Source organism: Muscardinus avellanarius (genome assembly GCF_963383645.1).
Source record: "Muscardinus avellanarius genome assembly, chromosome: 2".
Taxonomy (NCBI): domain Eukaryota; kingdom Metazoa; phylum Chordata; class Mammalia; order Rodentia; family Gliridae; genus Muscardinus; species Muscardinus avellanarius.
In genome coordinates this window covers 66,120,650-66,231,953 of record NC_137787.1, presented here as the reverse complement: position 1 = coordinate 66,231,953, position 111,304 = coordinate 66,120,650, and the positions used below count along the sequence as shown (strand labels likewise).

At 41.0% G+C, this 111,304-nt stretch overlaps 3 protein-coding genes across 8 annotated transcripts; 2 read left to right on the top strand and 1 right to left on the bottom strand.

The window, feature by feature from the left end:
- Positions 1–21,208: 21,208 nt before the first annotated feature.
- On the top strand, positions 21,209–59,497 carry PPIG (peptidylprolyl isomerase G; the record flags this gene model as incomplete). Of its 6 annotated transcripts, none has more annotated exons than XM_080719996.1 (12): positions 21,209–21,269; positions 21,360–21,434; positions 21,710–21,817; positions 24,171–24,215; positions 27,754–27,841; positions 32,518–32,547; positions 32,639–32,778; positions 49,697–49,910; positions 52,177–52,341; positions 54,338–54,425; positions 58,067–58,203; positions 58,387–59,497. In XM_080719996.1, 12 exons carry the CDS (start codon positions 21,209–21,211, stop codon positions 59,495–59,497), a joined length of 2,262 nt encoding a protein of 753 aa, XP_080576122.1. The 6 variants fall into 6 exon arrangements, with proteins under 6 accessions (XP_080576122.1, XP_080576123.1, XP_080576121.1 ...); XM_080719997.1 differs by having other exon boundaries at positions 52,177–52,344; positions 58,390–59,497; XM_080719995.1 differs by having other exon boundaries at positions 52,177–52,344.
- Positions 59,498–65,294: 5,797 nt separating this feature from the next.
- CFAP210 (cilia and flagella associated protein 210) lies at positions 65,295–93,232 on the bottom strand (the record flags this gene model as incomplete). Its single annotated transcript, XM_080689680.1, has 9 exons — positions 65,295–65,639; positions 70,359–70,523; positions 72,665–72,857; positions 77,418–77,557; positions 80,349–80,505; positions 86,440–86,633; positions 86,731–86,904; positions 88,977–89,203; positions 93,184–93,232. 9 exons carry the CDS (start codon positions 93,230–93,232, stop codon positions 65,295–65,297), a joined length of 1,644 nt encoding a protein of 547 aa, XP_080545806.1.
- A 9,833-nt stretch (positions 93,233–103,065) lies between these two features.
- Positions 103,066–103,791, top strand: PHOSPHO2 (phosphatase, orphan 2; the record flags this gene model as incomplete). The annotated part of the gene is made up of 1 exon (XM_080688943.1): positions 103,066–103,791. One exon carries the CDS (start codon positions 103,066–103,068, stop codon positions 103,789–103,791), a length of 726 nt encoding a protein of 241 aa, XP_080545069.1.
- Positions 103,792–111,304: the final 7,513 nt, after the last annotated feature.

Sequence of the window (111,304 nt, the reverse complement as noted above, 5' to 3'; positions counted from 1 at the left end):
TATCAAATTAACTCCAAAATTTAAATTAGAAGTGACAAGCCTCATGTGGTGGCACATGCTTGTAATCCTAGAATTTGGGAGGCTGAGACAGGAGGATCGCAGTTCGCAGGCAACTTCAGCTACTATTTAGTGAGGCCCTTTGCAACTCAGTGAGACCCTATTTCAAAATAAAGAATAAGCCTGGCATGGTGGCGCACGCTTATAATCCCAGCATTTGGGAGGCTGAGACAGGAGGATCACGGTTCCCAGCCAGCCTCAACTACTTAGTGAGGCCCTTTGCAACTCAGTGAGGCTCTGTTTCAAAATAAAGAATAAAAATTAGGGTTGGGATATAGCTTGGAGGTGGAATGCCCCTGGGTTCTATCCCCAGTGCCGCAAAAAAAAAAAAAAAAAAAAAAAAAAATCTGTTTGAAACAAATATGTGACCTTTAAAAATTCTAAAAAGAATTAGTCATTAATTCAAACCCATAATTTTTGTTGTTGTTGTTGTTGTTTTTTAGAAGGATTTTTTTTTTTTGGTATGCTGGCATCCAAGATTTGTTTTTACAGCCAGGCATGTCCCATGCTTAAATTCCCAGTATTTGGGAGGTTGAGACAGAAGATCACAGGTTCAAGGACAGCCTCAACAAGTTGTGAGACCCTCATTCATCTAACAAGACCCTGTTTCAAAAAAAAAAAAAAAATAGACCTGGGGTGTAGTTCAGAGGTAGAATGCCCCTGGGTTCAATCCCAGTACCAGGAAAAAAAAAAAAAAAAAAAAAAATATATATATATATATATATATATATATATGAAAAATAATTTGAATCAGGCATGATAATGTACATCTGTAATCCTAGTACTTGGGAAGCTGAGACAGGAGGACCACAGGTTTATGGCCAGTCCCAACAACTTAGGAAGGCCCTCAACAACTTACCAAGACCCTCTTTCATATAAAAAATAAAATAGGGCTGGGGGTGTAGCTAAGAGGAAGAATGCCTCTTTTTTATACCCAGTATAAAAAATTTTTGTTTTAAATATATATTATAAATGCAGTGATATTTACATGTTTAGCTTGAGAAGCAATGATTGGAAAGGCTGAGACTAAAATCATATCATCAAACACATCTACATGTACAAAACTTTTATAATACATTCTCATTAAATTCTCCCAAATAGCCAGGTGGGTGGCCTGTGCTTGTAATCCCAGCATTCGCATTTCCGGAGGTGGAGACAGGATGATTACAGTTCCCGGACAACCTCAGCTACTTGGTGAGGCCCTCTGCAACTCAGTGAGACCCTGTTCCAAAATAAAACATAAAAAATTAGGGCTGGGGGTGTCTCTCAGAGGTAGAATGCCCTTGGGTTCCATCTCCAGTACCAAAAATAAAAAATAAAATAAAATAAAAAAAATAAAAAAGGTTATGGAAGAGATAATCTTATCACCCTTAGTCTTATAATGTTTGCTGTCCTAGCCACGTGATGGCGCACGCTTGTAATCCCCATGCTTGGGAGGCTGAGACAGGAGGATCGCACGGGTTCGAAGCCAGCCTCAGCTACTTAGTGAGGCTTTCAACAACTTAGTGAGACCCTGTTTCCAAATAAAAAAAATATTAAAAAGGTCTGGGAGTATAGCCCGGAGGTAGAAAGCCTCTGGGTTCCACCCCTAGGACCACCACCAAAAAAAAAAAAGTTTGCTGTCCTAAAGTCTGCATATATGTTACATGAGGGCCCAGGCGTGGTGGTGTTTGCCTGTAATCCCAGTACTAGTTAGGCTGAGACAGGAGAATCTCAGGTTAAAGACCAGCTTCAAGCCATTTGGGAAGCTGAGACAGGAAGATCGTGGTTTGCGGACAGCCTCAGCTACTTAGTGAGGCCCTTTGCAACTCAGTGAGACCCTGTTTCAAAATAAAGAATAAAAAATTGGGCAGGGGTTGTAGCTCGGAGGTCAAATGCCTCTGGATTTCATCCCAGGCCCCCCCCCCCAAAAAAAAACAAACAGCTTCAGCTATTTGGTGAGACCCTGTTTTAAAACAACTACAAGTGTTGTGGGTGTAGCTCAGAGGCAGAATGCCCCTAGGTTCAATCAGCAGCACTCCCACGGGGAAAAAAAAAAAACAAAAACAGCGGAGGGGACGGTGATGCACGCCTATAATCCCAATACTTTGGAAGGCTGAGACATGAAGATCACATTTTTGTCGCCAGCCTCAGTAATTTGGGTTGGCCCTGAGCAACTTATGTGAGAGAGACTCTGTTTGAAAATAGTGTAGTTCAGAGGTAGAATGTCCTTAGGTTCAATCGTCAGTATAAATAAATAAGTGGCTGGAGATGCGATTTGGAGGTAGAATACATCTTAGCTCAACCCCAGCACAAATAAATAGACAGGTGTCAGCCAGGCTTGGTGGTGCAAGCCTGTTGTCCCAGTACTTGGGAGACAGAACTGGAGATCATAGGTTGGAGGCCAGCCTCAGCAACTTGGTAAAACCCTCACCAACTTACAACAAGTAATACAGCTGGGGATGTAGCTCAGAGGTGGCACATCACTGGGTTCAATCTCCAGTACCTTAACAATTAAAAGGTGTCGCGACCCCAGCAGTGATCTGAGTGACCTTGGGAAGTCACTTAAGTAAAGAGGGGCCTTGGGACTGTATATGAGAGGCAGGTACGAGTTGTGGGCAGGCAAGGTGCAGGGTACACAGTGGGACCGTGTGCATGGTCGCAGAGCTGAACCCGCGGGAATCCGGTTTCCACGATCCGGGTTAAAAATGGGCTCAGCCCTACCCCGATCCTCCGCGCTTCAGAGAACCCAATACTTGCAAGGAGGCCTCAGTTTCTCAGCTGAACCCTGAGTCCCCGGGCCGAATCCCCTGTGGGGTGGGAAATGAAAAACCGCCGCTGCTACCCGGCCCTGACTTGCCAGCAGCTTCTTCCCTGCACTCCCGCCAACTTTCCAGAGGGTCGCGCAGCCGGCTGATCCGGGTGGCTTCGTGTCAGGGTCATCCCGGGGTCCCCAGCAGGAGACGCGACAGGTTGGTCCTCTCGCTCACCACTCCTGTCCCAGGGTTTCAAGCCTTTCTTTCAAAGACACCACTTTGATCAAATTCGTCCTCTTGCCATATAAACCAACTCCGGGCGAGGGAGCATGCACCGCGGAGCCGCACTACTCCTCCCAGAGGGCCTAGCGGCGGGGCGGGGCGTGGGCGGGGAGGGGAGGGGAGGGGCGTCAGCGGGGCGAGGGCGGGGCGTCGGCGGGGAGGGGAGGGACGTCGGCAGGGTGGGAGGGGCGGAAGCGGGAAGGGGCGGGGCCTCGGCAGGAAGAGGCGGGGCGTCGGCGCGCTCCCGGGATTCTGGCCTTTGTAGTTTCGCGCGGAGAGAGGTTGAGGGGGCGCGTCTCAAACTGATGGAGAGTGTGAAGGTCCTTTAGGTCAGTGCTCTGTATTACGCAGGTGTTCGGCCGTTCCGCGGATTGATATTTTTATACTATACACTAAAAAGTAATGTTAAAGAGAATTGAGCCGGGCGTGGTGGCGCACGCATGTATTCCCAATACTTGGGAGGCAGAGACAGGAGGGTCTCAACTTCTAGGCCAGCCTCAGCAACTTTGTGAAAAGGGCTGGAGAGGTAGCCCAATTGCAGAGCACGCCTGGTTCAATTCCCAGTTCCACATGGGGGTGGGAGGTTGTTTAATGAGGTGAAATTTTGCAGAATGAAAAGGTATGGATATTTGTTGTATAATATGAGTATACTCCACCCTACGGAGCCATTTCCTTAAAAATGGCTAACAGCTGGGTGTGGTTGCACAGACCTATAATCCCACTACTTGGGAGGCTGAGACAGATTACCAAATTACAGGTTAAAGGGCAGACTCAGCAAGTAGCAATACTCTCAGCAACCTACCATAATTGTTTCAATATAAAAAGTAAAAAGGGCAGGAGGTGTAAACTTGGAGGTAGAAGGCCCCTGGGTTCAATCCCGTCCATTAATTTTTTTTTTTTTTTTTTTTTGTACTGGGGTTCCTGGAAGCCTTTCTACCTTTGGGCTACACTCCCAGACCTATTTTTTTATACATTTTGGAAACAGGGTCTCTTAAACCAGTGCTACTGGCTTCGAACCTGTGCGATCCTCCTGTCTCCGCCTCCCAAGCGTGAGGATTACAAGCGTGCGCCACCACGCCCGGCAACTTTGATAATTTTTGTCCTGCAGTGTTAGGGATTGAACCCAAGGGTCGTCTTCATGCGCTACTGAGTCACACCCCCAAACCATGTTGATTTTTTTTTTTTTTTTTTTTTTTTTTTTTTGCGGTTCTGGGATTGGAACCCAGGGGCATTCTCTCCTGTTTCAGCCTCCCAAGTACTAGAATTACATACAAGTGTGCACCAACATGCCACTGGGCTCCATGGCTCTTTTTTTTTTTTTTTTTTTTTTTTTTTTTTGCGGGTCTGGGGATGGAACCCAGGGGCATTTGACCTCCGAGCTACACCCCCTGCCCTATTTTTTATTCTTTATTTTGAGACCGGGTCTCACTGAGTTGCAGAGGGCTTCAGTAAGTAGCTAAGGCTGTCCCTGAACCACGATTCTCCAGGTCTCAGGCTCCCGAATACTGGGATTACAAGTGTGCGCCACCACATCCGGCTCCATGGCTCTTCTTATATAAGAAACTTGGTGAGAGGTTGGTATGTGAAGACATCAGTCCAGTAATCACAAGATGATTTAGGGTGTTTTAAACATCTCCAGGTCCTGATAGATGTTCAACATTCAATCAATAGTTATTTCTCTCTTTCTCTCTCTCTCCCTTTGTGTGTGTGTGCGCATTAAACCCAGTGCCATTATACTTCCAAGCTATACTTTTTTTTATTTTTTGTTTTTGAAACAGGGTCTCACTAAGTTGCTGAGGCTGGTCTTGAATCTTTGATCCTCTTGTCTCAGTCTCCCAGTTACTGGAATTACAGGCCTGCACCACTACATCCATCTTGGGTATCTCTTTGTTTAAACTACTCATAGATGGGATAGCTAAAAATGCTAAGATAATTATGATATAAGTGAATGAATTTTCTGTTTGGTGGACTATCACCTTTCTGGATCTTTTTTGCAATCCTTTTTGTTTTCCCATCTGGGAATTGAACCCAGGGGAATTCTATCTCCAAGCTACAGCCCAGTCCTATTTTCTTTTTTATTTGGAAATGGAGTCGTGATAAGTTCCTGAGGCTGGCCTCAAACCTGTGATCCTACTGTCACAGTCTCCCAAGCACTAGAATTATAGGCACATGCCACCATGCTTGCCTCTATTTCCTGTTCAGTAGATATCTCTCAAGACAGTTGTGTTTGCAAATGCCAGTAATCCCAGTACTTGGGAGACTGAGAGAGAAGGATTGCAGGGTTGAGACCAGCCTTGGCAGCTTAGTGAAACCCTCAGCAACTTAGTGAGATCCTGCCTTAAATTTAAAAAATATTAAAAAGGGCCAGGCATGGTGGTGCATGCTTGTAATCTCAGCATTTGGGAGGCTGAGACAGGAGAATCGCCATTTGCAGACAGCCTCAGCTACTTAGTGAGGCCCTTTGCGACTCAGTGAGATGCTGTTTAAAAAAAAATAAAGAATAAAAAATAGGGCTGGAGATGTAGCTCAGAGGTAAAATGCCCCTGGGTTCCATCTCCAATACTACCAAAAAATATATATATTAAAAAGGACTGGAGGTGTAGCTGGAGGTAGAATGCCCCTACCTTCAACCCCCGCTACCATCACACACACACACACACACACACACACACACACACACACACACACACACATACACAGAGGTATCTTCTGCTAAACTATTCATAGGTGGAAAAATTAACAGTTCACAGCTGGGTGTGGTGGTAGCCTATACCTGTAATCCCAGTACAAGGTTCAAGTTCAATCTCAGCAATTTAATTAAAACTCTCAGGAACTTAGACACTGTTTCCAAAAATAAATAAAATGGGGGTGGGAGTTGTAAGTTGGAAGTACAATTCTCCTGAGTTCAATCCACCACACCACATATACAAAAAACAATAGCAGCAACAAAAATACCACCACAACAACAAAAACAAAATCCCAAATAGAAAATTAAAAAGGCTGGCTGGCCATGGTGGCTCACACTTGTAATTCCAATACTTGGGAGACAGAAGGATCTCAAGTTTACAGTCAGCCTCAGCTACTTACTGAGGCACTCCACAACCTAGTGAGACCCTGTTTCAAAATAAAGAATAAAAAATATAGCTGGCGGTATAGGTATAACTCAAAGGTAGAATGCTGATTCAATCCCCAGAACCACACAAAAAAAAATTTAAAAGGGCTGGAGGTATAATTCATATAATTCAGTGATAGAAAGCCCCTGGGTTCAATACCCAATAACACACACACACACACACACACACGAGTTCTCAAAGTATTTTACAAGTGAGTGAATTTTCAGTATGATGTCTAGTCACCCCGTCCTTTCTGGATCTGTTGAATGGCCCAGAGGGGAGTATGGTTGCTGAGGATTGATTCCAGGGACACTCTACCTCCAAGCTACACACTTAGACCTATTTTTTGGGGGGGGGTACTGGGGTTCCTGGAAACCCTTCTACCTCCAGGATATACTCCCAGACCTATTTTATATTTTTATTTGGAAACAGGGTCTCTTAAACCAAAGAGGCTGGCTTCGAACCTGTGTGGTCCTCCTGTCTCTGCCTCCCAAGCGCGGGGATTACAAGCGTGCCACTCCCGGCCGTATTTTATTTTTTATTCATAAACAGGTCTCTCTAGGTTGCTGAGAGCCTCACCAAGTTGTTGAGGCTGGCTTTGAACCTGGGATCTTCCTGTCTTAGCCTTCAAAGTACTGGGATTATAGACATGCACCCCAACATGTTTTATTACATACAATCTTTATCATGAGTATCTCTGAAAATTAAAAACAAAATACATAATCTTTTGTCATTTCTTCTCTCTCATATATATATATATATATATATTTTTTTTTTTCATGTGGCACTAGGGATGGAACCCAGGGGCATTTGACCTCCGAGCTACACCCCCAGCCCTATTTCTTTATACTTTATTTTGAAACAGGGTCTCACTGAGTTGCAAAGGGCCTCACTAAATAGTAGCTGAGGCTGTCCGCGAACCCTTCATCCTGTTTCAGCCTCCTGGATGCTGACATTACAAGCATGCGTCACCATGCACAGCTCTCCTCTCTTTTAAAATAATACTTTTAAGCCGGGCATGGTGGCGCACGCTTGTAATCCCCGCGCTTGGGAGGCTGAGACAGGAGGATCTCACGAGTTCGAAGCCAGCCTCAGCTACTTAGTGAGACCCTGTTTCCAAATAAACTATAAAAAATAAAAGGTCTTGGAGTATAGCCCAGAGGTAGAAAGCCTCTAGATTCCACCCCTAGTACCACCAAAATAAATAAATAAATAAAATAAAATAATACTTTTTTTTTTTCCAAGTAGGGTGTGGTAGCACACACTTGTAATCCCAGCGCTTGGGAGGCTGAGACAGGAGGATCACACAGGCTTGAAGCCAGCCTCAGTTACTTAGTGAGGCTCTCAGAACTTAGTCCTGTTTCCAAATAAAATATCAAAAATAGGGCTGGGAGTATAGCCTGGAGGTAGAAAGCCCCTAGGTTCCACCCCCAGTACCACCAAAAAAATAAAAATAAAGAATAAACCGGGCGTGGTGGCACACGCTTGTAATCCCCGCACTTGGGAAGCTGAGACAGGAGGATCGCACAGTTTCGAAGCCAGCCTCAGCTACTTAGTGAGGCTTTCAGCAACTTAGTGAGGCCCTGTTTCCAAGTAAAATATAAAAAAGGTCTGGGAGTATAGCCCGGAGGTAGAAAGCCTCTGGGTTCCACCCCCAGTACCATCAAAAAAAAAAAAAAAAAAAAAGAATAAAAATAGAGCAGGCTGTGTACCTTGGAGGTCGAATGACCCTGGGTTCCATCCCCGGACCACAAAAATAAATAAAATAATACTTTTTTCATTACTGGATTTTTGGCACTTGTATCCTAATGTTTACATTTCATTTATTTATTGTGGTACTGGAGCTATAACTCCAAGCTATATTACTTCATATGTAATAACCATATATATGTTGTTACTGAGGATTGAACTCAGAGTTATTCTACCTTCCAGCCAGATATAATTTATTATAGAATATAATTATCGGATATATATTTATATAATTATCAGGTATAATTATAGGATATATTTATAGGATATAATTATCCTAGTGGACACAGGGTCTCACTAGGTTGATGAGAGAGTCTCACTACTTGCTGAGGTTGTCCTCCAACCTTTGATCCTCCTATCTCAGCCTCCTAAGAATAAGAATTACAGATGTGTGATAGCACACTGGGAATCTATTGTGTGTGTGTGTGTGTGTATATGTGTGTGTGTGTGTGTGTATTTTGGTGGTACTGGGGGTGGAATCCAGAGGCTTTTTACCTCCGGGGTATACTCCCAGACCTCTTATTTTTATTTTTATATTTTATTTGGAAACAGGGTCTCACTAAGTTGCTGAGAGCCTAAGTAGCTGAGGCTGGCTTCGAACCCGTGCGATCCTCCTGTTTCAGCCTCCCAAGAGCGGGGATTACAAGCGTGCGCCACCACGCTTGGCTTCTATTTTATATTTTTTATATAAAATAAACTTTTTTATATAAAATGAACTTTTGAAACAGGGTCTAAATTCTGAGGGTCTTGCTAAATTGCTGAGGCTGGCCTGGGACCTTAGATCCTCCTGTCTCAGCTTTCCAAGTACTGGGATTACAGGTGTATGCAACCATGGCAGGTTTCTAGAGTTAACGCTAAGCTCAAACTTGAAGTTTCTTGAAGGTAGACCGCCCCTTTTACCCAGGCAATGCATCAATACATGTTTTTTTTTATTGTTACTGTTAAAGAAAATATTTCATGAAAGTTATGGCATTCTGACAGCTACTAACACACCCAGACAAGTCACATAAGCTTTAAGCTACCTATAAACTAGACATTTAAAAGGAACTAATGCCGAGCGAGATGGCACACACCTGTAATACCAGTACTTGGAAGGGAGACATGAGGGCTGTAGGTTCGAGGACAACCTCAGCAGATGACTCATCAACCTAGAGACCTTGTTTCTAAAGAAAAACTAAAATAGGGCTGTGGGTGTAGTAAACTACCAAACACACACACATACCAAATATATAAAAATAAAAGGAACTAAAATCCTAGAATATACAAACACACCCAAATTTATCAAAATAAAAGGAGCAGGCATGGTGGCGCACGCTAGTAACCCCAGTATTAGGGAGGCGGAGATCGGATGGATGCGGTTCCCAGGTGGCCTCAACTACTTAACGGTGCTCTTCGCAACTCAGTGAGACCCTGTCCCAAAATTAAAAGACTAAAAAATAGGGCTGTGGGGTGTAGCTGGGAGGTAAAATGCCCCTGGGTTCCATCCCCAGTACCGAAAAAAAACACTAAAAAATTAAAAATAAAAGGCACTAAAATCCTAGAATACACACCCTATATCCACATGTAAATAAACATATAAAAGGAACTTATACATATATAAACATAAGTAGCTATACATATATACACATAAAAGGCACTGAGACCCTCGTCTGCGGGGTGAGGAAGCCAGGGGGCGCGGGAGCTGCCGTCACCGGCGCCTGACGCACTTCCGGCGCGACGCTCCGCTCCACGCCGGGACTGGGCTGTGGGGGAGGGAGGCGGTTAGTGGGCTTTAGCGCCTTTTCCGACGGCGGTAGATTTGAAGCGCTTCGTAGGACCTGGCCCAGGGCAGGGGGCTGCAGCGGTGCAGGTAGGTGGGAGAGGCCCGAGTCGCTCTGGTGGCGTCATTTGCCGCGGTCCGGGTGCGAGGGCGGGAAGGCCGGGAGGGGCGGAGCCGGCGGCGGCGGAGCCGTCTGCCCCCAGCGGCGTGCGGGCGGCGGGCCCAGGGCGGGCCTGCCCTCGCGGGGCTGGCTTCGCAGCTGCGGGCGGCTTCCGGCCGAGCCTCGGGCCGAGAGCGGCTCTTCCTCTGCCGGCCTCCGCCCTCCCTCGCGGGCGCACACCTCGTTCCCTGACGCATTTTGCCGCACAAGCCGTAATATGGCGGCGGCGGCGGCGGCCTGAACTCTTGGGAACGAGGTTGATTTTTGATTCTTCAAAATCCTAAGACGGAGAGCGCTGGCGGGTAGGTAGGATGGCTGGTGGGGAAGAGGGAGGCGCAGGCCGATGTCTTGGCAGGTCGGGGTGAGAAAGGACGGGCGACGAGCCGGAATCACAGGAATTCAGCTTGAATACAAGCTTTCCTCCTGCTCCGACCTTTTCCTCTCGTAGAACGCTGACTGCCGTGCATACTTCAGTGGCACAGGCCACTTTGTTAAGTGTTGTCCTAAAACTAAAGTACAGGGCCTTACCCTTATCTCCATTGCATTGAAGTTTACCCAGGTTTCCGAGGAGCTCTGAGGCGCAGGCCTTCTAGGAGGACGATACTCTCTAAGGGGAAGGTGATGGTTTCAGAGCTCCATATGCCTTACAGAGAAATGTACTAGTTTGGCCCATATTTAGTCCTTTCTGGGGCAAAGATGACAAGAATGCCTTGTCGTCTTGGAAATGTTACTTAAAGCACCATTTTGTACATTAGTTTAATTTTTTCCGTAAGAGTACATTCTGTGCAGTACCAAATTTTTGCAATAGACAGCACAACTACGTTCAAGGAAGAATCAGATATTTTGAAATTTTGGAGGTCAGATACTAACTTTCAGAAGCGAAAACTAGAAAGGGGGAAAATGTGTGTGTGATTTCCATTTTGTAGAGGATGATAGCAATCGCTAGTTCCTAACAATGATTGGGCGGTGGGAGTGAATATTTTATAAGTTGTGTTATTGCACTGTAAAAACCAGAAACGATACAGATACCTAGAATGGCTCTTTCCGTCTTTCATAATTTTATAGACCTGAGAACGTAGTGTTTAGCCACCCCCTCCCCGTTTTACTTTAACTATTTGGTGAGAGTTTCACTACTTGCTGAGGCTGTCCTCTACCCTGCAGCTATTTGGGATGAAATTATTTCTACACCAGTTTGCATTGCTCTCTCTTAAAAGATGTCACTGTACATTGCTTCACAGTTTCTTTACCGTTCAGGATCATTGATGTCTTGAGATCTTATAGGAGCTTACCTTGTAGGATTCTGTACTTTTGAATGGTTGCATTTGCTTCCTGAGGCTTTTTCATCTTATCTGCAGGGTTGCCTTCCCCTGCTGTCAGGAGCGTACATGTATACTAACTTCCTACGTTAGAAAATTTGGATTTTCTGGCCCAGTTGTCTGAGTTTTTTCATCGCTGAAGTGATACTGTTCAGATTTTCATCTAAGCTCTGGCTTAAAAAATACTCGGGTTTGTTAAATTGTGTGTAAACTGGGTGTGGTGGAGCATACCTATAATCCCAGTACTTGGGAGGCAGAGACAGAGGATCACAAGTTCAAAGCCAGCCTCAGCAGTTTCACAAAGCTCTCAGCAACTTAGCAAGACTGTTTCGAAATAAAAAACAGGGCCTGGGTTCAATCCCCAGCACATAATACATGCAAAAAAATATATTTGTGTGTAAAGTAACTTTAAATTATAATTTAGCATGTCTCTTCTTAAGTGAAGAGAACTTATTTTGATTTCTTAAAAGCCTTTTGAGGGTAATGCTTGTTATTATGACCTTGCAGTTTAGGTGACCTCGACATATATATCATTAAATTTTCTGCCAGGCACCATTTATCTTTCTTTTTTTGTACTAGGTATTGAACCCAGGGGCATTCTGTGCTATACTCCTATCCCTGTTTTATTTTATTTATTAATTTATTTGGTGCTGGAGGTTGAGCACAGGGGCACTCTGCCTCCAAGCCACACACACCCTGGCCTTTATTTTTATTTTGAAACAGTCTCACTAGGTAGGTGAGAGTCTCACTACTTGCAGAGGCTGTCCTCGAACTTGTAATTCTCCTCTCTCAGCCTCTCAGGTACTGGGGTTACAGGCATGTGCCACCATACCTGACTCAAATAATGTATTTTAACAAAATCATAACATTGTCCTTTTTGTGTGTGTGTGGGTTTGGGGATGGAACCCAGGGGCATTCAACCTACAAGCTACAGCCCTTGTCCTGTTTTTTAATCTTTAGTTTGAAACAGGGTCTCACTAAGTTGCAGAGGGCTTCACTAAGTAGCTGAGGCTGTCCACGAACAGTGATCCTCTGGTCTCAGCCTCCCAAATGCTGGGATTACAAGCATGCACCACCACACTTGGCTAACATTGTCTAGTTTTAGACAATGTCTACTTCATTGTATTGAAGTATGTTATCATTTATTGTAGGAATCCACAGATAATTCAAGTGGTTTGAAGAGATTGTTGCAGATACTCTGTGTTGTATACATTTTCTTTACTTTTAACATTAGCATTAAACCTTCAGTTTTCATTTTATTTATTTATTTATTTTTGGTACTGGGGATGGAACCCAGGGTCATTCTACCTCCTAGCGACACCCCCAGCCCTATTTTTTATTCTTTATTTTTTGAAACAGGGTCTCACTGAGTTGTAAAGGGCCTCACTAAGTAGCTGAGGCTGGTTTCGAACCTGTGCGATCCTCCTGTCTCAGCCTCCCAAATGCTGGGATTATAAGTGTGCGCCACCACGCCCGGCTTCTCAGTTTTCATTTTAAGTGTTGATGATTTTCCCTAGTTTAAGGTACATATAGTTGCCATAAGAACTCAGTGTATTTATTTCTGTAGGGTACACATCTTGAAATTTATTATAGGTGGTATTATAAATATTCAGAGAAACTACTATAACCGAGACACTTCATTTTTACTGACAGGGAAACTTGCACTTTGTTTTAGAGTAGTGACTCAAAATGATGACAAACCTCTTTGAAATTTAAGTATATAATACTTGTAAACATCAATCCTATGTGTTGGAGTGGGTTTCTGGGGATTGAACCCTGGACCTCTGCATACTGGGCAAGCACTCTACTGAGCAACATTCCTAGCCCTTATTTTATTTTTGAGACAGGATCTCACTAAATTGCCTGTTCTGGCCTTGAACTTGCTATCTTCCTGCCTTAAATACCCCAGTAGCTGGGATTACTTGTATGCTGTCATACCACCTAAATATCAATCTTTGATATAAAGATAATTAAAGGGAATAAAGCATTTATATAATAAAACTATTCATAATTAAACCATTGCATATGGTCATGTGGTAGAAATTAAATTGTTATCTGTAATATTGTGACCAAGCTAGTGTCTACAGTGAATTTATAGAGCATACTAAACCAGAATGCTTTTTTTCCTCGTGTGATCTTCAGCCATATGTTTCAGCTATCTAGCTCTCTGTTCTTAATCTGTAGAACTAGAATGTTGGGCCAGATTATCTCTTCTTTTTTGTGGTAAGGATGGAACCAAGGGGCATTCTACCTCTGGACTATGCCTGTAATCCTAATACTTGGGAGGCTCAGACAGGAGGATCCCAGGTTTAAGGATAGCCTAAGCAACTTAGTGAGATCTCTCAGCAACTTAGCAAGGCCCTGTTTCAAAATATAAAACAATATAGGACTAGAAGTATAATTTAAATGTAAATGCTTCTGGATTTAAACTCCAGTGCCACCCTCCAAAAAAAATTATTGAGATTTCCCAGTTAATATTTGCATTTCTGATTTAGTACTAACATTGTTTGTTTGTTTGTTTGTTTGTTTGTTTGCAGTCCTGGGAATGGAACCCAGGGGAATTCTACTTCCAAGCTACATTCCCAGCCCTATTTTTTATTCTTTATTTGAAACAGGATCTCACTGAATTGCAAAGGACCTCACTAAGTAGCTGATGTTGGCTGCGAACTGCAATCCTTCTGTATCAACCTCCCAAATCCTGGGATTACAAGCGTGTGACACCATGCCCAGCTATTCATTCATTCATTTCATTCATTTATTTATTTGTGGTACTGGGGATGGAACCCAGGGGCATTCTACCTCTGAACTACAGCCCCAGTCCTATTTTTTAGTCCTTTTATTTTTTGAAACAGGGTCTCACTGAGTTGCGAGGGGCCTCACTAAGTAGCTGAGGCTGTCCCTGAACTGGGGTCCTCCTGTCTCCGCCTCCTGAATGCTGGGATTACAAGTGTGCACCACCAAGCCCGAGTTATATAATATTTTTAATGTCCCTAAAATTAGGTGTAAACTAATTTAACACTGAATTTTCTCTTGTAAAGCCTTTTTTTTTTTTTTTTTTTGTGGTACTGGGGTTCCTGGAAGCCCTTCTTCCTCCGGGCTACACTCCCAGACCTATTTTATATTTTTGAAACAGGGTCTCTTACGCCAGCACGGCTGGCTTCGAACCTGCGCGATCCTCCTGTCTCCGCCTCCCAAGCGCGGGGATTACAAGCGTGCGCCACCACGCCCGGCTTGTAAAGCTTTTAATAGAACTTAATTTCAGAATTGATAGGCACTTGATCGTGTTGTTACCAGATCAGTGGTTTGTGTCTGTCAGAAGCACTAAAGGAAAGGGCAGTATATGGTACCTCAGAATATTCCTGTTTTTATTTCACTTATATATTTGTTCAAGTTTTTGGGGTTTTTTTTGTTTTTTTGTTTTTTCAGTACTGGAGATGGAACCCAGGGGCATTTTACCTCTGAGCTATACCCCCAGTCCGATTTTTTATTCTTTATTTTAAAACAAGGTCTCACTGAGTTGTGGAAGGCCTCAGTAAGTAGCTGAGGCTGGCCATGAACCCATGATCCTCCTGTATGAGTCTCCTAAATACTAGGATTACAAGCATGCGCCACCAGGATTACAAGCATGCGCCACCACGCCCGGCTGTGTTAAAATATTTTTGAAGCAGTTCATTTTTATCTTTCATTTGATCTTTGTGAATTACATTGGGAGTGAGCTAAAAGGCTGATGTAGATGCTAAAATGCTTTCCTTGAAAGTAATCTTAAAGATGGTTTTGGTTTTGGTTTTTTTTTGGGGGGGGGGGCAGTATTAGGGATTGAGCCCTAGTAGCTACCTTGTAGCTACACTTCCAGCCTTACTGGAAGTTTTGTACTTATTTGTTTGTTTGTTTATTTTAAGGTACTGAGGATTGAACCCAGGGGCAAGTTCTCTGTTTCATTAAACTTGGCTGATGGGAGTGTTCTTTGTATTTTGGTCCTGAAAAAGTGGATTCTGTGAAGAAAAAAAGCCACTTTTCTTTGGGTACTGGGGGTTGACCCAAAGGCATTCTACCTATATCCCCAGCCCTACCCCTTTTTTATGGTGCTGGCGATTAAACCCAGGAGAAAATGCTATCTTCAGGCTATACTCCCAGCTCTACTTTTTTTTTGTGTGTGTGTGTGTGGTCTGGGGGTGGAACCCAGGGGCATTCTACCTCCAAGCTACAACCCCTGCCCTATTTTTTATTCTTTATTTTGAAACAGGGTCTCACTGAGTTGTAGAGGGCCTCACTAAGTAGCTGAGGCTGGCTTCGAACCAGTATGATTCTCCTGTCTAAGCCTCCCAAGCGCTGGGATTACAAGCATGCGCCACCACACCCAGCTTTTATTTTTTATTTGAAAATAGGTTCTCACCAAGTTGCTGAGAGCCTCACTGAGTTGGTGATCATGGCCTCTAACCTGTGATCCTCTAATCTCAGTCTCCCAAGTATTGGCATTATAGGAGTCTATTTCCATGCCCAGCTAAGTCCACTTTTTTTTTTTTTTTTCCCAGAGCTGGGGATTGAACCAAAGGGCATTCCCTATTTTTTATTCTTTATTTAGAAACAGGGTCCCACTAAATTGCAGAGGGTCTCATTAAGTAACTGAGGCTGGCCACAAACCCTGATCCTCTGGTCACAGCCTCCCAAGTACTGGGATTACAAGTGGGCTCCACCATGCCTGACTTAAATCCACTTTCTTAATGTCATGCATCTCAGTGGGAAGATCTAGAGAATGAATTTAGTTTCACTAGTAGAGCATACTGAGAGGGTGATTAATGGTAGACTCTGGGAGAACTTACTAAATGTTAGCAATAACTCATTTAAGAAGCACTTCATATAGTGTGTTGTACTGAAGATTGAATTGAGCCCAGGGCATTCTACCTCCGAGCTACACTCCCCACCCTATTTTTATTTTGAAACAGGGTCTTGCTAAGTTGTTGAGGGTCTCACTACTTTCTGAGGGTGTCCTCCAACCTGTCATCTTCTTATATTAGCCTCCCAAGTACTGGAATTACAGATGTTTACCACCAGGCTCAAACCACTAGGCTCGGCTTATTTTTTATTTTAAAACAGGGTCTCTTAGCCAAGCGTGGTGGCGCACGCTTGTAAATCCCAGCACTTGGGAGGCGGAGACAGGAGGATCGCGCAGGTTCAAAGCCAGCCTCACTGGCTTAAAAGACCCTGTTTCCAAATAAAAAATATTAAAAAATAAAATAGGTGTCTGGGAGTGTAGCCCAGAGGTAGAAGGGTTTCCAGGAACCCTAGTATCACCAAAAAGGAAAAAGAAACAGGGCCTCACCAGTTAACTGTTGCTGGCCTTGAACCTATGATCCTTATAAGTGTATGCCACCTGTATGCCACCATGCCTAGTTAAAACTGGATGTGTTGAAGTCAGGCGTGGTGGCACACGCTTGTAATCTCCGCGCTTGGGAGGCTGAGACAGGAGGATCACACAGGTTCAAAGCTAGCCTCTGCTACTTAGTGAGGCTCTCAGCAACTTAGTGAGACCCTGTTTCTAAATAAAATATAAAATAGGTCTGGGAGTATAGCCCAGAGCTAAAAAGCCCCTGGGTTCCACTCCCAGTACCACCAAAAAAAAAAAAAAAAAAAACTGGATGTGTTGAAAAGTATGTCTGTGGCACACACCTGTGATCCCAGTAACTCTGGAAATTGAGGCAGGAGATCACAAGTTCCAGGCCACCCAGGTAACTTAGAGAGACCATGTCTCAAAATAAAAAGGGTTTGTAGTGTACCTTAATGGTAATTAATGTTTAATGTTTGATTTCATCCTCAGAAGGGCCCAAACAAAAGAGAATATCACTTCCTCTTTATAGAGGCCATCTCTGAAGAGTCCATTCAGAAGAGGAGCCCTTATTCTACTGTGTATTTTTTTGGTTGGGAGAGCTTTTCAACTAGCAGTAATAGGTTTTTTGGATTGTGTAGATACTACGTTTTAGAGGGGGTGTTGGGCATCAAACCAGGGCTTCTTGCATGCTGTGCAAACACTGTCATTAAGCTACATTCCCAGCCCCGAATTATGTAATACTACTTTTTAAAATGCTAACTAGTATTAAATAGCATGTATGTATTATAATCAGCTATTCTCCCATTATGAGATATTTAGAGAAGTTTCATTTTGTGTTATTTTAATGTTATATATATAAATATATATACTTTTTTTTTTTTCCGGTACTGGGGATGGAACCCAGGGGCATTCTACCTCTGAGCTATACCCCCCAGCCCTATTTTTATTCTTTATTTTGAAATAGCATCTCACTGAGTTGCAAAGGGTCTCACTAAGTAGATGAGACTGTCCACAAACTGCAGTCCTCCTGTCTCAGCCTCCCAAATGCTAGGGTTGCAAGTGTGCGCCACCATGCCCAGCTCAATGTTAGATTCCTTTTTTTTTTTTTTCCCCAGGTCTTGGGATGGAACCCAGGGGCATTCAACCTCTGAGCTACACCCCCGCCTTATTTATTATCATTATTATTATTATTATTACTATTATTATTATTGTGTATGTGTGGTGTGGGGGGGTATTGGGGTTCCTGGAAGCCCTTCTACCTCCGGGCTACACTCCCAGACCTATTTTATACTTTTTTTTTTAATATTTGGAAACAGGGTCTCTTAAGCCAGTGCAACTGGCTTCGAACCTTGAACCTGTTATGATCCTCCTGTCTCTGCCTCCCAAGCTGGGTGTGGTTTAATCTCCAAAACTGAAGGGAAAAAAAAAGAAGATACATTGTTCAAGATAGAGAATTTAAATCTTTTAGAACTCTCCTGGACTTAAAATATAGTATGCTGAGCCACCAGCTTAGTATAGATAAGGTAATTTTTTTTTTTTTTTTTTTTTTTTTTTTGGTGGTACTGGGGGTAGAACCCTGAGGCTTTCTACCTCCGGGCTATACTCCCAGACCTATTTTATATTTTACTTGGAAACAGAGTCTCACTAAGTAGCTGAGGCTGGCTTTGAACCTATGTGATCCTCCTGTCTCAGCCTCCCAAGCACAGGGATTACAAGTGAGTGCCACCACGCCTGGCTCACAATTCAGCATTTTTAATTCCTTAAAATAAATGCCTTTCCTGGAGCTGGGCGTGGTGGCACATGCTTGTAATTCCAGCTTTGGGGAGGCTGAGACTGGAGGATTGAGGTTCACAGACAGCCTCAGCTAAGCCCTTCGCAACTCAGACTCTGTTTCAAAAAATAAAAAGCAGGGCGTGGTGGCGCACGCTTGTAATCCCTGTGCTGGGGAGGCTGAGACAGGAGGATCGTACAGGTTCGAAGTCAGCCTCAGCTGGCTTAAGAGACCCTGTTTCCAAATAAAATATAAAATAGGTCTGGGAGTGTAGCCCAGAGGTAGAAGTCCCCTGGGTCCTCAGTACCACCAAAAAAATAAAAAAATAAATTAAAAAATAGGGCTGGGTGGTATAGCTCAGAGGTACAATGCCCTTGGGGTTCCATTCCCAGCACCGCTAAATAAATAAACAAATAAATAAATGCCTTTCCCAAAAAAGTCAATAGGTATCTGCTATGTAGATAAACCTGTTATAAGGTATCTCATCATTGTCATGCCGTGTAGCATTTCAGTAAAAGCTATTGTTGCTCATAAAGTAGTTTGTACATGATCATAAAGTAGTTGCTCATGATCACAGAGTAGTTTCTCCAGAAGTGATAGCATATCCTTATAATCCCACTACTTGAGAGGCTGAGACAGGAAGATCGCAGGTTCTCAGCCAGCCTCGGCTCCATAACTTAGTGAAACCCTGTGTCAAAATAAGAATAAAAAAAAGGTTTCGGACATGGTAGCGCATGCTTGTAATCCCAGCTTTTGGGAGGCTGAGACAGGAGGATTGCTGTTTGCAGACAGCCTTGGCTACTTAGTGAGACCCTTTGCAACTCAGACCCTGTTTCAAAATAAAGAATTAAAAATAGGGCTGGGGGTGTAGCTCAGAGGTAGAATATCCTCTGGGTTGCATCCATAGTACCCCATACACAAAGAAAAAGTAGTCTCAGTTAAACTTAATATGCTTTTGTTCATAATTCATATCTGCCTTATGTTGCTATCATTGAAATGTGCTGTCTTTATAGATAATTTATTTTCATGTTATTTAGAAATTTGAAATATTTTTTAGGTACTAAGGATGGAACCCAGGGGTACTCTATCACTGAGCTACATCCACATGCCTTTTTATTATTTATTTTTGTTTTTTGTTTGTTTGTTTTACTGGTGGTTGAACACACAAGCTTTCTACTCCCATGCTACACTCTATCCCATTTTATTTTGTATTTTGAAATAGGGTTTTGCTAAGTTGCTGAGCCTGTCCTTGAACTGCTATCCTCCTTTCTCAGCCTCTCAAATATTGGTATTACAGGCATGTGCCACAACATCCAACCCCATATATGTATGTATGTATATATGTATATATTCAGTATGGTACTGATAGTTGAACCTAGGGGCATTCTACCTCCAAGCTAAATCCCCAGCCCTTTTTATTTTTTGTTTTAAAACAGTCTTGCGCTGGGCATGGTGGCACACACTTGTAATCCCCGCGCTTGGGAGGCTGAGACAGGAGGATCGCACAGGTCCAAAGCCAGCCTCAGCTACTTAGTGAGGCTCTCAGCAACTTAGTGAGACCCTGTTTCCAAATAAAATATAAAATAGGTCTGGGAATATAGCCTGGAGGTTGAAAGTCCCTGGGTTCCACCCTCAGTACCACAAAAATAAAACAGTCTTGCTAGGTTTCTGGGAGTCTCAATAATTTCTGAGAATCTCAGTGAATTGCTACAGCTGTCCTCTAGCCTGAGATCCTCCTGTCTTGGAGATCTCTTGAAGATACCTCCCAAGATGTGCAGATGAGATGCAGATGTGCACCACCATACCCGGTTCCCTTTTTATTTTATTTTTTATTTTTGTTTATTTGTTTATTTTTGTGGTACTGGGGGTGGAACCCAGGGGCTTTATACTTCTGAGCTATACCCCCAGTCCTATTTTTTATTCTTTATTTTGAAACAGGATCTCACTGAGTTCTAGAGATCCTCACTAAGTAGCTGAGGCTGTCTGCGAACCACAGTCCTTCTGTCTCAGCCTCCCAAATGCTGGGATTGCAAGCGAGCAGTAGCACACCCTGGCTCCTTTTTTATTTTCTTAAGACAGGGTCTTCCTTAGTTGCCCAGTCTGGCTTTGAATTTGTAGTCCTCCTATCTCAACCTCCTAAAACCCTGGGATTACAGGTGTGCAACACTGTGCTAAGTGAATTTTTTTCTTTTTAAAAGTCTCATATTGCCGGGCGTGGTGGTGCACGCTTGTAATCTCAGCTCTTGGGAGGCTGAGACAGGAGGATCACACAGGCTCGAAGCCAGCCTCAGCTATTTAGTGAGGCTCTCAGCAACTTAGTGAGACCCTGTTTCTAATAAAGTATAAAGATAGGTTTGGGAGTGTAGCCCGGAGGTAGAAAGCCCCTGGGTTCCTCCCCAGTATCACCAAAAAAAAAAAAAAAAAAAAAAAAGTCTTGTATTTTTAGCTTTGCACATGCCTTGAAAGACTAAGACAGAAGGATCTCAGGTTTGAGGCCAGTTTCAGCAACTGAGAACCTCTTTCTAAAAGGGGGGGGTTTAAAGGTGGTGGGGGGAACCCAGGGGTAGAATACTCCAAAAAATAACTTTTAAAGCCTCATATTTTAATCAGAACTCCTCATTTTTGTTTCCTAGGAGCAAAAGGATTGGATCAACTGCCCTTGATGTTTTTCTTTTTGTCAGTTTAAAGGCAAAATCTGCCTAATTTACAGGTAAAATCTGCCTAGTTCACTAACCATACAGACTTAATATACTCTGTTTGGGTTGACCATCTATATTTGGTTGATAATGGTTTTATTATATGATAGAATTGATTCAAACTACATTTATAGTTTATGCTCCACAGAATTGTTTTTTTCAGATATTTATGAGAAATATTTGCTGCTGTTTTAGTTCAGTTGCCTGAAACAGTATATTACTCATAAATTGAAGTATTGGAACCATGGGAATAAAGGTTCAGCGACCTCGATGTTTTTTTGACATCGCAATTAACAATCAACCTGGTAAGAATATTAGTTTCTTGTTAACATTTATAAATTAGTATTTAATACTTTAATAAAGAAGTTTAAACCAAATTAAACCTTCTTTTTCAGCTGGCAGAGTTGTTTTTGAATTATTTTCCGATGTGTGCCCCAAAACATGCGAGAACTTTCGTTGTCTTTGTACAGGTTTGTTCCTATTTTCAGTTGACTAAATAATTCTTAGAAATATTAATTATAATGAATTTTACTTGAGATTGATTTCTGTATTCTCCAGAAAAATATTGATAACTTTTAAATGAAATTTTAAAAGTTCTAGAAGTGAAAATTCTGTAGTTTAAAGAAGTATAAAAAGTTAAAAAGGAGATCTCTTTTATAGGACAAAAGCTTTTATAGTTAATTTTGCTTTAATATTACCTCCTTGATTATCTATTAAATGTCCTACTCATTTTTCTACTCTACAGGTGAAAAGGGGACAGGAAAATCAACTCAGAAGCCATTACATTATAAGAGTTGTCTCTTTCACAGAGTTGTCAAGGATTTTATGGTTCAGGGTGGAGACTTCAGTGAAGGTGAGACTTTCAGTCCCACAAAAGAAAATGGTATATTTATATTCTTTGTTAAATACCATAGATCTCACCGGGCACGATAGTGCTACTTGTAATCTCAGTATTTGGGAGGATCCAGGTTTGCGGCCACCCTCAGCTATTTAGTGAGGCCTTCTGCAACTTAGTGAGACCCTGTTTTAAAATAAATAATAAGTTGCATAAAAAATCAGGCTAGGGTGTAGCTCAGAGGTTGGATGCCCTAGAGTTCAATCCCCAGCACCACATTAAAACAAAACAAGACAAAAAAAACCATAGATCTTAAAGGGATTACAAATGTAAACCACTGCGCCTGGGTCCCTTTATTTTATTTTATTTTTGCGGGTCTGGGGATGGAACCCAGAGGCATTTGACCTCCAAGCTACACCCCTTACCCAATTTTTTTTTCTTTATTTTGAAACGGTCTCACTGAGTTGCAGAGGGCCGCACTAAATAGCTGAGGTTGTCTGCGAACCGCAATTCTCCAGTGTCAGCCTCGCAAATGCTGTGATTACAAGTGTGCGTCACCACTCCTGGCTTATTTTATTTTATTTTATTTTATTTTATTTTTGTACTGGAGATTGAACCCAGAGGTTTTCTACCTCCGAGCTACACCTCTGCCTTTTATTTTGTATTTTGAAACAGGGTCTTGCTGAATTGCTGAGGCTGACCTTGAACCTGTTATCCTATTGTCTTAGCCTCCAAATAACTGTGATTTGTGTTATTTTTGAGATAAGGTCTTGCTAAGTTGCCCAAGCTGGCCCTAAACTTGGAATCATCAGCCTCAGACTTTTTTTTTTTTTTTTGTGTGTGGGTCTGGGGATGAAACCCAGGGGCATTTGACCTCCAAGCTACACTTCCTGCCTTATTTTTTAATTCTTTTTTTTGAAACAGGGTCTCACTAAATTATGGAAGGCATTACTATGTAGCTGAGGCTGTCTATGAACCGCAATCCTCCGGTCTCAGCCTCCCTAATGCTGGGATTACAAGTGTGTGCCACCATACCCGGCTTGGCCTCAGACTTATTGATACAGACCTATACTGTTGGACCCAGCTTTAGTTTCATTTTTGATATATGAATTAATCTCAGAAATTTGTTTCTAGATTCAAAACAGGACACTTTATTCATTTCTTTTGTTTCTTTTTTCTTCTTGTACTTGTGTTAAATCCAGGGGCATTCTACCTCTAAGCCTCTCCCCTAGCCCTATTTTATTTTTTATTTTGAGATCGGTTCTGCTAAGTTGCTGAGGTGACCTTGAACCTGTCATCTTGTCTCAGCCTCCCAAGTACTAGGATTACAGGCATGTACAAACATACCTGCCTGTATTCAGCTTTACTCAGCTGGTGTATGTGTTTGATTTTGTCACAAATGAGAATCCTCAGTACAGTGTATTTCACTACCCCCATACTAAGGGTTGGACCCAAACATGCTTTATTTTCAGCCCTTTTTATATTTTATTTTGAAGTAGGGTCTTGCTAAGTTAACCAGGCTGGCCTTGAGTTTGAGATCCTCCTGTCTCAGCTTCCTAAGTAGCTAAGTATAGATGCGTGCCACTATTTCTTTGTATAGCTTTTACCTATAATTTTCTTTCTTTCTTTATTTTTTTTAGTGGTACTGGGGGTGGAGACCAGGGGCATTTTACCTCTGAGCTATACCCCTAGCCCTATATTTTTGAAACAGGGTCTCACTGAATTGTAAAGGGTCTCACTAAGTAGCTAAGGCTGGCCGCAAATGGCGATCCTCCTGTCCCAGCCTCCCAAATGCTGGGATTACAAGCGTGTACCACCATGCCTGGGCTCCTATACTTCTTATAAAATGCTGGAACTATATTTTTAGACACTTGGGTAAAAATGTCATTAATTACTATTCAAACACCTGCTAATCATCATTAGATTCTGAAAACTTTTTCCGTGATTTTTTTTTAAGGTACCGAGGATGGAACCCAGGGGCATTCTATCTCTCAGCTGTACCCCCAACCCTATTTTAATTATTTATTTTGAAACAGGGTCTCACGGAGGCTTCACTAATTAGATGGGGATGTCCTTAAGCCATGATCCTTCTGTCTCAGCTTCCCAAATGCTGGGGTTACAAGTATGTACCACAATGCCCAGCTTTTCATGATTCTTAATAGGCTTTGTCATATTATTAATACACTATCATAAGGGTTATTAGGTTTTATCAGTGTTAAAATTACTATCTTACAATTTGTGGTGATTCTTTGAGAATTATTGGTTCAAAATCATTCAGACACCTACTTTGTAGGGAGTATTTTGATTAAGGCAGCAGCATTCAAGGAGTTTGCTATCTTGAGAGTCCTGAGTCTGTGTTTTTCATTCCTAGGAAATGGACGAGGAGGGGAATCTATTTATGGAGGATTTTTTGAAGGTAAAATTGTTTAATTATGTTTTTAATATTTTATAATCATTCAAGTACTTTAAATAGTATACTAGTATCCAAATAACCTTCAACTAATGTGAAAGTTTCTTGTTAATAACAAGTATTATGTGATACACTTTTTTTTTGTTTTTGGTATTGGAGATTGAACCCAGGTACATTCTATCTCTGAGCAAAATCTTTTTTTTTTTTTTAATTTTATATTTTTGTGGTACTGAGGGTGGAACCCAGGGGCTTTTTTACCTCCAAGCTATACTTCCACTAAGTTGCTGAGAGCCTCACTAAGTAGCTGAGGCTGGCTTTGAACTTGTGTGATTCTCCTGTCTCAACCTCCCCAGTGCCCCAGTGTGGATTACAATTGTGCGCCACCATGCTTGGTGAGCTATATCTTTTTTTTTTTTTTTTTTGGTGGTACTGGGGGTGGAACCCAGGGGCATTCTACCTCCGGGCTACACTCCCAGACCTATTTATTTATTTATTTTTGTGGTGCTGGCGGTGGAACCCAGAGGCATTTTACCTTCGGGCTACACTCCCAGACCTATTTTATATTTTATTTGGAAACAGGGTCTCACTAAGTTGCTGAGAGCCTCACTAAGTAGCTGAGGCTGGCTTCGAACCTGTGCAATCCTCCTGTCTCAGCCTCCCAAGAGCTGGGATTACAAGCGTGTGCCACCACGCCCGGCTATGAGCTATATCTTTTAAAACAAGAGTCTCATTAAGTTGCTGAGGAGCCAGTTGTGGTGGCACACGCTTGTAATCCCCGCACTTGGGAGGCTGAGACAGGAGGATTGCACAGATTCAAAGCGGGCTCTCAGCAACTTAGTGAGATCCTGTTTCCAAATAAAGTATAAAAATAGGTCTGGGAGTATAGCCTGGAGGTAGAAATTCTAGCCTCTGGGTTTTACCACAGTACCAAAAAAAATAAAAAATAAGTTGCTGAGGGCCTTGGTAAGTTGCTGAGGCTGGCCTTGAACCTGTAATCCTTCTGTTTTGGCCTCCCAAGTACTAGAATTATAGGTATTTGCCAATAGTCCTAGTTTCGATATATTTTCTATAGAGATAAAGATTTATTTTGTTTTGAGGGTATTAGTACATCATATTTGAATGGTTTTGATACTCTATATAGAACTCTGGGTTTTTTTCTTTTTTTCTTTTTTTTTTTTTTTTGGTACTGGGGATGAAACGCAGGGGCATTCTGTCTCTGGGCTTTTATTTTTTTATTTTAAACAGGGACTCACTATGTTGCTGAAGGCCTCAGCTAGGATTTTGAGGCTGCTCTTGAACTTGAGATGCTTTTGTCTCAGCCTCCCAGGTACTGGGATTATGGGTATAGGCCACCATACCATGCTTATTTTTTATTTTGAGGCAGGGTCTTGCTGTGTTTCTGAGGCTGACCTTGAACTTGAAATCTTCCTGTCTCAACCTTCAAACCATTTTGCCAGGCTTTCTTTCTTTCTTTTTCTTTTTTTGCAGTACTCGGGATGGAACCCAGGGGCATTCTACCCCAGAGTTACTCGCCAGCCCTATTTTTTATTCTTTATTTTGAAACAGGGTCTCACTGAGTTGCAGAAGGCCTCACTAAGTAGCTGAGGGTGTCTCTAAACCACGATCCTCCTGTCTTGGCCTCCTAAATGCTGGAATTAAAAGTGTGTACCACAATGCCTGGCCTTTTTTTTTTTTTTTTTTTTTTTTTTTTTTGGTGGTACTGGGGGGTGGAACCCAAAGGCTTTCTACCTCCGGGCTATACTCCCAGACCCATTTTTATATATTTTTTGGAAACAGGGTCTCACTAAGTTGTTGAGGGCCTCACTAAGTAGCTGAGGCTGGCTTTGAACCTGCGCGATCCTACTGTCTCAGCCTCCCAAGCGCGGGGATTACAAGCATGCGCCACCACTCCCAGCTGCCTGGCCTTTCTTAATTTAAAAAAAAAAATCCTTTTTATACTTTGAAAGTGTGGGGGGGGGGCACTTGGGATTGAGCCCAGGGGTGTTCTACCTCTAACCAACACCCTACCCCCTGTCTTTTTATTTTTTATTTTCTTAGCTGAAGCTGTCCGCAAACCTCTGTCCTCCTGTCTCAGCCTCCCAAATGCTGGGATTACAAGCGTGCACCACCATGCCCAGCTATTTTTTAATTTTGAAACAGTTTTTCACTAAGTTGCTGAGTCTGGCTGTGAATCTGTGATCCTTCTGTTTTGGCCTCCCAAGTACTGAGATTACAGGCATAAACCATAATTTCTGGCTTAATTATTTATCTTTTTTTTTTTTTTTTGGATCTGGAGATTGAACCCAGGGGTATTCGACCTCCAAGCTATGCCCCCTGCCGTAGTTTTTTTTTGTTTTTTTTTTTTAATAGGGTCTCACTGAGTTGCAAAAGGCTTCACTAAGTAACTGAGGCTGTCTGCGAACCACAATCCTCTGGTCTCTGCGAACCACAATCCTCTGGTCTCAGCCTCCTAAATGCTGGGATTACTAGTGTGCACCACCACACCTGGCTTCTTTGATGTTTTGAATTTTGGCCAGTTTTCCCAAAACTTATTGTTTTCCATATAATCTTCACATTAATAAAATTCCAGAAAGAAAATATAAGTATGTAAATGTGGAAATAACCTAATGGCTTTTATCTTTCACTTTAGGTATTATTGAATTTATTTTTTTACTGAGATTGAACACAGAGGTATTCTACCTTCAACGTACACCCCCCAGCCCAGTTTTGTTTCTTATTTTGAAACAGGGTCTCACTAGTTTGCTGAGAGCCTCACTAAGTTGCCATGGCTGTCTTGAAACTGCAATCCTCCTGTCTCATCCTTCCAAGTTCCGGGATTACAAGCATGGACCACCACACCCAGCTGAAATTTTTATTTCAAATTTCACATGCTTTGATCTCATATTCTAACTCAAGACTGGAAGACAAGTTGTTTTTACAAGTGCCTATGACAGAGGTTAAGTAAAAAAGTCCAGACTGTACTTACAGCTGATGAAACAGTTGAAATATAAAAGAATCCTATCTAGACACTTGCTTTTCTTTTTTTTTTTTTTCTTTTGGTGGTACTGAGGATAGAACCCAGGGGTATTCTACCTCTGAGGTACTCCGCCAGCATCATCATCATCATCATCATCATCATTATTATTATTATTATTTATTTTGAAACAGGGTCTCACTGAGTTGCAAAGAGCCTCACTAAGTAGCTGAGGCTAGCCGCGAACTGTGATCCTCTTGTCTCAGCCTCCTGAATGTTGGGATTACAAGCGTATGCCACCATGCCCAGTTCTTTCATTTTTAATGTGTGGTGCTGGGGAACAATCCCAGGGCCTCATGGCATGAAGCAAGAGATTAAAATTTTTTTTAATATTTTAATCTAGAGAGAAAAGTGGTTTTTATTTTTTTTTCTTTCTTCCTTCAAATCTAATTTTGTTATTTGTCTACATTCTGCCTGGCACTAAAGAATACATCTGTTAAAAAGAGTAATGACAGTGAAATCTTTTAAGGTTATACTTAAAATGTAATGAAAACTATACTTTTTTTATAGATGAAAGTTTTGCTGTTAAACACAACAAAGAATTTCTTTTGTCAATGGCCAACAGAGGAAAGGATACAAATGGCTCACAGTTCTTCATGTAAGTACTTATAACCTGATGGTTTAAAATATTTCATTTTTTTCTGTTTGTTTGCTTTTCATCAGTCACTAAGAAATATGAGAGAAATCCATACAAAGGGGGAATGTTGAATGAAGAGTGTTTTGGCCAACTTTTTGTCATGGTGATAAAGTACCTGATAAGAAAAACTTAGAGGAAAAAGGATTTATTTTGACTCTGTTTCAGAGAATTCAGTCCATGGTCAGCTGGTTTCAAGGCAGAAACATCATGGTGGAATGGAATGGCAAAGAAAGCTTCTTAGCTTGTGCCAGCAGGGAAGCCAAGAGAGAAAAGGACAGGACTGGGAAGGCGATAATTTCCTCCAGGGCATGCCTCTGTGATTTACTTTCTCCACTAGATCCTGTCTCCCAGTAGTCTGTTCAGCCATCAGTGGATTAATTCACTGATGAGGTTAGTCCTCATAATCCAGTCATTTCCCAGAAGTCTCATTTCTGAACCTGCTGTGTTGAGGCCCAGACCTTCAACATGAGACTCTAGGAGACATTTCACATCTATACCATGACAGGACAGACAAAGTGAGAGATTAACAGTGCTGGTAAAGTCTTCAGATATGGAAAATTGTCAAGGAGACATGATAGCTGAATGGCATTTCTCTTGGCCAACTTAGGATAGTTTGAGCATCAACATTAATAATAATAATAGAGCATTTGGGAGGCTGAGACAGGAGGATCGCAGTTCGAGGACAGCCTCAGCTACTACTTTAGTGAGGTCCTTTGCAACTCAGTGAGACCCTGATTCAAAATAAAGAATAAAAAATAGAGCTGAAGGTGTAACTTGGGAGTAGAATGCCCCTGGGTTCCATCCTCAGTAACAAAAAATAATAACATTAGACTATAATTAAAAAACAGGAAACCCAGAGTCCATAATGACAGAGTAGTCCTGCCTTCTATGCAATTCACTTTCCATAGTTGTAGTTTTCCACAGTCAACCATGGTCTGCAAATATTAAGTAGGAATATCCAGAAATAAGCAATTCATACTATTTAAAATTGACTGGCTTGGATGGGCGTAGTGGTACATGCTTGTAATCCCAGCATTCGGGAGGCTGAAGTTCACAGACAGCCTCAGCTACTTAGTGAGGCCCTTTGCAACTCAGTTAGACCCTGTCTCAAAATAAAGAATAAAAAATGGGGTTAGGGGTGTAGCTCAAAGGTAGAATGCCCCTGGGTTCCATCCCCAGTACTGCAAATAAAATAAAATGACTGGATTGTTGAAATCTTCTCTGTTCTCTTGGTTGCATACATCATTAATTAGATCATCTGTCAAGTCTTCAAAGTACTGTAATCCTTTCATGGTAGACTAACCCTGTATCACAGTGCCTATGAAGTTTATTTTACTTCATCTCATCATGTAGGCCTTGGCATAGTCTCATGTGGTCGTAAGAAGAAGGGTGAGTGCAATACAGTTATTTTAAGCCAGGTGTGGTGGTACATGCCTGTAATCCCAGTACATGGAAGACTGAGACAAGATGATTGCAGGCCAGCCTCAATAACTTAGTGAGGCCCTCAGTTACTTAGAAAGATCCTGTTTCATAATAAAATAAGGTTGGGAGTGTTGCTCAGGTAGAATTCCCAATAACCCCCAAAAAAACACTATTTTTGAGAGATAACCACATTCTCAGTATATTTTTATAATTGTTCTATTTTTTGTTAATCTCTTATTAAATGTTTAGATATAAGACTGTACTCTTGCGAGGTGTGGTGCACATGCTTGTAATCCCAGCATTCAGGAGGCTGAGACTGGAGGATCGTGGTTCGTGGACAGCCTCGGCTACTTAATGAGGCCCTCTGCAATTCAGTGAGACCCTGTTTCAAAATAAAAAATAGGGGTGTAGCTCAGAGGTCAAATGCCCCTGGGTTCCATCCCCAGACCCACAAAAACAAACAAAAAAAAGACTGTGCTCTCTGCAGCTTCAGGAATCCACTGGGAATCTTGGAACATATCTTCTGTAGATTAGAGAGGATTATTGTAAATAAATGAGTAAGTAGCAAAGTAGGAAGAAAAAAGGGAAAGCACTTCCGTAGAATGTCAACCTTAAGTATAAAAGAAATGATGAGGATAAGAAAACTCATCATTTGTAATTGTTTAGGCAAGAAAATCTCTGGATACTGAACTTAGATGTGCAGTATTAACCAGTTTACATAGATTATCTCTCTGTAAAGTAATTGTAAAAAGGAAAACAATAAAGAAATAAAAGTTGATCCTCATTATTTAGATTCTGTATTTGAGAATTTACCCATGCATTGGGTGGAGCCCATGACCTCATGCATACTAGGCAAGTAGTTGTCCACTAAGCTATGTCCCAGCCTTAGTTTAAATTTATTTTTTAGTACAGCATGTATAATATAGAATTTGCTTTTTTTTTTTTTTTTTTTTTTGCGGGTCTGGGGACGAAACCCAGAGGCATTCGACCTCCGAGCTACACCCCCCTGCCCTATTTTTTATTCGTTATTTTGAAACCGGGTCTCACTGAGTTGCAGAAGGCCTCATTAAGTAGCTGAGGCTGTCCGCGAACTGCGATCTACATTAAGTAGCTGAGGCTGTCCGCGAACTGCGATCTACCGGTCTCAGCCTCCTGAATGCTGGGATTACAATCGTGTGCCACCACGCCCGGTTTAGAATTTACCTTTTTAAATTAAATTTTTGGATATCATCTTTAACTATGTTGTTCAGTTGCATATATTACATTCACAAAATTAAACAATTATTACCACAATCTATTTCTAGAACTGTTTTATTGTCCCACATTCTGTGTTACCGTTTTTCTTTCCCTAATGCCCCTGGTAATCACTAATCTACATTGTGACTATGAATTAGCCTATCCTAGATATTTTATTTGGGTAGAGTCATATTAACAATCATATTTGTCTTTTGTGGCTGGCTTGTCTTTCAAGATTCTTTCATATTGTAGCATATATCAGAACATTGTTCGATCATTTTTATCCCTGAGTAATTATTCTTCTGGCCATCTTTTGATGAATATTTGGGTTATTTCTACCTTTTTAGCTAATTGAAATAATACTGTAATGAATGAATATTTGCTTGAGTCTATTTTCAGGTTTTTGTTTGTTTTTTGGTATTAGGAATTGAACATGAACATTCTTCCTCCAAGCTACACCCTAGCCATCCCCCTTTTATTCCTGCGGTACTGGGTATGGAACTCAGGGGCTTTCTACCTCCAGGCTACACTCCCAGACCTATTTTTATATTTTATTTGGAGACAAGGTCTCACTAAGTTCCTGAGAGCCTCACTAAGTAGCTGAGGATGGCTTTGAACCTGCACAATCCTCCTGTCTCAGCCTTTCATGTACTGGGATTATAAGCATGTGCCATCATCATCGTGCCTGACTCCTTTTTTTAAATATTTTTTTAACTTTGAAACAGTCTCCATACATTGCTGAGGCTGGCCTTAAACCTACAATCCTCCTGTCTCAGCCCAAGTACTGGAATTACAGGTATATATCACCATGCCCAGCTTTTTTTTTTTTTTTTTTTTTTTTTTTTTGTGGGTCCAGGTATGGAACCCAGGGCATTCGACTTCCGAGATACACCCCCTGCCCTATTTTTTATTATTTATTTTGAAACCGGGTCTCACTGAGTTGCAGAGGGCCTCACTAAGTAGCTGAGGCTGTCCGCGAACTGCTATCCTCCTGTCTCAGCCTCCCAGATGCTGGAATTACAAGTGTGCACCACCACGCCTGGCTTTCAACTCAAGTTTTAATTCAAGTTTCTTTTTTCAACTTGAAGTTGATATCTTATGTCAGCGGTAACAAACTAAAACCCTAATCACAATAAATAAGATAAGTAAACCTATTGGTACAAGAAACTTGAGCTATTAAGCTCTGTGTTAGAGAAGACAGGAATACTTTGCTCTGGTTGCTTATTGCCACATGCCAGATACCACAGCTTCCAAATATTCCAGACAGTTGGATTTTCATGTGAAATTTATAAAATTTAAAAGTAAGAAAAATGTCCCCTCAGATGGGGTTCTTAGTGTGTTGCTTAGGCTGTCCTCAAACTTGGGATCCTTTCTGCCTCTTCCTCCCAAGTGTTATGGTACTTGGTGAAAGTATTCAAAAGTTTTAAACATTGGTAGCCATTTAAAAACTTGAAAATACCAAGTGGGCCATTTCTGTTTAGGTTCAATAAAATATGTCTGAGGGTCCCAGGTCTTAGGAAGCTGAAACAGGAGGATGGAAAGTTGAAGCCAGCACATGGTAATTTAGCAAGGCCCCGTTTCAAAAAATAGAGTGGAAGAGCCCTGGTGGTGTAACTCAGGAGGAATACCTCTGGGTTCAATCCCACCTGCTTAGCTATTCAGGAGGGTAACAAGTTTGTGGTCAGCCAGGGCAGTTTAGCAAGACCCTGTCAAATATTAAAAAGGGCTGGGGATATGGCTCAGTGGTATGGAGACCCTGGGTTCAATCTCCAGTACTTTGAGGGGGGGAATACATTGTATAAAAAATATTTTGCATTTTGTCCAACTTAAGGTTAAAGTGATATAGTTCTGTTAAGGTAGCACATGATTTGTTTTCAGCTTTGTTTCCAATGCAGTTATTTTCTTTTTCCTTTTTAGAGATGCTAACTTTGTTTTTCTCTGACTTTGTTTTTATTCTTCTATCTGATGACTTCCAAAAGAACCACGAAACCAACTCCTCACTTAGATGGGTAAACTTTATTTTAATTTTTTTATAAAATAAGCTAATATTAATATTAAAGTAGGAGTCTCTTATTTAATCTTCTTTACTTGACTCTTTAGGCATCATGTTGTTTTTGGGCAAGTGATCTCTGGTCAAGAAGTTGTGAGAGAAATAGAAAATCAGAAAACAGACGCAGCTAGTAAACCATTTGCTGAGGTACGGATTCTCAGTTGTGGAGAGCTAATCCCTAAATCTAAAGGTAAGGACAAATACATATTTCAGAGAATTCTTATACATAAAGTAAGCCGGGGTAACTCTTAAATAGTTGGTGTGAAATTTATCCAAAGGTTGATATAAGTATAAAGATTTTATGTGCTTTTATTTTTCTAATTTATTTTTTACTTGACAGATATATGTATTTTTATGGGCAACATGATGTTTTGATATATGTATAAATTGTAGATTTAGTTGAGCTAAGTACCACACACGTTACCTCACAGTCTTTTTGTGGTGAGAAGGCTTAAAATCTATTTTTAGTGATTCTTAACAATACAATCATTGTTTCCTCCACCCCTATATCGGAGTTTGAATCCAGGGCCTCCCATATGCTAAGCAAGCCCTCTACCACTGAGCTATACATCATCAGTCCTTTTTAAATTTTATTTTGAGGCAAGTTTTCTGAGTCACCCTGTCTGGCTTTGAATTTGTGCAGTCTTTCCTCAGCCTTTGAGTAGGGTGGGTTTGTTTGCTTGTTTGTGCCTGGTTTGCGCTAATGTGGTGGCACATGCCTGTAATTCCAGTACTTAGGAGGCTGAACAGAAGGATTACAGGTTTGAGTACAGGCACAGCAACCTAAACCCTTTTTCAAAACAATAAATAAAACAGATTAAGTGTGGCCAGGCGTGATGGTGCACGCTTATAATCCCCACGCTTGGGAGGCAGAGACAGGAGGATCATGCTGGTTTGAAGCCAGCCGCGCTGGCTTAAGAGACCCTGTTTCCAAATAAAAAATATAAAATAGGTCTGGGAGTGTAGCCCGGAGGTAGAAGGGCTTCCAGGAACCCCAGTACCACCAAAAAAAAAGTTAAGTGTACGGTTCAGAGGTAGGATGCCCTAGGTTTAATCCTTAGTACAATAAACATTTTAAAAAGACGGTTTGCTCAGGCAGGCCTCAAATTTGAGATTCTTCTACCTTAATCAGCCTCCTGAGTAGCTGGCTTTGAACCTGTAATCCTGTTTTCGCCTCTTGAGTACTGGGATTACAGGCATGCACTACCACAGCCAGCTCTACATGGTTGGTTTTTGTTTTTGTTTTGTGGCACTAGAGATAGAACCCAGGGGCATTCCATCCCCAAGGTACCCTCCCAGTCCTATTTTATTTTTATTTTGAAACAGGGTCTCTCTAGGTTAATGAGGGTCTCACTATTTTGTTGAGGCTGTCCTCAAACCTACAATAATCCTCCTGTTTCAGCCTCAAGCATTAGGATTACAAGAACACACCACCATGCCCAGCTTCTACATGGTTTTAATAACCTCTTTTACTTAAACCAGACTGTTTGAAGGTAATATGATTAATTTGATATGATATATCTGAATGGTTAAGAAGTTTGAGTAACTATTTTAAGTCTTTGTAATTTTTGTACTGCTACATTAATTACAAATACTTTGATGTTCTAAAAGTAATGGAATAGTTTACCTTAAAACCTGCAGAGAGCAGTAAAACATTAAACACTATTCTTGCTAATCAGGAGAGTATTGATATCAATAGTTGCTTATGGTTAGCAAATGTGAGGGTCATCTGTAATCTTCTGATCCTCAATATAACCCTTTATTAATTTCTTCATTTTATGGATGAAGATGGAGAGGGAGATTGTTAGTACATCAGGGAACTAGGCCTTGAACCCAGGTTTGACCTTGTAATATTATGTCACTAGTTTATTAAAGCTTAAATATCTTTTTTTGTGGTACTGTGGGTGGAACCCAGAGGCTTTTCTACCTCTGGGCTATACTCCCAGACCTATTTTATACTTTATTTGGAAGCAGGATCTCACTAAGTTCCTAAGAACCTCTCTAAGTAGCTGAGGCTGGTTTTGAACCTGTGTGATCCTCCTGTCTCAGCCTCCCAAACGCTGGCATTACAAGCGTGTGCCACCACACCCGGCAAAGCTTAAATATCTTTTTTTTTTTTTTTGGTGGCACTGGGGTTCCTGGAAGCCCTTCTACCTCTGGGCTACACTCCCAGACCAATTTTTTTTATATATTTATTTGGAAACAAGGTCTCTGAAGCCAGCACGGCTAGCTTCAAACCTGCATGATCCTCCTGTCTCTGCCTCCCAAGTGCGGAGATTACAAGCGTGCGCCACCACGCCCGGCTCAAAGCTTAAATATCTTTAACATGCCTTTCAGAATGTCTTTAAGTCAAACATACTGTTCATACCTTTTAGGTCTACTGATGTGCTCTATAATATGAAATATATATGAACTTTTTAGGGTTTACTCTTGGGGGGGGAGGGGGGTGGGGGTGGGTGGGTATGTGGTGGGTAATGGGGATGGAACTCACGGACATTCTACCTCAGAGCTGTATCCCCCAGCCCTATTTTTTATTCTATCTTTTGAAACAGAATCTCATTAAGTTGTAAAAGGCCTCACTATGTAGCTGAAGCAGGCTGCAAGCCTGTGGTCCTATCTCACTCCCCGCCCCCACATTACTGGGATTATAAGCATGTGCCACCACAGCTGGCTAGCAAAATTTTTATTTTATTTCAGTACTGGTGATTGAACCCAAGCACATTCTGCCTCTAGAGCTTCACCTCCAGCCTTTTTTTTTCTTTTTCTTTTTCTACTTGGGATTTAACCCAGGGGCCATTTAGCATACTACCTTCAAGTTAAGACTCCCTCAGCCCTATTTATTTTGTTTATTTTTTATTTATTTTGAGGTACTGGGAGTGAAACCCAGGGACATTAACCTCTGAGCTATATCCCCAGCCCTATTTTTTTTATTCTTTATTTTGAAATAAGGTCTCACTGAGTTGCGAAGGGCCTAAGTAGCTGAGGCTGTCTTCAAACCGTGATCTTCCTATCCCAGCCTCCCCCATGCTGGGATTACAAGCGTACGCCACTGTGCCCGTCCATATTTTTTATTTTGAATCAAAATCTTGCTAAATTTCTTTCTTTCTTTCTTTGTGGTACTGGGGTTCCTGGAAGCCCTTCTACCTCGGGGCTACACTCCCAGACCTATTTTGTATTTTTTTATTTGAAAAAGGGGTCTCTTAAGCCAGCAAAGCTGGCTTCGAACCAGCGCGATCCTCCTGTCTCCACCTCCCAAGTCCGGGGATTACAAGCATGCGCCACCACGCCCGGCTTGCTAAATTTCTGATACTGGACTTGAACCTGCTATCCTCCTGTCTCAGTCTCCCAAATACTGAGATTATAGGTCTGTACCATCATGCTCAGTTAAAAATGTTTTAAGTTTTCTGTGTCTATATTCTGTTTTGATTCTGGTGCTTTTATTTGTATCCATTGCATATTAAATTCTTATTAAAGCATTGACTAGGGATATGCTGCCAGTCATAATGGGACTGTTTAACCAATTTCTTACAGCTGGGTGTGGTGGCACATGCTTGTAATCCCAGCATTTGGGAGGCTAAGACAGAGGATCATGGTTTGCAGACAGCATCAGCTACTTAGTGATGCCCTTCGCAACTCAGTGAGACCCTGTTTGAAAATAAAGAATACTGGGTGTGGTGGTGCACGCTTGTAATCCCTGTGCTTGGGAGGCTAAGACAGGAGGATCGCACAGGTTCGAAGCCAGCCTCAGCAATTTAGTGAGACCCTGTTTCCAAATAAAGTATAAAATAGGTCTGGGAGTGTACCCCGGAGGTAGAAAGTCGCTGGGTTCCACTCCTAGTGCCACCAAAAAAAAAAAAAGAAAGAATAAAAAATCAGGCAGGGGGTGTAACTCGCAGGTTGAATGCCCCTGGGTTCCATTTCCAGACTGCAAAAAATAAAAATAAATAAGCAAACTTTTTTTTTTTTTTTTGCAGGTCTGGGGGTGGAATCCAGGGGCATTTGACCTCCGAGCCACACCCCCTGCCCTATTTTTATTCTTTATTTTGAAACAGGGTCTCACTAAGTTGCAGAGGGCTTCACTAAGTAGCTGAGGCTGTCCATGAACCGCGATCCTCCAGTTTCAGCCTCCCAAAATGCTGGGATTACAAGCGTGCGCCACCACGCCCGGCTTAAACAATTTCTTACTATACATAAAACTTACTCTCTATTCAGAATAACAAACAATGGGTACCATATATCCTTTTTTTTCTTGAAGATTTCAGTAAAGAATGAGGTATCGTTGAGAACTGAGTGGTGCTCCACAAATAGAGTCATTAACAAAAACAAAAATCACCAAAATGCAATTTGTACTGTTAGCAAATTTTAGACCCTGGACCTGCTGGTATTTAATTTTTCAGATTATTCAATTGAAATGTTTTGGTTTAAGATGTTTCTTTTCTTTCCATTAGAAAGTCTTCTCTTGTTCTCTACTTGACAACTGATTGTTTTTTCTTGTATTAAAATCTTTAAGTAAGTCTCTTTTATTAGGATCTATTCCGTGTTTATAAAAGTTAAGGATCTGTGAGACATACATTCATGAGAGTAAAGTGATAAAAGCTCACATTTGAAACTATGAACAGTGATCATAGACTGATAAATTTGCAGTAAAGATTGTTTTGGTATTTAAAGGACAGTGTTTGGATGTTTGCCTGAAGGAAGAGGAAGTATATATAGATCTTACTATATTAGTACTTACAACTTTATAGTACATCCTCACCTGAAGAAAGAAATGCCAGTTTTACCCATGCCTTTGGAGCTAGGAGGTTGTTCTGAAAGTTGATAACAGTGTTCTCCTATGTGTCCCTCACACTTGTGCTAAGTTGACATACCTTTCCTCTTTCACTTCTGCCTAGGAAAGGTTTGACCCCTTATCAGTATCTGTTTACTCAAGAGCTCTTTGAAAGTTTCATTTGTTTGGAGTTGGACCTCCAGTGCCAGTGTGTTCTGAATCACATTGGAAAGAAGTAAAGATCATTATATTTGAGATCACAGTTAATTCAACTACCATTCAGAATATTTTCTAGAATAGATTTTGTTATACATCGGTTTATTCTTTTTAAGACAGAACTTTGTCTTATATCTAGTTAATAAGTTTGGCCTTTCTGGGTGTGGTGGTGCACACTCATAATCCCCGTACTTGGGAGGCTGAGACTGGAGGATTGCACAAATTTGGAGGCAATCTGAACTGCTCAGTGAGGCTCTCAGCAACTTAGTGAGACCCTGTTTCCAAATAAAAAATATAAAAAATAGGTCTGGGAGTATAGCCTGAAGGTAGAAGACCCCTGGGTTCCATCCCCCGTTACACACACACACACACACAAAAATAGAAGTTTGGCCTCCTTAAATAATTTTAAATTGAAAACAATTACCAGACATGGTGATGAGCATGTCTAATCCCAGTACTTGATGGACTGAGACAGGAGGATCACAGGTTTGAGGACAGGCTCAGCAAGTAGTGAGACTCTAAACCTAGCGAGACCTGTTTCCAAATAAGAAATAAAATAAAGCTGGAGTGTAGCTTGAAGGTAGAATGCCTCTGGGTTCAATCTACAGTGCCAATAAACAAATAACAATCAAAAAACTTTATGCAACACTGTGGTGTTAATCATCATTATATTTTAAAACCTTGAGTTATGGCCAGGCTTGGTGGTGCATGCTTGTAATCCCAGTACTTGAAAGGCTGAGACAGGAGGATCCTGCAGGTTCTCAGCTACTTACTGAGGCTCTCGACAACTTAGTGAGACCCTGTTGCCAAATATTATATTTTAAAAAAATAAAAAATAAAACCTTCAGTTTAAACCTTGAGTGTGAGAGGTTTTCGCCCTAATTTAAAAATAAATATAGAATCTTTTTTTTCTTTTTTTAATTTCCTGAAAGAAAACAAAAAGACTTCTGAAGAATTCTGACTGTTTGGGCCCACCTGTATATGGTCTTGGTGAGTCTGGGCAATCTTGGGCCTTTTTTCCCTTTGCTATTGCAAAATTAGAGGTTCTGCTTTTGTGGCTATTTCAATGTACTGGAGAAGGTTCAGGGTCCAAGAGAGGAACCTTTCAGTAGATGCAGGAATGGAACACTGAAGGTTTGAAAAAAAAAATGTGTATACCCTGTAGAGTCTCAATCAAGGCCTATAAGAATGGAGGCTAGAACACGGACCACCAGAAAAGGAAACTAATACCTTGATTAAGGTTTTTTCTGTTTATTTTTAGTAATTGACATGACCTTGGGTCATACTGTTCTCTTTAGAGTTCACTGCAGTTGTTAAAAGACGAGTCTGGAGCCGGGCGTGGTGGCGCACACTTGTAATCCCAGCACTTGGGAGGCTGAGACAGGAGGATCGTGCAGGTTCAAAGCCAGCCTCAGCTACTTAGTGAGGTTCTCAGCTACTTAGTGCGGCCCTGTTTCCAAATAAAATAAAAAATAGGTCTGGGAGTGTAGCCTAGAGGTAGAAAGACCCTGGGTTCCATCCCCAGTACCACACATACACCAAAAAAGGAGTCTGTCCATCTTGGACCTGTAACAAGTGTGAGGGTATTACTACATTATAAAGTACACAGAAACACAAGAACTATGATGTAGCAACATGGTCATTAATAGTTTTATGAGAAGAAAAAGTAAGAATCTTATTGGCAGTACAGAAAAAACAGCCAAGAAGGAAGTAGTTTGTGAATTTTGTACATAGTCCCAAATTACGGTTTATTTTAGGATTTTTTTACTTTATGATGGTGCAAAAGTTATGCTCATTCAGTGGAAACTTTCAGTTTTGAATATTGATCTTTTCCAGGGCTAATGAATATATGTTTATAATGTGTGACAATATCATGAAAAAACTCAAATTCTGTTTGTTCTATATTCTTAAAACACATCACTTCCGATATTAGTTGTATCAGTTCCCTCACACACATCAAGCAAGCACTTGTTTTGATGCTATATACCTGGAGATGGCAGTAGATCTCACAAGTTGAGGGCTCAGTCCCCGAGACTGTCCCTCCACCCCATTTAGATGCCAGTTGCAAGCCCCAACTTACTTTACCTAACCAGTTATAAACCAGGGTTTCCACATCCTCTTCTTGGATTCAACTGATTGGCTGAAGTAAGCTCATAGAATGCAGGGAAACATGCATCAGTTTATTATAAAGGGTACAGATGAAGACATACGTAAGGCAAGGTGCAGAGAAAGGGTGCAAAACTTACACATCCACATCCTCTGGTACGTTACTCTCCTTCATCCTCTATGTTCAGCTATCCAGAAACACTCTGAACCTTCTGCTTTAGGTTTTTTTGTTTTTTTAGTGGAGACATACATTTTTTCGTTTGGCGGTACTGAGTATGGAACCCAGGGATATTCTACCTCCAAGTGACACCCTCAGTCCTTTTTTTTTTTTTTTCCTTTATTTTGAAACAGGATCTCACTGAGTTGTAAAGGGCTTCACTAAGTAGCTGAGGCTGGCTTCAAACTTGCACAATCCTCCTGTCTCAGCCTCCCAAATGCTGGAATTACAAGCGTGTGCCACCATACTCTATTTTGAAACAGGATCTCACTAAGTTGCAGAGGGCCTCACTATGCAGCTGAGGCTGGCTGTGAACCTCTGATCCTCCTGTCTCAGCCTCCCAAGTACTGAGATTACATGTTTGCCCTGCTGCGCCCAGCTGACACTTTACTTTTTTATGGTTCAGTGTTTTTTGTTGTTGTTTTTGTTTGTTTTTGTTTGTTTGTTTTTAGTACTGGGGCTGGAACCCAGGGGCATTCTACCTCCGAGCTACATCCCAGCCCTATTTTCTTTTCCTTATTTTGAAACAGTGTCTCACTGAGTTGCAGAGGTCCTCACTAAGTAGCTGAGGCTGGCCAAGAACCATGATCCTCCTGTCTCAGCCTCCCAAATGCTGGGATTACAAGCATGAACTACCACGCCCAGCTAGTGTATTTTTTTGGTAATACTCAGATTAGGCAATTTGTTTGATCGCTCATCAGGCTCATAATTCTTAACTCTCACCTCTACTCTGTTGTTCAACATGTCTAGTGAGTTTATTTCAGTTATGTTTTAATTCTTATTTTTTTATTTGGTATTTTGTATTTTGTATTTTTTTTTCCTCTTTGTAGTACTAGGGATGATACCCAGGGGTATTCTACCTCCAAGCTACATCCCCAGCTCTATTTTATTCTTTATTTTGAAACAGGATCTCACTGAGTTGCAAAGGGTCTAAGTGGCTGAGGCTGTCTTAAGAATCATGATCCTCCCTGACTCACCCTTTCAAATGCTAGGATTATAGCCGGGCGTGGTGGCGGAAGCTTGTGCACTGCGCTTTGCCTACTGAGACGGGAGGATCACACAGGTTCGAAGCCAGCCTCAACTACTTAGTGAGGCTCTCAACAACTTAGTGAGACCCTGTTTCCAAATAAAATATAAAATAGGTCTGGGAGTATAGCCTGGAGGTAGAAAGCCTCTGGGTTAAACCCCCAGTACCACCAAAAACAAAATAAAAAACAAATGCTAGGATTATAAGCATGCGCCACCACACTCAGCTCTCCCTGAGATTTTTCACTCTGTTTATTTGAAGAGTTTGTAATTGCTCATTGAATTTTTTGTTTTTTTTGTTTTTTTTGTTTTGTTTTGAGACTTTTCTCCCTATGTTGCCTAATCTGGTTTTGGATTCCTGGAACTATGTGGTTCAGAGTTGTTTTTCTTCTTTTCCTTCTCCCTTCCCCTCCCCTCCCTCTTCCTCCCTCTTCCCCTCCTCCTCCTTAGAGTTACTGGGGACTGAACCCAGAGCAATTCTACCTCCAAGCTATATCCCCTAGCCCTGTTTTTTATTCTTCATTTTGAAACGGTATCATTTTGAAACGGTATCTCACGAAGTTGCAGAGGGCCCCACTAAGTAGCTGAGGCTGGCCTCAAACCTGGGATCCGAAACTGGGATACTTAGACCAGGTGTAGTGACACACCTCTAATCCCAGCTACTTAGAAGGCAGAGGCAAGAGGATTACAAGTTTGAGGCTGGCCTGCTCAACTTAACCCTACCCTATCTCCAAATAAAAAGGACTGGGAATGTAGCTCAGTGGTAGACACTTCCCTAGCCATAGGTAAAACCCTGGATTCAATTCCTACCACTAGAAAAACAAAACAAAAAATGATCCTTCTTCTCAGGTAATTCCAACCCCTGAGTCTTTTTTTTTTCTTTTCTTTTCTTTTTTTTTCCCAGTACTGGTGATGGAACCCAGGGGCATTCTACTCCTGCAGTGTTAGGGATTGAACCCAGGGCTTCTCTCATGTTCTGCTGAGTCACACACCCAGATCAGGTTGATTATGTGTGTGTATCACTCCAGGTGGAACCCAGGGGCATTCTACTTCTGAGCTATATACCCCCAGCCCTATTTTTTATTTTTTATTTTGAAACAGGGTCTCACTGGGGTGCAGAGGGCTTAAGTAGCTGAGGCTATCTTCGAACCATGATCTCCTGTCTCAGCCTCCCAAATGTTGGAATTACAAGCATGCACCACTACACCTGGCTACTATATATTTATATATATATATATATATATATATATTTTATTTTTTGTACTGGGTGTGGAAACCAGAGGCTTTCTACCTCCGGGCTATACTCCCAGACCCATTTATATTTTATTTTGGAAACAGGGTCTCACTAAGTTGCTGAGAGCCTCACTAAGTAGCTGAGGCTGGCTTCGAACCTGCGCGATCCTCCTGTCTCCGCCTCCCAAGCGCGGGGATTACAATTGTGCGCCACCACACCCGGCTGTATATTTTTTTATATTGAAACAGGGTCTAAGTATCTGAGGCTTGCTTTGAATGTCTTATCCTCCTATCTCAGCCTCCCAAATACTGAGATTCTAGGTGTGTGCCACCACTCTCAGCCTGGCCTACTGTTATGGACTGTGGTTTCAATTAATAAATCTTCCTGAAGATTGCAGTTTGATTCATTTTGGTATCATTTGTTTTCTACTCAGAGGCCAGTTGGGAATCAGCACCATAGTTATGAAACCTTTTGCCATGTTAATTCTGGTCTATGGGGGTCAGTTCTGCCCAGGACTTTATGTACAGTTTTAAAGCATTCTTTTTGCCCACAGCTTTCTCTGAAATATGTGCTATTTGTCAGCATAGGAGGAAAGGTTGGGGTAGTTGAAGTTCAGACTTTCCTGTCTTGTCTCCAGTGAAAATCACTCTGGCAAGGAAAGAGGAATCTATTCAAAATTACCAAAGGCAGGATGATTTGAAATACAAGTTCTCTATATGCCTTTACAGATGTTGCTGAGGGGAAGGAATACACAGTTTTTATCTTTCTTATTTGGTTGGTGTCAAGTATTGGAGGGAGTAAGGTCTTTTGGGTCTTTAAAAAAAAAACAAAAAACTACCTAGCCGGGCGTGGTGGTGCACACTTGTAATCCCAGCAGTTGGGAGGCTGAGACTGGAGGATCGCAGTTCATAGACAGCCTCAGCTACTTAGTGAGGCCCTCCACAACTTAATGAGACCCTGTTTCAAAATAAAGAATAAAAGCAAGACGGGGGTGTAGCTCAGAGATCGCATCCCAAGACCTGCCTCCCCACCCCCCCCAAAAAAAAACACCCTACCTATTGGCATTTCTAAGTTGCAGGTTTCTACAGCATTCAGTCTGGGGTATATTAGAGGAAAAATGAGAACTGTGTCATCTCTAAATCTGGAGATCCCTGACCACTCTGCCTTTTTTTTTTTTTTTTTTTTTTTTTTTTTTTTCTTTTGGTGGTACTGGGGGTGGAAACCAGAGGCTTTCTACCTCCGGGCTATATTCCCAGACTTTTTTTTTTATATATTTTATTTGGAAACAGGGTCTCACTAAGTTTCTGAGAGCCTCGCTACCAACCGGTGCGCGATCCTCCTGTCTCAGCCTCCCAAGAGCGGGGATTACAAGCGTGTACCACCACACCCGGCCACTCTGCCGTCTTTCTACCTCTCAGTCTTCTTGATATTTGTTCTTTGTATCATATCTAGGGTATCTAGTTGGACTAAGGAGAATTACTGTGTTCCTTTTTTCCAAGCTTTTCATCTTATCTCAAAATCTTTTTATCTTTTAAGCCACATCTACTGTTTCTCCACCCTCTCCCACCCATCCAGGGAATGAATACAGGGTCATTATATCTCCAGACCTTTTTACTTTTTATTTTGAAACAGGATCTTACTAAATCTACATGCTGGCCTTGAACCTGCAGTCTTTTTGTTTCAGCCTCCCAGGTAATGAGATTATAGGCACATGCCACCACACCTGAATCCCTACTATTTACCCCTATTTCAAAATCTAATGTAGCTGGACGTGATAGTGCACACTTGTAATCCCAGTACTAAAGGAAGAATAATTGGGCTAGGGGTGTAGCTTGAAGGTAGAATGCCCCTGGATTCAATCCCCAGTACAAGTGTGTGTGTGTGTGTGTGTGTGTGTGTGTGTGTGTGTGTGTGTGTCATTTTTGCTAGACTTCTTGTTTTGAAAACATAATTTGTTTCAGCATGACATAATATTAGGAAACAGTTGGAATATAATATCAATTTCATATTTGTATATGATCTTTTCAAATACTAAGTGAATGCAGAAAACCTTGCCCTGCTGAATATCTTCATATGGATTTTTTTTTAACATTTACATCCACGAGTTGGGCGTGGTGACACATGCTTGTAATCCACACACTTGGGAGGCACAGACAGGAGGATCACGCAGGTTTGAAGCCAGCCTTGCTGGCTTAAGCAACCCTGTTTCCAAATAAAATATAAAATAGGTCTGGGAGTGTAGTATGGAGGTAGAAGGGTTCCATCCCCAGTACCACAAAAAAAAAAAAAATTTACATCCACACACCTCAAACCTACTACCTCAGTTCATAACATTTGTTATAAGCCGTAGTACCCATATACTATTTGCTTTTAAAATTTTACCTGGGAGCCTGGCATGGTGGCAAGTGCCTATAATCCCAGTACTTGGGAGGCTGAGACAGGAAGGTTGCAGGTTTCAATGTCAGCCTCAGCAACTTTGTGAGACCTTGTTTGAAAATAAGAAACTGCAAGTGATGGAGCATGGCTTTAATCACAGTAGTTGTGAAGATGAGACAGGAGGATCTCAGGTCCAAGGCCAGTCAAGACTTTCAACAACTTAGCAAGATCCTGCTTCAAAGTTTAAAAATTAAATAAAAAGAAAAGAGTCTGAGGTATAGCTGAGGCCACCCTCAGCAACTTAGTGAGACCTGTTTCATAAAAAAATGCCCCTAGGTTCCACTCCCAGTACCAAAAATAAAATAAAAAATGGCTAGAGTGTAGCTTGAAGATAAAATACCCCTGGGTTCATTCCCCATAACCCTCACCCTCTGCCAAAAAACTTTCAATCTGATTTCAGATCGTTCTGTTTCTACCTTTTTTTTTTAGTGGTACTGGGGGTGAAAGCCAGGGGCTTTCTACCTCTGTGCTTCACTCCCAGACCTATTTTATGTTTTATTTGGAAACAAGGTCTCACTAAGTTGCTGACAGCCTCACTAAGTAACAGAGGATAGCTATCTTTAAACCTGCACGATCTGAGCCGGGCGTGGTGGCGCATGCTTGTAATGCCCGCGCTTGGGAGACTGAGACAGGAGGATCACATGGATTCGAAGCCAGCCTCAGCTACTTAGTGAGGCTCTCAGCAACTTAGACCCTGTTTCCAAATAAAATATAAAAAAGGTCTGGGAGTATAGCCCAGAAGTAGAAAGCCTCTGGGTTCCACCCCAAGTACCACCAAAAAAAGAAAAAAAGAAAAACCTGCACGATCCACCTGTCCCAGCTTCCCAAGTACTGGGATTACAAGTGTGCGCCACCATACCTGGCTGTTTCTACCATTTTTGAAAAATCACAAGCCAGGCATGGTGGTACATGTCTGTAGTCTCAATACTTGAGAGGCTGAGACAGAAAGATTGTAGGTCTGAGGCCAGCCTCACCAACTTAGTCCTGTTTCATAAAAAAAAAAATAGGGCTAGGGATATAGCTCAGAGATAGAATACCTCTGGGTTCAATCCCCAATACTAAAACCTGCAGACCTTCTAATACTTGCAAATATTTTTAAATTTCTTAACCGTTTAATGCATGTAAAACTGCTGCCGTTTTTATTTGCTTTCTAATCTTTTTAAATTATGTTTCAGTGTTTATGCACCTAACATTTTCCCTTATGTAAACCATGTTGCCTTATTGCTGTTTGTGAAATATAGTGCTTTCTAGAAATTTATTTATTTATTTATTTATTTATTGTGTTACGGCAGAAATTGACTATACTTCTCCAAAACTACTTTTTTTCTTCATTGACCATTCTCACTTCCAAACCTATATGCAGTTTATAGTCAGAAAATGTATTTTGTTGCTGAAGTATTTTCTGATACTACTGCTGTTGAACTCATACTTCTGGCTTTATTTTCCCAAATAGTGCAGTGTAGAGTTTATTTTACAAATTTTCCTACTAGAATTTTGCCATGTATTGTACAGTTAATCATTGGCATCATATTGAGTGCATATTTATATGCTATTCACTTAAATGTATTGGAAGACTTAATTGTTGGCTCTTTAACTGATATTTCTTTCTCATTTTCTCCTTTTTTAGCATATTTGTAGGGAAAAGGAGTGTGTGTGTGTGTGTGTGTGTGTGTGTGTGTGTGTAGTGTGTGTGTTTTGCTGGGGATGGAACCACGAGCATTCTACATCAGAGCAACACCCCCAACCCTAGTAGCTGATGCTGTCCAGGAATCGCAATCCTCCTGTCTCAGCCTCCCAAATAAATGCTGAGGTTACAGGCATGCGCCACCATGCCCAGCTTATCTTATTAAATTTTACTCAAAATAATATTGGTAAACATTAAAACAAGAAGCCAGGAACAATCACCCCACCCCCGCCGCCACCGCCACCGCCGCGGTACTGGAGATGAAACTCAATGGCCTCACTAAGAAGCTGAGGCTGTTTGCGAACCTGTGATCCTCCAGTCTCTACCTCCCAAATGCTAGGATTACAAGCATGCGCCACCACCTTGGCTTTTTTTTTTTTTTTTTTTTTTTTTTTTTTGGTGGTGGTGGTACTGGGGATGGAACCCAGGGGCCTTCTATGTCCGGGCTATACTCCCAGACCTATTGTATATTTTATTTGGAAACAGAGTCTCTTAAACCAGCTGAGGCTGGCTTCAGACCTGCATAATCATCTTGTCTCAGCCTCCCAGGTGTGGGGATTACAAGCATGCACCACTGGCAATCTTTTTTATCTTAGAGCTTTCTAAGCTTCATTATAAGGCACCTTTCCTAAAACACAACTAATTTTCTTTGTATAATTATGTCAATGCACAGACAGACTATATTAATATAAAAATGGCTATGAGTCTCTGTGGACTTCCATGTTACCAATTTTTCTTGTTTCTTATTTATTTATTTATTTATTTATTTATTTATTTATTTATGGGTCTGGGGGTGGAACCCAGGGGCATTCAACCTTCTCCAAGATACACACCCTGCCTTTTTTTTTTTTTTTTTTTTTTCCAGGTCTGGGGATGGAACCCAGGGCATTTGACCTCAGAGTTACATCCCCTGCCCTATTTTTTTATTCTTTATTTGAAACGGTCTCACTAAGTAGCTGAGGCTGGCGGAAACCCACAATCCTTCTGTCTCAGCCTGCCAAGTACTGGGATTACAAGGGTACACCACCATGCCTGGCTTATTTTTAATTTTGAGACAAGGTCATTCTAAATCGCTGAGGCCAGTTTCAAATTTGCAATCCTCCTGATGAATAAGCTGTTTTTTTATTTATTTGAACTGGGCATGGTGACACACACCTGGCTCAAATAAAAGTCTCAGCTATTTGGAAGGCTGAGATGGGAAGATTAGTTCAGCTTAGGCCAGCCTGAGCAACATAGTAAGACCCTGTCTCCAAAACAAAAAAAGCTAGGCTTGGACAGGAGGATTGCTGGTTTGAGGCCATCCTCAGCAACTTAGCAAGGGGTAGGGTATAGCTCATTATCTCAGTACCACAGAGAAAACTAGACAGGGTGCAACATTCTTGTAATCCTAGTATTTGAGAGGCTAAGACAGGAGGAATACAGATTTGAGGTGAACCCTAAGGCCTTCAGGAAACTCTATTACAAAATTAAAAGGGACAGGGACATAGCTCAGAGATAGAATGCCTCTTGGTTCAGTCCCTAGTACCAAAAAGTGTGTATTTGTTCCCCTGTCATCTCCTTTTATGTTTCCATGAAATAAATGTTGATGAATCTAGGTAATTTGTTATGTAGTATTTCCCATAATTGCATACCCTGGATTTTATTAATTGGGTCATTATGTTCTCTCTATGCTTCTATTTCATATAACAGTAGGTAGATCTAGAAAACATGTAATTTTCTAAATTCCTTTTGATAGGAATGGGAATCATACAGGACTGGTTTGCTCTGTGTTCTGCAGCAGCTATTGATGTTCATTGCCTTATTAGGAAATGTAAAATGATAATATTTTAACTGTAATTTTTTTCTTTATTTAATGCTCAAATACTTCTGATACCTCTTTCATCTATTTGGCTAGCCAGGGGTATAGTTCATAAAAGGCAGGGCATATGGTTCACAAAAGACAGGACAAATAGTATATTTACCAATATGGCTGTGAATGGAGATTTTTATATGTTTTATATATTCTAATGTATTGTAGTTATCACTTATACATCTCTGTTGTTCCATATTTGGCCTGAAATAGTCTCTTCAAATCCACCATGGAGCCATGCATGGTGTCACACACCTGTAATCCCAGTAGTTGGAAGGCTGAGATAGGAAAATTGAAAATTTAGGCTAGCCTTAGCAACTTGGAAAGGTCTTCAGTAACTTAGTGAGATCCTGTTTCCAAACAAAAAATAAAATGGTAAGGGAGTTGTACCTCGGAGGTAGTATGCCCCTGGGTTCAATTTCTATCACCATACACAAAAAAAAATTTCACCTTGATTGGAATGAACCTATTTTCAAATGGTTACTCTCTACCCAGTTTGTTACATTTTCTTTTAGTTCTATGTAGTATACTTAGTTAGCTTCACTTACATTAATTACCTGGTCCTTAAGGTGTTCAGTTTTGGGACCCTTTTAAATTTTTTTTTTCCCCCTTACACTACAGATTGAACCCAGGAGCATTCTACTTTCAAGCTACACTTCCAGCCCTATTTTATTCTTGCTTTTGAAACAGGGTCTCAGTAAATTGCAGAGGGTCCCCCCCAAGTACTGGGATTATAAGTGTGCACCACCACACCCGGCTCCCTTTTAAAATTTTAAACTTTTGTAATTCTTCCCCCAACATAAAATTTCAATTTGAAATGACTTTTTTTAGAAACCCCAAACATTCTTGTATTCATCATGGGCGAATGACTTCTGTTATGAATACTGCTCTTTAACTAAAGCTATCTTCCTTAATCATTAGAGGACTGTTCAGGCATTAAAACATAAGTTCAAGCCAGGCATGGTGGCGCATGCTTGTAATCCCAGCATTTGGGAGGCTGAGACTAGAGGATCGCAGTTCACGGACAGCCTCAGCTATTTAGTGAGGCCCTCTGCAACTCAGTGAGACCCGGTTTCAAAATAAAGAATAAAAAATAGGACAGGGAGTGTAGCTCAGAGGTCGAATGCCCCTGGGTTCCATCACCAGACCCGCAAATAAAATAAAATAAACCATAAGTTCATACCAACTAAATCAGGTTTTTATCTTTCTGTGTTTTTGCAAGGTATTTTTTTCTGTTATTACCCTGTTCCAGTTCTACCTCCAGTCTTGGTAATCATAGAAAATATGGAAGGCTAAATCTTTGTTATTCAAATGTTTCTTAAAATAAGCTTGGTTTAGCATTTTGGACATACTTATTTCTTTTCAAAAGTTGTTTGGTTTATTAGGTACAATTTTGGCCCATGAATCTGGAGATCTGGGTTCTAATCCTGAATCTTGATTTCTTTCCTATATCCCTCAGGGCAGATAGCTGGATGAGCTAAGTATTAAATACTGGAATCTACCAAAAAAATTGAATTTTTGCCTATAAAGTTTGTCTAAATATTTATCAGAATCATTTTATTTTTATTAAAGTTAAGAAAGATGAAAAGAAAAGGCATAAGTCATCATCGTCTTCCTCATCATCATCCAGTGATTCAGATAGCTCAAGTGATTCTCAGTCCTCTTCTGATTCTTCTGATTCTGAAAGTGCTTCTGAAGAAAAATCCAAAAAAAGAAAAAAGAAACATAGGAAAAATTCTCGAAAACACAAGAAAGAAAAGAAGAAGCGAAAGAAAAGCAAGAAAAGGTCTTTACATTTATAATAGCTTTATATTCCTATTCTCTTCTGCTTATAAATAAATATTGAGGTGGTGCTTTGTTTTGTTTTGGTATTGGGTATTGAACCCAGGGGCATTCTACTCCCAGCTATACCTCTAGCCAATTTTTTTTTTTTTTTAAGCTTTTAAGCAGGGTCTAGCTAAGTTGCCTGGCCAATGATCTATTTGTCTCAGTAGCCAAAGTATTAGAATTATAAGCAAGTATGTGCTACCTTGCCCAGTAAAACTATTGAGATTTTGAATTAAGTATATTGGAGCCCCAAAATGGAAATTTTAGAGCATGGAGTTGAACTCCCAATTATAGTTGTTAAAATTAAATTTGTGTACGTTTTCATTGTTAACAAAACCTCTTGGTTCAAATGATACTTTTGTAGGATATTGTTTTGGTTTTGTTGTATTTGGTTTTGTTTGAGGTACTGGGGATTGAACCATAGGCCTCCTAAAAAAGGGGGGGGGTGAGGGTGTAGCTTGGAAGTAGAATGCCCCTAGATTCAATCCCCAGTAACACACACACACACACACACACACACACACACACACACACACACACACCAATCCAGGCATGATGGTGCATGCCTATGATTCCCATACTTTGGAGGCTGAAACAGGAGAATTGCCAGTTTAAGGACAGCCTCAAGCAATATAGTGAGACTTTCAGCAACCTGGGAAGACCCTGTTTCAAAACAAAAACATGAAAAGAGTTGGGAGTGTATTTCAGAGGTAGAATTCCCCTGAGTTCATTCCCCTATACCACAAAAAATAAATGAATGAAAGAATGGATGATGGATGACCGAGAGTGTGGCTCTGAAGTAGAATGTGCCTAGGTTCAATCTCAGTACTACCAAAAGAGGAGGGGAAAAAATCCTTCTGCCTCAGCCTCCCAAGTAGATGGGCTGATAGGCACATGCAGTACTACATTTAGGTTTGTTTATTTTATGTGAGGATTAGAGGATTGGTGAGAATTACAGTAAACTAACAATTATGTTCCCTATTTTCTGTAGCGGTCTCTCAGATATTTTTTACCTTTATCTCCTTTGTTTTATTGCATACATACATACCTACATACATTAATTTCTTACCTTTGTTTTTGTTTTGTATTGGGAGTTGAACGGAGGACCATTCTGCCTCTTTTTTGGTGGTACTAGGGGCATTCTACCTTCAAGCTATCCCCCTAGCCCTGTTTTGTGTTGTTTTTGAAACAGGGTCAAATTGAGTTGTGGAGTGCCTCATTAATTAGCTGAGGCTGGCCACAAACTTGCGATCCTTCTGTCTCAGCCTCCCAAGTTCTGGAATTACAAGTGTGTGCTAGCTTCAGGCCTGTTTTATTTTTATTTATTTATTTATTTATTTATTTATTTATTTATTTATTTATTTTGGTGGTACTGGGGGTGGAACCCAGAGGCTTTCTACCTCCGGGCTATACTCCTAGACCTATTTTCTATTTTATTTGGAAACAGGGTCTCACTAAGTTGCTGAGAGCCTCACCAAGTAGCTGAGGCTGGCTTCAAACCTGTGCGATCCTCCTGTCTCAGCCTCCCAAGTGCGGAGATTACAAGTGTGTGCCACCACGCCTGGCTTACTTATTTTTTATTTTGAAACAAGCTCTCACAGCCAGGAATGGTGTGGCACACATTTCTAATCCCAGTACTTGGGAGACAGACAGGAGTCTCATAGGTTCACAGCTGGCCTTAGCAATTTAGTGAGACCCTCAGCAACTTAGACCGTTTTAAAATAAAAAATTGGGCTGGAGATGTAACACATAGGTAGAATGCCCATGGGTTCTGGTTCTATCTCCAGTACCACAAAAAAGAAATAGGAGCTCATTGAGTTGCAAAGGCTGGACTTAAACCTATGATTTTCCTATCTCGGCCTCCCAACTACTGGGATTACAAGCATGAACCACCATGCCTGGCTTATATTTTTATTTTGAAATAGGATCTCACTCAGTACAAAAGGTCTTGCTAATTTGCTGATCAACTAGTTTCCTTAACCTGTAATCCTGACTCAGCTTCACAAGTACTAGGATTATAGGAATGCGCCACCATGCCCAGATGTGACTTTTGGGTTTGGTTTGGCTACTTGGTTTGAGAGAAATGGAAAATTATCCCCATGTGATCATATATTTGGGAGGAATAGGATGGTGTATATAAGACAAAGAAATACAAAAAGTGGACATCTGAGGCGGGGGTACGTAATAATAAATGTAACTTACTTTGTGCATTTCTATCCATTAAGCGCATCTAGTGAAAGTGAGGCTGAAAATCTTGAAGCACAACCCCAGTCTACTGTCCGTCCAGAAGAGATCCCTCCTATACCAGAAAATAGATTTCTAATGAGAAAAAGTCCTCCTAAAGCTGATGACAAGGAAAGAAAAAACAGGGAGAGAGAAAGAGAAAGAGAGTGGTATGTAAACATGTATTTTGTAGAGGTTCATAGAACTTTTCATTTTCAAAACCTTTTATTTTAGTAAGATTTAATTGTTGACTTTGTCTCAAGATTGAAATCCCTTTTTTAAGCTTTTATTGGTATATTATAGTCTCAGATTCTTTTTTAATAGGATGTTAGCAAAGTTCCTTTTTGCTTAATTATATACATAGATAAATAGACTTAAATTGCACTTTAAGGAAAGGTTACTTTTACTTTGTAAAGTAATATAAATCTGCAAATACAAAATATGCTAGGTGACATTCCAAATTAATAAAAAGATAGTTTTTAAGCCAATTTTGTGTTACAATTATTTGTGTATTTTGTGTATGTTAAACCTTTTTTTTTTTTTTTTTTTTTTTTTTTTTTTTTTTTTTTTTTTTTTTTGGTGGTCCTGGGGATGCAACCCAGGGCCCTTCTACCTCCGGTCCCAGACTTATTTTATATTTTTTATTTGAAAACAGGGTCTCTTAAGCCAGCCTGGCTTCGAACCTGCATGATCCCTCCTGTCTCAGCCTCCCAAGTGCAGGATTACAAGCATGTACCACCACTCCTGGCTACGTTAAACTTTTAAACAAGTCAGAACCTTTTTGTTTTAATTTAAATTTGCATAGTAGAAAGAAGTCACATGTTCAAGTATTTTAAACATTTTCTTTTAAATCCATATTAGTATCAATAATCCTACTGATTTGTTACGAGTTTTTTGCGGGTCTGGGGATGGATCCCAGGGGCATTCTACCTCCGAGCTACACTCCCTGTCCTATAAAAGGGTCTCAGTAAGTTGCAGAGGGCCTAAGTAGCTGAGGCTGGCCATGAACCACAGTCCTCCTGTCTCAGCCTCCCAAATGTTGGGATTACAAGCGTGTTCCACCACACCCACCTATGTTATGAGTCATTTTAATAATTATTTCCCAAAGCAAAAAAAAAAAAAAAATTGAAATCCCTCTTATCATCAGAAATATGTTATAACATACAAGTAATAAAATTTGAGTGACTCTATATCTTTATAAGGCTTATTTATTTGAAACTTGAAGTAATTTTGTTGGATTGACTTGTGTTTATTTTTCTGCTACTATGGGAAAAGATGTTTCTAAGAACATGAAGATTAAAATGAAGCTATTTGCCGGGCGTGGTGGTGCACGCTTGTAATCCCCGCGCTTGGGAGGCTGAGACAGGAGAATCACACAGGTTCGAACCCAGCCTCAGCTACTTACTTAGGCTCTCAGCAACTTAGTAAGACCCTGTTTCCAAATAAAATATTTAAAAATAGGTCTGGGGCGTATAGCCCGGAGGTAGAAAGCCTCTGGGTTCCACTCCCACTACCACCAAAAAAAAAATATATATATATATATATAAAATAAAACGAAACTATTTGAACTAAAGTTACTTTACCCATCGCTGATGCCGGGAATTAAATTCTTGAGCTTTTTTTTTTTTTTTTCCAGTTCTGGGGATGGAACCCAGGGGCATTCTACCTCCAAACTTCACAGCCAGCCCTAATTTTTTTTTTTTTTTTTTTTTCTGGTGGTACTAGGGGTGGAATCCAGGGGCTTTCTACCTCCGGGTTGTACTCCCAGACCTATTTTATATTTTATTTGGAAACAGGGTCTCACTAAGTTGCCGAGAGCCTTACTAAGTAGCTGAGGCTAGCTAGCTTCGAACCTGTGTGATCCTCCTTCCTGTCTCAGCCTCCCAAGCGCTGGGATTACAAGTGTGCACCACCATGCCCGGCTTTTATTCTTTATTTTGAAACAGGATTTCTCTGAGTTGCAAAGGGCCTCACAAAGTAGCTAAGGCAATCGTTTTCATTTTTTTATATACTTTTCCAAATATTTAACTAGGATTTGATAGCACTTTAAGAATCACGGATTACATATAAAATTTTAAATTTGTTCACTTAAATCAGTTAAGGTACGTTCTCCACATTCATTTTTATAAGGATAATGTATTTTTAACTTTTCCTTTCTTCTAGTAATCCACTTAACTCTCAGCCTCCTTCATACCAGAGACGTCTCCTAGTTACTAGGTCTGGGAGGAAAATTAAAGGAAGAGGACCAAGGGTAGGTAATTCTTTGCCCAGAAATCTTAATAATTATCTTAACAATTATTAAGAAATAATAATTTGATATTATTGGATTTATCTTAAATATTGAATTTATCTTAAAGAAGTTTAGAAAGACGAGGCATGGTGGCACATACCCGCAATTCCAGTACTTGGGAGGCTAAGACAGGAGGATCATAGGTTCAAGGCCAGCCTCAGCAATATAGCAAGACCCTGCTTCAAAATAAAAAATAGACTATAGGGCTGGGTGTGTATCTCACAGGTAGAATGCCCCTGATTTTAATCCCTAGTACCAAAAGAAAGAAAGAAAAAGAATTTTAAAGAGCAATGGGGAGCCGGGCATAGTGGCTCACACCTGTGATCCCAGGCTGAGATAGGAGGATCACAGATTCGAGAACAGCCTAAGAACCTAGTGAGATTCTGTTTCAGAACAAAAAATATTGGGCTGGGGTTGTAGCTGGAAGGTAGAATGTGCCTGGGTTTGATCAGCAGTACCAAATATATAAAGGACTATGGATATAGGTAGATGATAGAGCCTTTAGTTAGCACATGTAAAGCCCTGGGTTCATTCCCTAATACTGGGGAAAAAATTATTTTAGAGTGTTTTTAAACATTTTACTATAGAAATTACTAAAATTTGAGATTGTTGTTGTTTTCGTTGAATGCCTGTGAGCCTTATTTCATTTCTTATTTTGAAAGGGTCTCACTGAGTTGCTGAGGCTGGCCTCAACCCTGCAATCTTCCTGTCTCAGCCTAACAAGTACTGGATTACAGACCTATGCCACTGCTCCAGGCTTATTTACCCCTTTTTATAGTAACTTTTTTGGTGATACTGGGGTGGCACCCAGGATCTTCTTAGTGAGGCCCAAGTACTGGGATTACAAGTGTGTGCCACCACGCAGCTCCTAGTCATTCTTTAAATGTTTCAAATTTTTTCCTCTCACCAGTCTAAAAACAATACTTGCTATATGGTCAGCTCCAAGTCACAAAATCCATTGGGTTCTTTTCAGTCTCCATCCTCATAATAATCTCTCCCTATTGCTTTCATCACAGTTTTCTTCTTAGTCTTAAATTTTCAACACTAGTTCATGCTCATTTTTTTTTGTTGTTATTTGTTTGATGGGGGGGGGGGGTTGTGGTACTAGGTATTAAACCCAGAAATGTTCTGCCTCCAATTTGTAGCCCTAGCTCTGTTTTATTTTTTATTTGAAAAAGGGTCTTGCTAAGTTGCTGAGAGTCTCAAAACAGTAATCCTTTTTTTTTTTTTTCGTGTGTGTGTGTGTGTGTGTGTGTGTGTGTAGGGGGGTTAACTCATGGGCATTCTACCTCCAACTATGTCCCCAGGCCTATTTTATTTTTATTTGGAAACAGGGTCTTACTAGGATGATAAGAGTCTCACTACTTGCTGAGGCTATCTTCGAACCTGTGATCCTCCTTTCTTAGCTTCCCGAGTACTGGGAATACAAGCGTGCTGTACTACGCCCACTCAAACCTGCAATCCTTCTGTCTCAGCCTCCCAAGTACTGGGATTGCAGGTGTATACCACCTCACCTACCTAGTTCATACTCTTGTAACTGACCTTTAAATATGGTAGCTAGCTCTCAAGATTCTAGCTCCTGTCATACTGCACATCCTGTTTGGGCAATTTTATTATGATTTTTTTTTTTTTTTTTTTTTTTTTTTTTTTGGTGGTGGTACTGAGGATGGAACCCAGGGGCATTCTGCCGCTGAGATTACCCCCCACCCTATTTTTTATTCTTTATTTTGAAACGGTCTCACTGAGTTGCAAAGGGCCTCACTAAGTAGTTGAGGCTGTCCGCAAACCATAATCCTCCTGTTTTAGCCTCCTAAATGCTGGGATTACAAGTGTGCACCACCACACCCAACTTCTGCAACTTTTATAAATAACTGCTGTTCTTCACACCAAGGCTCAATTTGATTAATGTGCAGCTCAGACTTAGCATACAGAAGTTGAGCGTAAGCATTTATTCCTCAAACTTGATGCTTAAGTTCCTGGTCTTAGTGACTCTTAGTGACTAGTACTACAATCTCAGGGGCATTCTACCTCCAAGCTACACCCCCAGTCCTATTTTTTATTCTTTTTATTTTTATTTTTATTTATTTATTTTTATTTTTATTTTTATTTTTTTTTTTTTTGGTGGTACTAGGGGTAGAACCCAGAGGCTCTCTACCTCCGGGCTATACTCCCAGACCTTTTTTATATTTTATTTGGAAACAGGGTCTCGCTAAGTTGCTGAAAGCCTCACTAAGTAGATGAGGCTGGCTTCGAACCCGTGCGATCCTCCTGTCTTAGCCTCCCAAGCACGGGGATTACAAGTGTGCGCCACCACGCCCGGCTATTCTTTTTATTTTTTGAAACGGTCTCAGTGAGTTGCAAAGGGCCTCACTTAGTAGCTGAGACTGGCTGTAAACCACAATCATCCTGTCTCAACCTCCCAAATTATAAGCATGCTCCACCATGCCTGGCTGAATCTTCTATTTTTATTCATGTCCTGTATATCTTATATACCCTCAATTCTTTCCAATTTTGTGTTCTCAGTATGTATGTATATGCATACTCAGACTGTGATATTATTATATATGATAAAATATATAATAGATATATATCATAGTCTCTGAGTAACTCCACATATGGTAACGAAAGGATAAAAGTGAACAAGGCAAATCGTATGTTACTATGAAAATAGCTTTGACTTAATAGATCCCCTGTGTCTCAGGATCCCCAGATCATACTTTGAGAATCATTGATTTAATCCTTTTTTTTTTTTTTTAGTTCATTTTTGGGGGCCATATTAAAGATTAAACCCAGGAAATTCTACCTCCTAGCTACACCCCCTGCCCAATTTTATTTTTTGTTTTGATAAAGGATATAGCTAAATTGCTGAGGATGTCTTTGAACCTGTGATCCTCTTGTCACACTGTTCCAAGTGTTGGGATTTCAGGCATGCACTACCATACCCAGCCAATCTTTTCTCCTTTTATACTCATTCTGTTGTAGTTGTATATGTGTTTGATATCTTTAATTTGTGGGTGTAAGTTCTAGAAGAGCAAAATTATACCTTGCGTCATTAGTGTTTCCTCAGTGCATGGTAGAGTGATCCTCCATACTAAAGGCTGGGTAAATTTTGGCTGAATAAATAAACATCTATGCATCTACTCTGTTTTTCTCATAATGTTTGCTTTGAAACCTCAAGTATTTATAGCACTCAAATTGGAACTTTGCAAGTAGTAAAAGTTGATAACACCTAGTATGTTCTAATATCACTTGGATAGTACTCTTTCATTGGAGAATAGGGTGGCTAGAGTTTCTTTGGTTGATGTTTTGTTTTTTAGTTGGAATTTGCGATTCAACTACTTAAAATCTCTCTGCCTTCTTGATTTTCTATGTAACAGTAGGGGTATTTTGATTGATTGATGCTGGGGATTTAACCCAGGGTTTCATTCATGGGAATAAGCACACAGCACACTGAACTTCGTCTCCAGTTCTAATTTTAGTAATCTTAGAGCACATAGAAATATAAGGTATTTTGTTTGAATGAAGAAATACAGATGTTTTAGCTCTTATTTTATTGCTTTTAAATTTTTACATGTTGACTTTTTTCTTCTTCCTTTCTTAAGCGTTATCGAACTCCTTCTAGATCCAGATCAAGGGATCGTTTCAGACGCAGTGAAACTCCTCCACATTGGAGGCAAGAGATGCAGAGAGCGCAAAGAATGAGGGTATCAAGTGGTGAAAGATGGATCAAAGGGGATAAGTAAGACTTAACTGTTCAAATGTGTGATTGTTTTCACTGTTGTACATAATGCTAATTATTACTAGCCATTTTAATTAATTCTGAATATCTTAAGGAAAATGGAGTGTCTTTTTAGCTAATTTTTATGCTGGTTCTTTTCTTTTTCTAATAACATTTCCAAATATCTTTTTGTTTATTTTTTAGGAGTGAGTTGAATGATATAAAAGAAAATCAAAGGAGCCCAGTTAGAGTAAAAGAGAGAAAAATAACTGATCATAGACATGTGTCTGAGAGTCCAAACAGAAAAAATGAAAAGGAAAAGAAAGTTAAAGACCATAAATCTAACAGCAAAGAGAGAGACATCAGAAGAAATTCAGAAAAAGATGACAAATATAACAAAAACAAAGTAAAGAAAAGGGGCAAATCTAAAAGTAGGAGTAAGAGCAAAGAGAAATCAAAGAGTAAGGAAAGAGATTCAAAACACAGTAGATACGAAGAAAGGAGAATGAGGTCAAGAAGTAAAGAAAGGGATCATGAAAACGCTAAGGAAAAAGAAAAACAGTCTGAGTCCAAAGGAAAAGATCAGGAAAGGAGTAGAAGTAAAGAGAAGTCTAAACAGTTAGAGTCAAAAAGTAATGAGCACGATCACAGTAAAAGTAAAGAAAAGGATAGACGCGCACAGTCCAGGAGCAGAGAACGTGATATCACTAAAGGTAAACACAGTTACAATAGTAGAACGAGGGAACGAAGCAGAAGTAGGGAGAGGAGCAGAAGAGTGCGATCCAGAAGCCACGACAGGGATCGCAGCAGAAGCAAGGAGTACCATAGATACAGAGAACAGGAGTACAGGAGAAGGGGACGGTCGCGAAGCCGGGAGAGAAGAGCAACACCAGGAAGATCAAGGAGTAAAGATAGGAGAAGGAGGAGGAGAGGCTCTCATAGCTCAGAGAGAGAAGAAAGTCAGAATAGAAACAAAGATAAATACAGAAACCAAGAAAGTAAGAGTTCACACAGAAGAGAAAATTCTGAGGGTGAGAAAAGAATGTACTCTAAAAGTCATGATCATAATAGCTCAAATAATAACAGGGAAAAAAAGGCTGATAGAGATCAAAGTCCATTCTCAAAAATAAAACAGAGCAGTCAGGACAATGAATTAAAGTCCTCCACACTGAAAAATGAGGATGAGAAGACCATATCCTTGGTGGAAAAAGAAAACCAAAAATCAAAGGCTCAAGAAAATGACCATGTACATGATAAAAATAAAAAATTTGATCATGAATCAAGCCCTGGAACAGATGAAGACAAAAGTGGATGAGTGAGCTGTGTAAACATTATTTCCTTTCTGTCTAGATTTTAAGTGTTCGAGACTTGCTGATTATTCTCCTTTATGTTGTTTTCATTGTTTGGGGGATATGTTTGTCCTTTTTTTTTTTTTTTTTTTTTAATGTGGACTTCATTGAGTTGATCTTTTGATAATCTGCAACCTGGATAATTTGTACTGCTAAAGTTTTAATAAACTTGAAATGAGAAAAATACTTCGGTGTAATACTGTGTGCTATGTTAAATTTGTTTATGTATCATTTTGTGTTGCAACAATCAGCCAATTACAATCATTTGTTTAGTTAGCCATTTGGAAATAGGAATAGCTGATGGTTGCAATACATTATTACAAAAGCTTATATTTCTCATGATTAACTTTAGAAGCCACTAAAAATTTTATATAGATTTTCTGATTGCATTTATAATAGAGGCTTGCAGCAATTTCTTTAAATTTCACAGAAGCAGGATCCTAATAATTTGAGTTCTTAAATCATCATTTTTATTTTACACTTATTCTTTAAATAATTATCTTGCAATTTATACCTTATTCTTTATAGTCCAGCCTTTTCCTAGTCTTTCCTCATTTTGTTTTACTTAACTGTAAAAATCCTAAGTATTTTTTTTTTCAGTTGATGTGCTGATTGATCTTGAGTTGCTGTTATACAGCATTTAACAGAAACTATATCTTGGATCAGGCTGTAATTCCCTATGTTGCTTTTTTGGTCTGAAGAGTTTAAATTGTTGATTTTTGAGAACCTTATTATTACCTTTTTCTAAAATTTAAGAAATCAGTGAAACATACTACTTGTACAGATCCTTAAGCTAGAAAGATTTTAAAAATCGTTAGTATTGACAAATTAACCTCTAAGATTTTGGGGGGCACCAATCAAATAGTGTTGACCTCTGCATGGTTTTTGTTTTTGTAAACTTGAACTAACTACTCTAACTCTCATAGCTGTGAGTTTCAAAAGGCAAGAAAATGCATCTTTTTTTGTATGTGTACCATGATAGGCTGTAGCATGTTTATGACTCTGGTTTCTTTCTGTTCAGGTGGTTTTATACCATTACCTAAGTTAACATTAAGTTGGCATGTATAACATTGCCATGTAGAGTAGAATAGAAAGTTGCAAAGTTTGATAGCTTACAGAGTTTAACACTAAACATATCCAAAGTCCATTCAGAGTTTTATGTGTTGTATTTTGCTATTTTTGTGATGTGTGGCCTTTTATTCTGTAATCTCTTTTAAATAAAACATTAAACATCCAGCATACACAAAACCTGCCTCATTTGAAAAGAAGTTTCAAAGTTCCAATTAATAGTAGTCCTAGAGTTTTGTATTTTAATATTTGTCAATATCATGTCAACTGTATTACCAGGATAACTTCTTGGTAAATCCATTAGCCACCCAATGCTATTTGTACTGATTAAAGCAATGCTTAACACGGTATTTTCCATTGGTTAATACAATAATGATGCATATTTGGCATTGTAGCTTTTGCAGAATTGAATAGTGTAATGATTATAAGATTGTTTGGAATACCTTGAAACAAATATTCACACTGCATTCTTTCTCATTGTTATTTCCTGATGGTAAAAGTAGTATTTATTATAATTCAGGGTGATTCCATAAAGACTGACCACAAACCTGCATTAAGGGTATTTGACTCTGAGTGCCCCAGGTATATAACCTGTTATATATTTTAAACAAGTTATCTTAAATTTAGTAAGTTGCATTTTAAAATTCATCATGAACTATTTGAGCTTCAAGAAAGGTACTATTTAAAAAAGGATTTCTAATAACAGTTATATATATTTAAAGTCCATACTAAGTAAAAATACTTATGTATTGTCTGATGCCAGAGCTTTATCTATGAAGGATTAAATACAAGAGCTTTCCAAATCTTTCAAAATGTAGTCAGAGGGGGAAAAAATTAGAAATTTCTATAAGTACTGTTCTCCTGGTTATCAAAAAAGCAACTCCATGCTAAGCTTTATTTATAAGCCTTTTTCTTTTAAACCTCTTTTAACTGTTTTTTACAGAACAGATTTGAAGTTGAAGTGAGAAAGGACAATCAACTAGATTTTATTTTTGGAGTTAAAACATTTAGGAAGTGATTAAACAGTATTAATTTTACTCTGAGATCCACACTTGCATCTGGACAGTGCAAGGTTCAAGTGGTCCCTTTGTCGTTATTAGTAGTTGTACCATCTTTAGTTTTTACTTTAAACATTATTTTCCCAAAAGTCAGTTACTTTTTTTTTCTATCAAATTTATTTTCAGTTTTATCTAAAGGTTACACTTCATTTCCAACTACCTTTAACTTGATGTACTTAAAGATGTGTTCGCTTGTTTTTTATTGCTTGGTTAGTGATTGCTGAAGTTGAGACTTTTTTCAGTATGCAGAATTTTCATGATTGTGTGAATCATTTTTCTGGGTAAGATTTACCCCAGAAATTGACACTACAGAGATGATAATTAAATGAACAGTTGAGAAGCCACTGTGTTGCTTTAAGACTTTACTCTAGTTGGTAAGTTCATAGAGCTATTTAGTTCTCTTAAGTTACCTAATCTAAACCCTCAGAAGTAGCAAAGAATTTATCTGATAAGTGTTTCTTTGTACCACATGATATGCATACATGTTGACTTTGCTGAATGACCCTTGATTCTTGTGTGCAGTAGAAGGTATAAAAATGAAACGAGATTTTATGTTAGGGACAGGTACACATTGGATTCCTGTTATTTCAAGTAATCGTATTAACTAATTTATTTTCTAGTTAGTATTTGGAGCAAGTCAGTATTTTTTTAGTAGTTGTATTTTGTTCCATGTGGTGATAGTTTTCATTATACTGAACTTTATATATAGTACCTTTCCATAGAAACTTTGGGTTTGGCTTCACATAAGAAGATGCTTTAAATAATACACTATACAGTTGATTAGTATAAAGAAAGAAAATGGGCATTTTTCTATCTTTTGGCTATAGTTATTGTAATTTCACTTAAAATTTATCCATTTATAGCTGAATAGTCCATAGCATAGATACTTTTATTGTCAAAAGATGTGTTTTGTTGCAAATATTTGTTTAAGACAAGCCCCACATGTACAGTGTTGACCTGTACCTGCCCATAGTCCATAGCTTTTTTTAAGGGATTCAGGCAAATGCAAACTCTCTCTGGCCTGTTTTGTAAAGATGAAGTAAATATTAAGAGAAAAACAAATCTTTTAAAAATTTTTTGGCACAGTTGAAGGGAATTGTTGAGGGTTTCTTGTTTTTCAGTTCTGATGGATAGGGTGGGGTTGATTTGTGTCTCCACCTGTCCCCTTTCCAAGCAGATTTCATGTTACCAAAAGCACATGCTGTATATTTTCTTCCCCTGATGTGTGTTTAGAGTATTTTGAAAGACTCAAATGATTTGGGTATTCTATGTGAGGGTGTTCAAAGTTGTGGCTGCTCTTTGTGGAAAGGGAAAACGTGAAGTTAATGCACTTTTCCTAGCTCAAGAGTCACTGTGATGTATATTTTTTTAATGAAATTTAGAAATAAAGCTGTTGTTTTCTGAACTGTAAAGTTAGTTTCAAAATGCTGCTTCTCTTATCATTAGTCTAGTAACTGTTGGACTGTTTTCTGTAAATTGCATTTTACAAAATTTAAACTTCAAAACCATATTAACTTTTATAGTTAAACATTGTATTAAATAAACTATGCTATAATAAAAAGGTTGTTTTTGAATTTTTTAATTATGTTAGTCATTTGACCTATATCATTAAGAGCTAAATTATAAATGCAAACCAACTGGAATACACTTCTATTTTGACCTTGGAGTTTGTTTTGTTTTTGTTTTTTGGGGTTTTGTTTTGTTGGTGGTACCGGGGTTCCTAGAAACCCTTCTACCTCCAAGCTACACTCCCAGACCCATTTTTTAATATTTTTTAATTTGGAAACAGGGTCTCTTAAACCAGTAAGGCTGGCTTCGAACCTGTGTGATCCTCCTGTTTCTGCCTCCCAAGCGCAGAGATTACAAACTGCGCCACCACACCCGGCTTGCCCATGGAGTTTTTTTTTTTTTTTTTTTTTTTTTTTTTTTTTTTTTTTTGCAGGTCTGGGGATGGAACCCAGGGGCATTCAACCTCCAAGCTACACCCCCTGCCCCTATTTTTAATTCTTTATTTTGAAACCGGGTCTCACTGAGTTGCACATGGCCTCACTAAGCTGAGGCTGTCTGCAAACCACGATCCTCCGGTCTCAGTCTCCAATGCTGGGATTACAAGCGTGCACCACCACGCCCGGCTCCATGGAGTTTTTAGATTATTTGTGTTTTGAGAAACCTTAAACAGTCTTAAAAATACCGATCTTTTAAGAATATAGCCAGCAGTAACGTTTTGCAGGTTTGAGAATAAATTGCAGCGTATTGTTTAACCACAGTGCTTCAGTTTGCAGTCTTCACATGGGGTACACTCACACAACAATGCAATACCAGTTGGAAAAGGAGTGAGGATCTTAATGCAGTGCTATACTGTGTTCTCCAGAATCTCAAAACATTCTTTCTTATGTGTAAAAGTAAAGATATATGTATTTGGGGGAGGGGTTAAAGTGTTACTGGAAGCCCAGCATTCAGGAGTATAAGACCGGAGGATCACGGTTCGTGGACAGCCTCAGTTACTCAGTGAGGCTCTCTGCAACTTAGACCCTGTTTTAAAATAATAAAAAATAGGTCAGGGGGTGTAGCTTGGAGGTAGAATGCCCCTGGGTTCCATCCCCAGACCCGCAAAAATTAAAAGTTGTTACTGGAGATTGAATGCAGGGGGATTCTACCAAGCTGCCCTTACCCTTTTTTTTTTTTTTTTTTTTTTTTTTTTTTTTTTTTTATTAACAGGATCTCACCAAGTTATCATTTGCTGGTTTGGAATTTGCTGATTCTCCTGTCTCAGCCTCTGGAGTACTGGAATTACAGGGAGAGGCCAGTGTCCAACTCACATGTACCTTTTTATTTTTTTAGTTTGAAATGGTTTCACTAGGTTGCTGAGAATATTGCTACATTATCAAGGCTGGTCAAGTAGTGGGAATACAAGTATGGGCGATCATGTCCAGCTACCTGCTTGTTTTTCTTGTGGCGGGAGGGGTGGGGGGGGGATTGAACCTAGAGGCATTCTACATCTAAGCTAAGCTCCCAGCCCAATTTTATTTATTTGGAAACAATGTCTCACTAGATTTCTGAGCCTCATATTGCCAAGGCTGGCTTTGAACTCATTATCCTGTTTCAGCCTCCTAAGTACTGAGGTTAAAAGCATGCATCGCCACACCCAGCTAGCTTGCGTGCTTTTAAAGAGCAAGTAAGGACATAACTGAATAGGCAACCTAAGGAATAAAAATATTTGCAAATCATATCTGATAGGGAATTAATATCCAGAATATATAAAGAACTACACCTCAACCAATAGGAATGAACAAAGGACTTGAACAGACACTTCTCCAAAAGTGGTCTATGAATGGACAAGAAGAATATGAAAAGAGGTTAGGGGTTTAGTGAAGTTATAGAGTGCATGCTAGTTTCCTTTTGGAACAATGTACAATATTGTGAATGTACTTAATGTTATTCAATGTGCATTTTTATATTTTATACTTAGCCACAAAAAAAGGAACCTAAATCCTAGGATGCTATAAGTTTTACATATACTCAGTGAAAATATTGTGAAGAATCAAACCAGACATAATTATACTGAGATGAACAGCTTTATTAACATAATCTACATAGTTCATATTTGTTACACCTTAGTTTTCTCAATCTAAAATTTTTACCATGTAAAACCCAGCCTTTTTTTAGACTTCTGAAAATCATTATATTTTGATCCCTGAGAGTTAAAAAAAGGGAGCTGTACCCCAGTAATATCGTTTGCTTGATAGCTTGGTCTTAATCCACCTCTGTCCACTAAAGCTGGTCCACGGCCACCTCCAGGTCCTTCCTGTACTGCTTTTACAAGAGGATAGATATATTTATTTGTTGGTGTAGATTCAAGTTCAATTACTTCTCTGGCATAATTCTGAAATTCTTTCTCCTTTTCAGCTGCAAGAGTTTCAGTAAGTCTCCAATAGTCTAATTCTGCTTGTTTTTCTTGTTTTGCATTAAACTTATTTTTGGCCTATTTGAAAAAGAAAAATACAATTTAATATTGGTTAAGAACATCAACCTTCTAGATATATGTAGAATTTGAAGGTGTAGGTACAATTTCTTAAACTCATTGATATTCTGCACATTCTGATTTGACAGCTATATGCTGTCATTGATTTCAGAAACTCTCCTGTACCTCTCAGAAGTATTCTCAAAGTAGCTCAGTAAAATTTACCTTAATTAAGCCAGGCGTGGTGGTTCACGCTTGTAACCCCAGTACTTGGGAGGCTGAGACAGGAGGGTCACACAGATTCAAAGCCAATCTCAGCTACTTAGTGAGGTTCTCAGCATTGTAGGAGACCCTCTTTCCAAATATATTTTTTAAAAGACCGGTCTGGGAGTGTAGCCCAGAAGTAAAAAGCCTCTGGGTCCATTCCCAGTACCACATTAAAAAAAAAAAATCCATTAGCCCTGCGTGGTGGTGTATGCTTGTAATCCTAATACTTGGGAGGCTGAGACAGGAAGATCTGGATTCAAGCCTCAGTTACTTAGGCCCTCTGCAACTTAGACCATTTCAAAAGAAACAATAAAAATATGGATGAACATGTAGCTCAGAGGTAGAATGCCCCTGGGTTCAATCCCCAGTACTGCAAAATAATAATAATAATAATAATTATTATTATTATTATTATTATTATTATTTACCTTAATTACTAGCCTTATGTAATTCATCTCCAAAAAACAATAAAGCAAAATAGTTAAATGCACAAAATTTAGACTAAAAGGCAACTAAGCTTGGAATCCTTTCTAAACTAAGAAAGGGGAGAGAGGAGAGGAAAGAGGAAGAGAAGAGGGAAGGAGGAAGAAGAAAGAAAAAGGTTCAATACTCCGTACCATACACACACACACAAAAAAAACTGACAAGTTGTTTACAAAATATACTGTTCAGGCCAAGCATGGTGGCGCATGCTTGTAATCCCAGCATTTGGAAGGCTGAGACAAGAGGATCACAGTTTGTGCCAAGCCTCAGCTACTTAGTGAGGTCCTTTGCAACTCAGACTGTTTAAAAATAAAGAATAAAAATAGGGCTGGGGGAGTAGCTCAGAGGTAGAATGCCCCTAGATTCCATGCCCAGTACTGCAAAAAGAAAAAAAACTAAGAGTACACAGCCAGGTGTGGTGGTGCACCCTTATAACCCCAATACTTGAAAGGCTGAGACAGGATTGCAGCTTCACCTTAGAGGTAGAATGCCCTTGGGTTTGATCCCCAGTGACACCTCCAACTCTATTTTATTTTTTATTTTGAAATAGAGTCTCACTAAGCTGGGCATGATGGCACACGCTTGTAATCCCTGCGCTTGGGAGGCAGAGACAGGAGGATCGCGCAGGTTCAAAGCCAGCCCCGCACGCTAGTTTAGGGGACCCTGTTTCCAAATAAAAACCTAAAAATAGATCTGGGGGTGTAGCCCGGAGGTAGAAGGGCTTCCAGGAACCCCAGAACCACAAAAAAAAAAAAAAAGAGAGAAAAGAAAAGACATAGAGTCTCACTGAGTTGTCAAGGCTGTCCTTGAACCCACAATCTTCCCAAGTACTAGGCTTATAGGCATGTGCCACCATGCCTGGATGCTTGCTGGTCAATTGATGGGTGTGGGTGTGGGTGTGGGTGTGGGTGGTACTGGGGGTAGAACCCAGAAGCTTTCCACCTCCGGGCTATACTCCCATACCTATTTTATATTTTATTTGGAAACAGGGTCTCACTATGTTGCTGAGAGCCTCACTAAGTAGCTGAGGCTGGCTTCAAACCTGTGCAATCCTCCTGTCTCAGCCTCCCAAGAGCTGGGATTACAAGCGTGCGCCACCACGCCCAGCAAGGTCAATTGATTTTTAAACCAGAGTAATTCATTGTTAGAAAATATATTTTATCAGATAGTTTTGAAATAATTGAATATTTGTATAAAAATGTACTTTGATCCTTACTTTATATCATATGAAAGGTAATTCAAAAGAAATATTACTAGACTTCTAGAAACAAGACAAAACTACTTTATTTTCAGGTAGTACTGGCGATTTAACCCAAGGGCCTTCTACCTATGAGCTTCATCCCCAGCTCTTATTTTTATTTATTTTTATTTATTTATTTTGTGTATGTGTGGTACTAGGAATGAAACCCAGGAGCATTCTACCTCTGAACTACACTCCTAGCTCAATTTTTATTTACTTATATTTTTTATTTATTTATAATTTTTGCAGTACTGGAGATGGAACCCAGGGGCATTCTACCCTCAAATGACACCCCAACCCTATATTTTATTCTTTACTTTGAAATAGGGTCTCACTAAGTTGTGGAGGGCCTCACTAAGTAGCTGAGACTGTCTGTGAACTGAGATCCTCCTGTTTTACTCTCACAAATACTGGGATTAAAAGCATGCACCACCACGCCCAGCTTATTTTTTTATTTTGAAAGAGGGTCTAAGTTGTGAAGAACCTTACTAAGTAGCTGAGGCTGGTTGTAAACCTGAGATCCTCTTGTCTCAGCCTCCCAAGAACTAGGTTTACAAGCATGCACCACTACGCTCAGCTTATTTATTTATTTTTGTGGTGTTGAAGATTAAATCCAGAGATTTTCTACCTTTGAGCTCTGCCCCAGCATTGTTTTATTTCTTATTTGAAACAAGTCCTTACTATGAGGCTGGCCTTAAACCTGCAATCCTCTTGTCTCAGCTTCCCAAGTATTGAGATTACAAGTGTGTGTACACCAAGCCTTGTTATGTATATTTTAACACAATAAATATTCAATTTAAGTTTGGTATGGTGACTCAGAACAATCCCAGTACTTGGAAAACTGAGAGAGCAGTATCACAGTCTTGCAGCTAGCCTCAGCAATTTAGGATGAACCTCAGAAATTTACACCCTGTTTTAAAATAAAACATTTAAAAAACATCTGGAGAGCCGGGCATGGTGGTGTCAGATGTGGTGGCACATGCTTGTTAATCCCAGTATTTGGGAGGCTGAGATAGGAGGATCATAGGTTCTTGGCTAGCCTCATCAACTATACCTCTGCAGCTTAGTGAGACTGTGTTTCAAAATAAAAAATAAAATAGGGCTGGGGGTGTAGCTCAGTGGTATAGTGCCTCTGGTTCAATCCCCAGTACAGATGGAAGGAAGAAGGAAAGAAGGGAGGAAAGAAGAAAGGAAGGAAAGAGGGAGGGAGGGAGGAAGGAAGGAAGAAGAGGGAAAAAGGTTTGAATAGACACTACCCAAAATAAGTCATAAAAATGTCTAGAAAAGACACAAAAAGATGTTCACCATCTTTAGCCTTTATAGAAATTCAAAGTAAGCCACTAGATATTGCTACATTAGAAAGTTAACATTACAGAAGGACAATACCAAATTTTGGCAGGGATATAGAGCAACTTGTGCTTCTACATAGGGCTGGTAGGCATGGATAATGGTGCTGCCATTTTGGAAGAAAGTTTCATTACAAATGATTTGATGCCAGATCCTCTACTCATCTTTTAACTTATGTGCGTGCGTGTGTGCGTGCGTGTGTGCATATGTGTGTGTGTGTTACTGCATGTGGAACCCAGGGGCTTTTCTACCTCTGGGCTATACTCCCAGACCTATTTTTATACTTTATTTGTAAACAGGGTCTCACTAAGTTGCTGAGAGCCTCACTAAGTAGCTGAGGCTGGCTTCAAATCTGGGTGAACTTCCTGTCTCAGCCTCCCAAGAACTGGGATTACAATTGTGTGCCACCACACAAGGCCTATTTATTTACTTATTTACTTACTTACTTATATACTTACTTAGGTACTCAGTGGTACTGGGGATGGAACTCAGGGGCATTCTACCTCCAGGTTATATACCCGGCCCTGTTTTATATTCTTTTTTTTTTTTTTTTTTTTTTTTTTCTTTTTGCAGTACTAGAGATTGAACCCGGAGCATTCTACCTACAAGCTATACCCCCAACCTGATCTTTTATTCTTTATTTTGAAACAGGGTCTCACTAAGTTGTGGAGGACCTCATTAAGTAGCTGAGGCTGGCTGTGAATCTGTGATCTTCCTGTCTCAGCCTCCCAAGTACTGGGATTACAAGCATGTGCCACCATGCCCAGTTTATTTTTCTAGTTTTAAAACAGGGTCTCACTAAATTGTGGACGGCCTCACCAAGTAGCTGAGGCTGGCCTTGAACCTGAAATCCTCCCATAAGTACTGGGATTACAGGGGTGCACCACCATGTCCAGCTCTTTTTCATTTTTTATTTTGAGTCAGGGTCTGACTAAATCACTCAGGCTGTGCTCCTCCTGCCTTGACCTCCAGACTAGCTGGGATCACTGGAATGCAGCAGTGCACTGGCCTCTGCCCTTCTTCTATTAATGCTGATAATAGTTCTTACCTCAAAATGGAAACACATTAGATTCCAATCAACCTGAAAACTAGCATGAATTCTGTATTACATATTTATTTATTTATTTATTTATTTATTTATTTATTTATTTTTGGTGGGTCTGAGGATGGAACCCAGAGGCATTCTACCTCTGAGCTATACCCCCTGCCCTATTTTTCTTAATTCTTTATTTAAAACGGTCTCACTAAATTGCAGAGGGTCTATTAAGTAGCTGAGGCTGGCCGAGAACCGCAATCCTCCTGTCTCAACCTCCATAATGCTGGGATTAGAAGCGTGTGCCACCACGCCCGGTTCTGTATTACATATTTTTTGATAATTATTGTAAATATTTATTAATAATTACCATTTGTAGAATATGGGCATCTTGAACTTCCCGAAGTTCTTTATCAGCTCTGTGTTTTTTCTCCTTTTCAAGCTCCGAGAAAATCTGATCTGCTTTCAGGATAGCCAACAATTGTTCTTTGGATTCTATTTTCTTTTGCTTTTCTTCTTCTTCTTTATCTTTCATCTGCAATTTTTAAAAGCAAAGAGAAAAAGTTAAAACTAGTTTTACCTTTTTTTTTTTTGGTACTAGGGTACTTTTCTACCTCTGAGCTATACCCCGGCCTTTTTTTTTTTTTTTTTTTTTTTTTTTTTTTGCGGGTCTGGGGATGGAACCCAGGGGTATTCAACCTCCAAGCTACACCCCCTGCCCTACTTTTTATTCTTTATTTTGAAACAGGGTCTCACTGAGTTGCAAAGGGCCTCACTAAATAGCTGAGGTTGTCCTTGAACCCTGATCCTCCAGTCTCAGCCTCCCAAATGCTGGGATTACAAGCATGCGCCACCAAGCCCAGCTTCCGGCCCTATTTTTTATTCTTTATTTTGATACAGGCTCTCATTGAGTAGCAAAGGGCCTAAGTAGCGAAGGCTGTCCCCCGAACACCGCGATCCTTCTGTCTCAGCCTCCCAAATGCTGGGATTACAAGCATGCACTACCACGCCTGGTACCAGTTTGTGTGTGTGTGTGTGTGTGTGTGTGTGTGTGTGTGTGTGTGTGTGTGTGTGTGTTAGAGAGAGATACTGGGGATAGAACCCAAGGGCAATCTACCTCTGAACCCCTCACCCTATTTTATTTTTAATTTGGAAAAAAGGTCTCCCTAAATTGCTGAGGCTGCCCTCAAGCTTGCATTCCTCCTGTCTCAGCTTCCCAAGTACTGGGATTACTGTGCTACCACGCCAGGCTCAGTATTTATTTATTTATTTATTTATTTATTTATTTATTTATTTATTTATTTTGGTGGTACTGGGGTTCCTGGAAACCCTTCTACCTCCAGGATACACTCCCAGACCTATTTTTATACTTTTTCTATTTGGAAACAGGGTCTCTTAAGCCAGTGTGGCTGGCTTCGAACCTTTGCAATCCTCCTGTCTCCACCTCCCAAGGGCAGGGATTACAAGTGTGCGCCACCACACCCAGCTCAGTTTAAAATTTTATGTGTGTGTGCATGAAAATGCTACTGAGCTTGAACCCAGAGGCATTCTACCTACAAGCCAGTTTTTATATTTTTGAAATGAGGTCTCACAAGGTTGCTGCAAGTCTCACTAATTTGCCAAATTTGGTCTTGAACCTGCAGTCCTCTTGTCTCAGCCTCCCAAGTACTAGGATTACAGTCATGCACCACTGCACCTGGCTAAACTTTCCAATTCAAATGTCATGATGGTCACTGGGCTTAGCTGCACACTCTTGTAATCCCCAAGCTTGGGAGGCGGAGACAGAAGGATCGCTCAGGTTCGAAGCCAGCCATGCTGGCTTAAGAGACCCTGTTTCTAAAAAAAAAAAAAAAAAAAAAAAAAAAAAAAGTATAAAATAGGTCTGGGAGTGGAGTGTAGCCCGGAGGTAGAAGGGCTTCCAGAAACCCTAGTACCACCAAAAAAAAAAAAAAAAAACCAAATGTCATGATGGTAACATAGGAAGTAAATTTCTTCAGTAGATTAAGAGATATCAAAATGTAACTGCATAACTTTTACTTCGTTTGTCTTTAAAATATTTAAATAAAGCCGGGCATGGTGGTGCATGCTTGTACTCTCAGCATTCGGGAGGATGAGACAGGAGGATCCCTGTTCATGGCCAGCCTCAGCTACTTAGTGAGGCCCTCTGCAACTCAGTGAGACCCTGGTTCAAAATAAAATATAAAAAATTAGGGCTGGGGATAGCTCAGAGGTAGAATGCCCTTGAGTTACATCCCCAGTACCAAAAAAAGGTAAAAAAAAATTTTAAATAAATAGTATATTAATTAAATAACAATCTATATATTAAAATGCTTCTAAAACAGAAGGTTATTATTTTGCATCTATAAAATTTTTTTTTTGCTGGGTGTGGTAGCACATGCTTGTAATCCCCACGCTTGGGAAGCTGAGACAGAAGGATCCCACAAATTCGAAGCCAGCCTCAGCTACTTAGTGAGGCTCTCAGCAACCTAGTGAGACCCTGTTTCCAAATAAAATATAAAATAGGTCTGGGAGTGTAGCCCAGAGGTAGAAAAGCCCCTGGGTTCCACCCCCGGTACCACACACACACACAAAAAAAAAACTTATTTTTTTTAGCATGTGCCACCATACCTGGCTTAAATTTGACTTTGTTTTACTAGTTATGATTTAAATGCTTACCACAATGGCTCTGTGTTCTGCAATTGCTTTTAAATCTGCTTGGCTTTTTTCATGTTTTTCTTTTTCTCGTTTCTCCCATTCAGCCTCAGCTTCTGCAATATCTCTAGCAATAATCATATCTTCGTTATCAAGTTTCTCTTTCATTAGTTCACTCAGGAAGTTATTTATTCTTTCTCTCCGTTCCTCCATTAGCCTGTAAAAATTAACAATACTTGTCAAACTTTACGAACAAATTTGTAATGGAACCATTACAAGGAGTCATTTTATTTATTTGTGTGTGTGTGTGTGTGTGTGTGTGTGTGTGTGTGTGTGTGTGTGTGTGGTACTGGGGGTGGAACCCAGGGGCTTTTCTACCTCTGGAACCTGCGATCCTCCTGTCTTAGCCTTCCAAGTACAGGGATTATAGGCATGTGCCACCAGGCCCAGCTTACATTTTCTAGTCTTCTCCACAATATAAGAGAAGACCCTTTATAGCTGGGTGTGGTGGTACAGGCCTGTAATCTCAGTATTTGGGAGGCTAAATCAGGATGATCGCAGGTTTGAAGTCAGCTTCAGAAATTTAGTGAGGCTCTCAGCAACTTAGCAAGACCTTGTTTCCAAATAAAGAATAAAAAAGGCCGGGCATGGTGGCACACGCTTGTAATCCCCGCGCTTGGGAGGCTGAGACAGGAGGATCACACGGGTTCGAAGCCAGCCTCAGCTACTTAGTGAGGCTTTCAGCAACTAAGCAAGACCCTGTTTCCAAATAAAATATAAAAAAGGTCTGGGAGTATAGCTCGGAGAAAGCCTCTGGGTTCCACCCCTAGTACTACCAAAAAAATAAAAATAAAAAATAAAACAGGGCTGGGTGTAGCCCAGAGGTGGAAGGCCCCTGAATTCCATTCCTACTAAAGAATAAGAAAGAGAGAAGACTTTTTACATTTATTGTTTCAAATGGAAATTAATTTTTATAACTATAAAGTAACATATATTCTAAAAATCCACAGAAAGTAGATGTATTGTATGGGGGAAAGGCATTAAAATTCTCTACACTGGAAAATAATATTAAATATTCTATTAGAGTAACTGCTTAATCCAACCTTGGAGGCTTAACCTACAAAAGCCCTTTTAAAAGTAAAACCTAAACCTGGCATGATAGCACGTGCCTCTAATCCCACTGCTTGAGAGGCTTAGAGAGGTGGATTGCAAATTCAAGGCCAGATTCAGTAACATAGCAAAACTCTGTTTCAAAATAAAAAATAAAAATGGGGTATAGCTTGGAGGTAGAATGTCCCTGGGTTCAATCCCTAGTACCAAAAATAAGTCAGTAAGTAGGCTGGGCATGGTGGCACATGCTTGTAATGCTAATACTTGAAAGGCTTAGATAGAAGGAACAGGAGTTCGAGGATAGCCTCAGCAAGCAGATTTATCAATCTAGTGAGAACCTGTTTCCAAATAGGAAATAAAATAAGACTGGGGTTATACTCTGTTATACTCTGGAGGTTGAAGGACCCTGATTTCCACCCTAGTACCACAAAAAAAGTAAATAAATGTAAAATCTAGGGAATAATGAATGAGTTTTATCAAAATTTTGAATAACCCAGGCGCGGAGGCACACACTTGTAATTCAAGTATTTGGGAAGCTGAGACAAGAGGATTGTGTGTTAATAGCCAGCCTCAGAAATTTAGTGAGGCCCTTCACAACGTAGTGAGACCCTGTTCCCAAACAAAAAAATAAAACAGCAGCCGGGCGTGGTGCACATGCTTGTAATCCCAGCATTTAGGAGGCTGAGACAGGAGGATCACGGTTCACAGACAGCCTCAACTACTTAATGAGGCCCTTTGCAACTCAGTGAAACCCTGTTTCAAAATAAAGAATAAAAAATAGAGCTAGGGGTGTAGCTTAGAGGTAGAAGGCCCCTAGGTTCCATCCCCCGTAATGCAAAAATAAAATAAAATAAAATAAAATAAAATAAAATAAAATAAAATAGGGCTGGGGATATAGCTCACAGGTAGAAGGCCCTTGGGCTCCATCCCCAGCACCACACACACAAAGAAATCCTGAACACATCCACCCTCTCACTGCAATGTGTCTTGGAATTTATATTCACAGCACTTGGGTGACTTGAACTGTGTATCTGTTTTCTTCCTTGAAGAGTTTCTTGAGCTTCCACGTGGTGGTGCGCACCGTGATCCCAAAACGTGGGAGGCCTGACAGGAGGTTAGGGATCAAAGCCAGGTTGGCGATTAGTGAGCCTCTCATCAACCTAGTGAGACCCTGTTTCCAAATAAGATATAAAACAGGAAGTATATAGCTTGAAAGTAGAATGCCTCTGGGTTCAATCCCCAGTACCAAAAAAGAAAAAAAATTTCCTGAGGTCAAGGACTGGATGAATTATATAGTCTGGGGCCAAATCCAGGGGAAGTATGGAATAAATCCTCCAAATCTAGCCAGGCATGGTGCTGCACGCCTGTAACCCCAATACCTGGGAGGCTGAGAGGACAATTACAGGTTCGAAGCCTGCCTCAGCAACCTAGTGAGACCCTGTTTCAAAATAAAATTAAAAGCTGAGCATGGTGGAGCACACCTGTAATCCTAGGACTTGGGAGGCTGAGACAGGAGGATCTGGGTTCACGGTCAGCCTCAGCTACTTAGCGAGGCCCTCTATAACTTAGTGAGATCTGTTTCAAAATAAAGTATAACATATAGGGCTGGGGGTGTAGCACAGAGGTAGAATGCCCCTGGGTTCCATCCTCAGCACCACATACCAAAAAAAATAAAATAAATAAAATAAAAAAAAATAAAAAAATTAGGGAGAGAGAAACTTCCAAATCTATGAGCCAAAATAAAACTTCCCTCTTTTAAAATTGATTATCTAAGGTATGTGTTATTGTGGTGAAAAGCAGACCAACAACAGAGAGTATATTTTTTTTTCATGATTAATCTAGAGAATGCAATTGTAAATGAGGTGGTCAAGAAAAGTCTCAATGAGAAGGTGACATTTCCCAGTACTTGGGAGGCTGAGACAGGATCACAGGTTTAAAGCCAGCCTCAGCAGCTTGGTGAGGCTCTCAGCAACTTAGTGAGACCCTGTTTCCAAATAAAATATAAAATAGGTCTGGAGGTGTAGCATGGAGTAGAAGGCCCCTGGCTTCCATCCTCAGTACCACAAAACAAATAAAAAACAAAAGAAAATATGACATTTGAGTACAGATCTGCAAGAGTTAAAGGAGAGACTAAAATGTTCTCTGGAAGAGATCCTTTCCTGGAGAGTGTATGAGAGAAGTCTAGTGTAGGTGAGAAAAGGGGGCAGGATGTCGTAGCAGAGGAGAGCTAAGCCACCAGGTGCGGTCACTGGGAATGAGGGCAGCGTAGTGAAGACTCTCTGAGAAGAGACCACCAGAAGTTCTGCACCAGGAATAGCATGATCTAGAGGAACACCCTCTACTGCAATCCTCTCTCCACCCCATCCCAAACCGCTCACTCAGGCAGCAATGACCTATAAATCTGAGGGGTACTTCATTTGTGAAATCACATTTAATTCCTCAGTTTCCTTTTCCTTTTTTTCCCTCTCCCTCTAGTACTGGGGATGGAACCCAGCAGCATTCTACCTCCAAGCTACACTCCCAGCACTATTTTTTATTTTTTATTTTGGAACAGGTAACCGAGGTTGGCAGGAACCTGAGATCCTCCTGTCTTGGCCTCCCAAGTACTGGGATTACAAGGGTGGGCCACCAAGCCTGGCTTCCTTTTACATTTTTTTTTTCCAGGGCTGGGGCTGGAACCCTGGGCCTCACACATGCTAACAACTGCTCTACCACTGAGCCACACAGCCCAGCCTCAGTCTCCCTATTGACCTAACACTGGGGACTGCTCCCTTCTCACAGAAACTCTCCTTCCTAGATGCTGCTCTGATCTCCTCCAATCCATCTGACCTTTAAATCCACTTGACCTTTAAATATGCAGTTCCCCGGGGCTCATTCCGCCTTCACTTCTTAAGTAGTCACTCTCAGTGAGCTCTCCTGTATCCACAGCTCTGACTGCTCTATCTTAGTGGCTCATGAGGCCTTCTTCAGCTCGTATCCATTTCCTAGAGCAGACCAGTATTTTCAACCATTTATCAGAAAGATGTCCTTGAGTATCCCACGGCGTACCTAGTCTTTATTGTAAAGAGTATTCTCATACTATAATTCTTTTTCCAATACTGGGATGGAACCCAGGGGCATTGTACCTCTGAGCTACACCCCCAGACCTATTTTTTAATCTTTTTTACTTTTGAAACAGGGTCTCACTGAGTTGCAAAGGCCCTTGCTAAGTGGCTGAGGCTGTCTGGTCTTCACCTCCTGAATGCTGTGATTACATGCGTGTGTCACCACACCCAGCCTAATTTTTCTTTTTTTTTTTTTAGTAATGGGGATTGGAGTTAGGTGCATTCTACCTCTGAGCTATACCCCCAGCCTACTTACATATACATGTGTTTATGTATGTATGTTTGTATGAATGTATGTATGTCTGTACGTATGTTCATACTGGGAATTGAACCCAGGCACATTCTACCTCCGGGCTATCTCCCTAGACCTTTTCTATTTTAAAGCAGAGGCTCACTAAGTTGCTGAGGCTGGCCTGGAACTTGTGATCCTCCTTTCTTAGCCTTCCATGTACTGGGATTACAGGCATGCACCACCATGCCCAGCACCTCATATCACAATTTCTGATTTATTGTAAAACAATTTCAGACACCTTATTAATCCTACAAATTATTTTAAGTCCCACCTCTGTGTTTCAGCTTCTTTTTCTTTCCTCATTTGTGCAAGACACTTTTTTGCTTTGATAAACTTTCTAATCTTTTCATCTTCCTCCTCCTGCTGCTGCTCCTCTACAGCTTTGATGACATCTTTATCGTGCATGTGTTCCTTGGGGAAATAGATACACAATCTTACTACAAAGAAAAGCACGTTTAAACATCTCAGTATCCAACAGGAATCTGTCACGTGGCACATCTTCTCACCTAGTTATTTCTCTCCTTGAAATTTATCCCAAAGAAATGGTCAGAATGTGAGGCATGGTGGCCCACACCATGAAATTCCAGCACTTGGGAGGCTGAGTGAGACAGGGGGATCACAGGTTCAAGGCCAGTCTCAGCAATTTAGCAAGACTCTGTTTCAAAATAAAAAATAAATATAGATATGGCGGTTCATGCCTGTAATCCTGGTACTTGGGAAGATGAGAAGGGAGGATCACAGGTTTGAGGCCAGCCTCAGCAAGTAGTGAGACTCTCCTCAACCTACTAACACTGTTTCAAAATAAAAATAAAATAGGGCTGGGGGTGTAGCTTGAAGGTAGAAAGCCCCAATTCAATCTCACTAAAAAAAAAAAAAAAGAAGAAAAGAAAGAAAAAAAGTGCCTCAGTCCGTGTTTACTCTCAAGTGAGTATGCCTGCACTTTAAGCCTCTAATTGATTATGCTACTATTATTTTGGGCTTCTTATTATATGTTTTTTAGTCCTCTCCTTATAAGAGAATCTTTTTTTTTCTTTTTGTGGTACTGGGGATGGAACCCGGGGCATTTGACCTCTGAGCTACACCCCCAGCCCTATTTTTTATTCTTTATTTTGGAACAGCGTCTCATTGAGTTGCGGAGGGCCTCACTAAGTAGCTGCAGCTGTCTATGAACCGTAATCCTCCGGTCTCAGCCTCCCAGATGCTGGGATTACAAACATGCGCCACCACACCAGCTGAGAGAATATTTTTTAACTTAAAGAACTGATTCAGAAATATTTATCAGAACCCAGCATGGTGGCGTATGCTTGTAAACCCAGCATTCTGGAGGCTGAGACCGGAGGATCGCGGTTTGTGGACAGCCTCAGCTACTTAGTGAGGCCCTTTGCAATTCAATGAGACCCTGTTTCAAATAAAGAATAAAAAATAGGGCTGGGGGTGTAGGTTGGAGGTAGAATGCCTCTGGGTTTCATCCCCAGTACCGCAAAAAAAAAAAAAAAAAAGGTTCTAAACAATAGATGAGTTGGATGTGGTGTTTGTGCTTGTAATCCCAGTACTTGGAACCCTGAGAAGGAGGATCAGAGGTACGAAGCCAGCCTCAGCTACTTAGTGAGGCCCTCCATAATTTAGTGAGACCTGCTTCAAACTAAAAAAATAAAAATTAAAAAATAAGGGTGGCGCACGCTTGTAATCCCAGCATTCGGGAGGCTGAGACCAGAGGATCGCAGTTCGCAGACAGCCTCAGCTACTTGTCTGCAACTTAGTGAGACCCTGTTTCAGAATAAAGAATAAAAAATAGGGCAGGGGATGTAGCTTGGAGGACAAATGCCCCTGGGTTCTGTCCCCAGACCTGCAAAAAATAAATAAATAAATAAATAAAAAATAGGGCTGCGAGTATAGCTCAGAGGTAGATATCCCTGGGTTCAATCCCTAAGTACTACCAAATAAATAAATAAATAAAATAAAACAATAGACGAGACAAAATGAAAAGAAACAAAAATGCTATTTACCAGGTTGGTGGCGCACGATTGTAATCCCTATATCTGGGAGGCTGAGACATGAAGATCACAGTTCACAGCCAGCCTCAGCTATTTAGTGAGGCCCTCTGCAACTTAGCGAGACCCTGTTTCAAAAAAAAAAATAAAGAGTGCCGGGCGTGGTGGCGCACGCTTGTAATCCCCGCGCTTGGGAGGCGGAGACAGGAGGATCGTGCAGGTTTGAAGCTGGCCTTGCTGGCTTAAGAGACACTGTTTCCAAATAAAAATATAAAAAAATAGGTGTCTGGGAGTGTAGCCCAGAGGTAGAAGGGTTTCCAGGAATAAAAATATAAAAAAATAGGTGTCTGGGAGTGTAGCCCAGAGGTAGAAGGGTTTCCAGGAACCCTAGTACCACAAAAATAAATAAATAAATAGAATAAAAAATAGGGCAGGGGGTATAGCTTGGAGGTCGAATGTCCCTGGGTTCCATCCTCAGACCCACAAAAAAAAGAAAAGAAAAGAAAAAGTAAAAGAAAAATAGAAACAGGGTCTCACTGAGTTGCAGAGGGCCTCACTAAGTAGCTGATATGCCGGTATTGGAAAATTGTTTTATTACTAATTTCCAAAATGTAAATAGTAGTCAGAGCCTGGGTGCCGCGCAGGCACTCAGGCAGGGAGGGGGCGGCAGCTGTTACAATGCAGAGCTCCCCTCAGTCTTTGCCCTTCATTCTAATGATTAACCTATAGTAAAAGCCTCAGAGTCAATTGAAGCCTTTAGCCCTAAACTATATAGAGGCCATCAGTGCCTCTGTCTCCCTCCTGTCCTCTGTGACCTGGCCTGGGAGTAAGAAAGGTAAACTCTGTGTGTGGCTTCAAAGCGCCCTAGTTGATGAGCAACCAATACTGCCCAATACAATAAAGGCAAAGGCCAGGTAGATGACTGACCCCTGCACTTAGTGAGTGCACTGTCTGGAGACAAAGAGGCACCACCTGCTGAAGGAATAAGTTACTAGCCCATTGCCTTGGTAACGCTGATAAGATACCAATACAAAATCTATTTAAAGGCTGGGGTCCCAAAAAGGGGCCAGAGTTCCCTTTCCGGGCTGTCCAGCATGTGGGGCAGCATGCTGCTTTTTCCTTCTCTATTTCCTACTGATTTTGTAATAAAGACTTGTTAAAGCCGCACCAACCTGCCTATTAGTTTTAATTTTTTTATTCAACAAACTTACAAAATATAGTCTCCTGCTTTCTTGCATCTCTTCCTTTTTCTTTCTTAGTTTTCTTTTCATTTCTATTTCATATAATAAATTCTGTCGCTTTATCTCCTCGGCATCTTTTTCTTCGTGTTTTCTCCTTCTTTCTTCTTCCTCTTCATGCTCCTTTATTCTAAATTAAAAACATAAGCACAGCTGAAAGCAAAGCATAAAATAGTACACATTTAAAGAAACGAATTAGATTCTAACCTGGGGTGATTTGAAGCTGTAGGAAAGAATTTGTGAGTTTCTTTGAAGAATAGACATTAAATAGCAATGACTAAAACAAATTCAAACAATCCAGAACTGGACTCTCCCAGGTGCACCACTGGTCTCTTGGAATTTTTCTGCAATAAACCCTAGGTTTCACATGTGGTCTCTGGGCCTGTTCCTTGACCTTCCCACAACCTCCCCCACTGCCCTGGCACAGATGGGATGCGGATGTGACCGCCAAGTAAAAGAATCTATCCTGCCAGGGATGGTGGTGTATGACTGTAATGCCAACGCTTGGGAGGCTGAGACTGGAGGACCACAGATTTGAGGATGGCCTCAGCAATGCCACAAGACTCAGAAACCTAGTGAGACCCTGTTTCAAAACAAAACAAAATAAAGCAAAAATGTATAGAGTGGGGGTGTAGCTCAGAGGTAGAATGCCCCTGGGTCCCATCGCCAGGACCTTTTGCCCCAACACAGAGATGAAGTTAGAGAGGACCAGTCCCTGATGTGCTCTGTAGGCCACGCATTTCATGGTCTGATACAATTTGGGATGAGATTATTTGGGCAAAAGCCATATTTTAATTCTATTTTTCTTTTCTTTTAGGTCCTGGAGATGAATCCCAGGGGCATTTTACCTCCAAGCTATACCCCAAGGCCTATTTTTCAGGGTCTCACTGAGTTGTGAAGGGCCTCGCTAAGTAGCTGAGGCTGTCCACAAAGTGCTGAGATCCTCTGGTCTCCGCCTCCTGAATGCTGGATTACAAGTGTGTGCCACCATGCTCGGCCCATATTTTAATTATTTTCATCACAAAGAAATGCAAATTACAGGCCACAATTCTCTCTCTCACTTCGGGACTTTTTTTTTTTTTTTTTTTTTTTTGGTGGTACTGGGAATGGAACCCAGGGGCCTTCTACCTCTGGGCTACACTCCCAGACCTATGTTATATTTTATTTGGAAACAGGGTCTCTTAAACCAGCTGAGGCTGGCTTCGAACCTGCGCGATCCTCCTGTCTCAGCCTCCCAAGTGCTGGGATTACAGGCTGTGCCACCACGCCCGGCTCACTTCGGGGCTTTTAGCACACTATGTCCTCTGTTTAAAGTCCTCTACACCTCCACTCTTGCCTGTCTTATTCCTGCTGATTCTTCAGAATTAAACACAAGAGCCAGCCTCTTCTGAAAATCCTCGTCTATACTGGCTCACCATTCCACGTTTCCACACACCTTTTGCATTTACTTGCCAAAAGATTCATCATAGTATTCTAATTTTTTTCTGTTTTTATTTGATACAATATATATATATATATATATATACATATATATATATATATATATATATATATATAATATTTTGGGGGTGGTACTGGGGATGGAACCCAGAGGCCTTCTACCTCTGGGCTACACTCTCAGATCTATTTTATATTTTATTTGGAAACAGGGTCTCTTAAACCAGCTGACGCTGGCTTCGAACCTGCGCAGTCCTCCTGTCTCAGCTTCCCAAGCGCGGGGGTTACAAGCGTGAGCCACCACGCCTGGAGATGCTTTGTAATTTTACATTATATTGGGGCATAGAGTGTTAGAAAAATATATGCACCCAGCTCTTGTTGCCTTCCCCACTGGCCCCCCCATACCCTCACCTCCCCACAAGTTTTTGAAATCAAAATTGGCAATTTTGTGTAATAATTTCTTTTATTTATTTATTTTTATTTTTATTTTTATTTTTTTACAGTACTAGGGATAGAATCCAGAGGCATTCTACCTCCGAGCTACACCCCCAGCCCTATTTTTTTTGTTCTTTATTTTGAAACAGGTCTCACTGAGTTGCAAAGGGCCTCAGTAAGTAGCTAAGGCTGTCCGTGAACCATGATCCTCCTGTCTCAGCCTTACAAATGCTGGGATTACAAGCGTGTGCCACCATGCCTGGTTTATAGCATTATTTCTACTATGCATTCTTTTTCTTTCTTTCTTTCTTTTTTTTTTTGTGGGTCTGGAGATGGAACCCAGGGGCATTCAACCTCCGAGCTACACCTCCTGCCCTATTTTTTTTATTCTTTTTTATTTATTTATTTATTTATTTATTTATTTATTTATTGTGGTACTGTGGGTGGAACCCAGGGGCTTTCTACCTCCGGGCTATACCCCCAGACCTATTTTATATTTTATTTGGAAACAGGGTCTCACTAAATTGCTGAGAGCCTCACTAAGTAGCTGAGGCTGGCTTCGAACCTGTGTGATCCTCCTGTCTCAGCCTCCCAAGTGCGGGGATTACAAGCATGCGCCACCACGCCCGGCTTATTCTTTATTTTGAAACAGGGTCTCACGAAGTTGCGGAGGGCCTCACTAAGTAGGAGCTGAGACTGTCCGCAAACCGCGATCCTCCTGTCTCAGCCTCCCGGATGCTGAGATTACAAGCGTGAGCCACCACGCCCGGCTCTCTACTATACATTTTTTTTTTTTTTTTGGTGGTACTGGGGGTGGAACCCAGAGGCTTCCTACCTCCGGGCTATACTCCCAGACCTATTTTATATTTTATTTGGAAACAGGGTCTCACTAAGTTGCTGGAAGCCTCACTGAGTAGCTAAGGCTGGCTTCGAACCTGCGTGATCCTCCTGTCTCAGCCTCCCAAGCGCAGGGATTACAAGCGTGCACCACCGCGCCTGGCTCTACTATACATTCTTTATGACTCCTTCAGCCTCCTTCCCTTCACTAACTGCCCCAGCCATTCCCCTGATGTTGCCCTTCTTTGGTCAGTTTCTGCACCTCCTTTCCTAGACTTCCTGGGGAAGACTGCATCATATTCTTCATTAGTCTCAATGGCTAGAATAGTGGCTGACAAATGATGTCTTTTCAACAAACGAGTGAATGAATATACTTTTTTTTTTTTTCAGTATTGGGAATGGATCCCAGGGGCTTTCTACTGCCGAGCTACATCCCCAGGCCTATTTTCTATTCTTGATTTTGAAACAGGGTCTCAGTGAGTTGCAAAGGGCCTCCTCACCAAGTAGCTGAGGCTGTCCACAATCTGCCCATCTCAGCCTCTCAAATGCTGGGATTACAAGTGTGTACCTCCCAGCCTGAATATACTAAGAATGAATGAATAAATAGCCTATTTTGAAACTTGGCCTTTTAATACAGTTTAACTATTCAAGAAAGAAGAACAAGCCAGGCCTGGTGGCACACACTTTTAATCCCAGCCTTTGGGAGGCAGAGACTGGAGGATCCTGGTTCACGGACAGCTTTAGCTACTTAGCGCAGCCTTTTGAAACTCAGTGAGAACTTGTTTCAAAAATAAAAAGACTAAGCCAGGCATGGCGACGCACGCTTGTAATTCCCCTGCATGGGAGGCGGAGACAGGAGGATTGCACAAGTTTGAAGCCAGCCTTGCTGGCTTCAGAGACCCTGTTTCCAAATTAAAAAAATAAAATAAGATAAAAAAAATAAAATAGGTCTGGGAGTGTATCCCAGAGGTAGAAGGGTTTCCAGGAACCCCAGTACCACACACACACACACACACACACACAAAAAAAAAAAAAAAAAGACTAAAAAATAGGGCTGGGGGTGTAGTTCAGAGGTAGAATACTCCTGGGTTTCATCCCCAGTACTGGAAAAAAAAAAAGGCTGAGAATGTAGCTCAGTGTAGAGTTCCCTGGGTTCCTTCCCTAGTAATAAACACATGCACACACACACACACACACACACACACACACACACACGCATGCATACATGCACACATATACTGATGGCTGATACAGCCTAGAAGTAGAGGAATTTACGCTAGTTTCAAAGTGTGATGAACAAAGATGTCCATCTTTGATGAACTAAGGCGTTCATCACATGTTGAAACCAGTGTAAATTCCTCTACTTCTTCCTTGCAGTGGTCTCTGTCCTTGTGGATGGGGGCCAAGTGTTATTATCTCTGCTGTACTCTTTTTTTCTTTTTGTGGTCCTAGGTATAGAAGCCAGGGACATTCTACCTCCAAGCTACACCTAGCCCTATATTTCATTCTTTATTTTGAAACAGGGTCTCACTGAGTTGCAGAGAGCCTCACTAAGTAGCCGAGGCTGGCCAAGAACCGATCTTCCTGTCTCAGCCTCCCTAATGCTGGGATTATAAGCGTGGGCCACCACGCCCGGCTCTGCTGTACTCTTAATTGACCTCTTAATTGTGCAGGTGACTCATAGTCAAAATGCATGCCTCTCTCCGCCAATGGCTCTGCCTCTGACCTGCAAAAACCCTGATATCCCTACACTGCCAAATAAAAAAATTACAATAAATCCAAAAGTTCCTCTTCTTTTTTACAAAGGACTGGAATAACTGAAGGCTACCCAATTTTCAAAATATGTGTCCTGAGAATTGACATCTGTGTCACTTAGATATTTGTGATTTTGTTTTCCTTTTTTGCAGTGCTGGGGATCAAATTCAGAGCCTCATGATGCCAAGCAAATACTCTACCACTGAGCTCCACTCCCAGCCCTGACGCTTGTGATCTCGGGAAGCAATTGTATATATATAAATGTGAAAGTACATATATATGACATACAGGTGAGTAATAAAGGCATGTAATAAAATGATGCTGCTAATTCAATTTAGTTTTATATAATGTGCATATATATGCTCAAGGGAAAAAAGTGTACCAGTAGCTCCATGTCTGAAATGGGCTGGAAGAGAGCTTGGTGAAAAGTGGCACGAGGAAATGTGTGAGGGTCATGGAAACGGCTTGGCTTAGGTGGTGGTTATGCAGCTTTATGCTCTTTAAAAAAAATAGCCAGGTGTGATGGTGCACACTTGTAATCCCAGCGCTTGGGAGGCTGAGACAGGAGGATCACAGGTTTGAAGGCAGCCTCAGAAACTTATAGAGATCCTGTTTCCAAACAAAAAATAAAAATAGATCTTGGAGTGTAGCCCAGAGGTAGAAGGCGCCTGAGTTCCATCCCTACTACTAAAACACACACACACACACACACACACACACACACACACACACACACAGAGTGTGAGAGCAAATGTGTGTGTGTATGGTGTGTGTGTGTGTGTATGTGTGTGATTAAATCCAGGGGCGTTCTACCCCTGAGTTACACCTTCAACCTCTATTTTATTTTTATTTTTTTGTAGGTCTAGGGGTGCAACCCAGGGGCATTCAACCTCTAAACTACACCCCCTGTCCTATTTTTTTTTTTCGGGCATGGGGATGGAACCCAGGGGCATTTGACCTCTGAGCTACACCCCCTGCCCAATTTTTTAAAATTCTTTTTGTGTGTGTGTGGTACTGGGGGTGCAACCCAGAGGCTTTCTACCTCCAGGCTATACTCCCAGACCTATTTTTGGAAACAGTGTCTCACTAAGTTACTGAGAGCCTCACTAAGTAGCTGAGGCTGGCTTCAAACCTGTGCCATCCTCCTGCCTCAGCCTCCCAAGTGTGGGGATTACGAGCAAGCACCACCACGCCCGACATTTTTATTTTTAATTTTGAAACAGGGTCTCACTGAATTGCAGAGGGCCTCACTAAGTAGCTGAGGCTGCCCACAAACTGCAATCCTCTGGTCTCAGCCTCCCAAATGCTGGGATTACAAGCGTGTGCCACCACGCCCGGCTCTATTTTTTATTTTTTAATTTGAAACAGGATCTCACTGTTTCTAAGTTGTGAAGGACCTCTTTAAGTAGCTGAGGCTGGCCACACAAACCTAGATCCTCCTGTCTCAGCCTCTCAAGCCCTGGGTGCACCACCACACCCAGATCCCAGTTTTTACTTTTTCTACTAAGTATTTTACCATATATGACTTTTATCCTGGGCGAAGCATATTCATTATAAGAAAAAGAGGAAGTTACAAAGACAGGCATCTGTGTATACATACTGCTTTAGATGATCCTTAGCCAGAGCCATTCTTTCTCTGTGCTGTTTTTCTGCCTTTTCTTGCTCTTCTTTAAAAGACTTTTCAATGCTGAGTTTCAATTCTTCCTCCCATTTTTTATCTGTTTTTATCTTATTCTTTTGGAATTCAATTTGGGCATCACGTTCCTTCAAAACTCTACTAAGATGAAGTCCTGACTACAAAAAAAATTGGAATATTTTAAGAAAATAATGTCTAATTTACTAAGTATGTTAAATAGGTATATGAATAAATAGAAAAAAATCCAAATAGTACATGGAAGTTTTTCACTCTTTCTGTCTGGTAAAACTGATACTGCTTTGCGCGTTCAATGGCCTTTTTTCTTTCTCCTTGTTTGTATATTTCTTCTTCCACATCAAGAATTTGTCTTTCTGCCTCAATTTCTTCATCACGCTTCTTTTTGGCTTTAAGTTTCTGTTCTTTCAGCCCCTATATATTAAAAAAGCAAATTTTTAAAATATTTATTTATTTATTTATTTATTTATTTATTTTTGCAGTACTGGGAATGAAACCCAGGGGCATTGTACCTCCTAACTACACCTCCAGCCCTATGTTTTAGGGTTTGTTTTTTTTTTAAGTACTGGGGATGAAACCCAGTCTTTATTTGTTTATTTATTTATTTTGGTGGTACTGGGGGTGGAACCCAGGGGCTTACCTCCGGGCTATGCTCCCAGACCTATTTTATATTTTATTTGGAAACAGGGTCTCACTAAGTTGCTAAAAGCCTCACTCAGTAGCTGAGGCTGGCTTTGAACCTGTGTGATCCTCCTGTCTTAGCCTCCTAAGCGCAGGGATTACAAGCATGCGCCACCACGCCTGGCTCCAGTCTTTATTTTGAAACAGGGTCTCATTGAGTTGCAGAGGGCCTCACTAAGTAGCTGAGGCTGTCCATGAACCACAATCCTCCTGTCTCAGCCTCCCAAATGCTGGGACTACAAGTGTGCGCCACTATGCCCGGTTTATGAAACGGGGTCTCACTGAGTTGTGAAGGGCCTTGCTAAGTAGCTGAGGCTGTTCTCAAACCACGATCTTCTGCGATTCTCCTGTCTCAGCCTCCCAAGTACTGGGATTAACAGGAGTTTGCCACTTTGCCTGACTTATATTTGTCTATTTCATGAATAAATCTGAGGTTACAGTTTGGAGTTAATGTGTGTCTGTGGGGGGGGGTATTCACAATCAAACCAGGGCCTTAGTCATACAAGTGTTCTCCCTTTGTACATCTCTATTCTCTCTCTCTCTCTCTCTCTCTCTCTCTCTCTCTCTCTCTCTCTCCCTCGTCTCTCTTGTCTCTCTCATGTTTTACTAGAGACTGAACCTGAAGGCATTCTACCTTCAGTCTCACCATGTTGCTGAGGCTGTCTTTGAACCTGTGCTCCTCCTGTTTCAGCCTCCCAAGTACTGGGATTACAGGTGTGTGCCACCAAAAACAGGCAAAAAAAAAAAAAAAGCATGGTGGTACACATCTGTAATTCCAGTACTTTGTTCAAGGACCATCTCAGCAAGTAGTGAAAGACTCATCAACCTAGGCAGACCCTGTTTCAAAATAAAATTAAAAGAAAAATAGGGCTGAGGGTTTAGCTCAGTGGTAGAATGCCCCTGGTTGATTCAATTCCCAGCACCACACACACACACACACACACACACACACACACACACACACACGGCTAAAGATATGAACAGATACCACACCAAAGTAGATAGACCAGTAGGAAATTAGTTTATTTAAAGATATTCACCAGTACCAGAAAATAAAAAATAGGACATGAGAAAACTTTTGGGTAATGAATATGTTCATTATCTTAATTGTAATAATGAGTGTGGGAAGCCAGGAAGGTGAAGCACACCTATGATTCCAGTACTTGGGAGGCTGAGACAGGAGGATTGCAAGGTTCAAGGACAGCCATAGCAATTCAGTTAAACTCTCAGAAACTTAGCAAGACCCTGTTTCTTTTTTCTTTTTCTTTTTGGTGTGTGTGTGTGTGGTACTGGGGTTCCTGGAAGCCCTTCTACCTCCGGGCTACACTCCGAGACCTATTTTATATTTTTGAGACAGGGTCTCTTACACCAGCGCACCTGGCTTCGAACCTGCGCCATCCTCCTGTCTCCACCTCCCAAGCACGGGGATTACAAACGTGCGCCACCACGCCCGGCTCAAGACCCTGTTTCAAAGCAAAAAGTAAAAAGGGCTGGGAGCTTAAAGGTAGAGTATCCTTGAGTTCAATCCCCAGTACAAGAAAAAGAAAGAAGAAAGTAAAGAAAGAGAGGGAAGAGAAACAAAAGCATGAAAGAGAGAGGAAAGAGAAAAGAAAGAAGGAAAGCAGATAAGCAAGCAGAGTAAATGTACAGTGCACCTGGAAGACTAATATATATGAACAGACTTTTCTTATTGGTGCACTGTAATTGCACATCACTGAGGTTCAGGGTTATAGAAATACACATCCACAGAGCACCTCATGTGCTTCCTCCCCCTTCCTGTACATGTCTGGAAGACCAATACTTACTGCATATGTGTTAGTCCAGTGTTTTACGACTTCTTGGGATCGGAAATGCATATCTTTCTTTGCCTTTCTTTCTGCACGAAGAGCTGCTGCTTCTCTTGTCAAGCAGTCGAGGCTATCCTGAATTCTTTTCCATTCATTTTGTGGAATTATGGTGACTTGCCGGAGATCTACTTTGCTAGGTAGAAGAGGTGGATATAGAACTTCATCTTCCTCACAGTTCTTTAATTCTAATAAAAATTTAAAAATAATTATTAAAGACTTTCAGGAAGGGTTTGTGTAATTTTTCTCAGAGATTTCTGTATTGGCATTGTATCTGGAAATTGTTTTCAGTATTCTTCTTTATGTGTGATACGGGGAACTGAACCCTGAGGCACTGTACATCTGAGATATGCCCCCAGGCCTATTTTACTTTTTAATTTGAAACAGAGTTTCACTAAGTAGCTGAGGCTGGCCTCAAACCTGCAATCCTCCTGTCTCAGCCCCCCAAGTACTGGGATTACAGGTGTTTGCTGCTGCACCCAGCTGATACCTGAAAACTATTTCAGATATTTAATGTACCCTTGTTATATGAAGATCAGCTGAGATTAAGTGGGGGAAAAAAGCTTTGAAACCAAAAGATATGTTTGAGTCCTTGTATGGTCATTTCCTAACTATGTGACCATGAGTAAGTCATTTAACTTCTTGGAACCCTGGTATCCTTATCTTTAAAGTTGAGGTCAATAATACCTATTTTAATAGGTTGTCATAAAAGCATTTTCAGAGTTAACCATATAATTTCAAAGTTAACCGGTGTATAAATGGATAACCTTGGTGATACCCATGGATAAATGCCATCTTTGAGGGTTGGAGACACTGTGATGACTGTACTAACTCCTGCCCCACTGAGCAGCAGAAGTACAACGTGAAGAACTGACATAGTCTTGGGGTGAGTCGAATTAGTTTGATAGCATTTGCATCTCCCTGTCGATAATTACTTCTCAAATGATCTTAGAAGTAGGACACAAGGTTTATTTGTGACTTTTTTGGTATGTTTGTGTGTGTGTGTGTGTGTGTGTGTGTGCATGCACGCACACACACACATGCTGGGGATGGAACCCAGAGGCATTCTACCTCTGAGCTACACTCCCATTTATTTATTTTGAATCAGAGTCTCACTGAGTTGCAGAGGGCCTCATGAAGTTGTGGAAGCTGGCCTTGAACCTGTGATCCTCCTATCTCAACCTTTCAAGTACTGGGATTACAAGCATGTGCCACCATGCCCGGCTATTTGTGACTTTTAGAAAAGTTCTTCAGGGGGAGCCACCTGAGACACTCTCCAGCTGGGTATGAATAAGAAAGGCAGATAGAAAGACATTCTCTGACCACAAGAGGAGCCAGTCTCGGGTGAAGCTGTTAGTATAAACTGCAAAGAAGAAACAAAAAGAGAATTTAGGGCATGATCTCACTTGTGCTAAAGTCTGGAATGTCTGTCATGAGTGAATATATTTCCTTATTTCCATATTTTGAACATGAGAGAGTATGATATTGTATGAAATCAAAGACACCCTCAGTGATACCGTGGAGCTCGTTAACAGCTCTCCTCTAAGAAATGCTCCTACCTTTTAGTCAGCTGATACTCTTATTAACAACCAAACTCACCAAGTTAGTTTAAGTGAAAAGGAATTAATTAGTCAGACATGGTGGCGCACGCTTGTAATCCCCGCGCTTGGGAGGCTGAGACAGGAGGATCGCACAGCTTCAAAGCCAGCCTCAGCTACTTAGTGAGGCTCTCAGCAACTTAGTGAGACCCTGTTTCTAAATAAAGTATAAAATAGGTCTTGGAATATAGCCCAGAGGTAGAAAGCCCCTGGGTTCCACCCCAGTAACACCAAAATAATAATTAATAATAATAATAAAAAATAATATATGTTAAAAATAAAAGAAGGAATTCATTGAAGGATGTTAGCCGGCCTGTTGCTCATCCTAGAGAGTGAAAGTCACCCTGGGAAGCAACACGTGCAAAACATGATGCCAAGCACAAGGCACTGGACAGACAATTCAGCTCGTCTGATTTACAACTTGTTCCACTGATTCCAGACACCTGAACTTTCTCCACTGCTGCTCTGAAATGGTATGTTTCTGCTGTCATTCTCTCCAGAAAATGAATTTAACATGTTGCTTTTGTTTGGAGGGGGTGGGTACTGGACATTGAACCCAGGGCATTCTAACTCTGAGCTATACCCCAACCCTTTTTATTTATATGTTTACTTATTAACTATTTATTTATTTTGCAGTACTGGGGATGAAACCCAGGGGCATTTTACCTCCAAGCTCTATCCTCAGCCCTATTTTTTTTTTTTTTTTTTTTTTGCAGGTCTGGGTCTGGGGATGAAACCCAGAGGCATTCAACCTCCAAGCTACACCCACTGCCCAATTTTTTTATTCTTTATTTTGAAACAGGGTCTCACTAAGTTGCGGAAAGCCTCACTAAGTAGCTGAGGCTGTCTGTGAACCACGATCCTGTGGTCTCAGCCTCCCAAATGCTGGGATTACAAGCGTGTGTCACCACGCCTGGCTTGGATGTTCTGTTTTTGAGCTACACCCCCAGCCCTTTTTATTTTCATTTTAAAATAGGATCTCTTGTTTCTGTGTTCTGGCCTCCAACCTGGAAGCCTCCTGTCTCAGCCTCTTAAGTACTAGGATTATAGGCATGTGCTACTGTGCCCAGCTAATTGTGCTCTTTAAATATTTATGACATGGGTACTATCTCTCTGCTTTTACATGGCAGGACTCTGCTGCTATTTCATTAGGTCTTACTGCACAAATACCCACTAGGGTCCACTGGTGGAAGAACAGCTGTCTCTCCCTCTGCATCAGGCACAGGAGGGCTATTGCTACAGATGCTCAATGACATGAAGATATTTTAGACTCCCAAGGGCCCAGTTGTTGCCATGACAACAATAGTAGCTGGGAATGTGCAGATTTAAACTGCTATAGCTGAAAATGAGACTTTTTTTTTTTAGAAGTCTCACTTATCTATGTCAGGTATGGTGGCTCATACCTGTAATTCCAGTACTTGAGCGGCCAAGACAGGAGGATTACAGGTTTGAGGATAGTCTCTGCCATTTAGTGAGACCCTCGGCAACTTAGATACTGTTTCAAAATAAAGGTCGGCATGGGTGTGGTGGAACACGTTTATTCCCAGTACTTAGGAGCTGAGACAGGAGGACTGCAGGTTCCAAGCCAGCCTCAGCAACTTAGTGAGGCTCTCAGAAGAGAGACCCTGTTTTCAACTAAAAAATAAAATGGGTCTGAGGATGTGGCCTAGAGGAAAAAGACCCCTGTGTTCCATTCCCAATACGAAAAAAAAAAAAAAAAAAGGCTGGAGATGTAGCTCAAGGTAGAATGCCCCTGGGTTCAACCCCCAGTTTATAAAAGAAAGAAAGAAAGAGGAAAAGAAAGACAAAAAGTCCCACTTATCTATTACAAAATCAAATTTTACAAGTCATCTGAATTGCAGTACCTTAAGGAGCATGACATTTCCTTTACACTCTTGCCAAAGCATTTGACTCAGAGACGGTCTCTCACCATCACTTTACAGTGGAGAGTGGGAACTGAGACATTCCCTTCAGAGACATGAGTAAAGACCATTCAGCAGCTATGCAGGAGAGCTGAGAGTGTGAAGAAGTCACTAGTATTTCCAAAAGATATTCCAAGTCACTCAGTAAATACTGAGGCTTAAGGGCCCAGTTAAAAAATCACCACCCTCTAGGGACTGGAACTGGTGGGGCTCTGACCACCAGGTCAGCTGAGCATCTCTAACATTCTGTTTCCCCTTTTCCCTCTTCCACCCATTCATCTGGAGGCAAAAGCATCTAACGAGTCCAAGGATGCTTCCTGGGGATGCTTTCACTTAGTGGAGCCTATTTCTTTTTTCTTTTGCAGTACTGGGGATAGAACACAGGGGCATTCTACTTCCGAGCGGCACCCCCAGCTCTATATTTTATTCTTTAGTTTGAAGTCGGATCTCAGTTAGTTGCAAAGGGCCTAAGTAGCGTTCCTCGGTCTCAGCCTCCCGAATGCTGGGATTACAAGCGTGCGCCACGATGTCCGGCTGGCGGAGCCCATTTCAAAAGGCGACCGAAGCCTTCACTTGACACCCTCGCCCCTCACGCCAGGCCTAGGTGCCAGAAACAATCGCTGTGGCGGAAGGCGCAGCTTAGCTCACCCGGGATCCCCCTCGCCTGTCCAGAGCGCCGTCCAAATCGCGCCAGCATCTCTGACTAGCTGCCAAGGCGCGTCCAACCCTGGATGGGAAACCACAGCCAAGGAAACCCGTGCGCTCCCAGTGTTGCCTAAACCCTCTGGTTGCTTCGCAACCCTACCGGAAGTGACGTCGGGCGACCGAAGCCCCAGGCGGAGAGTCTGCGGGGGCGGAGGGAGTTCGGCGGCTGCGCGTGCGCGGTGAGCGGCGGCGGGGCGGGGAGCGGGGGCGCGGGGGCCGGGCGGAGGCGGGAGCCTGCGGGAGCCGTGCGGACGCGGCTCGGGTCGGCGAAGGGCCCGGCCGCCGGGTTCGGCCCCAGCGAGGTCCCGACGCCTCCCCGCGGGCCCGGGGCGTGAGCCCGCCAGGCCTGGGCGGCGGTCGCCGCAGACCTCCAGCCGAGCACTGGAAGCAGAGTCCTGACTCCCGCGACCAGGATGAACTGGCAGGGAAGCTCTTTGCCAGTTCTGATTACTGAGCCGTGAGCAGGGCGAGGTGAGGCGAAGTTTTTATTTTTTATGGGAATGTTAAAATCTGAATATTCTCCCAAGAAGAGTCATGTTTGGACCTTTAAGATATTTTAGACTTCTTGGTTAAATAAACTACAGGAAATGGAAACGTGTTTTGGAGACCCATCATCAGATCACTCATGACACAAAAATATGTTAAGAATGGATCTGTCCTTGGTTTCGAAAGCTACTTTTCTAATACATTGGTGATAACACTACTTAGATGGCTCCATCCTGTTAGCCACCAAATTGAACCCACTCAAAATGAAAGCACGTTAGCTGGGCGGAGTGGTGCACGCTTGTAATCCCAGCATTTGGGAGGCTGAGACAGGAGGAACGTGGTTCGAGGACAGCCTCAGCCGCTTAGTGAGCCCTTTGCAACTCAGTGAGACCCTGTTTCAAAATAAAAGAAAAAAAAAGAGCTGGGGGGGGGTGTAGTTCGAAGGTAGAATGCCCCTAGGCTTCATCCCCAGCCGCAAAAAACAACCCCCCTCCCAAAAAAAAATGCATGTTAAGATCTTTAATAACTGAAGTTCTAACCTGTAGTTGTAATATTTCCCTACAGGTTTTCTATCAGACGTTTTGCTGTAATAATGCTGGTAAGTATGAAAGGATTAATAAAGTAATTGTAGACAGAATTTAGTTTATACACGTGCAACGTTGGTGGTTTTTTTTATAAACACATAGCTTAAAACATGTCAGGAACCTGGAAGGGTTAGAGATGTTACCATATTTGCAGGCTGACAACAGCCTACCATGGTTTTTTTTACAAGACCCAAGATTCCTAACTAGGTTAGAGATTACTTACAGCAGTCCCCAGAATATCAGCAGTTTTTCCTCGGTTCTCTCAAGCCTAAACTGAGCATCCCCCTAGATGAGGTTAATTAGGCTAGAAGCCGCATGGATGTGGAGTGTGTTGTATTGTAAGACAGAAACGCTGAGCTGAGGGAACCCAAGTCTATTATAAACAGGCAACAAGCATGCCTTTCAAGGTTGTTCACTGTATAAACATCTTTGAGACAGGAGTCCAGAGCAATGAGCCTTGAATATAATGCTTATCAGATATGCAGAACCATGGAGAATTGTCTCCCAACAAAAATTCTCTGAAGTTGTAAGTAGTTAACAAAGGCATTATTGACTCTCCTAAGATTTGATGTCAGCAATTTGCCACTTTGACTTCAGATACCATTTGACTTCATACTCCAGGTTGCAACTGTAACCTCTAGATCTTCACAAACAAGTTGATCTAGAGTTAGTTACTTCTTCTTTACCTCCCACTCCTATTTTGTTATTGTTGTAAATTTAAGAAGGTAGCATTTGCAACAATTTGTTATTTTAGGGATTTTTTTTCTTTTTCAGAAAATCAGTGTAGAATTAAACTGGGAATGGTGGCAGACACTTGTAATCCCAGCATTGGGGAGGCTGAGACAGAAGGATCGTGGCTCTAGGCCGGTCTCAGCTACCTAGTGAAGGCCCTCTGCAACTCAGTGAGAACCTGTTTCAAAATAAAGAATAAAAAATAGGGCTAGGAGTGTAGCTAGGAGGTAGAAGTAATGTAAACTATAGACCTCTTAAGACCACAATACACAAAAGCATTTATTTTTTAAAACAAAGGTGGGATTATGCTATAAACACTATTTTGTAAGTGCCATGTATAATTTGAACTGAACAGCATAGCTTTTACCTGCTGAATAAATACTTCAAAATATATGAGTATCACACACATATTCAACCATTTCCCCAATTCTTGGATGTCTGTATAGTTTTTAGTTTCCATTTGTGAAAAGCACACAAGATGTTACATTTTGAAAGACATTACAGACATACCAGATAGACACTGCATGTGTTCTGTAGAGAATAGTTAATGTTTTGAAATTTTATTTATTTATTTATTTATTTATTTATTTATTTTTGTGGTACTGGGGGTGGAACCCAGGAGCTTTTCTACCTCCAGGCTGTACTCCCAGACCTATTTTCTATTTTATTTGGAAACAGGATCTCACTAAGTTGCTGAGAGCTTCACTAAGTAGCTGAGGCTGGCTTTGAACCTGTGCAATGCTCCTGTCTCAGCCACTGGGATTACAAACATGTGCCACTATGCCCCACCTAGTTTTTGAAGTTTTAAAAAATGAGTTTAAAAATAGATTTACTTTTTTTTTTTTTTTTTTGGTGCTGAGGATTGAACTCAGGTTCTGCCTCTCAGCTATACACTCAGCCATTTTTTTTTTTTTTAAACCAGGGCTCACAAAGTTGTTGGAATTTCACCAAGTTGCTGAGGCTAGCCTCAAACCTAGCATTCTCATATCTCAGCCTTCCAAGTACTGGGATTACAGGTGTGTGCCACTGTACCCAGATTACAGTCTTTCTTTTTCTTCTGCAGGGCTAGGTATGGAACCCAGGGGCATTCTACCTCCGAGCAACTAGTAGCTGAGGTTGTCTACAAACCATGATCCTCCTGTCTCAGCCTCCCAAATGCTGGGATTACAAGATGTGCCACCACTCCCATCTGGCTTACATTCTTAAAACTGAATCTTGGTGCATTTCCTTAATTTTTAGGCAACAGTTACATTTCAAGTACATCACTAAATATAAGTGTTTATTGATAGTAGAATGCAGTATTTCTGTTAAGTTAAAATAAAGCCAGAACCTGGAAATCTCAACTTGATTAACACTTGTGATTTTATCCAATGGATAAAAACTTATAAAACTTATTTTCAGATAACATTCCCTATTTTCTATTTATTTAAGATTATTGCTTAATCAAAATGTTGTTACCTGAGCTGGGCGGTGGTGCACGCTTGTAATCCCCGCGCTTGGGAGGCTGAGACAGGAGGATCACATGGATTCGAAGCCAGCCTCAGCTACTTAGTGAGGCTCTCAGCAACTTAGTGAGACCCTGTTTCCAAATAAAGTATAAAATAGGTCTGGGAGTATAGCCCAGAGGGAGAAAGCCTCTGGGTTCCACTCCAGTACCACCAAAAAAAAAAAAAAAAAAAGAAAGAAAGAAAGAAAAAAGAAAATGTTGTTTCCTCCATTTCTAATAGATTTTTTTTGGGGGGGGGCAGTACTGGGGAGAAACCCAGGGGGCATTCTACCTCTGAGCTACGCCCCAGCTGTAACTTTTTTTTTTTTTTTAATTTTTTATGTTGAAACAGAGGCTCACTAAATTGCAAAGGGACTCACTAAGTAGCTGAGGCTGGCCCCAAACCAGCCTTCCAAGTACTAGGATTATAAGTTTGTGCCACCTGCCTTAATATATATTTTTCTGATAAAAAAAAAAAATAGCATGATTAAAAAGCGCACATTTAGCCAGTTGTGGTGGCGCACACTTTAATACCAGTACTTGGGAGGCTGAGACAGGAGGATTGTGCAGGTTTGAAGCCAGCCTCAGCTGCTTAGTGTGACTCTCAGCAACTTAGACCCTGTTTCCAAATAAAATATAAAATAGGTCTGGGAGTATACCCCGGAGGTAGAAAAGCCCCTGGATTCCACTTCTAGTACCACAAAAAAAAAAAAAAAAAGAAAGAAAGAAAGAAAGAAAGAGAGAAAGAAAGAGAAAGAACACATTTAAGCCAGATATAAGTCCCCTGGGTTCAATTCCCAGTACCACAAGAAAAAAGAAAGGAAGGAAGGAAGAGAAAAGAAAAGAAAGGAGAAAGGTAGGTAGATAAATAGGGCTTGGGGCTTGGCATGTTTGGCACATGCTTGTAATCCCAGTACTTGGGAGGCTGAGACAGGTGAATCACAGGTTCTCAGCCAGCCTCAGCTACTTAGTGAGGCCCTCCACAACTTAGACCCTGTTTCAAAATAAAGAATATAAGCCAGGCATTGTGGTGCATGCTTGTAATCCCAGCATTTGGGACATAGAGACAGGAGGATCATGGTTCCAGAACAGCCTCAGCCACTACTTAATTAGGCCCTTTGCAACTCAGTGAGACCCTGTTTCAAAATAAAGAATAAAAAATAGGGCTGGGGTTTAGCTTGGAGGTAGAATGCCCCTGAGTTCCATCCCAGTACTGCAAAAGAAAAAAAAATCATATATATATATATTTTTTATTATTATATACACACATACATATATAATAGGGCTGGGGTGTTGCTTGGAGGTAGAATGCCCCTGGGTTTAATCCCCAGTACTGCCAAAAACTAAAACATTAGGGCTGGGGGTTAGATCAGAGGTAAAATGCCCCCGGGTTCCATCCCCAGTACCAAAAACAAAAAAAAAGCACACATTTACATTTTAAAATACTAATGTTAGCTGGGCATGGTGGCACATGCTTGTAATCCTAGCACTTAGGAGGCTGAGACAGGAGGATCGCAGTTTGCAGACAGCCTCGGCTACTTAGTGAGGGCCTTTGCAACTCATTGAGACCCTGTTTCAAAATAAAGAGTAAAAAATAGGGCTGGGGATATAGCTTGGAGGTAGAATGCCCCTGTACTGTAAAAGAAAATAATAATAATAATAATATAAAATACTTTTGTAAATTTTAGGAGTTAAGCAGTTTCCATTTCTTTGCTCCAAATAAGAAGACATTGTTTCCTACATATAGGAATAATGTTTTTAAACATCTGGCAACTGGCTGCTGTTTGAAACTGAAGATTGGCATGAATGTTTAACCTAAGCTCTATGCTGAAGTAAGATTAATTGTATTGGAAATACTAATTTGGGTAAGTATTTTTTTTTTTTTTTTTTGGTGGTGGTGGTACTGGGGATGGAACCCAGGGGTCTTCTACCTCTGGGCTATATTCCCAGACCTATTTTTTAATATATATTTTATTTGGTAACAGAGCCTCACTAAGCTGCTGAGGCTGGCTTCGAACCTGTGATCCTCCTGTCTTGGCCTCCTAAGTATTGGGATTACAAGCCTGTGCCACACTTAGCAGGTAAGTATGTTTAAGAAAGGTATATATTGAATGATGATAAAAAGATCTAAAAAAATATTTCTAGGTCAACATTATAACTATATTACCTTCTGTTTCATGCTATTTTGAAGCTAATAGTTAAGGAATTTCAGTCATTTGTGGCCAACTAAATCTAGGGTTAGGGCAGTTTTCAACCAACTATGAGTTACATTGGATTTGGGTGTGTGGTATGTGGTGCTGGGGATCATACCCAGGGCCACACATGTGCTAAACAAATGTTCTACTATTGAGCTACACTCCAGCCCTAGAAAAAAAATTTTTTTAAATTATGAATTCAGAGCTGAGTATGGTGGCACACACCTGTAATCCCAGCACTTTGGAGGATGAAACAGGAATCCCAGGTTCAAAGCCAGCCTCGGCAACTGTTTCCAAATAAAAAATAAAATAGGGCTGGTGGTATATTTTAGAGATAGAATGCCTCTAGGTTCTACTCTTAGTAACACACACATACACACACACACACACACACACACACACACACACACACACACACGTTGTATGCTTAGGTACAGTACAAATGTGATCACTGATCATGCCTTATTACTATTAATTATACTGTTTCTATGAGGAAGTGTTTTTTTGTACTTAAGTCTTGGGAGCTAGTCACAGGCACCTGAATTAGGCATTTAAAAATACAAGGATAGCCGGGCCTGTTGGCGCATGCTTGTAATCCCAGCATTTGGGAGGCTGAGACAGGAGGATCATGGTTTAAGGACAGCCTCAGCTACTTAGTGAGGTCCTTTGAAACTCAGTGAGACCTGTTTCAAAATAAAGAATTAAAACTTGGGCTGGCAGTATAGCTCGGAGGTAGAATGTCCCTGGGTTCCATCCCCAGTACCTAAAAAAAAAAAAAAAAAAAAAAGTTGAGAAGCTGGATATGGTGGCTCACGCGTGTAATCCCAGTACTTGGGAGGCTGAGACTGGAGGATCAAAGCCAGCTCAGCAGCTTAGTGAGACCCTGTTTCCAAATTAAATATAAAATAGGGCTGGGGTGTAGCCCAGAGATAGAAGGCCCCTGCCCAAACAAAGGAGGGCTGAGTATGTAGCTAAATGGTAAAATACAGATACCCTGGGTTCAGTCCCCACTGTCAAATAAACAAGGCTTCACAAAGAATGGGAATATTATGTGCCATCTGAATTCATACATTAGGAGGTATCCCTCTAGGCTATTGTGTAGACATTCTAAATTGAGAGACACAGAATGTTTAACACATATGTGCATTGGGAACTCTGTTCTGTTGTCATCACTACCTATCTTTTGTAATAAACCAGAAAATGAGTTGTGGTTAAATGTCTCCCATATTTAATCAATCTCTTTTTTTTTTTTTAAGCAGGTCTGGGGATGGAACCTAGGGGCATTCGACCTCCAATGCCCTATTTTTTATTCTTTATTCTGAAACAGGGTCTCACTGATTGCAAAGAGCCTCAGTAAGTAACTGAGGCTGTCTGCAAACTCTGATCCTCCTGTTGCCTCCTGAATGCTAAGATAACAAGCGTGCACCACCACGCCCGGCTCTCAAGCTCATTTTCTTTGCTTCCCCCCCCTCCCCTGATACTGGGGCTAGAACCCAGGGGGATTCTACCTTCCAGCTATACCCCTAGCCCTATTTTTTATTCTTTTTATTTGGAAACAGGGTCTCACTGAGTTGCAAAGGGCCTCACTAACTAGTTGCTGAGGCTGTCTGTGAACTAGGATCCTTCTTTCTCAGCCTCCAAAATGCTGGGATTACAAGTGTGCTGCATCAAGCCTGGCTTCCCAACCCCTTTTTAAATTTTGTTTTGGATCTCCCTAAGTTGCTGAGGTTGGCCTCAAAACTGATCCTTTTATCTCAGCTTCCCAAGACATGTGCCACCATGCCTGGCTAGTATTTTCTTTTTAAAGTAATAAATAGTTTTAGTATTTTGTTTGTTAGGCACTGACCTGTGTCCATAATTCTAATACTTAACCACTTTAATTTCCAGTTTATACATCTCTAAGATGAAGATGATAATTTTTACTTAATAGTGTCTAAAAATTAATGTGACGATTGTCAAGTGCTTAGTCCAATGCCTACCATATAGTGTTTTCTCAAAAATACTTACCTTTTTTTTTTTTTTTGCAATACTGGGGATGGAACCCAGGGGCATTCCACCTCCGAGCTACACCCCCATTCCTAATTTTTATTCTTTATTTTGAAACAGGGTCTCACTGTTGCAAAGGGCCTCACTAAGTATCAGATGAGGCTGTCCTCAAACCGTGATACAGCCTCCCAAATGCTGGGATTACAAGCGTGCACCACCTTGCTTGGCTTCAGGTACATTTAGATTATTTGACAAGCTGGGCATGGTGGCTCACACTTGTAATCCCAGCATTTGTGAGGCTAAGACAGGAGGATCGTGGTTCTGGGCAGCCTCAGCTACTTAGGCCCTTCACAATTCAGTGAGACCCTGTTTCAAAATGAATAAAAAATAGGGCTGGGAGTATAGTTCGGAGGTACAATATCCCTGTGTTCCATCCCCGGTACTGCAAATAAATAAATAATAAATATAATGCAGGGCGTTATGGCGCACACTTGTAATCCCCACACTTGGGAGGCGGAGACAAGAGGATCGTGCTGGTTCGAAGCCAGCCTCGCTGCCTTACGAGACCCTGTTTCTAAATAAAAATATAAAATATGTCTGGGAGTGTAGCCCGGAGGTAGAGGATTTCTAGGAACCCCAGTACCACCTAAATAAATAAATAAATAAATAAATATAAAAATAGATTATTTGACACCTCAAAGGTAAACTATCTAGAGATGTAAATAAGCATGTGAAAACTTTTAACAAAAGTTATACTAGTTTGGAACAATTGAATTAACCTCCACTATTCAAGTAAGTTTTTTTTTTGGTATTGAAAATCGAACCCAGGGACATTCTATTTCTGAGATATACCCCCAATCCTATTTTATTTATTTATTTTTAAACAGGATCTTACTAAGTTGCAGAGAACCTTATGCTAAAGCTGACCTTGATCCTATGATCTTCCTGTCTCAGCCTCCCAAGTACTGAGATTACAGAAGTATACCACTGTGCCCAGTTTAAAGAGAGAGAGAGAGAGAGAGAGAGAGAGAGAGAGAGAGAGAGAGAGAGAGTGTGTGTGTGTGTGTGTGTGTGTGTGTGTGTGTGTGTGTTGCTGGGAATTGAGCCAAGGGGCATTCTACCTCTGAGCTACACCCCTAGCCTGATTTTTTATTTATTCTGAACAGGGTCTAAATTGTGGAGGGCCTCACTAAGTGGTTGAGGCTGGCCGAGAACCAAGCCTAGCTTCAGTTTAAATAATTATTTTAGAATAAGTACAACATTAAGCAATCATTCAGTTTCGATACTGGCATTTATAAATTGATTTCAAAGCCAGGGGCATAGTGGCTCAAGTCTGTAATCCCAGTACTTGGGAGGCTGAGACAGGAGGATCACAGATTCAAGGACAGCCTTAGCAAGTAGTGAGCCTCTCATCAACCTAGCAAAACCCTGTTTCTAAATAAAAATAAAATGGGGCTGGGGTATATCTCAGAGGTAGAATGCCTCTGGGTTCAATCCCCAGTACTCAATAAATGGATAAATAAATACAAAATAAATAGGTAGCTCAGAGATAGAATGCCCCTCAGTATTATACATACACACATACACACAAATATACACACTGATTTCAAGCTAACAACCTTTTACATTTTACAAGATTACACGTTGCTGGGCATGGTGATGCACGCTTGTAATCCTAGTACTTGGGAGGCTGAGACAGGAGGACCTGGGTTCATGGCCAGCCTCAGCTACTTAGTGAGGCCCTCTGCTTAGTGAGACCCTGTTTAAAAAGAATAAAAAATAGGGCTTGAGGTATAGCTCAGAGGTAGAATGCCCCTGGATTCAATCCCCAGTATTGAAAAAAAAAAAAAAAGATGTTAACTTTGTTCAGAATTTTGGGTTAGTATACAGAGATGTATATTATATATAACCTGTTATTTAATATGAAGATTATTGGAAATATCATAAACTAATAGGTATGGCTCTAATTGATAATTTAAAGATAGTAAGAATGATTATGTTTTCTGTCTATACTATTATAAATTTGACAATAAGACATTGTTTTATGACTTCTCTTTTTGGGTAGCTCTATAGTTTCATTCTGAATATTCAAGGAATCATTACCACAGAAACACAATAATACTGAGTATCCTTTTTAGATATTTTGTTTTCCATTCACTGAAAATGCTCAAATATGAACTGTGCTTTTTTTTTTTTTTTAGGAAAAATTGCTTAAGCAGTCGTCTTAAAAAGCTTAGTCACTTGTTTATATTCTTTGTTTTATCAGATTAGTATAATAGCCAGATGTGTAAACACAGTATGTTTAGGGAATAATATTTCTTCCTTTTCAGAGTAACCCAGATCTATTTCTGGAACCATGAAACTTTTGTTGGTGTTTGACTTTGACAATACAATCATAGATGACAATAGTGACACCTGGATTGTGCAGTGTGCTCCAGACAAAAAGCTTCCTATCGAACTGCAAGATTCTTATCAGAAAGGATGCTGGACAGAATTTATGGGCAGAGTCTTTAAGTATTTGGGAGATGAAGGTGTTAGAGAAAATGAAATGAAAAGAACAATGACATTAATTCCTTTCACTCCGGGGATGGTGGAACTTTTCAGCTTTATAAGAAAAAATAGGGATAAATTTGACTGCATCATTATTTCAGATTCAAATTCAGTCTTCATAGATTGGATCTTAGAAGCCGCTAGTCTTCATGACCTGTTTGACAGAGTGTTTACAAATCCAGCAGCTTTTCATAGCAATGGTCATCTCACTGTAGACAGCTATCATGCTCATTCTTGCAGTAGGTGCCCGAAGAATCTTTGCAAAAATGTAGTTTTGGTAGAATTTATTGATAAACAGTTCCAACAGGGAGTGGATTATACAAGGATTGTTTATGTAGGCGATGGCGGAAATGACGTCTGTCCGGTAACCTTTTTAAAGAAGAATGATGTTGCCATGCCAAGGAAAGGATATACTTTACAGAAAACTCTTTCCAGAATGTCTCAAAATCTTGAACCAATGGAATCTTCTATTGTAGTTTGGTCTTCAGGTGTTGAAATAATCTCTCATTTACAATTGCTAATAAAGGAGTGATATGCCAATGATTGGAATGTGTTTTAGTTAAGATTGGGTTCAGCAGCATAGAAATAAAACCCCAAGTACCAGTGGCTTAAAAAAGAGAGGAAAAAAAAAGCCAGGTGTGGGGGTGCACGCTTGTAATCCCAGCATTTGGGAGTCTAAAACAGGAGGATCTTGGTTCATGAACAGCCTCAGATACTACTTAGTGAAGCCCTGTTTCAAAATAAAAGAATAAAAGATACGTAGGGCTGGAGTATAGTTCAGAGGTAGAATGCCCCTGGATTTCATCCCCAGGACTGCAAAAAAAAAAAAAAAAAAAAAAAAAAAAGAAAAGAAAAAAAAAAGCTGGGCATGGTGATGCACGCTTGTAATCCCAGTACTTGGGAGGCTGAAACAGGAGAATCCAGGTTCTCAGCCAGCCTCAGCTACTTATTGAGATTACCTACAATTTAGTGAGACCTTGATTCAAAATAAAGAATAAAAAATGGGGCTAAATAGGGCTGGGGGGTGTAGCTCAGAGAAAAAGAAAAAATGTTTCCCTCTCACTTAAAAGAATTCCGGAAGGTATCTCAAAGTTGCCACTTTGTTCTATCAATATGAAAACTTGGCTTCCAACTCATGATGCGAAGTTGCTGTTCAAGGTCCAGCCCTCACAGCAATGTTCTGACCAGCAAGAAAGAGGGTGGTGAGCCACGTAGAGCAGCACATGCCTGTAAACCCAGTACTTGAGAGGTTGAGACAGGATTGCAGGTTCAAGGACAGACTCAGCAATTTAGCAAATCCCTCAGCAACTTAGCAAAACCCTGTTTCAAAATAAAAAAGGATGGGGTGTAACTGAGAGGTAGAATGCACCTGCTTTTGCCAGGTGTGGTGGCACACACTTGTAATCCCAGTGCATGGGAGGCTGAGACAGGAAGATTGCAGGTTCATGGCCAGCCTCAGTTACTTAGTGAGGCCCTGTTTCAAAATAAAGAATAAAAAATAGGGCTAGGGGTGTAGTTCAGAGGTAGAATGTCCCTGGGTTCAATCTTCAGCACCACACACACACAAAAAAATTCTTACAGAACAGAAATACTATTCCAAACCAGGCATGGTGTCACACGCTTGTAATCCCAGCATTTGGGAGGCTGATGCCAAAGGATTGTGGTTCACTGACAGAATCAGCTAATTAGTGAGGCTCTTTGCAACTCAGATCTTGTTTCAAAATAATAAAAAAATAGGGCTGGGGGTATAGCTCGGAGGTAGAATGCCCTTGGGTTCCATCCCCAGTACTGCCAAAAAGAAATTTTCCAATGTGTGTGTATATATATATATATGTATGTACGTACGTATGTATGTGCTCAGCTGGGCGTGGTGGCGCACGCTTGTAATCCCCGCACTTGTGAGGCCGAGACAGGAGGATCACGCAGGTTTGAAGCCAGTCTTGCTGGCTTAAGAGACCCTGTTTCGAAATTAAAATATATATAAAAATATTAGGTCTGGGAGTGTAGCCCAGAGGCAGAAGGGTTTCCAGGAACCTCAGTACCACCACCAAAAAAAAAAAAAAAAGCGATGGAACGCAGAGAAATTCGACCTCTGAGCTACACCCCTGCCCTATGTTTTTTTTTTTTTTTTTTTTTTTTTTGGTGGTACTGGGGTTCCTGGAAGCCCTTCTACCTCCGGGCTACACTCCCAGACCTATTTTTACATTTTTATTTGGAAACAGGGTCTCCTAAGCCAGCGCGCACGGCTGGCTTCGAACCTGCGCGATCCTCCTGTCTCTGCCTCCCAAGCGTGGGAATTACAAGTGTGCGTCACCACGCCCGGCGCCTGCCCTATTTTTTATTCTTTGGTTTTTTGTTTGTTTGTTTGTTTGTTTTTTGGTGGTACTGGGGTTCCTGGAAGCCCTTCTACCTCCGGGCTACAGACCTATTTTATACTTTTTATTTGGAAACGGTCTCTTAAGTTGTGGAGGGCCTCACTAAGTAGCTAAGGCTGTCCATGAACTGCGATCCTCCGATCTCAGCCTCCTGAATGCTGTTAGAAGCTTGTGCCACCACGCCCAGCCAAAACAGATTTTTTTCAAAACTAGGTAATGTTGAGACAGGAGACCTGAATTTTAGTCCCAGCTCTAACAGCTAACTAGCAGTGTGACTTTGAAAAGTGATTTCACAGCCAGGCATGGTGGCACACACTTGTAATCCCAGTGCTTGGGAGGCTGAGACAGGAGGATCACACAGGTTCAAAGCCAGTCTCAGCTACTTAGGCTCTCAGCAACTTAGTGAGACCCTGTTTCCAAATAAAGTATAGAATAGGTCTGGGAGTATAGTCCAGAGGTAGAAAAGCCCCTGGGTTCCACCCCCAGTACCACAAAAAATAAAAAAAATAGTGATTTCACTTCTCTGGAATTTTATTTTCTGAGAAAATGGCTAGATTGTTTGACTTTTGTTCCTAAATATCTTTCAATATTTGAGTTCTTTAATTCTAGTGTTTTTATGGATTTGAGTAGTCTCTAGGTCTGGCGGTAAGGAGCTTTTAAAATTCATTTCTAAAGTAAAAACAAGCAGGAGAATTGCAAGTTTGAGGACACCCTTAACAACTTAGACCCTGTTTCACTAAGTTGCCCAGGCTGGCCTTGAATTTGTCAGCCTCCTCCCTCAACCTTCCCAGGAGCTAGGATTAGAGGGATATGTTACCACACTCATCCAGAAATCTATTTTATTTTAATATCTTTCCTCTGGCCTACTAACAAGTCCTCTTTGACCTTCAAGAAAATCTCAATCATGCAGCACTGTATTCAGGTATCATGTCACTGATCATCCATCTCATTTTGGTCTTTTTTTTGCGGTACTGGGGATGGAACCCAGGGACATTCTACCTCCAAGATACACCCCCAGCCCTATATTTTATTCTTTATTTTGAAATAGGGGCTCACTAAGTAGCTGAGGCTCGCCGCGAACTGCGATCCTCCAGTCTCAGCTTCCTGATAGCTAGGCCCGGCTTTTATTTTTTTTATTTTTGGGGTGGTACTGGGTGTTCTGGAAGCCCTCCTCCAGGCTACACTCCCAGAATATATATATATATATATTCACTTTTTTTATTTGAAAACAGGTTTTCTTAAGCCAGCGTGGCTGGCTTTGAACTTGCGCGATCTTCCTCTCTCCGCCTCCCAAGCGGGGGAATTACAAGCGTGTGCCACCATGCCTGGCTTATTTTATTTTTTAACTGGTGACAGAACCTACGAGCATTCTCTGAGCTATACACCATTCCTTTTTAATTAATTTTTATTTATTGGTATTGGGGATGGAACCTGGGGCATTCTACCTCTGAGCTATACCCCCATCCCTATTTTTTATTTTTTATTTTGAAACAAGGTCTCACTAAGTTGCAGAGGGCCTAAGTAGCTGAGGATGTCTGAGAACCACAATCCTCTTGTCTCAGCCTCCCAAGTACTAAGATTACACCTTTTTTTAGTTGATTTACTTTGTGGTACTGAAGATTGAACCCATAGACATTATATCTCTGGGCTATACCACTAGGCCTCTTGATATTTTTATTTTGAAGCAGAGTCTCACTGAGTCGCTGAGAGTCTAACTAAATTGCTGAGGCTGGCCTTGAACCTATGATCCTCTTATATTAGGGTCCCAAGTACTGGGATTCAGGCATTCACTACCACACTTTTTATTTTGAAGCAGGGTCTAAGTTGTTAAGGCTGGCCTCAAACTTGCAATTCTCCTGCTTCAGCCTCCCAAATACTGAGATTACAAGTGTGTACAGCTATGCCCAGCTTCATTTATTCTTAAAAGCATTGTCTCTCTCCTATTTTCCTTTTTCCTTTTCTAGAGGGGCAAGTTTGGACTCACTTTTAGGGGTTGGGTTGACTTTCTGACCACTTCCACGGCACCCAGACTTGACCTCAAGACCTCACTGTATTTGGGTTGTACTTTTCTGGGGGATCTGTTTAGTATGCCTGAAGTGGGACTTGAGATTCCCTTACATTCACAAGTAATACTGCTGCTGATGATGTCTCCAACCACACTTTTATTAGCATGGTTGAACCCAGTGAAATACGCCTTGTTAAATTGTTTTACTAATCTCTTTCCCATAACTCTCGGTAACAACAATTCACAGAATTTTTGTGGGGAAGTAGTGTACTCTTTTTCTAAAATACTTCTGGAATTTATGCCTAAATTCTGCATGGCTGCTCCAAACATTTCAAAAACTTAGATGTTTCCTGACCGCCTGTTCTGCTGAATCTGCATCAGTTCCAATAAAGACCATAAGCACCAGCAAGCAGCAGGCATGGTGATGCAAGCTTGTAATCCCAATACTTGGGAGGCTGAGACAGGAGGATGGCAGGTTCACGGCCAGCCTCAGCTACCTAGTGAGGCCCTCTGCAACTTACACCCTATTTCAGAATAAAGAATAAAAAATAGGACTGGGGGTGTAGCTCAGAGGTAGAATGCCCCTGTACCACCAAAAAAAAAAAAAAAAAAAAAAAAAGAAAGAAAAGAAAAGAAACAGCAAGCACTCTCGACTGGCCTTGAGGTCAAGTCTGGGTGCCATGGAAATAGTCAGAAAGTCCACCCAAACCCTAAAAGTGAGTCCAACCTTGCCCCTCTAGAGAAGCAGCCACATGCAATGACATTCAAGCTTGCCTATAAGAACAAGATTTTGAGATGCCCTAAATTTAATCACAAAGTTAGGTGTCGGGGAAGAAGGGAAAACAGATGGGAAGAGGTTAATCATTACGAAACTACAGGCTGAAAAAACAAAAGGCCATTTTGTTTTTCAAAAGGTCTTGAATATATTCAATTCCTTCCTTGACCTCCTAGGTACCATGGAATCCTCCTTTCAGTGTCCAACCAATCCAGAGACATCATTGTTTCTCCTTGAAGTTATTTCTTTTGTCTCAAAGCCTTCTCTATTTGGTGTAATCCTGTCCTCTTATCTATAGCCAATGTAAATTCAATGTAAGTAACATACCAGCAATCTCCAGTCTTTCATTATCAAAATACTCTAGTTTTGCGGGGTATAGTGGCGCATATTTGTAATCCTAGTACTTGGGAGGTTGAGACGGAGGATCACAGGTTCGCGACCAGCCTCAGCTACTTAGTGAGGCCCTCCACAACTTAGACCTTGTTTTAAAATATGGAATAAAAAATAGGGCTGGGGGGTATAGCTCAGAGGTAGAATGCTCCTGGGTTCAATCCCCAGTACCACAAAAATAAAAATAAATAATACTCTAGTTTTTTTTTTTTTTTCCTTAGCTCTGACAAGCAATTTTCTTTCTTTCTTTCTTTCTTTTTTTTTTTTTTTGGTGGTACTGGGGGTGGAACCCAGAGGCTTTCTACCTCCAGGCTATACTCCCAGACATCATCATTATATATATATATATATATATTATATATATATAATATATATATATATATATATATATATATATATATATATGATTTGGAAACAGGGTCTCACTAAGTTGCTGAAAGCCTCATTAAGTAGCTGAGGCTGGCTTCGAACCCGTGCGAGCCTCCTGTTTCAGCCTCCCAAGCGCGGGGATTACAAGCGTGCGCCACCACGCCCGGCCCTTGCAATTTTCTAATTGCTCCTACGTTCTCTTCTCAGGAACTTGTCCCAGGACTGGTCCTTGCTCAATAAATTTTATTTCAGAGGTCTCCTGAGTTTTGGTTTAATACCTGTCACAGAATAACTTATGCCAACTCCTATGCACTTGATCAACAAAGAGGAATTAAATCACAGAGCTGGGCATGGTGGCAGATGCCTGTAATCCATGTACTTGGGAGGCTGAGACAGGAAGATTGCAGGTTTGAGGTCAGCCTCAGCAAGTAGTAAGACTCATCAACCTAGTGAGACCGTTTCCAAATAAGAAATAAAAATTGGGCTGGAGGTATAGCTCAAAGGTAGAATGCCTCTGTGTTCAATCCTTAGTACCACAATGAGAAAGAAAGAAAGAGAGAGAGGGAGGGAGGGAGGAAGGAAGAAAGGGGAACCTGCTTTCATTATCAGAAACAAAAGTTCTAGGGTTTGTTGCTCTGTTAAAGTTCGCTCCATTAAAGCTCCTTCACCATTAAAACTGCTGAAGGAAAATGGGTTTATTTATTTATTTATTTTGGTGGTACTGGGGGTGGAACCCAGAGACTTTCTACCTCCGGGTTATACTCCCAGACCTATTTTACATTTTATTTGGAAACAGGGTCTCACTAAGTTATTGAGAGCCTCACTCAGCAGCTGAGGCTGGTTTTGAACCTGTGTGATCCTCCTGTCTCAGCCTCCCAAGCACTGGGATTACAAGCGTGCACCACCACACCCAGCTCAAAATGGGTTTATTTAAAGCCAGCCTTGAGATGGGGTATGATGGCACATGCTTATAATCCCAGTACTTGGGAGAGTGAAACAGGAGGATCTCGGGTTTGACCAGCCTCAGCTACGTAGTGAGGCTCTCTGCAACTTAGTGAGACCCTGTTTCAAAGTAAAGAATAAAAAATAGAGCAGGGGGTGTAGCTCGGAGGTCGAATGCCCCTGGGTTCCGTCCTCAGACCCACAAAAAATAAAAATAAAAAATAGGGTTGGGGTGTAGCTTGGAGGTAAAATCCCTCTGGGTTCAACCCCTAGTACTGCAAAAACTGAAATAAATAAAGCCAGCTTTGAGGAAGATAGAGGAGACCTTTTCTGTCTCAAATCTCCATCTTTGGGGCAAAAACAGCTTTTATAAGAGGAGAGAGGATACCGTGGGACAAAAGACAGAGCTAGGCGATGCTAGTCAAAATATGTCTGTCACAAGCCGGGCGTGGTGGCGCGCGCTTGTAATCCCAGCCCTTGGGAGGCTGAGACAGGAGGATCACAGAGGTTCAAAGCCAGCCTCAGCTACTTAGTGAGGCTCTCAGCCACTTAGTGAGACCCTGTTTCCAAATAAAGTATAAAATAGGTCTGGGAGTGTATCCAGAGGTAGGAAAGTCCCTGAGTTCCATCCCAGTACCACAAAAAAAAAAAAAAAAAAAAAGTCTGTCACAGTGTTTTGGCACCTGCCCAGGCCAGGAGCTAACTTCCTGGTTTCATTCTCAGTGGGAAGAAACTCCCAAAGCAGAAAGCAGTTCTCAGGAAGTTAGGAAGCAAATTTAATTGCAATGGGGCTCTGACCATGTGGCAAATGCGTTGGTGCAGGATTTCTCAGCATTCATACTAGAGAAATCTTGGACCAGATCATTTCTTTTAGGGAGGCGGACGGGGGGATTCCTGTACATTATTGGATATTTAGCATTTCTGATCTCTACTCGTTAGCTATCAGTGGCAGCCATTCCCCTCATCCTGTCACGGGAGACAAAGTATCTCCAGAAGAGGGACCTGAGGAATTTCCAGATGTGGTTAGAGACTGGATTCAGGACCAGCAGGGTCCTTGATATATAAGACAGAGTAGAATTTCAGTGCATGCCCATAGAGGCACAGAGATTTATTTAGGAAAGCAAGGAACACACATGCAAGAGAGAATGCAGGCCATCTCCAGAGAGAGGTGTGTTCTTGGGGTTCTCCA